Source organism: Natator depressus, chromosome 5 (genome assembly GCF_965152275.1).
Source record: "Natator depressus isolate rNatDep1 chromosome 5, rNatDep2.hap1, whole genome shotgun sequence".
In the NCBI taxonomy this organism is placed as follows: Eukaryota; Metazoa; Chordata; order Testudines; family Cheloniidae; genus Natator; species Natator depressus.
The window spans coordinates 63984869-64129047 of record NC_134238.1 but is presented as its reverse complement, the minus strand read 5'-3'; the positions used below and the strand labels follow the sequence as shown (position 1 = coordinate 64129047).

The window sequence follows — 144179 nt, the reverse complement described above, 5'->3', positions numbered from 1 at the left end:
TTGTTTTCATCATTCTCTCTTATTTCTAGATAACTCTCTATTCTTTCTTAAATAAACCTGTTTTTCTTTTATTCTAAGTGCTCACCAGTGCTGTGTGATTTTACAGGAGAAATGATTTAAGGTAAAACTAGTAAACTGGTGTGTATTCCTCCTTTAGGGACAGATGTTCTGGGTTTTCTGTGAGCAGCCAGTGTCGGGGGCTGGATATTACAGGGGAATGATTCAAAGGGACTTAGGGCTTGGGTGCACAAGTCCACGGGTCCGGATCTAATGCATCCAAGGGTGCTGAGGGAGTTGGCTGATGTGGTTGCAGAGCCATTGGCTATTATCTTTTAGCACATAATCTTCTTAAGCACCAATAAAACCTTTACTTTGGAAGTCCAGCTCTACAGCATTGATCACCACTATTCCAGCATTGCTATTTCTTATTTAAGTGTTCTCTTCTCTGGTTGATGTCTAACAAATCTTCTAGAACAGGGCATTCTCTATATTTTTTCAAAGCAAAACGATATTTTTGTACCTAATGATTCATTTGTACCTCTAACACTGGCTCATTTATCAAAAACTGGACAGTAAAACTGAAAAAAAAAGTTTCATTTTTTCCATGAATCATCAAGTATGACAACTTTCTTCGCTGGTTTCATCAACAGCAAAAATATCTTTGCAAAGTTCATATCCTGAAATGCCAATATTGGTGGGCTTTGTAAGAAGTTACCCTGTTTATGCTTCAAGACATGGAATGGCAAAGGGGAAATTATACTGCAATGATATCTGTGGGGCACTCTTCTTTTCCCATCACAAACTGTTCTCTAGTTGCATAAGTTAAACACAAACCAATACTATGAGTAGGACAGCAGAAATGTACTAACAGAGCATGGATGTAACAGATTACGTATTACTGATTTTTAATTCTAACATTGTGTAAAACTATTCTATTGGCCAAAATATTCATTTCTTTACTGATCACATAGTTAACATTTCCAAATTTAGCTTGATTTAAATGATGTTTTGTAGGAACGCTAGCAGGATCTTGATAAGGGCCATCAGAACCAAAGGTCAGAGCAGGGTCAAACCTGAGGCTGAGAGTAGCAGAGGAGTTTCTAGTCAGGTTCCAGGTCAAGACTGATTAAGCCAAGGTCAAAGCCAGGAAGTCAAGAGCAGGAATGGTCATGGTAGTTATAGGAGATTCACACTGTTGCCTTGAGAATTTCTGGAATGCCCCTTGGGTTTTTATAGGGTAGGGAGCCAATCATGAGCCAGGAGGCTGCTTTCTGTCAGACCTCTTGAGGAGGGATTTCCCAATGGTCTGTGTCCACAGCAGGTCATGGGTAGGAGTGCACAAGCTGGTTACAACTGATGCTGGGTAGCAGCTCTGAAGGCTAGGGTTTGAGACCTGCTGGGCCATACAAAGAAAATATCAGCAATCTTTTAAAAGTGAACAAAGTTTAAAAAATACAAACAAATTAGCTACAAGTGTATGTTTCTCCTTTTATGTTGAAATGTACAAAATATATTGAGGATACATGGAACAATTTTTATGTTGATTAAAATATGGCTCAGTGAGACTGGGGTCATTGACAGATGGCTGTGGAGTGACTTGATAAGAGACAAGGACAAATACGTGGGGGGGGGGGCAAAGATGAAAGCAAAATAAAGAGCTGGAACGTGATGGGATAGAGAAGAGGGAACCAGTGGAGAGATTAAAAGAAGGGTGATGTGGTGAGACTGATAGGTAAGTAAAGTGATCCCAGTGAGAGCATTTGGTAAGTACTGGAGGTCAGTGGGGCCAGGAGGAGGTTATAATAATTGTAATGGGAATAAAGGCCTGACTGAAAGTTTGAGTTGTAGGGTTAGAGGAATTCAGACTCATCTTGGAAGAAGAAGAAGAACTGAATGGATTTGGAAACACCCCAGCTACGTTTGTCAAAGAGGAAGGAAGAAACAAAGATGACCCTCTGGTCACAGACCTGAATGACTGGGTGGATGGTGGAGTTATCAGTAACCAGAAATGGAGGGAGAAGAGAGGGTTTAGGAAGGAAGACAAGAAGTTTGATTTTGGTCGAAATGCAGGAACGGAATATTGTTTTTAAATTCTGAAGATAAAATGTTGTTTAAGGTGCAACCTGTTTGGGCCTGTAATGCTTGTTTTTACTTGGGAATAACTTTATTTTACAGTGGATTGAATTGCTTCAGAGATAATCCTCCTCGCGACCAAAAATGAGCAGTTTGTGATGTCAAGAAAACTTCCTTGATGAATCATTAATTAGCAGAACATTAATATTTTTCACTTTTCATTTTAATAAAAGACTCTTTAAAAGGAAGTAGCAGCTAGATGGAAGAGTTCAGATTGTGAAATGTGTGAATGTTTTTTCAGTGCCTACATTGCTGTTGATTTTACATTCTATTTTCATCTTTCCCCACCCAGTTTCCACTGTAAGAGTTTATGAGTGGAAACCACCAACTTTACCAAATGTCAGGATAGAAAGTAAGGTTTCCCTAGTTATTTGCACAAAGAATCGAGTTATTTGTTCTTCTGAACTTGTATGATATTACAAATGATAAAGGACAGGTAACGGGAAACAGAGAGTTCCATCTCTGTGCCAGTGGTTCAGCTCTACCTCAGGTTAACAGCCTATCTGAAGGAGTTGATGTCTCAATACAACCATGTACATCAATGGTCACAGCTGGCACTAGTTAATCATCTCAAAGGAGAGGCTAAGGACTGAGCAGTCATGGCAACTAATTTGCCTTCTCACCTACAGAAGTGTTCTTTTGAAGTCAGGGTTGAGGCATATTGGCGGCTAGCTTTCACTAATTCTACCTCTATTGTATTTTTTCTATGGATACAGAATCCCGTTCTTTAGAGTTGTCACTGGAATCTTTTGTCAGCAATAAGTTTACTTAAAATAAATACATAAAAGAAAAGAAAGTATGTGGTAGACCACATGGAAATGATTACATTAAACTGCTGCACTTTATTTTACTTGTTAAATTAAATTAAGGGTCAAATAAAGTTTATAGGCCAGTTTAATATATTCACAGTAACATCATATAATAAGCAGTTTCTTGTAGGTTTTAAGCACACCCTTTAAGAACTCAGTTAATGTATTACGTAGTTTGTGTATCATTAAGAAAACAGATGTCACAATAAACGCACTTTAAAAAAAAAATTTCCAGCCTTGTGAATTGAGGAGTTGGACTTATTTATCTATGTTTTTAGAACACCATGGGACAGATAAGCAGCTGATGTAAATATTATGCCTTGATTGAACTATGCTGGTTTATGTCAGCAGAGTATCTGGTTCATTACCTTTAAATCTTAAAATAATTATTTTAAGTGGTTACCAATCATTAGTAACTTAGTTTTAAAACAGTAGTCCATACAGTAGTATTGAATTTTTGATATTTACTAGCTCTGCTTCTGGCTGCTATCCAAGTAGGTTCCTGTGAAGTAGCACTGGGTAAATTGGAGCAGAGATATACAGCATTACCTGTAGTTTAAAGCCAACATAAACCAGAAGATATCTCTAAGAGCAGCTGTGGAATTTAGGAGGAGGAGGAGCAAGTGACTTGCTTGGGCTCTAGAGGATTTAATGTGAGCCAAATCCAGAATAATGGGAGAAACAGTAGTAAATGCTTCACAGTTTGCTGTTTGGTTTAAAAAAATTTCAAAAAAATCTAGAATAAATATTCTATCTTCAAAAAATATAATATGAGAGATAGTTGTTGAAGATTTCATGTTAGGGAAACCGAATTTATATTTTACAGTACCAGTAAAAATGCCATTTTTATTTAAAAAACCCATGATATTTTCTATAACAAAATTTTTTAACACTGAAACTTATAAACACTATTAGAATTACATTACTATGAAAATAAAAATAGCACATTTCAGAGTTTCTGAAGAGTTACTAAAAGAGCATAGATAAACAACCAGACACATGAACTTCGATGTTTAGAAAGTAAAAGTTATGGCATTGTGTAAAACTTTGAAGAAATATGTCTTTAGGTGGCTGCTGTTGCTCTGCTTTACAGAAAACTGTAGTCATTTCCCAATGCAGCTCTTAAGAGAGAAGTTGCCACCATCATATCTGAAAACTGACTAAGACCAAGATTCTGTCTGGACCTACCAGGGGATTGAGAAATGAGTGGTATAATAGTGAAGAAAAGGATGCAATGAGCCTCCCCTCACAGCACACCTGCACCTGAACCCTGACAAAATGGCCATCCTTGTGTCCCCTAGTCCACAGCTTCTGCTACAAGGGCATGGAATGATGGATAAAGAGTGAGGCCATTGCCCATCCTTTTCCTTATCTACCAGTGCAGCTTGCTAAGCACACAAGGGAGCAAGATACTGCCTACTTAGAAAGTGGGAATGCAGCAGTCATTCCAGGGATCCTATGGACTATGCTTTCAAGAGACATGATAGAGGCCTATACCAGGAAGTACAGTTGGCTGCATCTCAGTGTGGTGCATGCAATGTATTCTAAAATAGCTCCAGTAGAGGGCTATTGAAACCTCCTTGGTTATGTCTCTGTATATTCTGCCTGTGTCCAATACCAAACCGAGGACATTACACTGCCTATACTCCAGAAAAATCTGGGAAACATTGTTATTTCCCAAGGCACAACGTCTTCTGAAACTGTAATTGGGACATGGTGCCCCTAAGCAGGAAATCTACCAGAAAAAGACAGTGTCAGGAAAGGAGCAGAAGTGTTTCTTTCCTGATAATCATCTCCTTGCAGGAGTTTAATGTGACACTTCCCTTTCCAAAAGAGCTTCCTATATGAATTGATTTTTCTGGAGATATGCAACACAGCCTCTTATATAATATTGCCAGCAGTGGGAAATAAGTTAAAAAAATCCATCTTCTGTTACTAAGGACTTAATATTTTACTTCTGATGACTGAGAAGCAGAGCTACAATTTACAAATAGAACAATATTCATAAATTCACTATTTATACTACTGAACTACGTGTGCTGCATTGACAAAGTGGTTAAGCAGAAATTGTCCATAGAGGTTTCCAAACTCCAACCCTTACCTTGAGGTGGAGATCACTCCTACTGCCTTTGGGGAGGAAGGAATTCACCCAGAAATCATCCCAACGCCATTATCAGTAACAAACATGCAGCTTTATCAGCAACAGTTACTTTGACCAGCCAACAAGCAGTGCCTCCTCAGCATTACTCACCAAACATGGGCCTCCTTCATTAATGACATGCTAAACCAGGGATCGGGAACCTTTGTCCTGTGGCCCGCCAGGGGGCTTACCTCAGCTATACCTGGCAGAGCATTAAATGATCTTACAATGAACACATCTGGTATATATAAGCAAACTCCAAAGCCAGTCCATATCTGGTACAGGACCATGACAACTTCCTTTGGGCTCTGACTGATCTTCATGTACAGTGTGGTGTGGGCTGAATGGGTCCACATACCTATGCTTTTTTCTGGGCCTGTGCCCCAAACCCAAGTGCGCGCTCTTGGCCTGCTATGTCACTACTGCAACACATCCTCTCTTGCTGCCCATGCCATCCCTTCTTCCCAGGAGAGCTTGTAATAGGAAGTTGGGTGCTGGATTTTCTGACATCTCTCAGCCAAACAGAGATCTGTGGTGGTGTACAAAGCAGTTTCTCTTGTTTGCTTATCTCCCTGCCAATCTGGGCTCTGGAGACAAGACCAGCTTTCATAGCACTGCTGATGATCTGGGGTGTGGCTGCTCCAAAATGATCTGGAAAAAGGGGTAAACAGTGAGGAGGCAAAATCTGCAGATGATACAAAACTACTCAATATAGTTAAGTCCCAGGCAGACTGCAAAGAGCTACAAAAGGATCTCTCAAAACTGGGTGACTGGGCAACAAAATAGAAGATGAAATTTAATGTTGATAAATGCATAGTAATGCACATTGGAAAACATAATCCCAACTATACATATAAAATAATGGGGTCTAAATTAGCTGTTATCACTCAGGAAAGATCTTGGAGTCATTGTGGATAGTTCTCTGAAAACATCCACTCATTGTGCAGCGGCAGTCAAAAAAGCAAACAGAATGTTGGAAATCATTAAGGGATAGATAAGAAGACAGAAAATATCATATTGCCTCTATCTAAATCCATGGTACGTCCACATTTTGAATACTGTGTGCAGATGTGGTTGCCCCATCTCAAAAAAGATATATTGGAAAAGGTTCAGAATAGGGCAACAAAATGATTAAGGATATGGAACAGCTGTCATATGAGGAGAGATTAATAAGACTGGGACTTTTCAGCTTAGAAAAAAAGATGACTAAGGGCAGATATGATAGAGGTCTATAAAATCATTACTGGTGTGGAGAAGGTGTGGAGAAGGTAAATAAGGAAGTGTTATTTACTCATTTTCATAACACAAGAACTACGGGTCACCAAATGAAATTAATAGGCAGTAGGTTTAAAACAAACAAAAGGAAGTATTTTTTCACACAACGCACAGTCAACCTGTGGAACGCCTTGCCAGAGGATGTTGAGAAGGCCAAGACAATACCAGGGTTCAAAAAAGAACTAGATAAGTTCATGGAGGATAGGTCCATCAATGGCTATTATCTATGATGGACAGGGATGGTGTCCCTAGCCTCTGTTTGCCAGAAGCTTGATCACTTGATGATTACCTGTTCTGTTCATTCCCTCTGGGGCACCTGGTGCTGGCCACTGTTTAACAAGGACAAAGGCAGAGTCCAGCATTTAGGAAGGAAGAATCCCATGCACTGCTACAAACTAGGGACTGAATGGCTAGGCAGCAGTTCTGCAGAAGACGACCTAGGGGTTAAAGTGGACGACAAACTGGATATAAGTCAAGAGTGTGCCCTTGTTGCCAAGAAGGCTAACAGCATTTTGAACTGTATAAGTAGAAACATTGCCAGCAGATCGAGGGACATGATCATCCCCCTCTATTCAGCATTGGTGAGGCCTTATCTGGATTACTGTGTCCAGTTTTGGGCCCCACACTACAAGAAGGATGTGGAAAAATTGGAAAGAGTCCAGAGGCGGGCAACAAAAATGATTAGGGGGCTGGAGCACATGACTTATGAGGAGAGGCTGAGGGAACTGGGATTATTTAGTCTGTAGAAGAAAAGAATGAGGGGGATTTGATAGCTGCTTTCAACTACCTGAAAGAGGGTTCCAAAGAGGATGGATCTAGACTGTTCTCAGTAGAACCATATGATAGAACAATGAGTAACGGTCTCAAGTTGCAGTGGGGGAGGTTTAGGTTGGATATTAGGAAAAAACTATTTCACTAGGAGGGTTGTAAAGCACTGGAACGGGTTACCTACGGAGGTGGTGGTATCTCCTTCCTTAGAGGTTTTTAAGGTCAGGCTTGACAAAGCCCTGGCTGGGATGATTTAGTTGGGGATTGGTTCTGCTTTGAGCAGGGGGTTGGACTAGATGACCTCCTGAGGTCCCTTCCAACCCTGATATTCTATGATTGCACCTTATATGGCCTAATTCTGCAGTCCTTGATTTCAATTTGAGTTTGCCTGTATAAAAAAAAAAAAAGAAAAAAAAGAATGCAGAGTAAGATGTGAAAGCACTGCATTCTTTCTCACCTGCTTGTCCTGGGCCACCTAAAAATAAGAGGAACATAGTTTAATCCAAATAGATCTTCTGGTTATCTATTTTGCCTGAATTTAATTGCTAACTTTTTTAAAGAAAAACTTCTTGTCACTTATTTCAATAAGTAAGAAAGAATACATCAGTTGAGACAATAAGTATATTGTTTTCAAAAACAGTTTATTAATGATTTTTTGTAACCTCATTTGATTTAGTCCATCTGCCTTCAAGTAGATAATCAAATGAAGTCTTGTAAGCAGGTGCAGAAACAAAACACAGCAACACACTGTTCAGTCTGTGTTGATAGAATCTTTATAAACATAAACCAAGGTTATATAAAAAAGAAAAAAGAAAAGGAGTACTTGTGGCACCTTAGAGACTAACCAGTTTATTTGAGCATGAGCTTTCGTGAGCTACAGCTCACTTCATCGGATGCATAGCATATCGTGGAAACTGCAGAAGACATTATATACACACAGAGACCATGAAACAAAACTTCCTCCCACCCCACTGTCCTGCTGGTAACAGCTTATCTAAAGTGATCATCAAGGAGGGCCATTTCCAGCACAAATCCAGGTTTTCTCACCCTTCCCCCTCCCCCCCCCCCCACAGACACACATACAAACTCACTCTCCTGCTGGTAATAGCCCATCCCTCTTTGAAACCTCTCTTTATAATGCGCATGATAATCAAGGTGGGTCATTTCCAGCACTAATCCAGGTTTTCTCACCACCCCCCCCCACCCCCCCCTCCAAAAACCACACACACAAACTCACTCTCCTGCTGGCAATAGCTCATCTTACAATGTGCACAGCAATAATCCAAGTTTAACCAGAACGTCTTGGGGGGGGGGTTTGTAGGAAAAAAACAAGGGGAGATAGGCTACCTTGCATAATGACTTAGCCACTCCCAGTCTCTATTCAAGCCCAAATTAATAGTATCCAATTTGCAAATGAATTCCAATTCAGCAGTTTCTCGCTGGAGTCTGGATTTGAAGTTTTTTTGCTTTAAGATAGCGACCCTCATGTCTGTGATTGCGTGACCAGAGAGATTGAAGTGTTCTCCGACTGGTTTATGAATGTTATAATTCTTAACATCTGATTTGTGTCCATTTATTCTTTTACGTAGAGACTGTCCAGTTTGACCAATGTACATGGCAGAGGGGCATTGCTGGCACATGATGGCATATATCACATTGGTGGATGTGCAGGTGAACGAGCCTCTGATAGTGTGGCTGATGTTGTTAGGCCCTGTGATGGTGTTCCCTGAATAGATATGTGGGCACAGTTGGCAACGGGCTTTGTTGCAAGGATAGGTTCCTGGGTTAGTGGTTCTGTTGTGTGGTATGTGGTTGTTGGTGAGTATTCGCTTCAGGTTGGGGGGCTGTCTGTAGGCAAGGACTGGCCTGTCTCCCAAGATTTGTGAGAGTGTTGGGTCATCCTTCAGGATAGGTTGTAGATCCTTAATAATGCGTTGGAGGGGTTTTAGTTGGGGGCTGAAGGTGACGGCTAGTGGCGTTCTGTTATTTTCTTTGTTAGGCCTGTCCTGTAGTAGGTGACTTCTGGGAACTCTTCTGGCTCTATCAATCTGTTATATAGAATCAAAAGGAATAAAACAGACTTTTTAAATTAGAGGCTCACCCTAACACTCGGAGTTTGAGTAGGAAGCCCTGCCTTCCCACAGCATTTTTCTTTTCCCACCAAACCTTTCTTACAGCCCTTCCCCTGATCCCTTGTATATTAAGAAGAACAAAGGAAGCTGCAGTTAGCCCTTCTGTAATGGGGGCAACATAGTGCCCCTGCACTCTGTCAAAATACAGTAGTAAATCAGTCAGTTTCACTTTCTTCCTTTATTCTTGCCAACTATATTTCTATTGTGGCTCTCCCATCTCCAGTGCACAGCAATATTCACAACAGGTGCTGTGTTACTAAGACAGACAGCTAGAAAAAGACCATAGAGGCCCAGTTTTTAAAAAGCACGTTTCTAATAAGACAAAATTGCTCATTAGAGATTTCCTGTTATTTTATATATCCTGACATTTGTGCTCTTAGTGCCAACATTTATCTAAATTTTAATTTTGTTATTTTTTGAAATATTTTCATGGACAAAACAGCAGAACAGCCCTCTTTTCAGATTCTCATATAATTTTTGATATATCAGAAATGTGATGTATTGCACGGAAATAGATTATCTTGTGATATATGCTTGCATTTTGTTAATGAAATGGCTTTGTGATGTTCTTGAAAAAATTGCAAGACACTAAATGTTTAAACAGATTGAAGCTAAACAGTAACACAAAAATACTGGGCCAGTCCAACTCCCATTGAAGTGAATGGGAGTTGTGCCATAGATTTAGTTGGGATATGAAATAGGCCTATTCCTTTGTTTTTCCTCTCTCTCGTGGCAAGGAGTTAAATATGAATAGGTAAATATTTAAGTTTTAAATGGCTTCAAATTCAACATGCAAAAGATTTTAAACTATTAATTTGTTCAAAATTAAACTATTTTGAGAATTATTTTCTTTTCTGCAACCCTTATACTGAGTGACATTTACTCATTGAGTGGGACTACTTGCTTGAGCAGTGGGAGATTAAGCATTTTAGAACTTGAACAGATTCTCAGGAATATATTTTCTTGGTCATAGTCTCATCCCTATTTCCATCCCTTTACACTGCAGTGCAATAGCAGATGAAATCCCCAGCAGAGGGGACTTCTCAAGTGGCTTAAAGGTGGTAGAGCTAGCTCCTACACAAACCACTCCCACCCCACCCATCCACACACATACTTTCTCCCTTCCATCAGCATAGAAGATGCATCAGGCAAGTTAAAGGGAATATGGAAGTGGAATGGAGCTCCCCATGGTAACTATCAGTTGATGTGCTTCATTAAGGACCACAGCTAGCTGGACTAAGAATTACTCTAACCCCAGTGCTGAGGCTACAACAGCTTGAGAATCAAAGATAGCTCTATTTGGTCAAAAAGAAAAGGAGTACTTGTGGCATCTTAGAGACTAACAAATTTATTTGAGCATAAGCTTTCGTGAGCTCATGAAAGCTTATGCTCAAATAAATTGGTTAGTCTCTAAGGTGCCACAAGTACTCCTTTTCTTTTTGCGGATACAGACTAACACGGCTGCTACTCTGAAACCTGTGTATTTGGTCAGTTTCACTCCAAAATGGTTCCCAAAAATTCATTTGCTGCTGCTGGTGCAGTGTTGTGAACACTCTCCAGTAATGGGATTTTGGCCCCGCCTACCATCATGGAGAATCCCAGGCCTTCACAAAGTTCAGACCTGCTCCAGAGAAATCTACTGTGATTGGCTGCCTTCCCCATTTTCCTGTCACTTGGGGAAGAACAGCCACTCACATTTGTAGCAGGTAGTGGGCAGAGTTCTCTCTCTCCCCTCAAGAAAGGAAGGAGGTTTTGGGGTAAGGGAGAGGGAGTATCCCATGTCATTTTCACAGAGAGGTGGAAGCAAAAAGAGCCCATCAGCTTAGAGCATTCCTCCATTGAAAAATGGGTCAGCTCCTCCCCTCTATCTATGTAACACCAGGTCAAGGAAGGAGGAGAAGAGGACCCCCACTAGAATTGCCCCCTCCTGCTAGGTGTGAAAGAGTGCATGGTGAAGAATTCCTGGAGTCCTACCTCACCATGCCTGGTAGACTGGGGTGAGGAGGCCCTGAACTTGCACCCCACAATCCTGGGAGAAGGTTGAAGGACCTCCACAGCTGCAAGAGGAGCAGAGGTGTGCGGAACTGATGCTTGGCTTAACGTTCAGTGTTGATATGGAGCTGAGGTGCACAAGATTAATTGATGTGGGGCTGGGGTGCAGAGTTAACATGGGGCTACTAGCATGGTTCATAGATAACTGATGTGGTCAGTCAGACAGGAAGATATTGGCATTTTGTGAGAACGTGAGAGATCTCTGCGCCATTAGGGAGCACTTTATGTATATTTTGTGTCACAAGAGGTTGGAAGGTATGGGTTTTGATCTGTGTTCTAATTTTGGAACTCCCCACACACAGGGGAAATTCAAAAAGCAGAGGAGAGATCAAAAACTTTCTGATTTGACCCAATCACATGATTTTTTTAAACTCTTGTCATTCATAATACTGCTGGCGCTATGTTAGATTATGACAGTTGGCTTACAGAACTTTGCAAATGAAAATGCACTTTTTGCTGCAGATATTTGTATTGGTTGGATATAGGATTTAAATTCTGTCCTTGATGTGCATCAAGGAATAGTGCCAACATTTTATTACCTTTTAAAAATGTCACATGTAGTTGAAGCTTTAGACAGATTACACAAAGTCACCTGACAATATTGCTTCATCACTATCTGCTTTGCTTTCAAATTAAAGGATCAATCCCAGGAGATTCTGAGCATCTGCAATTTACATTGGCATCAATGTGAGGTTTGGGTGCTCAGCACCTCTCAGAATTTGATGACCAATGTCTTACTAAGTAATTGTATAACAATTCCATGGATTTAATATTGTAGTCTAAATTCCCCATATCCCATGTGAGGGACCTAATCACTGAGCTATTGGCTATTCTGGGCTGAAAGGTTGTGCGTCTCTGCTTTTTCATGAAATTTTTTTTGAAGGTTTGGGTTTTGTTTGACATTGGAACAGAACAAAATATCAAAACTGTGATTTTTTTTTGTGAAACTGAGCCAAATTCAAGGCCATTAGCTATTATTTTTGAACCACGAAACACTTTAATTTCTGAAAAATTAATACGTTATCCATTCCAGAACTTTGGCATTTACCTTATTCTTTGTTTAGACATTTTAAATGGTGATTTTTAAGTCTCATAGGCTTTAAGGCCAGAGGGGTCATCATGATCATCTAGTTTGAGTACCTGCACACTGCAGGCCACAGAACCTCACCCACCTACTCCTATAGACTGTTCATTAATACATCACTTCCTTCTCATCTTTCAGAGCTGTCCTTATTTTCCAGTCCTCTTGACTAGTTTATAATACAAAGCTTGCTCGAGACTCCCTTGTCTCCAATCCAAAATAAGTAGGGTTTTCTAATCTCAGAACTCAACATTATGATTTCAACTCCTTTAAAAAGAATCTGTCTATACTTGCAGTTCATTATGGATGCTTCAGTTCTTATTTGCATTTGGTAAGTTTGTCAGCATTTATTTCTTTATTTATATCTTATGGGAAAGTGGTGACAATGTTTCAAAACTATATATATATATATATATATATATTTTAACAGGTTTATACTCCACATATATGGAATACTTTTTAAATGCAAGAATTTGTACATTCTTGATGTGGACTAGAAGTGTCTTGACTAATGTTGTAATTAGGTCTGGGAGGAAAGCAAGAATTCCAGATTGCAAAAAAATTGCAGTTTTGATATTTGTTTTCAATCCACATCAGAACAAAACTAGAACCTTTCAAAATTTTTCATGAAAATAAGAGAAAGCAACATATTTCAGAATAGCCTCTCACCTTGAAGGTGGGAGACCCAGGTTCCAATCCCTGTTCTAAATCAGGAAGAGGGACTTGAAGCTGCATCTCCCACATCCTAGGCCTTAACTACTTTGGTATGGGCCCCCTCTCTCCTTGAGTTTGACAAGAAATTCCATCCTGAACCATTAAAACAAATAGATTTCCAAAAAGTTTTGGTTTTGACATGCTAGATTTTTTGGATGAAAAAGCTTCAAAGTATTTCCAATTGGCTCTATTGTAATCGGTTTCTGTTTCCCTAATCTACTCTGTATAGTCATCTATATATCTCTGTCTGTTATTGCTTTTTCAGGTGTATACTATTGGTGATATTCCTTTTGAGCCAGACCACTGAGGCCTAACCTGGATAGTTCTATTGAAAAGCATGGAACTATCTGAGCTCAGAGTCATTGTGCTCAAAGATGATTGGATTAAGAGTGGAAATCCTGGCTCAGTAATGTCAGTGGCAGAACTGCCATTAATATCAGTAGGGCCAGGATTTCACCCTATGTTCTAAGCTTTGTTTTAATTCCCTGTCTTTTTAAATAAGTTCCTTCAATGGTACTTAGTTCTGCCTTATTTACAGTGAGGATTACGGTTTGTAATTGTACCCAAGAACCTAGGTAGCCCCCTTCACCCTCTTGTTTTTGCATATTTGGATTGTCTCATTTCAACCCCGCTCTGGGAGCACAGTATGCTTAAATCTTAGGTAAATATAACTGTACACTTTCAGATTCATGACTCTTACCAGAAGTCGATTTGCTTCCCAGACACATCATCTATATGCAGCAGAATTTGATTTAAATTTCTCTGATGCCTTCAAAAAGTTTGATGAATGTTCTATGGAAAACTTGTGTTGCCACATTATTCCAAAGGGCAGTTGAAGTTGAACTGTATAAACATTTTTTGAAATTGTCACTTAATGTCAGCTGCCAAATTCATGAGCTCTCAGCAAGGAAGCATAAAATAACCCTGGAACATTTGCTAGTAATTTCCTCAGCCAGTCATGTTGTCTTTGCAAAGCAGAAGATTTACCTGTGGGATTTAAACTGACCTTCACATTTCTTGCATCCCATTAGTGACAAGCCAGTTTGCCCATTTTATGAGCTGTTGTATATCTTGGATCCCTTTCAAAGGTTCTTCCACTTATTTAGAATGCTTTCCATTCTGTTTAGTTCCTTTTCAAACTTTCCCTCAGAAGGGCTACTAATTTTCCATGGGAAAATATACTCTGGCTGGAATTGATTTGTCATTTCTCCAGTCTAGGGACCTAATATTATGGAAAACCTATTCATTTAGGCTTAAATACACCCTTGTTCAGAGGGCTAGGACAAAAGTCTTCCCCTAGACTCTGATCAGTCTTTGGCTCCTCCTTGTTTGGTGCGTAGCTGTGTTCCTTCACACAGAGAGAGTTGAGAGCTGAGGGAAGAAGGAGGATCCTGGGAACTACAGGCCAGTCAGCCTCACCTCAGTCCCTGGAAAAATCATGGAGCAGGTCCTCAAAGAATCAATCCTGAAGCACTTACATGAGAGGAAAGTGATCAGGAACAGTCAGCATGGATTCACCAAGGGAAGGTCATGCCTGACTAATCTAATCGCCTTTTATGATGAGATTACTGGTTCTGTGGATGAAGGGAAAGCAGTGGATGTATTGTTTCTTGACTTTAGCAAAGCTTTTGACACGGTCTCCCACAGTATTCTTGTCAGCAAGTTAAGGAAGTATGGGCTGGATGAATGCACTATAAGGTGGGTAGAAAGCTGGCTAGATTGTCGGGCTCAACGGGTAGTGATCAATGGCTCCATGTCTAGTTGGCAGCCGGTGTCAAGTGGAGTGCCCCAGGGGTCGGTCCTGGGGCCGGTTTTGTTCAATATCTTCATAAATGATCTGGAGGATGGTGTGGATTGCACTCTCAGCAAATTTGCGGATGATACTAAACTGGGAGGAGTGGTAGATACGCTGGAGGGGAGGGATAGGATACAGAAGGACCTAGACAAATTGGAGGATTGGGCCAAAAGAAATCTGATGAGGTTCAATAAGGATAAGTGCAGGGTCCTGCACTTAGGATGGAAGAATCCAATGCACCGCTACAGACTAGGGACCGAATGGCTAGGCAGCAGTTCTGCGGAAAAGGACCTAGGGGTGACAGTGGACGAGAAGCTGGATATGAGTCAGCAGTGTGCCCTTGTTGCCAAGAAGGCCAATGGCATTTTGGGATGTATAAGTAGGGGCATAGCGAGCAGATCGAGGGACGTGATCGTTCCCCTCTATTCGACACTGGTGAGGCCTCATCTGGAGTACTGTGTCCAGTTTTGGGCCCCACACTACAAGAAGGATGTGGATAAATTGGAGAGAGTCCAGCGAAGGGCAACAAAAATGATTAGGGGTCTAGAGCACATGACTTATGAGGAGAGGCTGAGGGAGCTGGGATTGTTTAGTCTGCGGAAGAGAAGAATGAGGGGGGATTTGATAGCTGCTTTCAACTACCTGAAAGGGGGTTCCAAAGAGGATGGCTCTAGACTGTTCTCAATGGTAGCAGATGACAGAACGAGGAGTAATGGTCTCAAGTTGCAATGGGGGAGGTTTAGATTGGATATTAGGAAAAACTTTTTCACTAAGAGGGTGGTTAAACACTGGAATGCGTTACCTAGGGAGGTGGTAGAATCTCCTTCCTTAGAGGTTTTTAAGGTCAGGCTTGACAAAGCCCTGGCTGGGATGATTTAACTGGGAATTGGTCCTGCTTCGAACAGGGGGTTGGACTAGATGACCTTCTGGGGTCCCTTCCAACCCTGATATTCTATGATTCTATGAGTCTGTGCAACACCTAGCGCCGTGTGAGGCTTCTCCCCAGCTACAAAGCATGTGCTGCCATGCCCAGTCTTTACAAGGAGATTTGTTTGCTTGACTGAGGTAAGCATACAAACAGCAAAACAGTCTTAACTCATTCTTTAGCCTCAGGTTTCTGGGCCACCCCTCCCAGAGTCTCTGGCACTACAGCTCCTAGTCTCAGTCAGCTCTGCTCCCTTCTTGAAGCAATAGCCCCAGGGCTGCTTCCCTGAGCCCCTGGTCCCTTACTCCAGAGACCCACCACAGGAGTTAAACACCACTCCTCTGTAGTTTTCACTCCCCATGGCACAGTCTATGTCAGCCCCTCCCTCAACTGCCCATTAGCAGATCTTTAATTGGCTGGATTGGATTCACCTGCTCTGATCCAGGAGAGCTGGGTTCAGTGTATCCACAAGGACCAATTATCCTGTCACATAGTCTCCCCTCACATTTCCAGGAGAAAAAAATATATATTTTATTCCTCCTGTGAGGTGCCTCCCAGGGCTACTCTCACCCCTCTCAGTGCAAAACATAATAACATCATTTTCCACAAGTCCCACCCAATTCTCTGCGTCCTAGAGACCATAGCCAGGGTCCCCTCAAGTGCAAACTCTCAGTCCCAGTCACCGTGCATTTCATGCAGTGCGGGCCAGGGTCACATACTCAGGAGTCAAGCACAACAGGTACAGTTCCTACATAGTCTTATTACTATCTTCTGGACCTCAGGTTCACTACACACCACAGCTTTTCTGAGCTACCCTGTGACAACACCTTACACACATGCTGCTCTTATTCCCTGCAGAAGGCCTGATTAAGTCACATGACCTATCATTTGACTTTGCTTATTTTCTCCACATGGCCGTGGTGAGCTAAGTGTAGCACAAGTGCAGTTGAGCCCCAATGTTCTTTAAGGGCCAGGTGACAGAGCCAAAATCTGTCCCCATCTGACAGAGCCAAATAGTAAGCCTGTAGAAGTCATTAGCAGAGTTTGGACACATGTATCTAGCATCTCTTATAATGACATGAAGTTTTGTCACATAGAAATTTTTTTGTAATATTGATAATTATTCAGATCTGTAATATCTTAACTTCACTGTGTGAAAAATATGGATGCAGTCTCCTCTATAGAAGGCCATCAGCTTTGACTCATTTCTTGTGCATCAGGGCCTTTGTTTCCACATTGGAGGCATCTTCCTTTGGTTAACAGGATAATCCCAGTGCTTTGGCCTCCTAACCAAAGCGGAAGTCCTTCCCTCCTAGTGCAAAACAAGAATCTAAACAACACAAATACAAAGCATAAATGAAACTACATAATCACCCCCCTGTTAAAAAACATTATTAATGTTGCAAAGTCAATCATTCAAAAAATAAGAAATGCCCATGCAACTTTCTCATATCTCAAGCCCTTTATTTTGTGATACTATGTATTAAGTAAAAGTGATATAAAGTCATACATTCTAGGTCTCCTGCTAGGATAATTTTCTTCATAGTTTCTTATTAAAGGTAGACTCTCAGGTTAAAAACAATCTGTTTCTTTACCTACCTTATAAACAATTGCTTAAACACTAAGGATTCTTCCAAAAAATTCCCCTTGTTGCTAACACAGGTTCAGCTACACCAGTTTAAGCAATGTTGATAGCTGTAGTGCATATGGTTTTCTCTGTCTTTTGACAGGCTTCTGGAAGCCAAAATTCTCCCATACAAACAGTTTCTAACTCATTTTGTTTCATTTACATGCAGCACCATGACTCAGCAAAAGCAAAAGTTATCCAAGGAACTTTAGTGGAAACAAATGATTTTTTTGGACAGGGAGAGTAACAGTTAGTGAACGTCAGACCTACATCACTTAGACAAATACTAGATTTGCATATATTAGGAAAGCTGGAAAATCCCTCAAAACCCCCAGTTACTCCCACAATGATTCATAGAATCATAGAATATCAGGGTTGGAAGGGACCTCAGGAGGTCATCTAGTCCAGCCCCCTGCTCAAAGCAGGACCAATCCCCAATTTGTACCCCAGATCCCTAAATGGCCCCCTCAAGGATTGAACTCACAACCCTGGGTTTAGCAGGCCAATGCTCAAACCACTGAGCTATCCCTCCCCATGATGAAAAATAAGAACCACTGTGAATTTCATCTTATTAGTTAGTTATAGGGCAACAAATTAACTCTAAAAGCCTGAACATATTGAGTGAAAAACATCTAATATGGGAATGAAGTTGCAGTTAGAACTGGTCAAACGATATATCTGCTCAAAGAAACCCAGCACAAACACAGCAATACATTCAGTTTTTTCAATTTTATCTGAATAAATTTCCATATACAACTAAACATTCAACATATGACAGCTATAAATGTGAGTATATGTAACTATCCAGAATATCCTTGAGCATGCTAAGGGGTTGCAAGGAAATAAGAAGTCAGGTAACTTGCAGGATTGGTACAGAAATCACCATATAATCTTTGCATTCTTAGATTTGGTCTACACTTAACATTTACATCAACCTAGCTATGTCATTCAGGAGTGTGAAAAATTCACGATCCTGAATGACATAGTTAAGCTGACCTAACCGCTGGTGTAGACACAGCTAGGTTGATGGAAGCATGCTTCCATGGATCTCACTACCACCGCTTGGAGAGGTGGATTATCTACAGCAATGGAAAAATCCCTTCTGTTGCTGTAGAAAGTACAGAGCTGTAGCTGTGCTGCTACAGCATTTATAGTATAGTCGTGGCTTTAGTTGAATGGATTGTTTCTATTTTGAAATTATTTTTTTTCCAAACTCACCAAGCCAATGCTCTGCTTTGCAGGGCCCAGGTCTGTAAATTAAGAGAAACCTATTCATAGGTCCTGTAATTCTGAAGGTAGCCGTTATAAAATAGCCACATTCTTAGGTCTATGCTTCTGTCTAATGAGGATTAGAGTGCTCCATAGTGTAGAATTCTACAGCTGTTTCACAGTCAACCACTAGATGTCATGTATCTGCAGGTGAAACAAATTACTATTGCCCTCACCCATCAGTTACTGTTTGGTCAGACTATGAATAGAAAGAAATAAACAAAATAATAAATACTGCCTACCTCGAGTGAAGACAGTGAGTGTGTATCTACAACAGGGGTCGGCAACCTTTCAGAAGTGGTGTGCCAAGTCTTCACTTATTCACTCTAATTTAAGGTTTCACGTGCCAGTAATACATTTTAATGTTTTTAGAAGGTCTCTTTCTATAAGTCTATAGTATATAACTAAACTATTGTTGTATGTAAAGTAAATAAGGTTTTTAAAATGTTTAAGAAGCTTCATTTAAAATTAAATTAAAATGCAGAGCCCCCCGGACCAGTGGCCAGGACCCGGGCAGTGCAAGTGCCACTGAAAATCAGCTTGTGTGCTGCCTTTGGCACGTGTGCCATAGGTTGCCTACCCCGATCTACAATATAGTAACTATCACCTTCAACAAGAAGTGAAGGTAATTAGCTCTTCTCTACAGACTTGTTTAATAGATTCACAATCTCAAAGACAAATATGCTGTTGAACTTTTTCTATAAATGAAAAATCAAGGACTATGTTAAATGAATTTGGTTCTGTCTAGTTAGCAATGAACTGGTATATAGATCACAGAAAAGACCACCAAACTTTACATAAATGGAAATACTGGCAGACTTGGCTGAGAAGCTAAAAGCTGAATGGCATGGAGATGGATACTCACCCACAAAGCGGGACTGTGCTCAAGGTCAGAGTTGAGGTATACTTGTGAGGAAGCTTGTACACCTGCTACTCATGCTGTACCTGTTCTGTGAATAAATGCAAGACTTCATTTTTCATTTTGTAAGTACTAAATTTCACACATAAAAAACAAACAAGTAAATGTTGTGGTAGCAGGAAGTATGCTGTTTTAAAGAGAAACCTATATTTCCTACACAGACAGGAAGAGCACATAAAGAGAAAGAAGAGAGTATTCAACACTGCTATCTTGAAATAGAAGGATAAACTAAAAATAATTACATCACTATGGTTAACTGTTGAAAAAACGTAACTTCCATCCCACTGTGCATACAGAGCCAGATTCAGCACTGCTGCTTCGGATCAGCATAGCTAGCACAATCAGGTTGTAGGGCAGTGTAAGGCCCTCACCTCACTGGTGAATAGCACAGGTACACGAGGCCTCTACACTAGACATGCAGCCAGCTCTGTGTACCTGGTGCAGGGATTATTCTGAGGTGGGAAGGATGGAGAAGGGAGGAGGCATGTCTGGGACTGTCATACCTGTTGATCCTCTGCTGCCACAAGATCCATCTGGGCCCCAGCAGGGCCTAAAAAGGTGAGGCAGAAGATACCTGTCCTCCAGTCTTTGCCTTAGTGCAGTTTGACTGACAGTTTTTAATTACACAATCACATACTATTTCTCAAATAATAGATTTTTTTCTAGTCTTAGATACACAGGTGTAGCATTCTATAGTAACTACAGACAGCATCCATTTATATGAAAAGTACACAAACCATTCTGACAACATTCTACCCATTAAGTATAAAATATTAAATAAATGTGAACACAATAAACTCACCTAAATTTTCAGCTAAATTAGCTTCATGGGTTTTTAAAAACGTAAATTAACATTTTTTATATTCTAAAACCCAGGAAAAACGTTTGAGAAAACAAGCAACAATTCATTCCTGCGTACAATTCCTGGAAAACTATCGACAAGAAACTTATTACTCAAAACACAACAGTAAGTCAGTTTTACAAGCTTTGTTGTGTTTCCTCCATGAAAAATTTGAAACTACATAAATAAATTAAAAGATTTACCAAAAATGTTAAACAATCCAAAATATAAGTAATAAAACAAAACAAACAAAAACAAAACAAAAAAACTGACATGAAGAACTAAGTGGAGGAAAAGAAGGGAAATAGAAAAGGAAGAGAATAATTGTGACAGGATAAGTGGAAGAATATGGGAATCAAGAGAAGGCATGACTGACATGTTACTAAGTTGTATGCAATGCTGTTGTCACCCTGTTGGTCCCCGGATAAGAGAGACAAGGTGGGTGAGGTAATATCACTAAGTTGCCAGTACTGCAAAGCAATCCAGGCAGGCCAATCTCTTCTCCCATGAGGAGTTCCATTGAAACCAATGGGACTCTACACACATGTGAGTGTAGACATCCAGTTCCCTTTGCAAGGTAAGGAGCTAAATCTGGAAGAGGCAGCAGTAGCTGTGTAATATTTGGTATGAGATTCCAGGTAAAATAGAATAAATTCAGGGTATTGTTTCTAGCGGATGTAGCTTTTTCTATTGTAAACATTATAGTGATCCAATATTTCCATTCACTGTGAGAAGAGCAGTAACAAAGGAGGATTCTTTTTAAAAGAGGTAGCACTATTAAAACTGACTTTGAAAGATAATTTGGAATGGGCGTATGCATATCTCAATCCAGAAACTGAAAATGATGTAGAGAAATGTACTGCAGTAGAGATAAATATTACATAGAACATCTCTATCCACAGAGGAGTGATTTTATCATAGTGCCAAAGTATAGGAGATAAATACGTAGAGGAATGTTGACATCTGAAACCCAGCAGAAATTGAAAGCCTGCCTGAAAAGTGTCTTGCAGGAATCCAGTAATATTTTTTCAGGAATGGAGAGAGGATGAAGATGGTGTTAACAATAAATTGTGCAAAATGCTTAGTCAGCTTCAGGTTAGGGTGAGATTGAGATCAGTATTCCATTTGGCTCTAGAGGGACCAGGGAGTGGTATAGAGAACTGTATTTGTTCAGTCTGACAGGATCTCATCTTATCTAAAAAGGGTAGATGTCTTCCACAAAATCCTACTTGCTAAAGGCCAATACAAAGTAGTGGTGTAGCTTCTCTGCAATTGTCTTGTCTTCCTTAACTACACCCCGTACTATCCGATAGTCAACCAGCTCTCAAGTAGTCACTTAGGTTTCAGTCAGTCCAATTGAAATCAGAGGGACTATTCAGTGACTAAGAGCAGCAGAATCAGGCCCTAAGTGATATTTAACAAACAGGCACAAATGCAGAGGGATGTTTAGCTGAGTCTGTGTGAGGAAGGTAAAGGGATTTACTTTCATAGTATCATACTCTGCCTTGGTCTGGTAATGGTATGGTGACATCATCCACCAACTGTCACTCTCAACTGCTATGGAACAGTTTGACTCCAACGTTCCATCTGACTTCTAAAAACAGTCCTTGCTCTAAAAAAGTATTTTCCTTCTGTTTCACAATCCACTGCTCTAGAATAGTTAGGTTGTCTTTTAAAGCAAAAAGAATTCTGTTCTTTCACTGCTTTGAATTTTCACAAACCTTCTCTATTTTAAATTGTCTGTCCTCTTGTTATGTGCTCCCTTGAGTTGCTAGGACTACTTGAAACGCCAGGCTGCTTGCTTAAGGGAAAGAAATCCTGGTTGTGGAGTCAGACATATGTCCTGAGACTTAACCAAGGCCTTTTCTAACACCTGCTGGCTCAATTTTTTTTCTTTCCTGTGAGTCTAAACTGTTTTGGACTCATGAAAGGGGATGGAGGATCCCATAAAACAAATTTGTACTGCCCTGTGATGAGCACCTGCTGGTGATATTAAATAATCCCTGGACTCCTTCCAAAATGTTCTTGTTCAGAGGGGTAAGATGATTAACTCCTGTTCTTTGTAAACAAACTGGTACTACCAAATACTTGATGAACACCCACACTTGAACATGCCTCCACAAAAGTTTTAATACCTCTTCCTTGTTCTGTGTCAGGAATATATTTATAGGCTTATGAGATGCCAGCATCTATCAGATCCCCAACACAACCAGTGTCTGTGAGTCAACACAGGAAAAACTGTTCTCAGAGACAACATTTGGAAAATGTTTTTTGTCAAAAATTAGATTAGCGATTCAGGATGGGTTTCATCCCATCTAACTTTCTGGGTGTGAGGAAGGACAGCACCTGGAATAACTACCCTCTAGCTTTTTCCATCAGTAGCATTTGATGTTTTGAAAGTTTCGGGTCTAGCCAGAGACTTGCAGAAGGGGATTCTTTCAGGTACTTGATTTTTTAAAATACAGTGAGGTTTCTATCTATCCACCTAAAGTCTGATTTCATTGCTCTTTGCAACAAGGCCAGTCACTCACATCCACACCCCCTGGAGATTCAGTGGTTGTGGAGCCTAAATCAGTCATCCTAGCTGGGAGCTCAGGCTAGTCCCATCCCCACCGGCTGTTTTTTCCTGACTTCATGCACCCTAACATGCTTAATTACCCTAAACCATCATGACTCCGGTAACGTAAAGGAGAACTGGGTATTGAGGCATAACCATGGAAATTGCAAAAAGCTTCCAGTGGTGGTGCGGTGTCATTTTGCAGATTCCTTGGGTGATGATGCCTTGGTAGGGCGAAAAGCCCCCGTGCAGCGGGGGGGCAGAAGGCAGACCGAGAAAAGGCAGCTTTAACACGTTTTCTTTGGAAGGCGAGAGGGCTGCCGGCGAACGGCCCGCCTTGGGGCAGGGGCAGCCCCCAGAGGCAGAGGCGCCGCAGCCTCCCCTTAGCCAGGGCTGTGTTGGGGAAGGCGGCAGGTGCCGGGCAGTAGCAGTCGCCGCCTCCGCTCTTCGAAACCGCCAGAGCCGGCTCCCCAGCCGCAGGCAGGGCGGGGCTGCGCGGGGGCGGCCCAACGAGAGGCAGCAGCCCCCTGTCCTGAGTATTTAGAAGGGCTGGTCCCGCGTGAGGCTGTCTCTGGCTAGAGCAGGGGTAGGGGTCGAGCACGGCTGGCAGCGCCATGGCACGGGAAGGCATCGTGAACCCGGCTTTCGAGCCCTCCAGCCCCGACCTCCGTCTCCACCCCAGGGCGAGCGCCAGCCGCTCCCGCCCGGCCCCCGGCCGCCCCCCGTCGGTGTGTGAGGAGGGGCCCTGCGGGTGGGGCAGCTTCACTCCTAGGGCTCTGCAGCTGTGCAACAACCCCGAGGGCTACCTGAGCGCCTACAGCCTGCTGGCCGTTTTCCAAGGTAACCCTCGCCTGAGGGGGTCGGGGGCGATCCCGGGGGAAAGGGCAGCCGTACAGTGCCCCTTGTGGGGAAGGTGGAGGAGAAGGGTGGGATGGGATCATGGGCTAGGGAGGCTGTGGAAGGGACTTTCTCTCTTGGGATGAGAGAGGAACCGGGGGTGTGAGCTCCAGCAGGGTTGGTGTTAGCATAAAATGTGGCAATCTTGTGACTTCGTCAGGCTCCATGTTATGCATATTCAGGCTCCTACCCAAAGTGACCTAGATAATGCCAGACTCTCAGGTGCTTTCCCACTACCCCCCCCCCCTTTTTTTTACTTGCTCTTAAACTTGTCTGAATCCCTGAGTGCCTCTCTGATCAATAGGTTTCATACCCTTTCCTGTACCACTTCACTACTACTTATAATATAGGGGAAATGCTTCTTCTTTTTTTAAAAAATATGGCAGATAAGAGGTACAACTCTTACTTTATATGACTTTACAAACAAATCAAATGTTAACAAAATAATAAACATGAGTTGGTTAGGCTGTAGGTAATGCTACTACTGGTGTTCCAAGCAAGTCCACCACTGTTTTTTCATCAGCTAAATTAACCTATCTACAAACTTAAAGTATATTTTTAGCCACTTGTATTTGTTGTTTTAACAATGGCTTAGTACTGAAAACCTCCAGCAGTCAAACCTGAGAGCCTGGTGCATCAGTGGGTGTGCAGTTATGACTACATACAGGCCCTGATCCTGGAGAGTGTTAAGCACGTACTTACCTTTATGTATTGAAGTTAAGCATATGTGTAAACTTCTGCAGGGTTGGGGCCATAGTCAGGATAACTTAACAGGTTTTTTTCTTTTTTCTAGGTGTCATTGATTCTAGTGAAACACTTTTTCCTGGTGTTTGAGTCAAGTGTAACATTAATCACTGAGTTCTAGGCCTAAATCATAAAACAAAACAATAGCTGAAAAACTTGCAACATACAAGCTTTACTTGTAATATTCACAGTACAGTTCTGGAGATCAAGGATCACCCTGAGGGGTGGTATCAGCCTCTTCCCAATTGGGGCAGGGGGGCTGAGGCGGGATAGCCAGGAAATTGGGCTGTGCATGCTATACATCTTGTGGGCACTGGCCACGCTTCTGCAATTCTTTGCCGCCAGCAGCAGTGCATAAGTAAGGTTGGCAATACCATACCATGCCATCTTTACTTCTGCATAATGTTTGATCTTTGGGCTGGGACAGATACTTTCAGTTAGTATTACATTTTTCTTAAAACACATCTGTGGCATTAATGATAATTTACCCTTGATCCTGTAAAGAGCCATGCCAGCTGGCTGCCTGAAGAAAGCCCCCTTGACTTCATTGGCATGCTTACCAGATTGCACCCTCCCCCATCCACCAAAAAGAAAGCAGGAGGGGGCCCCAGCCTCTTGCCCAATATTTCAGTGGTTTGAGCAGTGGTTTTCAACTGGTACACAGAGGTCTTCCAGGAGATACAGTAACTCATCTAAAAAAGAGAATGAGTACTTGTGGCACCTTAGAGACTAACCAATTTATTTGAGCATAAGCTTTCGTGAGCTACAGCTCACTTCATCGGATGCATACTGTGGAAAGTGTAGAAGATCTTTTTATACACACAAAGCATGAAAAAATACCTTTCCCCACTCCTGCTTATCTAAAGTGATCACTCTCCTTACAATGTGTATGATAATCAAGTTGGGCCATTTGGATTTGTGCTGGAAATGGCCCAACTTGATTATCATACACATTGTAAGGAGAGTGATCACTTTAGATAAGCTATCCACAGCAGGAGAGTGGGGTGGGGAGAGGTATTTTTTCATGCTTTGTGTATATAAAAAAAATCTTCTACACTTTCCACAGTATGCATCCGATGAAGTGAGCTGTAGCTCACGAAAGCTTATGCTCAAATAAATTGGTTAGTCTCTAAGGTGCCACAAGTACTCCTTTTCTTTTTGCGAATACAGACTAACACGGCTGTTACTCTGAAACCAGTAACTCACCTAGATATTTGCCTAGTTTTGTAATAGGCTACATGAAAAGCACTAGCCAAGTCAGTACCAACTAAAATTTCATACAGACAATGATAAGTTTATACTGCTCTATATACCAAAGCAGTGTTTCTCAACCATGGGACTCATGCCCATGAGAAAGTAAGCAATTTTTCAGTAATAGTGTGCGGTAACGCTTGGTATTTTTACATCTGATTTTGTAAGCAAGTAGTTTTTAAGTGCGGTGAAACTTTGTTATGCAAGACAAATCAACTTCCTGAAAGGGATACAGTTGTCTGGAAAGGTTGAGAGCCAATGGATGAGAGCATTCATAGGGCAGTTGTTTTCCACCTGTGGTCTGCAGACCCCTTGGGGACCACAGACAATGCCTAAGATTTCCAAAGGGGTCTGCACTTCCACTCAGAATTTTTTAGGGGTCCGCAAATGGGGGTGGGGGGGAAGGTTGAAAACCACTGTCATGGGGTATATGAAAGGCCTGGGTTAAAATCTATGTTCTTCATAATGTGGAATAGGGACTTGAACTCAGGTCTTTCATATCCCAGGTGAGTGCCCTAAATACTGGGCTATATAGTCTTTCTGGTCCAATGAACTAACAATTATTTTATGCAAAGTGGAACAGCTTCAACAAGAGCAGTCAAGAGAAACACTCCAAAATACTCCCACATCTTCAATGAGTGCTTTAGCTACTGGGTAAAAAGGCATTTAAGCACAGTGGTTCTAACTCTAAGAGAGGGTTTCTGGCTGAATCCTGAGCAGAGGGAGGTGTCTCTTCTGCTGGACTTGGGCACTTAACTTCGTCTTCTCAACATTTCCTACTTGCTAGCTTCAGGAGCACCCCCCCTCAGTGTGCTGGCTTCAGTGAATTCCCTTTTTAGGTGTCCAACTCTATGCATTGTATAGGGAGCCTAGGTGCTGAACTTGGTGATTGTGAATGTCACTTGGCAGCATGGCACCTGAAAGTTGCCTTAATGTCCGCTATGAATCTAGCCCCCACTGCTCAAAATAAACTTTGGATTTGAAAGAAGACTAGTCAAGGTTCACAAATACAGTAATGGGTAAGGTGGCTTTAGTACATACACTTTACACTAGATTTTAAAAAGTCTTTCTAAATATATCACTATGGTATTTGTTTACTTGCATTTCTCATCTTGGACTATGAATTCAGTGGCACGTGTTTCTAGTCAGTTTCATAGTGCTATTATGGTTTGTTTTTATTTATTTTGAAACACTGCAAAGGTATGCATAAAATGTCTTCTATTTGAATTGTAAAGAGTAGAGAAACTTTCTGTTCACAAAGGCTCAACTTCCTAAATCAGGCCAAACTTAAGTTGATAATGGGTCTTTCAAATAAAAAATTGGCAATGGATACATTTTGCTGAACATCAGAAAATAAAAATGTAAATACAGAATATCAGGGAGGAACACTTCAACAATTTCTAATTACATATTAAACTTGTATCTGTGAACTGAGGTCACCATCCATCAAATAATTTAAGTACATACTTAAAATTAAGCACATATTTAAGTGTGTGGCTCATTAGGGCCTGAGGTAATCCTGTAACGAAGGCACTGGACTAGGGCTCAGAAGTTTTCTGGCTTTCCAACAGACCACCTTCGGTAATTCATTAAGGTCTGGATCCTGGTATCAGCTCTGCACACTTCCACCCACCTGGACCTCTGTTTTGAAGCTTGCCTACACCGATCTGACTGCATGATTGGGCGTTTATCTTGCAAGCTATGGTTACATTAGGAGAACCTCCTAAATTTGCCAATATTGCAGGTTGGGAATACTGATGTAGATAAGGTTTCTGTGTTTTCAGTAGTTCATTAATCTTGTGTCCATTTGATTTGACTGCACAAGTAAATGACTGAATTTCTGCAATATGAAACCTTGTTTACATGAGGAATCCCAATGTCGCTAATACAAATGGAAACTCTCTCTTTTTAGAAAACTTCCCTTGTGCAGACAAAATTAAGTGGCTTGGGCCCCCATATGTAAAATAGGGATAACATTTCTCCTATCTTTACATGGGTATTGTGAGGATACAGCCATTAATATCTGTGAAATGCTTAGGTACTACAGTGACTGTCATAGTAAATCAAATAAATAAATATGCATAATCAAATACAGTATCTCAATGAGACTTACAGCCAGCATTTTGAATGGTTCCCTTTTTTTACAGTAGTGGGATGCTAAATGCCTTAATTAGAATAGGTCTCCTACCTTCAGCTGTTAATGACATATCAAAAGCAGGAAGCTCATGATGTCCTTTTTGAAATTGGATGAGGGTAGTCAGGGAAGGAAGAGAAGACTAATCTAGATAAAGGGTATATCTTGAAATTTAGGTTGTAAAGTGTGGGCCATTCCTGCCTGAACACACACACGCTTCCAAGAATACTATGGTTCTAAAAAGTATCAGAGCCAGGAAATATAATCTTGCATTTTACAAATACTCCCTCATACATTAGGAATATGTAGTGCTGAGTTAATGCAGTCCAAACTACTGTAACTACCTTGCCCCATTCTCCTATGGGAACAATAACTTTAATGTAGTTACAGTTAAGTGTATTAGTTTTTCAAATTTCAGAAACATCAGAGAAGGTAATACATTGTAGAAATGTCACCCTTCTTCCCCCCCTCCCCCCCGCTCCCCCAATACTAAAGTACCTGCCTAATTATCCAACATAGTTTTATATCTTTTATGGAACTTGTGACTAATTAGTGATGAGCATTGCTGCTCTAAACCTTCTTCTAGATACAGTAATCCTCAACTTTCATCTCATCTAAGCATATAACATTTTTACATGCAGAATAAAACCAAAAATAAATAGCAAATTGTAAAGGACTGGTGTGCATATGTATCACTGTTTTAACTGAAGGCAACGTTGGGCACACTTAGGACTCCAACTTATGAAAATTTTGTAGTCAAATAGCTGGCCTTAAAAAGATGATATTGCAATTGATAGATTCTCCTGCATTTCAAGTGGAGCTGTCTGGAAAAACTGACTTTTTTTTTTTTAACCCGCTGTCTTCCAAGTTCAGATGAGGCCTATATTTCTATAGTATAGTTAATTTATGTGGCCTTTGATCAATATAAAAGTGCATAATTGCATCCTAGGATGCATGTCTGAGTCACCATAAATTATAACAAGAGATGCTGCAGTTCACAACTGTGGGAGGGACTAGTAATAGCTTTTCAAGTTGAGTGACAGAATGTGACAACAATGTCTTCATTATTGTTGCCAGATAAATGGCTGCCACTTCTGAGTCACTTCTTTCCCTGGACAAATGGAAGAAGGGCTATTTTCACACTTTGGGTAGGACTATTATTGACACCAGGAGTAAGCTGAGAAGGATAAAATAGATACAGCCAATCCGCATGTGGCTTTGACAAGCTTTGTGACCAGACATAACTTAATAAAAATATTGTACTGCATTGTTTGTAAATTGTTTTGAGGTACTTGGATGAGTGATTAAATTTCAAGATAATATTTTTATTAAACTATGGTTGGTCATAAAAATTGTCAAAGCCACATACCAATTGTAAAGGTTCAAGCAGACAGTGACATGACACCAATGCACATCTAAAACCCTTAGCAGTGGGGAGGGGAGAGGGGGTGGTGGAATCTTTGGCCACTATGCTATATGAATAGGTAAAATGGCTGTTGCATGATTTAAAAAAAAAAAAATACGCAGTTAATTTGTTTAAACATTTTTGGATGTTTTCTATAATTCAAATATTGATTTCAGTTACAACACAGAATACAAAGTGTACAATGCTCACTTTATATTTTTGATTACAAATATTTGCACTAAAAAACAAGAGCTATTTTTCAATTCACCAAATACAATACTGTAGAGCAATCTCTTTATCATGAAAGTTGAACTTACAAATGTAGAATTATGTACAAAAACCCCTGCAGGTAAAAAATAAAACAGTCTAAAACTTTAGAGTCTACAAGTCCACTCAGTCCTACTTCTTGTTCAGTTAATCGCTAAGAGAAACAAGTTTGTTTACATTTATGGGAGACAATGCTGCCTGCTTCTTATTTATGTCACCAGAAAGTGAGAACAGGCACTCTTGTAGCTGGCATTGCAAGGCATTTATGTGCCAGATATGCTAAACATTCATATGCCCCTTCCTGCTTCAACCACCATTCCAGAAGACATGCTTCCATGCTGATGATGATCATTAAAAAATGTGTTAATTAAATTTGTGACAGAATTCTCCCCCAAGGAGTTCAGTTTCCTACTGTTTTACCCACATTCTGCCATATATTCTATGTTCTAGTAGTCTCAGATGACCCAGCACATCCTCTTTTTAAGAACACTTTCACTGCAGATTTGACAATGAAAATGTACACTAACATGAAATTTCTAAAGACAGCTACAGCACTCAAACCAAGATTTAAGAATCTGAAGTGCCTTCCAAAATCTGACAGGGATGAGGTATGCAGCATGCTTTCAGAAGTCTTAAAAGAGCAACCCCCTGATGCTGAAACTACAGAACGAACACACACACACCCCCCAACTTTCTGCTCGTGGCATCTGACTCCGATGAAAATGAACATGTCAGTCTTCAGTGCTTTGTATAGTTATTGAAGGGAACCCATCATCAGCACGGACACATGTCCTCTGGAATGGTGGTTGAAGCATCAAGGGATATATGAATCTTTAGTGCATCTTGCATGCAAATATCTTGCAACGCCAGCTACAACAGTGCCATGCAAATTCCTGTTCTCACTTTCAGGTGACACTGTAAACAAGAAGCGGGCAGCATTATCTTCTGCAAATGTAGACAAACTTGTTTTTGAGCGATTGGCTGAACAAGAAGTTGGACTGAGTGGACTTGTAGGCTCAAGTTTTTTGCATTTTTTTTTGAGTGCAGTTATGTAACAAAACTACATTTGTAAGTTGCACATTCATGACCGATTGTACTACAGTACTTGTGTCAAGGTTCCTCCCCCACTCTGAACTCTAGGATACAGGTGTGGGGACCTGCATGAAAACCTCCTAAGCTTAATTTCACCAGCTTAGGTTAAAACTTCCCCAAGGTACAAATTAATTTTATCCTTTGACCCTGGATTTCCACTACCACCACCAAACTTTATCTGGGTTTACTGGGAAACGTAGTTTGGACACGTCTTTCCCCCCAAAATCCTCCCAACCCTTGCACCCCACTTCCTGGGGAAGGTTAGGTAAAAATCCGCACCAATTTGCATAGGTGACCACAGACCCAAACCCTTGGATCATAGAACAATGAAAAAGCATGCAGTTTTCTTACAAGAAGACTTTTAATAGAAGTAAAGGAATCACCTCTGTAAAATCAGGATGGTAGATACCTTACAGGGTAATTATTCAAAACATAGAGAATCCCTCTAGGCAAAACCTTAAGTTACAAAAAAGGTACACAGACAGGAATAGTCATTCTATTCAGCACAGTTCTTTTCTCAGCCATTTAAAGAAATCATAATCTAACACATACCTAGCTAGATTACTTACTAAAAGTTCTAAGACTCCATTCCTGTTCTATCCCCAGCAAAAGCAGCATACAGACAGACACAGACCCTTTGTTTCTCTCCCTCCTCCCAGCTTTTGAAAGTATCTTGTGCCAGTGAGGTTACCTTTTAGCTTCTTAACCCTTTTCAGGTGAGAGGATTTTTCCTCTGGCCAGGAGGGATTTTAAAGTGGTTTACCCTTCCCTTTATATTTATGACAACTTGTATGAGGTGAATTGAAAAATACTATTATCATTTTTACAGTGCAAATATTTTTAATAAAAAATAAAGTGAGCACTATACACTGTATTGTGTTGTAATTGAAATTGATATATTTGAAAATGTAGAAAACATACAAAAATGTAACAAATTTCAATTGGTATGCTATTTAACAGTGCAATTAATTGATTTTTTGAGTTAATCGCATGAGTTAACTGATTGACAGTCCTAGTAAAGCTAGGTCACTACTATTTTAACTTTTTAGGAAAGTAAGTCAAAGATTAATGACTTGCTAACTAACATCCTAGTTCTTTGGTGCAGTACCTACTGTGGACCACACTATGGACTAGCCTTCACATACTGTAGAAATGCAAGTAGCTGAAACACTGTTCTTTAGCTAATATTTACTTGGCTCCTAAGAATTCTTTGAGTAAGACTTGGGAGTTGCCCACAGTATAGTGTCTGGATCAGCAGGCTTCCATCTCTGCTAAAGCAACTGTTTCTCCTTTTGTAATAAGCCACTGACAATTATCTAGCCAGAAATTGCATTTAGTATTAAATTATTATCTTATAAAGGAAGTTCAACTACAAAATGAATTGTAATGAATTTGCTTGTCATTTTAGTCTGTGAATTGAACATGGATAACTAAATCAATGACCAATTACAATAAGAATATTTAACTTTTTTTTCCCTGTAATCCATTACTGACCTACTTTGCTTTTGTGGTATAGAGAGATTTATTTAACTCTTGTGAGCCAGTTTCCCATCTTTAAAATATAAAAAGGCTTACCTACTTCATATGAGTGCTCAGGGACCTAAGTAGATGTTTGAAGTGCTATACATATGCCAAAAAAATGACAAGCAGAAAACCAGCTTGATATTTGCTCATTCCTTTAGGTCATTAAGGCCTCTACTCGTGTGTGTGTGTGTGTGTGTGTGTGTGTGTGTGTGTGTATTTTTCCCCTAAGTGAAAAAAACCTGTCATGCATGTCTGTCATAGTGGCATTGAATACTGGAATACCTCTTCTCCCTGCTTCCCCCGCGCCCCCCCCCCCCCCCCCCCCAGTACTCCTACACTTAATTCATATGTTGTAGGTTTGATATTACAGTTCACAGGGTGAGCTCTTCTCCAGTCCTTTTATGCTAGTTGTGGGAATTAAGGTGCTCTCCCTGGGCTTTGACTCCCTGCCGCCCCCCCCCCCCGCCCCCCAGGAACTATGGAGGCAAGCGCTCGCTCGCTCTCTCTCACTCAAAAGAACTGAGTGATTGAATGGCAAGACTGAGTTTGAACTTGCACATGATCCAGTGGTAAGATTGCATTGTAGTTTTTCCAGAAAATAATACTTACTTGGTTTGTCTAATTGTTGTGTGTTTTTTTTTATAGGTATTGTGGTGAATGGCCTAGTAAATGTTAGTATTTCCACAATTGAAAAGCGTTTTGAGCTGAGCAGTTCCCTCACTGGTGTCATCTCTGCAAGCTATGACATTGCTTTTTGTGTATTGTCGCTGTTTGTATCTTTCTTTGGAGAAAGAGGGCACAAACCAAGATGGCTTGCCTTTTCATCATTTATGATAGGATTGGGATCACTGGTGTTTGCCTTTCCACACTTTGCCGGTGGAATATACCAATATGGATCTAAACTTGAAGGTAAGCTCATACTTGAGTATTTTTGGTATTTTTCTAACAAAATGAATAGGGTAACTGAATATGCACAGAGTTGTGTTTAAATAGATCCCTATGCATTTGTATATGAAAGTTATCAAGGGCAGAGGAAGATATGGGATATGTTCCCTTTTTTGTTTTGTATCCACATAGTATTGCTTACTGGGGTTTTGGGTGTGCTTCCAGTTGTACCCATTTCAGTGCGTGTGTGGCTTATTAAGGGCTTTGGGCAGACTCTTGGGCTCCCTACTGGTGTAGATCAGTGCTGCCTTTATGTGCTGCAAAGTACTAGGCACTATTAAATTGCTGGTAGTGCCTTCTCCATTAAGGTCCCATCTTGATGTTAAATTTCACTAACTGCTACCTTGTCTCAATTTTCTGTTTTTTAGAAGGGCTGTTGATCACAGATAACTCAAGTGATTACTTTAACAGTGATTGGGCTTTTTTTGAGTTAATCACAATTAATTGCACTGTTAAACAATAGAATACAAATTGAAATTTATTAAATATTTTTGGATGTCCTACATTTGAAAATGTAGGGATTTCAGTTACAACACAATACAAAGTGTACACTGCTCACTTGATATTTTTGATTACAAATACTATCACTCTTACACTGCAAATATTTTTCAGGTCACCTCAGATACGTACTATAGTACAATCTCTTTTTGTAAGTTGTATTTTCATAATATGTAGGTGGTGTATGTGGGTTTTTTGTTACATAACTGCACTCAAAAGCAAAACAATGCAAAACTTGAGCCTGTAAGTCAGCTCAGTCCTACTTCTTGTTCAGCCAATTGCAAAGAGAAACAAGTTTGTTTACTTTTATGGGAGATAATGTTGCCCACTTACTTACAATGTCACCAGAAAGGAGAAGAGGCGTTCGCATGGCGCTTTTGTAGCTGGCATTGCAAGATATTTATGTGCCAGATATGCCACGCTTATTCAGCCTGTTTGGGAGTACTTACATTGCAGTCTCTCTGGGGCAGGACTGTCTCTGTTCTGTGTCTTTACAGCACATAGCACAACAGGGTCCTGGACCACGGCCAGGTGCTATGTTAATAGAACCAAAATTTAGGAAAATTGGGCTTCTAACGAAGTATTGGACATTGACCTGGCATGGGTTGTCCTTACAATATTGAGGAGGGAAAAGGCGAACTTTTGTGTATGTGCATGCATCTGTGGATTTGTAATTGGCTCTGGCTTTGACACTACTGCTCTGGAGGTGGTATTGACATTCTCTGTGTGACTTTATCCCTTCAGCCCTGCTCTTTGCTTCTAGCAGGTAATGCTGGGAAACTTCTTTCAAAGTGTCTATCAGTGTTGAAGTTCCTATTCTGTGTATATGTGATACACTTCTGTCACCTCATTAAATCAAGATTCTACACTTGATGCTTTCTCAGTGCTTGCTGGAGATGCACATGACACTTTCAGTGTCGGACTACCTAGCACTGTGAAGTGGCAAGAAAACCTTCATGGCTGAATTCCCGCTTCCTTCAATTCTTATTACTTTGTAGTGGAGTCTAGTGGGCTTGCTGGACTATACTGTTGATTCCTTTAAAATATGCTGTAGGCCTAGTTTTTTCACTTAAAAAAAGTCTATACTAAATAGTTACCATTTACAACTCTGTGCTGTTGTCTAGCGTGTCCTATATTGCAAGGTGAAATGGCTGCAGATGCTGTGCACAGGCTATGAATTCCTTAATTCAGGCTAAGCAAACATTTTGCAAATTCTGTATTTCTGTTTCCTGGTGCATGTGCCTTAAAAACTCTCTACCCTTCACCCCTCCCACTTAGTAACAAAAGGCTGAAGTCCCCCATCATTTGCCCAGTACTCTGGAAAGACAGTTTAAACACATCGGGCAAAAATGTTCTGTATAGGAACAAATGATGCTTCTTGCCTTCAGGGCTGACCATGCTTCCTCCACAGTGCCCCCATCACATATTGGCTTTGAGTGAGATTTTTGTAGGGACATGTGCTGGCATGTCTTCACTCTAAATGATTTGACTCAGGAAAGCAAAGTACTAAGGTAAACATAACAGTGAGATTAACATTAAAGTGTGGCTATGCAAAGTTGTTGAAAAACTTTCACTGATGGTGACATTCATCATGATTCATGGGTCAGACTGGAGGCTATTGCACATTAGCATGAAATTGTAGAGCTATTTTTAAACTTGTATTTAGAAGATCTTGTTGCCAAAAATATAAGCACAGTACCTCTCCTCTGACTTTTTTTTTTCCATGCTACATTTTCTAGTAACCTGCCTCTGTTTTTGGTGTGCCATACTCAAAGGTAGAGAACCTAGTATGTGAGGACCCTGAAGCCACACATCAACTGCCTCTGTGGGTAGATCAGCCCCAGAAATAGTTGATCATTAGTCTGTGCATACTTACTGCTGACTTGTACAGTCTCCTATTGATGTTTTTGGAAGGGAGAAAGGTAGTAGGAATGTGGTATTTATTTTTTTTCTTGAAAAATCTTGTTTTCCATCTTTCTAAAACTTTTTTCTCCTATGCATGCTTTGATTTGTGTGCACCAGAACTGTTGATGTCTTGATGGCCTCTTTGTTTCAAGGAAAAAAATTCGATGTTTCGGTTTCTAATAACTCAGTTGTTAAATATTTGTTAATATTTGGAATTTTTACTATAGAGTACTGTAATCAACTTGTATATCCATTCTACTGCTAAATAGTCATTGTATATAGACAGCAGATATGTTATAGGATCACCAGGTTTTGAAGTGCGCATATATAAAATATTATTCTTATAAAGGGAGGGGGGAAAGATTTCTTTAAGCCAATACAATCATCCACCCCTTGATTAAGGAATTGGGCTGATATTAAGAGTGATTCTAATTTCACATGCAAGCCAGTGCTCATAGCTTGTTTGCTCAGGAAAATATCTTTTCTCAATGTACCTTGAGCATCTGAGGTTAGAATAGAATCTGGGTTGAAGCAACATATACAAGACCTGGTTTGAGTTGACTCACTGTCACAGTGCTTACATCTTTTTTAGGATTCTACTTAAGCCTCTTCTTTGTTCCATTCATGGTTTTTAGTAAACATTGATTCAAACAAACCCAAATTGATAAATTGGAGGGATTCCAAAGAAGTGTGATTTAAAAACAAAGGATTGTATACATGTTTACTCAAGAAATCCAACACTTAAAGCCAAGAGACTAAATGTGATAGTGATGTGTAAATAATTTAGGTAATATATAAAAGTGTTTGGATACCATCTAAAACTAAAATAGAAAAGGGAAGTAGGAGAGATGTTAAAGCATTGAGTGAAATCAGTTAGACATGAACTTGCCAGAAAATGCTGTGATCATGTCTCAGCAAGATATCACCAAAAACTGGTAAGGAGAAACACTGGAAGAGCAATCCTGCCCTACTCAAAGGGGATGAACATATGACTCCAGTTCTTTACTAGCCTTTGACACCTGTACTAAGAAATAGGTATACTAATATTCATTCTAATTTCTGGTTTTGGAAACTATATGGTGTCAAAGTTGGGCTAGGCTTTCTCTTCATTGGTCTATGAGCCAAATTATACTCCTAGAGATGGGTGTGTAATTCCATTGCCTTAATTGGGGTTGCAAAACTACAACTAAAATTTATTAGAGTAGGTCCTGGAGGACTCCAACTGAGATGGGGCTGGGGGAGCACTACCATACAAGATATTATAATACAATACAAATGCATACGAAGAGTTCCTGCTCCAAAGTGTTTACCATCTAATTAGAAAAGACAGAAGATATGGGAGAAATGACTTGCTAAACATCAGAGCAGGGAATGGAATCCAGTTCTCTTGCTAAACCTCTCTTAGATACTGCCTCTCCACTTGGTAAACAGATCTTTAAAACACAAGGAATAGAATCTAGCACCTTCCCTCATTGTTTTGTTAGCACTGCAGAGATCACAGGCGTAAAAGCAGTAAACCTCTATTTTGTCCAAGCTGGTTGGATTTGAGTTCATATGATCTCTTGTAATAGCTATGTTCCACTGGAAAAAATGGAATGGCTATTAAAAGTGCTTTCTGGCCCAGAGCTGTGGAACTTGATGTTCATAGTTGACATTTTTGCTCAAAAGTGACCATCTTTACATCTGGGTTTTGCTTAAGAATACTGCCAAAATCACTTATTTTGAAAAAAGAAACTTCCTACAGAATAGTGTAAAGAAAGTGAGTTACTTTCATGTTCAGTGACCACATTTCCAGATATGGTGTATTTATGATTCAATAAGAACATCCATATGAGAAAAGGGGCTAGACTTAGTTTCTTTTCAAAGTAGAACCATACTTTTATGAAGTCACTGTATAGTACTATTTTATTTATATTTTTATTTAAATGATTAGCAGGTTGAGTGAACATTCTTAATGAAACTTTTAAAGGGTGTTAAGTAATTAAGTTCCTCTAAAATGTTGATTAGAAATGTGGTTTGTACAAAGAGGAAACATAACTTCTTCCTTCTTGGAGTACATAGGGCTGAGAACTCTTAAAGTGCATATTCAGCTCTGTGGCAGCATTTAACTTGGTGCTCTTCAGTATGAAGCACAAGGCTAATCTGTGGGGGGGGGCAAGTAGGGGCATGCTCCCTAATAATCATGGGGGGTATAGAACTTCTCTAGCACTGGGGTCACAGAGGCAGAGAAGAGTAGCCTCCTGCTGGGGAGGGTAGTGGGGCAGTGACCTCCTTCCCTGGGGAGGGGCCATATTTAAATTCCTGCATATACCCCTTCTAACCACTATACTTTTGAATACTTACAAACTACACATCACAGTGTACATTGTATGGGCATGAATACAATTGTCTGTCAAACTGTTGGATCTTTCAGGGCTATCTTAGCTTTTATTACAGTATTTCATAAACCATACATAGTTCAAGTGTGATAGATTCAGTCAGAGACCCCCTTGGGACTGTCAGCTGGTGTGTTGAGACTACCTCTGAGCTCATTTTCTCTGCCAGTTTGGGCCTCTAGAACCCTGCCTTGTTGAGCCAGACACACAAGCCTGCTGCAACACCAACCCAGGGTCTGAACCACCGCCCCCCAGCAAAGCTGCAGACTTAACTGAAAACCACTTAGCAAGTGCTCCTGTCTCCAGCACCCAGCTCCCAATAGGATCTAAACCCCAAATAAATGTTATACCCTGTATAAAGCTTATACAGGGTAAACTCATAAATTGTTTGCCCTCTATCACACTGATAGAGATGCACAGCTGTTTACTTCCTCCAGGTACTAATCACTTACTCTGGATTCAATAATAAACAAGTGATCTTATTAAGAATAAGAAGTAGGATTTTAGTGGTTCCCAGTACTAGACCGAAAGTAAGTCAACAGGTGAACTAAAGCAAAAACACGAACATCTAAGCCTACTATATTAAGAAACTGAATACAGGTAAATCTCACCCTCAGATCTTCCAATAAACTTCTTTTTCACGGACTAGACTCCTTTTTAGTCTGGGTCTAATCCTTTTCCCTGGTACAGTTCTTGTTAGTTCCAGCTCAGGTGGTAACTAGGGGATTTCTCATGACTACAGCCCCCTTTGTTCAGTTCCACCCCCTTTAATAGCTTTGGTCTAAGGCAGAAATCTCTTTATCTCTCTCTGGGTTCCCATCCCTCATTTTAAATGGAAAAGCACCAGGTGAAAGATGGATTCCAGTTCAGGTGACATGATCACATGTCCTGTGAGACTTCATTACCCACTCTCTGGTGCACACACCTATACAGGAAGTCTTACAATTAACAGAGCCATTTACAACCAATTGTCCTAGTTAATGGGAGCCATCCAGATTCCAAACCACCATTAATGACACACACTTTGCATAATTACAGTAGGACCTCAGTTATATTTCATATTCCTAGTTTCAGATACAAGAATGATACATTCATACAAATAAGATGACCTCAGTAGATTATAAGCTTTGTAATGATACACTTTATGCAAAAGGTCTCTTGTAAGGTATTCCAGTTACATCATATCCACACTCATAAACATACTTTTATAAAAAATATGGAGTGCAACATCACATCAAGTATGGATAAATAGTCTGTTGCCTTAAAGTGTGCATATTAAATGAGTTCTCTAAAACCAAAATTATTAGCTAAAAGCAGTTTGATTCCAGGAGGATTAGTAATGTTTCAGTAGGAGCATCTCACAATGGAATGGCTTGTGTTATAATATTGATCACTTCACATTTTTCAGAGCATGGTAGAGACACTGACTAATCCTTAAATATCTTTGCCAAGAGCAAGGCAGTGGCAAAGTTTGGACTAGAATATTAATTGCCCCCTGAGCTCACTAGATCATGCTGCTTTTAGAAATATAGGGGTGTGAACAAGGAGGGCAGGGTGGGAAGATAAAGCATCTGAAAAACTGAATTTTTAGAAGTGCTTCAGAAATCACTCAGTCAGATCTGACTTGCTGAAAAGTAGGAGTACAATTTGTTTTGCTGCTATAGATACACAGCAGCAATTTTTTTTCAGCAATTTGTCAGATTTACTCAAGTGTCCAACTTGGAATAGAACAAATAGGGTACGGGGGCTGGGAGGAACAGAGGACACACTGAGGTAGTTTCCACCTCTTCCATAATACTTGAATGTCACTGTCACAACCATGTATACATCTATAATGACCTTATAATGGGGGCACCTGATAACACACAGTAGTTAAGGTTGCATTGTAAAATGGACTAAAATGGGGGCAGATACTTGCTTCCATCACCTGTCAGTGTAAAACTTCATACAGCAACACCTGGATCCAAGTTTTACAGGCAAGTTAAATCTTCTACTTTGTACACTGCCAAACCAGCTTAACACAGATGGTCCAATGCAGAAGACTAACAAAAATGACTCATTCAAATGTGATACTGTTTTTGTAGTTACTGTGACAAATTTAAGTTTTTGTTAGTCCATATTTGCCTGAAAAAACTTGCTCTTGAAGTTGGGAGTCAGATGGGATGCACAGAAGAATAAACCTGTTAAGCCTTGCCTCAGTGTTCTAAAGTGTTTAATGCAGAAAAGGGGATAATGGGAATGCATACAAGACTTTGAGAATGCTCCAGGCTATTGGTTTGTGACAAGAAGAAATACTACTTGAAAGAAAGGACATCACTCCAAGGAAGAAAACTTTGTATAATGCAGGGATAACTTGCATAAGGGGAGCTTTCTGGGTATTAGGTGTGCATAGTGGAGGCACACCTAACACACTAAGATCCTCTTGCTGTTCAAAGGCTTTGAGATTGCTCCAGGGATGTACTTTTTGCTGTCCTGATGACAGTTGGACTTCCTACCATTCCTTAGAATCATGAACTCTACCATTTCATGATCACTTTCAAATTCTCAGTTGGTTCCTCCCTATTTGTCAAAATCCAATCGAGAACAGCTTCCCACCCCAGTAGCTTTTTCCACCTTCTGAAATAAATTGTCTCAAATACATTCCAAGAACTTGTTGGATAATCTGTACCTTGCTGTTGTTTTCCCAACAGATGTCTGGGTAGTTGAAGTTCCCCCATCACCACCAAGACCTGTGCTTTGGATGGTTTTGTTAGTTTTTTAAAAAAAGCCTCCTCCACCTCTTCTTCCTGGTTAAGTGATCTGTAGTAGACTCCTATGATGACATCACTCTTTTTTACCCCTTTTATCCTATCTCAACCTCAGTCCCTTTTTTTTCCCCTGCCTGTCCATCCTGAGCAAGCTCTATCCTTCTGTCCAAATATTCCAGTCATGCATATTATCCAACTAAGTCTCTGTGATGTCAACTATGTCATAGTTGTGTTTATTTACTGGCTTTTTGAGTTCTTCCTGCTTATTCCCCATACTACTTCTAAGATACTAATTTGATTTTCTTCACACTCTTCCCACCCCCCCTTCTGTCTTGTCTCTTCCTTATTTCTGCTATAACAGCCTATACTCCCCATCTGACCCTTTTCCCAGCTCTCAATGTTTTTGACTTACCTGTGGACTTTGGTCACCTGCCCCCGTCGAACCTAGCTTAAAGCCCTCCTCACTAGGTTAGCTAGTCCTTAGCCAAATATGCTCTTCCCCTTCCTCGCTAGGTGGACCCAATCTCTGTTTAGCAGTCCTTCTTCCTGGAACAGCATCCCATAGTCAAGGAAGCTGAAGCCCTTCCTGCCAATGTCATCCTCGCAGCCAGGCATTCACTTCCAGGAAACTGGTTTGGGAAGGTGAAGGGAATTGTACTGTAAGGAGGAGCTGGGGGTGGGTGGAGAAGGGGAGAGAGCCCAGTGACAGCTGTGATGAGATGTGGTAGAAAGGGCCCCTCTGAAATGGGGAATGGTTAGTGTTGCCCACTAGAACATGCTGTCAGCCATAGCCTGGAATGGACCCCAAGATTCCTGAGTGTCACCATTCCTTGGTCAGAAAATAGCTGTGAAATCATGTGGCAAAGTGTTTCATCCCCCTTCTGGCCTACAGCAAAGCTACTACTGTGTTAACTTGCTTTATTACCTCAAGTGGCAGAGGTTTGTGTAGTAGATACAAAAGGTTCCTACGCTGCCAATGAACCATGTGAGTGTCAGTATACCACCATGATGGAATTTGTTTGCTCCTTTTTTTAAAAACAAATAGGAAATCACCCACACACACAAAATACATCTAAAGAATATTAAGGCTGAAAAGTAAAACACAAAGTTAGAAAATGCTAATATATGCTTGCTTGGGCAACCTAATTCAGTCACCTTGTGCTTAAAGGCTGTTTCATAAGGTATACACAATGATAACACTGGGGTGGTTCTTCTCCTTCCCCTGTGCATGCCGCCCCCCCCCCCCCAAAAAACAAAAAAAACTTTTATATGGAGTGAATGGTGTTCACTATTTGGTCCCATGCCTAATTTACAGCACACTATTCAAACCCTGCTCTGACTACAATATTAACTTCTTCATGGGGTTTTTTGGGCTCCTCCCTGTAGTACAAACTAAGTTTTGTAACATCCTTTTGACATGAGGGGGTATTACCTCTATTTTGCAGATAGGGAAGTGAGGCTTGAGCTTAAAAGCAGAAATATCAACTAATTCTCACAGTGCCCAATTTGAAATGGCTAGCATTATATAGCACTTTATGTGTTCAAATCACAGCTTCCATTGACTTCAGGTGCAGCTCAGCGTGTCTTCAAATGAAACTGTAGGGTATAATAATAGTCACTTAACTTGAAAATGGGGAATGGATGATCTCTTCTGTTCTCCAGAAGTGCATTTATCTGCCCTACTCATGAGACTTTTTTTTTCCCCTATACTCCCCTGCCTATTCACTGTAGACCTTCCAACTTCTGCAACAAATGTGGTAGTGGTCATTCAGCCAATAGTCACTGTTATTACACGAGTCTGATTTATCCCTAGAGCAGGGTGAGCCTGTGCACTGAATGAAGCGGGTACTCCCGTGGTGATCATGTAATTAAAGACTAGCATAATACATATGCAAAAGGGAGCCAAACTAAAACTGGTCTCGCATTTCCTAACGTTTGAGTGTTTGACTTTGCAACTGTAATGATTTCTTAATGTAGCTGCTTTTTTTTTTTTGCATGTGTAATTCACATACTACCCAGAGCACATCAGTGTGATACAAAAAATAAAAAGAAAATGGATTAATTAATTTGCATTAACTTTAAGTATTCTTCATGTATGCATATCTATACAAAGAATATTGCTTATTGTGCTCTAGTCCTATTTACATTTACCCTTACAGTTTCAGAGGGGTTATAACTGCACTTTGGGTTTTAATGGACTTGTGCGGACTACAAGCACAAACACTTAGATGCTGACATAGAATCATAGGAATGTAGGGCTCCCAGGGCCGAATAGAGTAGAACAGTTACCTTCTATTCTGCAAATACAACACTCCTGTTAATGTACCCCAGGATATTATCCTTTGTTGCCAATACATACCATGATGATAAAATTAAGCAGACTTTACCTCCCAGTGATTTTGCATCACTTTCTCAATTTGCTAGTGGAGGAGGGGAAGAGAGACACCCAGATCCGCAAAGGTATTTAGGCACCTCAAACCCAGAATTAAGTGCCTAAGTTACAGTTTTGGCTCCACTGCTATCTACCAAACTCTTGCTGAATCCTGTAAGTGTAACACCAACAGACCCTGGTCATCATCCAACCTGGGACCTCTGGAGCTCAATGTATAAGCATCTCTTTCTCCTCCCACCCGCAATCGATGGGACAGAACACCACACCCAGGGGGTGTGAGGGTTACATAAGCACCTAGATTCACTGAACACTTACATTTTCAGGATAAAAGTAGCTGCTGTGCCTAAGTTTTTGCCTCTGGGCAAGTGCACTACTGCCTCTAGATATCCAGGGGCTTAGGCTGGAAATGATGTTTTCATGAACCAGGGGAAGATAGGCGTTAGTCTGCCTAAGTCTCAGGTAAGGCCAATTAGATAGGCATGCTCAGAGGTTGCCTACTGGAGCAGATCATATTCAAAATCAGTCTGGAAGAGGACGTAGTGTTCACTGGGCTATGAGATAGTCCAATATGATGCTCCCTCAGTCTCTCCTATTGAAGCTGTTCCTCTGTGGATAACTAGCAGAAGAGTGGATTGGAGCAGGGGGGACTGGACCCTAAGTCTCTAAACCACTGGGCTGTAGAGTCAGTCTTTCTCTCTAACTATGAATATTTAATACTCATTGGATGATTTCAGGAGCTCTGCATCAGACTATATCATAACTCAGTGGTTAGAGCATGCTCCTGAGAAATGGGAGGTCATTGTTCAAATTCTTCCCCTTGCAGCTAGGGGAATTGAACCTAATGTCTTCCACATCCCAAGTATGCATGCTAACCAGCAGGCTAAGTATTGGAAGGTGGCAGCTATACCAGCTAGTTTTCCTCTAGCTGTTTTGTGTGGAGCAAGGCAGGAGCCTAATTTCAGGCCTGGTCTGCACTGGGAATTTACTTCAGCATAGCTACATCTTTCAAGGGTGTGAAAAATCAATACCCCTGTGAGATGTAGCCATGCTGACCTAATCCCCAGTGCAGACGGTGCTAGGTCAATGAAAGAATTCTTCTGTCAACCTCACTGTTGCCTCTTGGGGAGGTGGATTATCAACGCTGATGGGAAAATCCCTCCTATCGGCATATTTAGTGTCTACACTGAAGTGCTACAGAGGTGCAGCTGTGCCGCTTTAGTGTTTTAAGCGTAGGCAAGCCCTCATTCCTGTAAGAAACACCTTCGTACCTAAGCCACCTGACTCCAGAAGACGAGTTCTCATTGCTAAGCAGAGGTAGGTGCGTTCTTGCAGGCGGACATAGGCTCCTATCTCTGTGAGAGGGGTAGGCCGAAGACACACCCCTGTCATTAGTATTTTCATTGGTTAGCCCCCACCTACCATGTTGACTTTTGTGAATCACTTTCCTAGGCACCTATTTCTCCCCATTCATTCTATAGGGAGCCCAGGTGCTTAACTCAGGCTTTGTGGATCACAGTGGTATTCCTGTGATTTTGTAGGTGCTCAGCATTGCAAAGCCTAAGTCCCTGTGTAGATCTGGGCCAGAAAAGAAAACTTGTCCCAGGCTACACAAGAAGTCTGTGCCAGAGCCCAGATAATCTATGCCCATTCTAATGCCTTAACACCACTATTCTTCCCCTCTGTCTGGCAAAGCAACCTTCAGGCCTCAATCATCTACAAACCCTACAGAGAGTCATGGTATCTCACCTGTGAAAATTTGTCTCACTCTGAGTAGTGCAGCATCAAAATACATTGTGTTGGCTGTGGGGGCCTATTGAGGTTAAGATCTTGCTTTCATTATTACAGCCCTGAGTGGGGCACATGAAAAGTGTTCCTTAACCAATTACTTTTCTTTCACAACCCCACTAGTTTTGAACACGCTATTGAATTCCCTCCTGAGGTGACATAGCATATGAGTTTGGGGAAACTGGGAGTCCAGGGATGAAAGTAAGTTGCACAATGAAATGTGGGGCTTATTGTTGGGAAATCCAGTCCAGTGGTTCTGCAGGAGGGCCTACATTGCAAATGGCTTTATCATGCTTGTATACTTACTCAATTTAGACAACATGTTTCTTCTTGATTTAGTTTTCTGGGTAAATCACTCAGTATTTATGCTTGTGAGAATAGTGTCTGAACAAACCAACAGCTTCATATTACAAACCATATTACTCCTTCTGGGACTGCAGTTAAAATATCCCTTCAGAGATGGTTCAGAAATTAGGAGACAAAGTGCTCCTTACACAGGGGGTTGGTAGTATCACTATAGTTAGGGTTGAAATAAGTTTGTTTTAGCATCCAGTTTTTCTTGGTGCTCTAAAATCAGTTCAAATACATGTATGATCTTGAAAATTGCTTTTTCACATGGAAGGCTGGGGTAAGTCAGTGGTGCAAATTTAGTCATTTAGCAAAGGAGCTCCTGAGATATAACACACCTGTAGAAAGACCTGAGTAAAATTTTCTGATTTAACATCCTCCCATAACATGAGGGCCAAATTATTGCACTGCTTTGCCCAAACTGATAACACTTGATTGAGTTTGAACTCTATCTAGCACTGGAGCAATAACTAAAATGTTAGTGTCTAGAGCCTGACTGATGTGTTACAGACAGTGATCTGCTAATGCTCTGTGGGAAGTAAGAGTGTCTGAGTAGCTCAGGGAAATGTGCTGTATCCATACTGATCGTGAGTTCATATCACACCCTTGGTAGACTTTTGAGGGTCTGTTGTGCACATTACTCTCTGCCTTTAACCTCTGCCCTGAAGCAGAATGCAAAGGAGCTCCATCTGGAAGTTCTCCCCAAGGGCAGAGCTTTTTGTTTAAGGAACAGTATTTCAAAGGGCTCCACGATGCATCTGAATACTCGAATTGTCTCAAATTTCTGTGCCATATCAGGGCCATTGGTAGAGTCACAGGATCTCAGATGTGTACCACCAAGGAACTGCTTTTAACTTTAAAAGTGATCTAAAATCCATCTGTATTGGGACTTTGTCCTGAAAATTGGGGTGCCACAACAGGATTGCAGTAGATTTGAGTGAGAACACTCACTGATGAATGAGGCAATGAACACCTCTGTGATCCTCCTCTGCAGAGCCCTTTCCTAAAATGGAGTAGGGAGTCTAGGGTTCCCCTGTCCTACCCCTTGGTGCCTTAAGCTGACTGTGAGGAGTACTTCTGTTATCACTTTACCTCTTCCCCATGGCTGCTGCAGCCCTACTGGGGTTATCAAGGGGTCAGGAGGAGGGCAAAGGTCATAATGGAGTGGCAGTGGGGTCTTCACAGGAATATTCCCTCAATCATGCTCCAGTATCACTACCACCATATCCTAAAAAATCAAAAGAACAAAAAAAAGGGACATTCACTATACCAAACTCCATTAATAGAGTTAAAATTTGCTGACTGTGCTTTGTACCCTTCCAAAATGTCAAATGCATTTACCCTGAAATGGTGCGCCTCCCCCCCTGCAATTAACAGTAAGCACTGGTGCAAAATCAAACTTGGTTTATCAATAACAAAATCTACCATCTTCTGGGGTGTAACTAGCAAAATGCAACACCATGTTTCTGCTTCATACATGCCTTTTGACCCTCACTGTATCAGGAGAAGCTACAATGATCATGGGGTTAGCTGCAGCAAGATGCTAGTGCTTGCAATGTCATCTGATGAGGGATGAAGCTTTCAATAGATGAATTAGAGATCTCGCTGGCCTATGGCATGCAGGAGCTCCAAGTAGATGATCACAGGGGCCTTCTTGGCTCCAAAATCTGGACGTATGAAAGGCTTTTCAAAATGCCTGTGGAGTTTTAGGCCTGCTAGAAAGCCTCTGGAAATAGCAACCAGACATTCCACTAGGTATGTCAGGAAGATGGGACAACACAAGTTTCATCCTCTTCAAACACTTGCATAATCTCAGTGCCCTTCAGAACTTCTCTGCACCAGCATCCACACAGTGCTATGTACCCTCTATCTGCCGGGCTGAAACACTGCCCTGGTGAGTTCTATTGCATCGCAGTGCCACACAAGGCTAAGTTGGGGCTAACAGAAGGTGACACCCTAGAGGAAATTCTTAGGACATGGATGTGAATAGGTGTGTAGGTTGTGCATAGCTAAATCCTGTTTGCTATGGCTGACATCAATTCTACCTCTTATCCTAGTAAAGACAAGGCCTAAGACTAGTGGGTGTGTGTAGGGACTCTTGTACAATTTTCACACTTCCCTCCAATTCCTTAAGGGTACAGATGTCTCTCATGGGCTCTGGGCTTCACTCAGAGAAGGCAGAGTTAAGGTTTTCTGGGGATGTAGAGTGACATTACCTTAGCTCAATTTTTTGATTTTCAAAAAACTAAATAGAGGTATATTTGAGATTCTGAAAAGATACAAAGCACCGATTGTCAACTTTAACTCTATCTTAATGAAGTTTTTGGGTAGTGAATTGTATTTGCACTATCCCTGGATTTGGAGGATGAGATTAGGACCTCAGTTTTTTACTGAATCAGTTCCCACACCCTTTGTGGTGAGTTATTTTAACCCAAGGGGCTCTTATTACACTACAGTAAAATATGTTCTCTGTACTATATGAGTTAGTACTTGCAGTTAAAGGTACCTGTTCTCTCTGGGGGATGGCCTTTAGCTGCCATGGGGAAGCTTATGATTAGTAAACTTTGTGTTCCATGAGCTCCGCTTGAAAGCTTTTGTGAACATTGGTCGCTGTGGGAATGTATTTGAATGGTTTTCACTACATGCCAGCTTTTACTATTCTTAGTGACGGTGGGGGTGAGCTAATTTGGTCAATTCTGGTCAATTATTTGAAGTCAGTGAATCCTGCTTTTGAACTTTAACTCCAGTTTATTGTAAAACAACTACATAATGAGAGAAAAATATTCTAATAAGCCAGTAAAAGGGATATTTTTAAAAATGAGCCTAATATGGGGTTCAGGAGAGGAAGCTGCTACACCAGATTCTGAGAGAACGATTGACCCTTCTAACCTCTATCCCCACCCTCTTCCTTCTTAAGGTCGATTTCCTTGTTATGCTTCAATAGTTGTCAAATAAGTCTTTTCCCCATCCCAGAACGTCCTGCCCAAATTCTTTACCTGTTGTGGGGAGATAAGAAAAGAGGTGCTCATTCTCTGGGACCTTTAACCATTCCAGCTCCCGCAGTGCATGCAGGTGTTTTGTAAATCTATTTTTGATTTATTGAATTGGCCAGATCTGACACTGAGGCAGGGATTTTGTGTGGCCCTAGCTGTGAAGGATGCAGTCATGTGAAGCCTCATACAAAAGAGGTGTGTGAACATGCCAAATTGAACTGTTAATGAACAACTTTCCCTGGTACTTTCCCAGTTCTGTTGGGCTTTCAGAGAGTGAAGAAATATAAGTAGTTTTGAAGTGATGTATGTGTGTTTGGAGGTTACTCCATCTCCAAGAAAACCTTTCACCTGCTCAGTGTTTCATTTCACACTAAGGTTAATGAGGATATGTAGTCAGGCGAGCATTAAAGTTAGAGTATGCAGCCTTATGCAAAATTTTAATTAGATGTTAGCTAAAAATAGTAATCCTTTTGTGGGTTTTCTAATTCTGAGAAGTAAATACAAAGTCCAAATTATCAAAAGAGTTTTGTTTAGAATTCACACATATACATGTTCTGCAGATAAAAATGTGGGTGTACATACCCAGTGATTAGCTTCAAAATTTCAAAGTAGATCTGCTGACTCTAGTCTATAAGAAAATGGGAGAATATACTAACTGTGAAGATGGATCCCTTTAAAAAAAACCATTTTTTTAAAAAAGGAGACCTTTTAAAAACCCTTAAGTGACCTGAGTGAAATCTCTGTTTCTTCCAGAGCTACTGATTTCTGTGACTAACTTTCCTGAGAAACAGGCATAGGAAAAGAAAGGAAAGTGAAGACTAAACAATGGAGATGGCAGTGCAAAAACTAAGGGAGGATTAAAGATGATCAGACAAAAACTAAGCATATAACCTACTATCTGAAACGATATACTTTAACATTTGTTAGCTTTGAAACCAAGCAGAAAGAATCTCTGTATCTAAACACCCACATCAAAAAGATGGTATGTCTGACACATCTCTCATCCTTAAACAGGCAATATCCATTCTTACTCATATTCTTAGTCCAATCCAGACCGCAATATACACTAACAACTAGAAACTAGAATTTCCTACCCTAGTGCTTTCAAAATACTAGTCATGCTGATTTACACTGAACTAAACTTACATGTTCAATTAAGTGTAGAATGTATTTTTTTCAGTTGCTTGCATGTAAGTATTTGCAAAATCTTGTGTGTTTGATATACTAACCATTGCTGCCTCATGAAGCAAACCCATACTATGCTCCCTATCCCAAAATAAAGAACAGAAATTTTGAATGATACTAGAAAAATTGTAAGGGGAGTTTTGAGAGGGAGTTCTCCAGATCAAAGAGGAGTCACTACTTAACCCTTCAACTATCCCCATATTGAGTGGTACAAATCATCTCTGCATCCTGTCCTGTGGTAAAATTTCTAGACACCATTAATGACTGCTTCTTGGAGCAGCTAGTCCTAGAACCCACTAGGGGAGAGGCAATTCTTAGGCTAAGTCGACCTACACTACACAACTCCAGCTATGTGAATAATGTAGCTGGAGTCAATGTACCTTAGGTCACTGCAGGGTCTACACCACAGGGGGTTGATGGGAGAAAATCTCCCATCGACTTACCTTACTCTTCTTGGCGGGGATAGAGTACAGGGATTGACTGGAGAGTGATCTGCAGTTGATTTGGTGGATCTTTACTAGACCACTAAATCGACTGTCAGTTGATCAGTAACTGGTTAAAAGATAAAAAGAAAAGGAGTACTTGTGGCACCTTAGAGACTAACAAATATATTTGAGCATAAGCTTTTGTGACCGACAGCTCACTTCATTGGATGCATTCAGTGGAAAATACAGTGGGGAGATTTATATACACAGAGAACATAAACAATGGGTGTTACCATACACACTTTAACAAGAGTGATCAGGTAAGGTGAGCTATTACCAGCAGGAGAGCGGGGAAAAAAAAATTTTTGTAGTGATAATCAAGGTGGGCCATTTCTAGCAGTTCACAAGAACGTGTGAGGAACAGTAGGGGAGGGGGAGGAAATAAACATGGGGAAATAGTGACCAAAGAGATTGAAGTGTTATCCAACTGGTTTTTGAATGTTATAATTCTTGATGTCTGATCTGTGACCATTTATTTTCTTTTACGTAGAGACTGTCCAGTTTGGCCAATGTACATGGCAGGGGGGCATTGCTGGTACATGATGGCATATATCACACTGGTAGATGTGCAGGTGAATGAGCCTCTGATAGTTGGATAGGTTCCTAGGTTGGTGGTTTTGTTGTGTGGTGTGTAGTAACTGGTGAGTATTTGCTTCAGGTTGGGGGGGGGGGGGGCTGTCTGTAAGCAAGGACTGGCCTGTCTCCCAAGATCTGTGAGAGTGATGGGTTGTCCTTCAGGATAGGTTGTAGATCCTTAATAATACGTTGGAGGGGTTTTAGTTGGGGGCTGAAGGTGATGGCTAGTGGCATTTTGCTATTTTCTTTGTTGAAATCATGGTGGAATTCCTCAAGGGCTTCTTTTCCATGGGTCCAGATGATGAAGTCATCAATGCAGTGCAAGTAGAGTAGGGGTATTAAGGAACGAGAGCTGAGGAAACGTTGTTCTAAGTCAGCCATAAAAATGTTGGCATACTGTGGGACCATGCGGGTACCCATGGCAGTGCTGCTGATTTGAAGGTATACATTGGCCCCAAATGTGAAATAGTTATGGGTGAGGACAAAGTCAAAGTTCAGCCACCAGGTTTGCAGTGACATTATCGGGGATAGTGTTCCTGACGGCTTGTAGTCCATCTTTGTGTGGAATGTTGGTGTAGAGGGCTTCTACAGCCATAGTGGCCAGGATGGTGTTTTCAGGAAGATTACCGATGGATTGTAGTTTCCTCAGGAAGTCAGTGGTGTCTCGAAGATAGCTGGGAGTGCTGGTAGCGTAGGGCCTGAGGAGGGAGTCTATGTAGCCAGACAATCCTGCTGTCAGGGTGCCAATGCCTGAGATGATGGGGCGCCCAGGATTCCCAGGTTTATGGATCTTGGGAAGCAGATAGAATACCCCTGCTTAGGGTTATAGGGGTGTGTCTGTGCGGATTTGTTCTTGTGCTTTTTCAAGGAGTTTCTTGAGCAAATGCTGTAGTTTCTTTTGGTAACTCTCAGTGGGATCATAGGGTAATGGCTTGTAGAAAGTGTTGTTGGAGAGCTGCCTAGCAGCCTCTTGTTTATATTCCGACCTATTCATGAGGATGACAGCACCTCCTTTGTCAGCCTTTTTAATTAGGATTTCAGAGTTGTTTCTGAGGCTGTGGATGGCATTGTGTTCTGCACGGCCGAGGTTATGGGGCAAGTGATGCTGCTTTTCCACAATTTCAGCCCGTGCATGTCGGCAGAAGCACTCTGTGTAGAAGTCCAGTCTGTTGTTTCGACCTTCAGGAGGAGTCCACCCAGAATCCTTCTTTTTGTAGTATTGGTAGGAAGGTCTCTGTGGGTTAGTATGTTGTTCAGAGGTGTGTTGGAAATATTCCTTGAGTTGGAGACGTCGAAAATAGGATTCTAGGTCACCACAGAACTGTATCATGTTCGTGGGGGTGAGAGGCAGAAGGAGAGGCCCTGAGATAGCCCAGCAGAATAATTTGTCCTAAGAGTATAGTTGGATAGATTAACAATATTGCTGGGTGGGTTAAGGGAACCACTGCTGTGACCCCTTGTGGCATGTAGTAGTTTAGTGTCCTTTTTCTTTTGTAGAGAAACAAAGTGTGTGTTGTAAATGGCTTGTCTAGTTTTTGTAAAGTCCAGCCATGAGGAAGTTTGTGTGGAAGGCTGGGTTTTTTTATGAGAGTACCCAGTTTTGAGAGCTCATTCTTAATTTTTCCCTTTTTGCTGTAGAGGATGTTGATCAGGTGGTTCGGCAGTTTCTTTGAGATTTATATACACAGAGAACATGAAACAATTGGTGTTACCATCACTCTTGTTACAGTGTGTATGGTAACACCCATTGTTTCATATTCTCTGTGTATATAGATCTCCCCACTGTATTTTTCACTGCATGCATCCGATGAAGTGAGGTGTAGGTCACTAAAGCTTATGCTCAAATAAATTTGTTAGTCTCTAAGGTGCCACAAGTACTCCTTTTCTTTTTGCGAATACAGACTAACACGGCTACTACTCTGAAACCTGGTTAAAAGATAGGAAGCAAAGGGTAGGAATAAATGGTTAGTTTTCTCAGGGGAGAGAGGTAAGTAGTGGGAATCCTTGAGGATCTGTACTGGGATCAGAGATGTTCATAAACCATCTGTGAAAAAGGATAAACAAGTGGCAAACTTTTCAGACAATACAAAATTACTCCCAAAGTCCCTTTAAGTCATATGATTCTATAATTCTACTCAAGATAGTTAAGTGTAAAGCAGACTGAAATGTTACAAAAGGATCTCACAAAACTGGGTAACAAAATGGCAAATGAAATTCAATGTTGATAAATGCAAAGTAATGCACATTGGAAAACATAGTTCTAACTGTATATACAAAATGATGGGGTCTAAAATAGCTCCAGTTACTCAAGAAACAGATCTTGGAGTCATGGATAGTTCTCTTAAAGCATCTGCTTAATGTTCAGTGTCAGTCAAAAAAGCTAACAGAATTTAGGAACCATTAGGAAAGGGATAGATAAGACAGTAAATATCATAATGCCACTATATAAATCCATTTTGTGCCCACTCCTTGAATACTGCTTGCAGTTCTGGTCGCCTCATCTCAAAAATATATATTGGAACTGGTAAAGGTACAGAGAAGGGCAACAAAAATGATAAGGGTATGGAACAGCTTCCATCTGAGGAGAGATTAAAAAGACTGGGACTGTTCAGCTTGGAAAAGAGATGACTAAATGGGGTTATGATAGAGGTCTATAAAATTATGAATGGTGTGGAGAAATGGAATAGGGAAGTGTTATTTACCGCTTCACATAACACAAGAACTAAGGGTCACCCAATGAAATTAATAGGCAGCAGGTTTAAAACAAACAAAAAGTAGTATTTCTTCACACAACAGTCAATCTGTGCAACTTGTTGCCAGGGGATGTTGTGAAGGCCAAAACTATAACTGGGTTAAAAAAAAGAATTAGATAAGTTCATGGAAGATAGGAACATCGAGCATGGGGTTGCATCTTGGCTAATAGCCACTGATGGACCTAAGCCTCTGACTGCTGGAAACTAAGACTAAACAGGGGATGGATCACTAAGTAATTGCCCTGTTTTGTTCACTCCCTCTGAAGCATCTGGCAGTGGCCACTGTCAGAAGACAGGACACTGGGCTAGATGGACCATTGGTCTGACCCAGTATTCTCATGTTCTTATGAGAAAATAGTATTCTTATATAAAATCTTGTAAAGCTGAGGTTACTAAAATGTAGTGTAATATGGTGCATATCTAGTAGCTAAAAAGCTACTTGTGTAAACGAGACTCTACATGTAAAATTTCAATGCATTTGAAAATAGAATTCAGAGTGTGAGATCCAAATAGGGTCTTAACTCTCATTCCTTTCTCCAACTGTCAGTTCTTATTAAAAGTGAAGCTTCTTATTCTTAACAGTTCTGGAAAAAGCAAAGGACATGGGAGGGAAGAAGGAAGAGTACATGTTCACAGTGGTCTCACAGGCTGTTCAAATATGAACCTTACAAATGGTATTTTTAATGACTGGAATCCTATAACACAGGGATTAGCAACCTTTGGGACGTGGCCCCTCAGGGAAATCCGCTGGTGGGCCGGGATGGTTTGTTTACCTGCAGCATCCGCAGGTTCAGCCGATCATAGCTCCCACTGGCCTGGAGCCCAATGGGGGCCGTGGGAAGCAGCGGCCAGCACATCCCTCAGCCCACACTGCTTCCTGCAGCCCCCATTGGCCTGGAATGGGGGACCGCAGCCAGTAGGAGCTGCAGTTGGCCGAAGTTGTGGACGCTGTAGGTAAACAAACCATCCTGGCCTGCCAGCAGATTTCCCTGATAGGCTATGTATGCCAAAGGTTGCCGATCCCTGCTGTAACACCTTGGGAAGATGTTATTTTGGGCTTAGTAACAGGAAACGTGGTCATCTAATGTTTAAAGCACAAGAGTTGGAAGATTTGGACTCTATTTCCAGCTTGGTCCCAGTCTTTCACTGATCTTGTGCACATCATTTGGGTCTCTATTTTCCCTTACCCCCACAAAATGATGAGTACTGGCAAATCCAAATGAAGAGAATGGAGCAGCTGGTCGTCAGAATACCTTGGAAGAGAAAGCCCTTCGTTTCTCCATCCATGGTTCTTTTGCCTTGCAAAACAGAGCTATTAACCACAGTATCTCATAGGTGTACTGTAAAGGTTAATTCATGTTGGTAAAGTGGAAGATGCAGTAGAAATGCAAATTATTGTGTGGTATATACAGGGTGAGATTGCCAGAAGCATTTAGCAGTGACCTAATTTGTTAGCATTAAAATCAATGGGAAAATGCCTATTGGCTTTAGTGGGAGCAAAGTTAGGCCAACAAGGAATATTCTGGGAAATCTCTCCCCCTTCCCTCCCACCAGTGTATTATTCATTCTCTGAGCAAATCCCCATGGCTGATGCCTGAAGATTCCAAAAATGTGACATCCCCCCAACACACACACTTTCTCCCATGTTCTGCAAAAGGTGTCAACTTAAAAAATTATTAGATTATGAAACCTGAACCACAAATTCTTCTGACCATTTGTCTAGACAAATAGCCTAGTCTACCTGCTGCAGCACAGGAGGAGGCAGATGTCTGAAACAAAAAAAAGTCAAATAAATTTTCTGTTCTTTCCAAGTCATGCTAAATAACTGTGGGGATTTCATATTTTGGATGCATGTTTTTCCCCCTCCAAGGCTATTTTGCCCCATTCTGAAATCTGCCACCATGAACATATCACACCAGTCTCTTGGTGCTTCCCAACTTCTGAATTTGACATATAATTCACCATTTTATGTAAATAATCAAATGCTGACAAACTCCTAATATAAAGTACCCCTACGGTCAACTAGGCCTCTTTCCTCCCTACCTCTAACACTAAGAAAATTACATCACCTGAAGTTCTTCTGGAATTTTAGAGGGCAGGTAAATGGGATTCATTTAAATTCTTTACTCCCCAATCTGATACAGGATCACATTACCAGACTTCCATTACAAGCATTCCTTTCTCTTGCTATAAGCTTGTGTTTTATTGCTATCTTCCAGCCAAAATTAGGAACAAACTCCCTTTCATGAATTGGAAATGGTCTTTACCTACTCCTAAATTAGGGATACCATGGTAGCAACAAAACATGCTCTCAGGTGGGCTGATAACATCACTTCTGGGATTCTCCCAACTCCTTGAGGCCAGCGGAATCAAAAGATTGATGATCAGTTCAAATTCTGATCTTGATGGTAGTGCAGTGTGTTAATTTTAAGTAGCGAGTAATAATGGCCATGGCCTCAAACATAATTTGCTTTAAAGGCGGTCTTCGGACTTACGACACAGTTGGTTCCTGAAATTTGTATTGTGAATCAAAACGTCGTAACTCGGAACTGCAATCCACTCCATTGTGGGACCGAGCATTGTAAAGTCAAAACAATTGTCGTAAGTCGAATCAGGTGTCAATTCAGAAACGTCGTAGGTTCTCATGTGTGGGAACATAACTTGAATGTAAAAATAGTCCCATGTAATTGCCCAGATAAACTTGAACGTTTGTTGCCCACCTCTAAAGTATTTGGAACGAGAATTTTGTTTGGATGCATTTCTTAATCTCATAAATTCCCATAGAGACTTGCTAACAAGGACCAACTCCTAAAATCTCATTCCAACAGTTTTCAGTCAGGCACTTATATTATGGCATCATCTGCTAACTTGTGAATGAGTACATATCTAAAAATACATGTATACAGTAAAGTATGTGAAACTTTTGTAATATTGCAAGTGGCAGCATGTCAGTAATATACATAGTATTTTTATGGCTATGGGATATAGTGGTGATTTTCTTAATCAAATCAGGAAACAATCTATTTAGAAAAGTAGCTAAAACCAGCATCCAACACCCACTCTAAAATTCCTGTTGCTAAGTTTGCAGACTACCTCAGATTTTATATTAGACAATCAGAAGTTTGAGTGCTCCTTGCCTGTGTGATCCATTGGATATTCTATCCTTCATACCTACATATTGTATATGGAAATGGATTAAAACAATTTCTTAACTCAAAGTGAAACTAAAATTATAAATTTCAGCTTGTACAAAAGGCACAAGAAAGGAATTTCTAGATAAAATCCAGAATCTGTGACCTTGTCTAGAAGTTTTCAAACACATAAGCTTTAAAATGATCTAGGGTAATCACTTATTCATTGGAATTGCTGGTTTAAGTTACCTGGGTCTGAAGCATAAAAAAAAAAAAAAAAAAGAGGAGGGGGGGTGGGATGGAGTGGTAGAGCTGAAGTACCTGAAACAATGTTACAAGTATTGATAGACTAAGTTAGGAGCTCCCTCTAAAAAAAACCAAAAAGGAGTACTTGTGGCACCTTAGAGACTAACAAATTAAGTACTCCTTTTCTTTTTGTGGATACAGACTAACATGGCTGCTACTCTGAGCTCCCTCTAGGGGCCTGTCATCTTATTGTAAGCAGTTTCATTTTACAGTTAAATAGATTCCCGTGGTTTGCATCATGTCATTCCCTGATTAATGAAAACATTGCAATGTAAACTATACACAAATTTAAACAGAGGATTAAATATCCTTCTCAAACTTTGTCAGATGTCTCCCTTGTCATTTGAGAAATTTAAAATATTGGCATTTTAGATAATTTATTTAATGGTCTGTTCTTGTCAGTTAGTTTAAAAATAATCACTGATGCAATCTTCCCAATCTCTAGTCTTCCCAATTAATTATGTGTGCACTTAGTGTGATAGAGGAGTTCAGTGGTGAGGGTACTAGCTAGGACCATGGGAGATGAGGGGTCAGGTTCCAGCTCTGCCACAGATTTCCTCTGTCACCATGGACAAGTCATTTAGCCTCTCTGTGCATTAATTCTCCATCTGTAAAATGGACAATGATGCTTCCGTACTTCATAGGAGTGTTGTGACGATAGCTAAACTTAAAAAAAAAAAAAAAAGAGAGGGACATTCAGACACTGTGATGGGGGCAATATAAGTACTTTAGAATTCCTATAATTGAAACTAGGAAATTCTAGGATAGCTTTTCTTTTCTTTGTTATTAAATATGTGCATGTTGAATCAAAGAGTATAACTTCAAATGAACTAAGTTACCCATCTTCAGGATTGTCAATTTAAAATAGTATTTAATTACTATTAATAAAGTATGTGGCTTAAGTCAAATTTTTCAGATCTCTTTCTAGTGGACAAATATCTTAATCCAAAAAAACTACTTCCAAAACTGTCAGTTGATTACCTTTTTAGAAGACTCAACAAGGACACCAAGAACTGAAGGGGAATAGAGAATGAACTATTCTCTTGCCCCTCACCTTTTCTTACCTCAGATACTATGTTGGCTATCCCAGTTTACAGCTGGGATACTTTGGAGTGGTGTATCTTTTCTATGGCTGTGAGACTTCACATTTCTGTGCTCTATTATAAATACCTTTCAAAATAAATTCAGATATGTAAAAACAGAAAAACCTAACCAATCTATCAAATAAAATAAAAGATGGGACTGAGGAGGAATGATTTCAACTCTTCTTTCTAATCAGTGTTTTATATAAAAAATTACTTGGACCACATTGTGGCAGGTGCTCTGTAGTTTTGTTTTTTCATTTTTGTTTTGTTTTGTAATGAAGTGTTATGGTAGCTCTGTTATCAGACATTTCATTTTGCTTCTGTAAGTAATTTAGAATTCCAGATGACCTTCCAAGGGGATATCATGGGTTTAAACATAAAGAAAGCATATATTGAACTATTGCGTGGGGCAGCACTGTAATCAAGAGTCTGCCTCTTCAAGATATAGACTTAGTGCAGTGGTGATGGTGCTGCTTTTGAATTATGAGGGCGGAAAAGAGATGTGGAGAAAAGGCAGTGAAAACTGGCAAGTAAAACTAGCTGTACGATTTTCAAAAAGGTTGGCTGATTACTTAAAATAAGTAATTATCTTGGTTTAGTCTCAATTTTAAAATCTCTCTTCAGAATACAATCTCTACTCATTAACTATTCAAGGTGTGTGTGTTAACTCAATGATTTACTGATAAGGAGTGCCATGTGACATTCCTGACTGCATAAATATACAAGCACTTCCAGCACACATACCCTCTTGCAGATTTTTAGTACAGACCTTGCCAGTGATCTGAGTGAAACTTTGATGGTTGAGTCACAAATTCCTGAAAAATGGCTCCTATTAGAAATGCTGATAACATTAAACTGTAATATATATAAATAATATTACAAGATAGTCTACTCCTGTGGTTCTGAAGATACAAAACTGGAGCCCTGAGACAAGATAAATTTCAGAGTAGCAGCCATGTTAGTCTATATCTGCAAAAAGAACAGGAGTACTTGTGGCACCGTAGACTAGCGAATTTATTTGAGCATAAGCTTTCGTGGGCTACAGCCCACTTCATCAGATGCATAGAATGGAACATATAGTAAGACTATATATAACACACACACACAGAGAACATGAAAAGATGGAAGTAGCCATACCAACTCTAAGAGGCTAATTAATTAAGTTGAGCTGTTATCAGCAGGAGAAAAAAAACTTTTGTAGTGATAATCAAGTTGGCCCATTTAGACAGTTGACAAGAAGGTGTGAGGATACTTAACGTGGGGAAATAGATTCAATATGTGTAATGACCCAGCCACTCCCAGTCTCTGTTCAAACCCAAGTTAATGGTATCTAGTTTGTATATTAATTCAAGCTCAGCAGTTTCTTGTTGGATTCGGTTTTTGAAGCTTTTCTGTTGCAAAATTGCCACCTTTAAGTCTGTTACTGAGTGGCCAGAGAGGTTGAAGTGTTCTCCGACTGGTTTTTGAATGTTATGATTCCTGATGTCAGATTTGTGTCCATTTATTCTTTTGTATAGAGACTGTCCAGTTTGGCCAATATACATGGCAGAGGGCGATTGCTGGCACATATCACATTGGTAGATGTGCAGGTGAACAAGCCCCGATGGCATGGCTAATGTGATTAGGTCCTATGATGGTGTCACTTGAATAAATATGTGGAGAGAGTTGGCATTGGGCTTTGTTACAAGGATAGGTTCCTGGGTTAGTGTTTTTGTTGTGTGGTATGTGGTTGCTGGAGAGTATTTGCTTCAGGTTGGGGGCTGTCTATAAGCGAGGTCTGGTCTGTCTCCCAAGATCTGTGAGAGAGAGGGATCATTTTTCAGGATAGGTTGTAGATCTTTGATGATGCGCTGGAGAGGTTTTCGTTGGGGACTGAAGGTGACAGCTAGTGGCGTTCTGTTATTTTCTTTGTTGGGCCTGTCTTGTAGTCGGTGACTTCTGGGTACTCTTCTGGCTCTGTCAATCTGTTTCTTCACTTCAGCAGGTGGGTACTGTAGTTGGTAAGAATGCTTGATGGAGATCTTGTAGGTGTTTGTCTGTCTGAGGGATTGTCAGTTGTATCTTAGAGCAGTGGTTCTCAAAGCCGGTCTGCCGCTTGTTCAGGGAAAGCCCCTGGTGTGCCCGACCGGTTTGTTTACCTGCCGCATCCCCAGGTTTGGCCGATTACAGCTCCCACTGGCCGCGGTTCACTGCTCCAGGCCAATGGGGGCTGTGGGAAGTGGCGTGGGCCAAGTGACATGCTGGCCCCCATTCCCGCAGCCCCCGGTGGCCTGGAGCGGCAACAGTGGTCAGTGGGAGCCGCAATCAGCCAAACCTGTGGACGCGACAGGTAAACAAACCAGTCCTGTTTGCTAGGGGCTTTCCCTGAACAAGCTTTGAGAACCAGTCTTTAGAGCTTGGCTGTAGACAATGGATTATGTGGTGTGTCCTGGATGGAGGCTGGAGGCATATAGAAAGAAGAAGTGGGACTGCTAAACACTGAGGATGGAGTGGAGGTCAAGGATAATCTAGGTATGGCCCAATATCTAAACAAATACTTTGCCTCAGTCTTTAATAAGACTAAAGAGGATCTCAGGGATAATGGTAGCATGACAAATGGGAAGGGGATATGGAGGTAGACATTACCATATTTGAGGTAGAAGCAAAACTCAGACAGCTTAATGGGACTAAATCGGGGGGCCCATATAATCTTCATCCAAGAATATTAAAGGAATTGGCACATGAAATTGCAAGCCCATTAGCAAGAATTTTTAATGAATTTGTAAACTCAGGGGTTGTACTGTCTGATTGGAGAATTGCTAACATAGTTCCTATTTTTAAGAAAGGGAAAAAAGTGATCCAGGTAATTATAGGCCTGTTAGTTTGACATCTGTAGTATGCAAGGTCTTGGAAAAAATTTTGAAGGAGAAGGTAGTTAAGGACATTGAGGTCCATGGTAAATGGGACAAAATACAACATGGTTTTACAAAAGGTAGATCGTGCCAAACCAACCTGATCTCCTTCTTTGAGAAGGAAACAGATTTTTTAGACAAAGGAAACGCAGTGGATCTAATTTACCTAGATTTTAGTAAGGCATTTGATACTGTGCCACATGGGGAATTATTAGTTAAATTGGATAAGATGGGGATCAATAGGAAAATTGAAAGGTGGATAAGGAATTGGTTAAAGGGGAGACTACAACGGGTCCTACTGAAAGGTGACCTGTCAGGCTGGAGGGAGGTTACCAGTGGAGTTCCTCAAGGATCGGTTTTGGGACCAATCTTTTATTACTGACCTCGGCACAAAAAGTGGGAGTGTGCTAATAAAGGTTGTGGATGATACAAAGCTGGGAGGTATTGCCAATTTAGAGAAGGACAGGGATATCCTACAGGAGGATCTGTATGACCTTGTAAACTGGAGTAATAGTAATAGGATGAAATTTAATTGAGAAGTGTAAGGTCATGCATTCAGGGATTAATAAGAATTTTAGTTATAAGCTAGGGACATCAATTAGAAGTAACGGAGGAGGAAAAGGACCTTGGAGTATTGGTTGATCATAGGATGACTATGAGCCGCTAATGTGATATGGCCGTGAAAAAAGCTAATGCGGTCTTGGGATGCATCAGGAGAGGTATTTCCAGTAGGGATAAGGAGGTTTTAGTACTGTTATACAAGGCACTGGTGAGACCTCACCTGGAATACCGTGTGCAGTTCTGGTCTCCCATGTTTAAGAAGGATGGAACAGGTACAGAGAAGGGCTACTAGGATGATCTGAGGAATGGAAAACTTGTCTTATGAAAGGAGACTCAAGGAGTGTGGTTTGTTTAGCCTAACTAAAAGAAGGTTGAGGGGAGATATGATTGCTCTCTAAATATATCAGAGGGATAAATACCAGAGAGGGAGAGGAATTATTTAAGCTCAGTACCAATGTGGACACAAGAACAAATGGATATAAACTGGCCACCAGGAAATTTAGACTAGAAATTAGACGAAGGTTTCTAACCATCAGAGGAGTGAAGTTTTGGAATAGCCTTCCAAGGGAAGCAGTGGGGGGCAAAAGATCTATCTGGCTTTAAGATGAAACTCGATAAGTTTATGGAGGAGATGGTATGATGGGATAACATGGTTTTGGTAATTAAATATTTATGGCAAATAGGCCCAATGGCCTGTGATGGGATATTAGATGGGGTGGGATCCGAGTTACCCAGGAAAGAATTTTCTGTAGTATCTGGCTGATGAATCTTGCCCATATGCTCAGGGTTTAGCTGATCGCCATATTTGGGGTTGGGAAGGAATTTTCCTCCAGGACAGATTGGAAGAGGCCCTGGAGGTTTTTTGCCTTCCTCTGTAGCACGGGGCATGGGTCACTTGCTGGAGGATTCTCTGCTCCTTGAAGTCTTTAAACTACGATTTGAGGACTTCAATAGCACAGATATAGGTGTGAGGTTTTTTGCAGGAGTGGGTGGGTGAAATTCTGTGGCCTGCGTTGTGCAGGAGGTCAGACTAGATGATCATAATGGTCCCTTCTGACCTACAGATCTATGAATCTAGGTAAGTATAGCAGTCAGTAGGTTTCTGGTGTAGAGTGGTGTTTATGTGACCATCGCTTATTAGCACAGTAGTGTCCAGGAAATGGACCGCTTGTGTGGATTGGTCTAGGCTGAGGTTGATGGTGGGATGCCTCAGCCTAGACCAATGAGAAACTGCTGAGCTTGAATTAATATGCTAACTCGATACCATTAACTTGGTTTGAATAGAGACTGGGAGTGTCTGAGTCATTACACATATTGAATCTATTTCCCCACGTTAAGTATCCTCACACCTTCTTGTCAACTGTCTAAATGGGCCATCTTGATCACTACAAAAGTTTTCTCCTGCTGATAATAGCTCAACTTAATTAGCCTCCTATAGTTGGTATGGCTACTTCCACCTTTTCATGTTCTCTGTATGTATATCTATCTTCTTACTATATGTTCCATTCTATGCATCCGATGAAGTGGGCTGTAGCCCATGAAAGCTTATGCTCAAATAAATTGGTTAGCCTCTAAGGTGCCAAAAGTACTCCTGTTTTTAGTCAAGATAAAGCATCCTGGGAGCATGCAAGTTCAGAAGAGCCAACTGACTGAAGGAGATATGTTCCTACTGAGTTCACAATCAATGACAGACCATATGTCATTAGATTGCAGCATTTTTACTTATCAAGGGTGGAGATGGAAAAAGAAACTTACATCCTTGTCATATAGTGGCAAAATACTTATTGATTTTGTTTACATTAAGTACCTTCAAGCCACCCACACTGTTTGAATATCTCCTGATCTCTACTCATCCTCTCAGCTGATGGACTTTTGTGTGTCCTACTGTGCTTCATCAGCTTCCTACTAAGGAATCATTTGAAGCTGAAGGCCATGGGTTTAAAGATGTGAGCTTTACTCCTAAGCACTAGAAAAAAAAGTATATAGTGAAAGGGATGCAAATCCTAGAATAGTAGTTGGTTGAACATCTATCCATAGCCTTAAATATTGTATAGCTCTTTCATATTATAAGGGAACAGAATTACTTGGGACAAAATTTACAGAGCATCCACCATTTACTCTAGTCGAAACCAGCAAGTGGCCCATTTATGTCATGTCCCGTGCTTCAGAGGAAGGTGAACTCCCCTGATGGTCCCTCCCAATCTGATCTGGGTGAAAATTCATTTTTGGATTGTTCAGTGGCCTATGTGAAATCAGTTTGGTAAGGTTTTAAAATTATAAACAAAACTACCACCACATGGATTTAAACCCCTTCCCTTGCTTTCTGCCTCCTCTCCACTTGTCAGTAGTGTCATTAGAAAAGCCACAAATTCATAGAAGCAGGAGAATGAACTCCCTCTTAGCTTCATGATTGCCTTTCTAGAAAACGGATGAATCCTATTTTTTGAGCATTGTGGAGGAGCTTGCACTAGCTTTGCCTACTCAAAGCTGTGTGTGAAAGGGAGGGCTTCATTCTCTAGGTCTCTCAATGTTGACAATCATGTTTTTTACAAAAAGGAAGAAAACAAAACCAAATGTTAGTGAAAATGTAATTAGATTTAGTGTCAAATTGCTAAATATTATGAAAGCCTGATTGTGTGAAATAAATGTAGGAGTTAGTCACCCATGCAAATGATTAATGTGCCTTAAGATATTAAAAAAGCTGCAAATTCTGTAAAATAGTTCCATTAAAAAAAGTGACTTGAGGGTAAATTTATTTAAAACCCAATAACTACAGTGAACATCTCGATGTTCATTTGGGTGAATTTTCAGGACCTGCTAGGCACAAAACTAAATTTTTTTTTTAGCAGTATCCCATAAATAAAGTGTGTCATTGTATGGCAGATGGTTGCAAATAAAAATGCAGTTTTTTATATAAGCAGAGTAATCAAAATATTTTCCTAAAAAACCCCAGGACCTTGGCTCCCCTTTTGTAAATGTTTTAATAAATATCAGTGTAGGTTTTATTGATAGATTAAATATTTTGATTGCAATAGTTAATTGGATATATTTAAAGACAATGATTGTGCATTACCAAGTAGTGAAATGTATATATTGCTTAAGCTATTGGAATCCTGGGTATTCAAATGGAAATTGTTCTTACAGCTTATGATGATGTTCTTTAAAGAATTGACCACAAAACAGCATCTGTAATGGATAAACAGAACAATGTACTTTTTAAGACAGAAAATTACATTTAGATATCCCTGTTTGGCTGGGTTTTGGCTGAACTGACTACATAGACAGTTCTCCCAAAAGTAAAGAAAGCAAAGAACAGACTGTGGTGTACATTCCTTTGCCCTGTTCACATAGAACTATTCTGGTGCTAGGAACTTTAGGCATGTGAATCTTCGAAAGGGGAGAACTTGTTTCCTAATGCTAGTTCATGGTGTAATAAAAGCTCTGTTTAACTTTTTTTGGCCAAAATTTATGTACATGTAATGGGAAACTGCATATGATCTGGTGTCTTTCATTTATCTCTTGTGCACAGCTATATGTATTGTGCACTTTAATGTGCCTTCAAAAAAATCTAAATTTAATGATTTTAGTATCCTCTTTCGTGTTTAATTTACTTTTTTGATAACTATATACAACAATGATGCCAGTTTCCAACATCCCTTTGTGTCCTTTGCCCACTCCTGTCTATTTGGTTTTCTCCTATATTGCCTCTGTGTGTGGAATGATCTAGTTTGTCTCAGGCCCCATTTTTTTCCATTAGTCTTCCATAAAAACTTACTTCCCCATGACATTCACACATGGATGGTGGAGGTGGGGAAAGGAGGATTTTTTTTTTTTAATGTAAGTATCTTAGGTAGTTTGTTTTTTTTGGATCTCAGAGGACATCTTGTGTCTCTTAAGTCTGTCTCATAGATTATTAGCTTGCTCTTAGTCAAGGACTCTTGATTATTGGTCTTGAATAATGCCAGACACGATCTGCTGTCCATATATAAAAAATAATTCAGTTTGCATACTACTGAGATCAGTGTTCCCTCTAATTTTTGACAGGCTGTGCGCCCCAAAAATTTCTTCTGTGCAAATTTTTGTGCACGTGGTATTTCGACATGTGTGCAGTGTTTAGGATCTGTGTGCCCACGCACACATCTTAGAGGGAACAGTGACAGATTATCTTTCAATTCGCTAGGACTCAGATAAACTTTACCTATTTGCTGTGTTTATCTAGCATTAATGTACAACTACAAATGTTTTCTGGGTCATCACATATGAGGAGATATTGCAGTACTTATGAGCTGTTAATGCATACTGTAAAAGTAAAATCTTTACAATGTATCCCCCCATAAAAACACTTCATGTACTATAGAATAAAGTTTGACACATTTAGACAAAATGAATACTTACAAAGTTAGCCTGAAGTCAGTTGGACTTTAGATAGAAAAACTACATACACTTTCATAAAAAAGGCTTTGAAAAGTATTGAATTGTATTCATGTGCTGTTTCTAATATCTTTTCAAATGCCAAAAGATCTTTTTTCATGGTAAAGAACACAAGATCTATTGCTAAAAACCTGGGTTATTTTGGGTTAACTAAAAGGGCTAAAAAGGTTTCTAATACTCTGCTCCTGTTCAAAAATACTACACTAACTTAAAATACGGAGGCTCACTGAGGCCTGGTTTACACTATGGGGGGAGATCAATCTAAAATTACACAACTTCAGCTTCGTGAATAATGTAGCTGAAGTTGATGTATTTAGATCTATTTACCGCAGGGTCCACACTATGCTACGTTGACAGGAGACGCTCTCCTGTTAACTCCCCTGGTGCTTCTCATTCAGGTGGAGTACAGGAGTCGATGGGAGAGTGACCTGCGGTCGATTTAGCGGGTCTTCACTAGAATCGCTAAATCGATTGCCAATGCATTGATCGCCATGTGTCGGTCCCCCAGTAAGTGTAGACAAGCCCTTAGAGGAATTGGTGCTGAGTTCTTCCCTCCAACCGCAAGGATTTGTCCTTTCAAAGAGGGAAGAACCAATTATTCCCAGCTGCCCCTGAGGTTGCCTTACTTTCTACAGCAGCTTCCCCCTACAGCAGCTTCCTTAAGAGCCTTACTGCCATTGAGTACTCTACATCCTTCCACCATGGCTGCACGCTCTACCTTCTACCCTAAGGAGAGAGGGATGGTAATACCCATGCCATTTTTATTAATGTTAACTTCTGCATGGGTTTCTGCTCGGAAACCTGCTATGCCCCAAGAGCTCCTGCCCCCCCTCCTACAGTGTAAATTGAAAGGAGCATTGGGTACAAAGTGTGTGTAGGTTTGTTAGTAACAAATTCTCTAAAAACTGAAAAATTGCCTCACCTGACTTAATGGAAAGTGTAGTAGGAAAATACTGCTCATTGACCAGACTAGTGTATGAAGTTTCAATCTGAAGTGAATTTATATGGCACCTTAAACTTTTTTTTTCTTTAAAGAAAGGTGTTTATAATGGAAAAGGATGACAGCCTTCATCATAGTAGCTTTTTCTGCCAACTCTTCAAGAATTCGTGTTTGGTTCTGAATGATCACTAGATAATTTCTGTTCTCTTCTGATGCTGAATTTATGGCTTGCTTGTCAATGAAGTACTGTGCCAGCTACATTGCTCCTTTGCTAGCATTGGTAGGGTCAAAAAGCACCCTTTGGCTTAATTTATAAAACACCACTGTAGAAACTGGTATTTAGTCATGCTCCTGGAGGGATGATTCTGAATGTTTGTTCTGCATTCTGTGGATAAACATAACCTACTTATATCACTCTTTACTGTAAGAGTTCTAAAACATTTTTTTTACAATAGCTGAGAATTACCCAGTACAGCCATTCTGTCAAATGAGTGGGATTTTTCCTCTTCAGGATTGCACATGTGCATATACAGACATTTGCAAAGAACGCTGCACATACTCTTGTTCTATTCTGTCAAATAAGATTAAGGCTGTTTGATGTCTGTGGAAAAGCAGTAATACCCCAGAGGGGATGAAAAGGGGAGAATGCATGTAAGCAAGGAAAAGCTAACTTTTGTATCTGAAAAAAGTTGTGCATTAACACAATTCCTTCTTCTGCTGTGTGTGTGTGTAAAAAAGAGAAATTCCAGTAATGTAGTTTCCTCATTCTAGGAATTAAATCCAATGACATTTGTTGTCATGGGGAGATTGCTAGGGTGTAACAGATTAAATAGGAACACTTTCTTACAAACCTAATCCCCCCCCCCCCCCCTTTTCAGGAGAGGAAGGTGGTTGAATCTTTTAAAAAGAGATTTTTTTTCTATCCCCTTTCCTCAATCTTCTAAGACTTTTAGTGCCTATCAGTATTGCTCCATATCAGTTGGAGCACTGATTAAACAATAACCTCTGTTTTAAATTATACATTTCTCTATATTTTGTTCTTTAACTTGGAGAATTGCAAGTTACAATGGTATCAGAGAATTCTGTTTGATATCTTGTTGCATGAAGAACTCATCCTCTAAACAAGAGGATTAATTCAGGGTATTTGGGCAATCAAAAATTAAAAAGCCACCCACTTTTATGAGCAATTTTCCCTTGTCTGGTAGGGGAATATCCTCATTTTTCATATGGGAATATTGTGGCACAGAGATGCTCAGTGACATGTCTGATGTCTCACAGGAAAACTCTAAAAGAGCTGGAATTAGAAGACTAGGAGCAGAGTAATCCTGTGCTATTAACTACAGAATGTATTTTATACATGGTGCTTCCTCACCTTTATAAACACAAGCTATAGGATGAGTCAGTCAACTGTACTTTATTAATGTCTCTATAAATGTGTTTTTTAGATACCTGTCAATTATCAGGAACTAACATTGCTAACTTCAGTTGCAATACCAAAGAGTCTTCACTCTCCAACTACCTCTATGTCTTCATCCTGGCACAGCTGCTACTGGGAGTTGGAGGAACTCCCCTGTACACCTTGGGCACCGCCTTCATTGATGATAGTGTCCCAAAACACAAATCTTCTCTCTACATAGGTAATGTTTTAAAATTTAAATTGGTAGCAAAAGATTGAATGAATACTTTGATATTTATAAAGAAAATGAGTATTTGTGGCACCTTAGAGACTAATACATAAATTTGTTAGTCTGAGGTGCCACAAGTACTCCTTTTCTTTTTGTGAATACAGACTAACACGGCTGCTACTCTGAAACCTGTCTTTATAAATATTGTAATTTAAAAAATCTGTTAGTAGAAAGTGATCATAAATGTTGCAAACACAACACTTCTCATTAAGGAGCTGAAGTAACAGATTTGCTTGCTGATGACTTTATATAGCAGTCGTTTCTGCAGTGGTTGCTGTAATGGTTGGCATGTAGATGTTTTGGAAACAGACAAGGCTATGCTTTGTTTCAGCAGGATGGAAATTTGCTGAATAGCTATTTTATGCGTTTAATAGGGTGGATCAGGACGAACCCCACAGTATCTTGAACACTTCACCCAACCTCTTATTTTCATATTTCAGAGTAACAGCCGTGTTAGTCTGTATTCGCAAAAATTGTGGCACCTTAGTACTTGTGGCACCTTAGAGACTAACCAATTTGAGCATAAGCTTTCGTGAGCTACAGCTCACTTCATCGGATGCATACTGTGGAAAACACAGAAGATGTTTTTATACACACAAACCATGAAAAAATGGGTGTTTATCACTACAAAAGGTTCTCTCCCCCCACCCTACTCTCCTGCTGGTAATAGCTTATCTAAAGTGATCACTCTCCTTACAGTGTGTATGATAATCAAGGTGGGCCATTTCCAGCACAAATCCAGGGTTTAACAAGAACGTTTGAGGAACAGTGGGGGGGGGGGGGGGGAGGAAGGAACAAACAAGGGGAAATAGGTTACTTTTTATAATGAATCAACCATTCCCAGTCTCTATTCAAGCCTAAGTTAATTGTATCCAATTTGCAAATAATTCCAATTCAGCAGTCTCTCTTTGGAGTCTGTTTTTGAAGTTTTTTTTGTTGAAGGATAGTCACCTTGAGATCAGAAATCGAGTGACCAGAGAGATTGAAGTGTTCTGACTGGTTTGTGAATGTTATAATTCTTGACATCTGATTTGCGTCCATTTATTCTTTTATGTAGAGACTGTCCAGTTTGCCCAGTGTACATGGCAGAGGGGCATTGCTGGCACATGATGGCATATATCACATTGGTGGATGTGCAGGTGAACGAGCCTCTGATAGTGTGGCTGATGTTATTAGGCCCTGTGATGGTGTCCCCTGAATAGATGTGGACATAGTTGGCAACGGGCCTTGTTGCAAGGATAGGTCCTGGGTTAGTGGTTCTGTTGTGTGGTATGTGGTTGCTGGTGAGTATTTGCTTCAGGTTGGGAGGCTGTCTGTAGGCAAGGACTGGCCTGTCTCCCAAGATTTGAGAGAGTGTTGGGTCATCCTTCAGGATAGGTTGTAGATCCCTGATAATGCGTTGGAGGGGTTTTAGTTGGGGGCTGAAGGTGACGGCTAGTGGCGTTCTGTTATTTTCTTTGTTAGGCCTGTCCTGTAGTAGGCGACTTCTGGGAACTCTTCTGGCTCTGTCAATCAATCAGTTTCTTCACTTCAGCAGGTGGGTATTGTAGTTGTAAGAATGCTGGATAGAGATCTTGTAGGTGTTTGTCTGTCTGAGGGGTTGGAGCAAATGCGGTTGTATTGCAGAGCTTGGCTGTAGATGATGGATTGTGTGGTGTGGTCAGGGTGAAAGCTGGAGGCATGTAGGTAGGAATAGCGGTCAGTAGGTTTCTGGTATAGGGTGGTGGTTATGTGACCATCGCTTATTAGCACTGTAGTGTCCAGGAAGTGGATCTCTTGTGTGGACTGGACCAGGCTGAGGTTGATGGTGGGATGGAAATTGTTGAAATCATGGTGGAATTCCTCAAGGGCTTCTTTTCCATGGGTCCAGATGAAGATATCAACTTAGCGTAAGTACAGTAAGGGCGTTAGGGGATGAGAGCTGAGGAAGCATTGTTCTAAGTCAGCCATAGAAATGTTGGCATACTGTGGGGCCATGCGGGTACCCATAGCAGTGCCGCTGATTTGAAGGTATACATTGTCCCCAAATGTAAAATAGTTATGGGTAAGGACAAAGTCAAAGTTCAGTCACCAGGTTAGCAGTGACATTATTGGGGATAGTGTTCTTGGTGGCTTGTAGTCCATCTTTGTGTGGAATGTTGGTGTAGAGGGCTTCTACATTCATAATCATCAGGAAGATCACTGATGGATTGTAGTTTCCTCAGGAAGTCAGTGGTGTCTCGAAGATAGCTGGGAGTGCCGGTAGCGTAGGGCCTGAGGAGGGAGTCTATGTAGCCAGACAATCCTGCTGTCAGGGTGCCAATGCCTGAGATGATGGGGCACCCAGGATTCCCAGGTTTATGGATCTTGGGTAGCAGATAGAATATCCCAGGTTGGGGTTCCAGGGGTGTCTGTGCGGATTTGTTCTTGTGCTTTTTCAGGGAGTTTCTTGAGCAAATGCTGTAATTTCTTTTGGTAACTCTCAGTGGGATCAGAGGGTAATGGCTTGTAGAAAGTGGTGTTGGAGAGCTGCAGAGCAGCCTCTTGTCGTCATGAATAGGTCGGAATATGAACAACAGCACCTCCTTTGTCAGCCTTTTTGATTATGATGTCAGAGTTGTTTCTGAGGCTGTGGATGGCATTGTGTTCTGCACGGCTGAGGTTATGGGGCAAGTGATGCTGCTTTTCCACAATTTCAGCCCGTGCACGTCGGCGGAAGCACTCTATGTAGAAGTCCAGTCTGTTGTTTCGACCTTCAGGAGGAGTCCACCCAGAATCCTTCTTTTTGTAGTGTTGGTAGGGAGGTCTGTGGATTAGTATGTTGTTCAGAGGTGTGTTGGAAATATTCCTTGAGTCGGAGATGTCGAAAAGAGGATTCTAGGTCACCACAGAACTATATCGTGTTCGTGGGGTAGAGGGGCAGAAGGAGAGGCCCCGAGATAGCCCAGCAGAAGCAGCTGTCCTATTAACAGGAGGAGAGTAGGGTGGGGGGAGAGAAAACCTTTTGTAGTGATAAACACCCTTTTCTTCATGGTTTGTGTGTATAAAAACATCTGTATTTTCCACAGTATGCATCCGATGAAGTGAGCTGTAGCTCACAAAAGCTTATGCTCAAATAAATTGGTTAGTCTAAGGTGCCACAAGTACTCCTTTTATTTTCATATGTAACCAACTTGATGAGATGAGAAACTGAGGTTTTAACATTGTATTAAACTGCTTAAGTTTAAACTATCTTTAGCTAAAGTTGGCATCTGCTCTCAAATAAAAGTCAGGAGCTAAAACTGTTAATTCAGCAGCCACTTCTTACTGTATTGTTTAATGGCTGTATTATGTTCCCCTGTGAGTATTTGGTCAGTGTGGGAAGGATTGCTTCACCTGAATAAACAATTGTAGAATGTTATGTTCAGGTGAAGGTTCTATATGGGGATTACAGCAGAGCAGGCCTTTACTTCAGGCATAGAACAAAGATTGTTTATGCAGACTTTCAGTATTCACCATCCTCCCTTTTAACTCTCTGTCTAGTGTTCTGTATAGAATTTCTTATGCAGCTACTGGTTTTAGTCTCTCTCCAGATCAAGGGCAGCTTTAGCATGGGTTTGTGGTTTCAGCTGCACCTATGGGAAACCAAGGGAGCAAGCATGCACTTTTCTCAGCCCAGTATGGAATTGAAGCCTTGGGTAGGGAAGGAGACTGGAGAGCGAGAGTGCCCTGCACTCACGCTGCAGTGGCTCCTGTCCCCTGGGGCTGGGCCCAGCTCCCTGCTCTGGGTGTTGCAACCTGGTGCACTGAATTGTAGCACCACTCAGGATTAGCTTGACTTCCCCCCTGTTATGAATGAGGAATGGCCAGGCGAAACCTGTGTGGTGCTATGACCTGTACACAAGGCTGTAATGCCACTTGCTCAATTTGGCCCAGCCACCATTTCATCATGCTGGAGGGGTGGGCTGGACCAAACCTGAGTGGCGCTATTACCCCATATACAGGGTTGCAATGCCCAGAGCAGGGATCTGGGACCAGCCCTGTGGAACAGGAGCTGCTGCTTCAGGGTAGGCTCACTGTCCAGACACATTTTCCCTCTGCATCATGCTGGGATTAGGGTTGTGGTGCCATGGTGAGGGGTGATTCTGTGGGTGTTGGTGTCCCCTCAGTAGCTTATTGTCATCAAGAGACTACCTCTGCTCCAGACTGTACTTTGACAAGGCAACTCACATATTTTCTCTCTACTTCACACTGGCTCAAGCCTTCCTCCACACTTGCCCAAAGAATTCCTTCATTCACCATATTTTACCTGTGCATTCAGCAATCATTTTTTCCCCTCAGGTTAAAAAGCAGTATATTAATTGTGTTGAAAAATTGCCCAAGGTTCTCTTAATCTGCTACAGGACAGTTCATGTAACTAACTCTGTAATTAGATTTAATTAAGGTTTCAGTTCTGTCTCCAAACTTCCATCCAGAATACTTAAATCTGTAACCCTTATTCCACTGGCTCTAGGCAAGCCTTTGAAAATTACTTGATTTCCTCAAAACTAATCAGTCAATTAAACTTGTACTGTACCTTGAACTTTAGAGTGAAAGTTGTTAATTGTTGATGATTACATAATTATTCAATAGAGTGAGTACTCTAATCCTGTCTATTTTTTGTCAGACCTGTTAAAGTCTATTGGGCTGCTCATGTGATTAAGGGGGAAAAAATGTGACCTACACTAGAATATTTAACAAATCTCTGTAGGGCAGGAAAGTGTTGCAAAAATATTCCTGAGAGTTTATTTTGAAATCAAAACAAAATGTACCTGCTTGTTAAATCTCATCGCTAGCTCTAAAACCAAATCTAAAGTGCCAGTGTGTGAAGAGTTGGTGACATGGGTCTAGAAGACTTCAGATTAACATCTGGACTTGTAGAAGAAAAAAGGTAGCGTCATCTTAAAAAGCAGCCTATTTTAGCACAACAAAACTAGAAGGGAAATGTAACAGATGGCTTAGTAACTAGGTTAATCCTTCCACGTTTGAGCTGATAATTTATTACTCTACACAGGGATGCATTAGTTTATTACAGGATGCCTGCAGGATATTTTTGCTATTCTTGACAGATTTAGAGTATGTTTTACATTGTGTTTTTGAATTAAGGCACCTGTTTTTAGTTAAACTTTTGTTTGGCACAAAAAATGCAGGGCACTCAAGTGTGATTTTTTTAGGTATTTACCAAATTTATTTTAAGAGTTCAGTTACATTCTTCCTTTCCATTTGCACATTAAGTGCATACCAAACCAGCAAAACCAAAGTTCAATCTGGTATGAAAAGGAAAGTAACTTGATTTCCGCTGACATTTTAGGATGTAGTCCAGCAGTTAGGCAAGTAAAACTCCCCACCCCACATGCTCAGAGTTTAGAGAGAGTTCCCATTCATGATCATTGGTCCTTAAAATTTTATCCTAAGTCTCCTGGACCTAAGGGTCCTACCAAATTGGGGAGACATCCTGGCCCAACTGAAGTCAATGCAAGTTTTGCAGCTGACTTCAGTAGGGCCAATATTTCACCCTTGGAATCTAAGGGGATACTCAGATAGTGTTGAATAGTTAAGAAACCCAATCGTATCCCTAACAAATTCAATCCAGAAATTTCAGCCTACAGGGAAGTTGCACAGCTGGGCCAGATCACTGATGCAGCAAAATGGAAAAAATTATACAGATTTTAGCAAAAGTCCTTTCTGCGTAATCAGTCATGAATATCTGGTTGAATGTTAGTGTCTGTCTCTGTACTCCTGTGCCTATGATACTCTGATATTGTGGCTATTAGGCCTAAAAAAACCTAAGGGTATGCTTATACTGAGTAGAGGAAAAAGTGTGTTAACTCAGGTTAGCTAACTTGGGTAAAATAGCAGTGAAGACAAAGAAAAGGAGTACTTGTGCCATAAGTACTCCTTTTCTTTTTGTGAATACAGACTAACACGGCTGTTACTCTGAAACCAGTGAAGACATAGTAACTTGGAGACATAACAGCTCAAGTTAAAGTATATAGGGATGAACTCAAGCTGCTGACACAAGTTAAAAGAATTGTCGTGTCTTCACTGCTATTTTAATCAAGTTGACCAACATGGGTTAGCTAACCTGAGTTAAGAAAGCATCTCTTTACAGTATAGACATGCCCTAAGGCAAAATCAAGAAAGCTGGTTCTTCTCCTCTCTAGCTTTGCAGGGAAAGAACCATCTGTATTGCTTCTCTGGGTGGACAAAAGAGCTGTCTTCAGTGAAACTAGTTACCCCTGCCCCTGCCTCCTCCCCCTCCAATGACTTTGCAAGATGTGTTGAAAACATACAGTGCCATTGCTCTTGAATCAATCAGATCTAAAGGAAACAGGGAGCTGTAGTCTTTACTCTGCTTCAAATGTTTGGGATATTACTGCTGACAGAGCTGCTAACACAGACACCTGACTTCTGGTCATGGTAGTTTTAAAAAAGTACTTTGTTTTACTTCTATAATGCTTTTATTTAGAATTTCCAGGCTACATGTTCTCTCAATAATTTAAGCACTCAAACAGATTGGTATTTTTTACTTTAACACATTTATGTTTAAGGCTAAAAATAGTAGACATGCTACCTAGCATGGCAAGGTTCAAGTGCTTTGAAACACACAGAGAGAAGTGGCCATATAATTCAAACACTTAGCTATTTGCTGTGTAATTCTTTCACACAGTTGGGATGCAAGCTTTCTATTCCCTGTAACACATCTCTTTGTAGGCAAAAATGCATGCGGTAATATAAATCTGGTGTTGTGTAAAGGCAAACCTACTTTTACAGATTTGAAACTCTTTTGAGGAAGAAGAAAGCCTTAAATAATAGGTGCATGCAGTGTAGTTGTAGCTGTATCGGTCCCAGGATTTTAGAGAGACAAGGTGGATGAAGAAATATCTTTTACTGGATCAGCTTCTGTTGGTGAGAGAGAAACTTTCGAGGCACACAGAGCTCTTCTTCAGGTCTGGAAAAGGTACTTTGAGCATCACAGCAAAATGCAAGGTATAACAGATTGTTTAGCATAGATAGCTAGCACATATTGTAAGGGACAATTCGAGGTAGAATGGCCCATTAACACCCCTGCAGTCATAGAACAAAAAGAGAAAGTTAGTAAGGGTATGACTATGCTTACAGATGTAGAGCACTTTGGGTTAAACCAGCCTTTGTACAGCGCTGCAATCTGTCCACACTGACAGCTGACTGCGCAGTGGCATGGCCACATTTGCAGCACTTGCAGCTGCATTGGCAGCAGTGCATTATGGGCAGCTATCCCAGCGTTCAAGTGGCTGCAACATGCTTTTCAAATGGGGAGTGGGTGGGGTGGAGTGTTGTGTGTATGTGGGGGGAGAGTGGATTTTTGGGGTGCTGAGTGTCAGCGTGCTGTCTTGTAAGTTCAGACCCCTTCCTCCCCCCAACTCTCACTCAAAGCAAACAGTAACTGTTTTTTCTGGGACCAGATAAGCAGCCCGCTGTCTGAAACAGACCTTTGGAAGGGCACTTCCTCATTCCTGCCGATTTCACAGCAATGAGAAGAGAGGCCACTTGATTTAAGGGGATTATGGGAAGTTTCCGGAGGTCAGAGCGCTATAATGTAACTCCTCATTCACACTGATGCTGCAGCGTCTCACCCAATATGCAGCAAACGTTATCCCTCTTGGAGAGGTGGAGTACCAGCAGCGCTCTAGCCAGGGAGTCAGAGCGCTCTACGTGCCCTGCCAGTGTGGACTGGGAGTGAGGTAGAGCGCTCTGGGCGGCTTTATTGCGGTATAACGTGCAAGTGTAACCAAGCCCTAAGTTACAGTGGGGGGTCTCATTGTAGTCCTCAACCATGACTACTACATTAATGAGGCCAAAAGATTACTCTTCCATACCACCAACTGTAAAGAACAGAAAGATGACTCCAACATCACAATTTACCCAGGAATTTAAGGATATCAACTCCTTCCCCAAACAACTTGGAGAAACTATACAAACTCATCTCCCACGACCCAACCCAGGGACCTTCTATATGCTTCCCAGCATGCAAAAACAAGGGAACCCAGGCAGACCCATCCTATCTGGCCACAGCACTCTAAGCCCTGGTCTACACTAGGACTTTAGGTCGAATTTAGCAGCGTTAAATCGATGTAAACCTGCACCCATCCACACGATAAAGCCCTTTTTTTCGACTTCAAGGGCTCTTAAAATCAATTTCCTTACTCCACCCCTGACAAGTGGATTAGCGCTTAAATCGGCCTTGCCAGGTCCAATTTGGGGTACTGTGGACACAATTCGACGGTACTGGCCTCCGGGAGCTATCCCAGAATGCTCCATTGTGACCGCTCTGGACAGCGCTCTCAACTCAGATGCACTGGCCAGGTAGACAGGAAAAGAACCGCAAACTTTTGAATCTCATTTCCGGAGACTGTGGGAACTGTGGGATAGCTACCCACAGTGCAACACTCTGGAGGTCGACGTTTGCCTCAGTACTGTGGAAGCACTCCGCCGAGTTAATGCACTTATGTACTGAGAGCATTTTCTGTGGGGACACACACTCGAATATATAAAAACAATTTCTAAAAAACCGACTTCTATAAATTCGACTTAATTTCGTAGTGTAGACATACCCTTACTAAAGGAATATTGGGACTCATAGAAACCATCCTCAAACTAATCATCACACAAGGGCCAGTTTCCTCCAGGACACAACTGTCTTCCTCCACAAACTGCAATATTAACAGCCTCCCTCAGAACACCATCCTCGCCAGCATGGATGCCACTTCCCTTTACACCAGCATGTCTCACAATGATGGCATAGCTGCCTGGCTCAAATATTTACAAGACAATGGACAACCCTCAGATTTCTACCTCAAACATTACCAAACTCATACATTTCATCCTCACCCCTAACAGTTTTACATTCACTAACTGACACTTTACCCAAACCATGGGAATAGCCATGGGTGCAGGATGGCTCCCCAATATGCCAACTTCTTCAAGGACGAACTTCAAGAAGAGTTTCTGGATAAGTGCACCATGAAACCAGTCATGTACCTGAGATATATCAATGATTTTTATCCTCTGCACAGACGGTTTAAAATCTCCCATAGATTTCCACCAACTTCAACTACCACCATCCATTCAACAAACTTTCTCTAGAATACTCCCACACTAGCATCAGCTTCCTGGACACTAAAATCAGCTTCAACAGTGAACCCTACTGACCATCATATACAATTATCCCACAGGTCACCACGCCTACCTTCATTGATCTAATAACCACCCCAAACACAAAAATATTTTTTATCTACACCCAAGCACAGAATATGCTCTGAGGAGAAAGTCTGGGATATACACCTTAACACACTTAAAACCACCTTCACCAGACAAGGACACTATAGAGAAGTAGATTGCATCATGGAATGGGCCACTCAAATACCCAGAAGTTGATCCAATAAAAACTATTACTTCACCCACCTTGTCTTGTGACTAATATATTTAATATAATTAACAAATGTATATTTTGGTTTCTAAAAATCTTGCATAAATCATTACACTGAAAGTATAAATGTAATTTTTCCTTCCCCTGCAAATGCCATGGAGTCTTTGTATTTTATTGTTTATATGAACCTTTACTGTTATCTGAAACAGGCTTAATTTTTTCTTTAACCTTACATTTTAGAACTGTATGTTCTGCTGAGACATGAAATGAAACACATTTCTTCTTTTTATTTCCCTTTAGGAATTGGCTATGCCATGTCATTGCTGGGTCCTGCCCTCGGCTATGTATTGGGAGGGCAGCTGCTTAATATCTATATTGATGTCCCTCTTCAAACAAGGCAAGACAGTGTTCTTGTTTTCTTCTGTTCAACCAACAGTGTGCTATTTTTATTGATCCCTTGTTCCTAATGGTAATCTACTAAAATATTTGGGTACTTCCTATGGCTTTGTTGAGGGTTATGGATTTTGCCATGAGGAGGGAAATAGCTCAGCTCCACTCCATATAATAGCTCTTTCTTTCAGAGAACATAAAGGTTGTTGTTTTTGTGGACTTTTTTGAGAAACCCTCTGACCTGTTAGGCAATAATCTAGTCTTCCCTGAGAACTTCCAAGAAAAGAGACCTAAACTCTAACCTTTTCTGCAAGGAAAAGTTACTCCTTCATAATCAGGAGCATGAGTTTAGTTCCAGCTTTTGGAGATGGTGGTTACTACTTCTTTTGTTTATCAACCTTAAAATAAGCCCAAACCTGCCTTCTCAGCACATGAACAGTTTCTGTCCAGAGACTTCCTTTAGTGGTAATAGGAGGAATGGGATCTTTCATTTCAGGGGTTATGTTGCAGGATTTCCACAGTAACATTAGATACAATAAAAAATCTGTATGGGTTATCATTTCTCAATGATTTAGGACATAAACGACTAACTTCTTGGGATTAGGAAGAAACCTCTCCCACGGGCATGTCATTGCATAATTTTCCATTACAGGGGGGATTTCTTTGAAGAATCTGTTACTGAAATGCAGTAGGATACAGGACTAGATGATCATTGAACTGATCCAATATAGCAATTCCTACAATCCTGATTTGGCTGAGTTATAGTTGCTGTTTGCTTTTGCATTTTCCTGACTTTGTGACTTCAGTTCTGCAACTTCAATGTGATGGGACTAGTATCTAATTCACATTTGCCTTGTGTAAAAATCCACTGATGGTAAAGATATTCATAATTGTTTTGACTAGTATTAACATATATTTAGTGATCAGTGATGTGGTGGTGACATTGCACCTTACAAAGACCTGATTTTTTCATTGCTCCCTTATTAGTCAGTCCAGTACATTCTGGTTCAAGGGTCTCCATTTTGACTTGATTATATTTATAATGTGCTGAGTGCTTTGTTATACAAAAAAGTAAAATTGAATTTAATAGGTCTAGAAAAGAATGAGGAAACACCTAGTATTTGGAGGCTCTCTCCTAATGCCATGGGAGAAACTGAGTGCATAGCTTTTAAAGCCACAATAATTTGGGGCAATATTCTGTGTGACTAGTAAGATGTTTGTCATTATTAAATCTGCATTTTCCAAATATCTTTTCTAGCACAGAGATTGATTCAGATGACCCACGGTGGCTTGGGGCTTGGTGGATAGCATTTCTCTTGTGCTGTTTTGCAACATGGCTTCTGATAGTACCTTTTTCGTGTTTTCCAAAGCACTTACCAGGTAAGTGTTAATTATCAACCAACTATTAGGAGGGAGATGAGCTTGTGGCTAGATCAGTGGAGTGGGAATGGGCACTCTGAGGTTCTGTTCCACTCACTTGGCTTACTGTGTGACAGTGGCAGACCTGGCACTGCACCGCCCCTTTGTGGCAGGGGTGGGATGGAGTGTCAGAACCTTGCCATGACCAAATGCACATGCTCACCTCTCTGTGGGTGGCCCGATGCAGCCTCATGGCCCCCCTCCACACAATCACCCCTTGGTCAGGGTAGTGTGCCCTAACGGCTCAAGTCCATATAACTCACTCCCAGCATTGGAGCAGTGTGGCCCAATGGCCAGAGTACATATAACTCCCCCAGCTTCTCCACAGGTAGGGTAGTGTGGCCTAGCCACCAGAGTCCATGTAACTTGCCCCAACTGTCAGGGCAGTGAGGCCCAATGGCCAGGGTCCATATAAATCTCTCCCAGCATTGGAGCAGTGCAGCCCAATGGCCAGGGTCCATACAACTCCCCCCTCACAAGTGGGATAGTGCAGCTGGAGTCCATGTAACTTGCCCCAAGTGTCAGGGAAGTGTGGCCCAATGGCCAACATCCATATAATCACCCCTTTCAGACAGTGTAGCATGGCCAGAATCCTTATGATTCCAATGGTGTGTTTAGGGGAGGTAGTAGGGGGACCCAGGCCCACCCTCTTCACAGGGTCCCAACCCAGGTCCCTGATAGTGGCAAGTTCTGCTTGCCACCATCTTGGTGGGGATCTGCCCAAAACACAGCAAGCCTCTGTGCAGCTCAAACACCATTTTCCTCTAAAGTTCCCCTGGGTCACTTCCTACCATAACCGCCAGGTTCTCCAATTCAGGGTGGGTCCTCTGGTCAGTTCACCTCCTGTGACATACTCCATCTGGGCACCAAGGTGCATCCCAGCTTGGCTGGCCTCTGGATCCTAGAGCACAGGCAGTCCCTCCTCAAGAGCTGGCAGCATGCCTCCTTCCCCTCTGGTGGTCAGCCCCAACTGAGTAGCTCTGCAGGCTTTTATACCTGTTCTCCAGGTGGAGCATGCCCAGCAGAGCCTCAGGGGCGTGGCTTTCTCTGCTAGGAAGGAAGGGTTAACTCCTGCGGTACCAGTGCAGGGCCGCTCTGCCCTGTCATAGTGACATTGAGCAAATAATTTAATTGTTCTGTACTTTCAGTGTACCATTTGTAAAACAGGCATAATGCCTTATAGTTAGGGTATTAATTAAGCCTTGTGTAACAGGTAAGCAGTGAAATCCTAGAGGGCTTGTTGGGTAGGAGGAAGACAATTGACCGTGGGAGGGTTTTTGAAAGGTTTAATGGGAAATAGGACTGGGGGGAGGATTGAGGGTCTCGTTGAAATAGGCTGAAGGCAGGGGAAGTAAGAGAAGTGATGGCTAAAGTTTTTAAAAGAAAATGTGCCTCACATTAGGCTCCCAAGTCCATAGTTAGTCCATAGTTAGGTGTTTAAATAAATGACCTGACTTTGAGTGCTGAGCACCCAACAACTCCTACTGAGTCAGTCTTGCATTGTAGCCTTTGATTCAGATTCAACCTCCTGCCTTGCTCTATGGGTGGAGCAGTGAGGCATGGATCCAAGTATCCTAGGACAGGCTTATAGACCTTATAAAACCTTTTCTGTTAGTACAGCTAGTATTACAAAGAGGATAGGCTCTTCCCAAAATATTTTTAAAAAAACATTCTGTCTGTGTGGGGAATGACAGAAAAAAGGAGAGAAGGAAGAGGCGAGTTATAAGTATGGGGGCAGAAAGGTGATATAGATGGGGTAAAATGGCCAGGACGGGGTTCAGTGAGTCTGAAATTTCTTTTGGTGGGCCTGATAACACCAACAACTCTCATGCTTGCTGTTGACGTTTTTGCTGTGATTTTTGCTGTGTTTTTGCTCTCAGCAGAGCTCTGCTTTCCATAGGAATGCATTATTGATCTGCTTTTTCACTCTGCATTATTGCAGTGTCTAGCAAAGTCTGCATGATGTCTCCTCTTTTGGGAAATGGAGCATTTGTTGTAATACTGCACTTTAATTAAAGATAAATTTGTTACAAGCACTAAGTTACGCATTATTTTCATTGTGTAAAATAAACTTATTCTTCTGTAGGTACAGCAAAAGTACAATCTGAAAAAATTTCTGAAACTCATCATGATGGAAGTGAGGCATTTGTTGAAGACAGGAATATTGGGAAAAATTTTAAAGATTTTCCAGTGGCTCTTTTGGTAAGGTAAACAATAAAGTCAATGCAAGATTTTTAGCTGTTCTTTGAATGTTAGTTTACATAATTTTGAGATACTTTGACCTACTCACAAATGAGCTAACAGCTTCATAGAAATGTAGAAAACTCACTTCCTTTTACACAGAGGCTTGCATGGGAAATAATTCCAGTACTGTTTTGGGACAAGACTATAGGAATAGATACTAGATAGTGGCAAAAGTATACATGTTACATAGTGATCTTCTATTTGTACATAGAGTATAATTTTAACCACAGTCAAGTGGTGTTCAGGGCACTTCCACTCCTTCAAAACATGGAATCTTGAATGAGCTTCCGAGTCTGTCACTGAGCCATGTAATCAAAGTATCTGGTTTACTCTGGGAGAAGACTGGAATCTTCGAGTCATGTTTAGAAAACCTCACTCTGAAAACTTTCTTCCAGTCAAAATAATTTGTCGGGAAGGAGAGGCAGTCAACAGTTGAAAAGAAAATCAAACTTCAGATGTTCGGTACAACAGAGCTTGAATGAACTATGACATTCCTCCTTCTCATGGGAGATTCGGATGTCTGGTGATAAATCATGGAAAGACTTTCACAACACATACAGATAGCAAACTGCTTTTGTAGGCTTTTTTATCTAAAGTGGGTTAAAAGAGCTGAAATAGTTTTTTTTTTTTCTGTCAGTAGTCAGGCTTATATGAACCATCCCTGTATATCTCTGGTTACTTCAGGAGACTAATTTTAACGTGATGTGACTTCTAAGGTTAGACTGACTATACTTTTTCAACGCATTACTCTTCCATCATACATTGGGCATGAATCCAGGTTTGACCTTTCTGTTACAGATGTACAGCAACCTATATACCTTAAATTATGGGATCTCTCTCTAGATACAACATACATATTTTGGATGTACTATGCTTTGGAGTTGCCAAAAGAGCATTTTACTGTTCACTCCTGTTACTACTGCACCATGAGGAATCTTTGCATTTAACTGACCTTTGGCTAATTCTTGACCACATTAGAGACTCATACCTGAATCTTTTGTCCTCAAGAGTGAAGACTGCAACTAGTCTGTTTTTGGAAACATACAACTCTTAATAACTTGTTCTCTGAGGATGAATGGTGTAATGGATTTACACTCTCCCATCCACTTTCAGTGCAGAGGTGTGGATACAGCTTTACAATTTTTTTAATGCTTTCCCCCTTTTGCTCAGAATAGGAACTGATGGACTAGAGCAATGATACTGTGTGGTAAGAGTGAGATTTAAATAATCTTGTAAAATATAATGTTATCTGAGTTCTCACTGCCCTTGAGCCAAGCATAATCCCAAATCTGTAATTCTCTTGCAGATTAGACAACAATATTAGACATGTAATAAATCATTAGACAACAACAGATATGTAATTTCTCCTTCCTGAGACTAATACCTATGTTTTACAATCTCATTCTTGATTGAAATGCAGCCTGGGAGAGGAAACATGTTAATGAGTTCCAAGAAGTTAAATAAGAAATGGAACTAGTTAGATACCTTTTCTTCTATAATTAAAAAATGAATTTTAAAGACAATTTCATAGAGCATCTCTCAATATTGCATTATTTGATGAAATGCTGGGTTTTTAAAAAAATACCATAGAAAATGCTGTTGTCTAGTTGCCTTTAGTGATGTGTTTTCTTTAACAAAAAAGGTATGCCTTAGAAGGGCTATCGTTTCACTTAAAAAGTTCATTTAATAAATTCATTTAGTGAAAGAACTTGAGTTCTTTGCGGTACTGCACATGTGGCTCCCACTAATTGTGTCCATTGTGCCCAGCACAGCAGTTTGGAATGTTGACTCTAGCAGTATCTAGTAGGGATTGCCCATGCTTATGCTTCTGCCACATGTCCCCCCACTTCTCCCCCATTTGAGGTCATAAAGGGCACAGTGACCCAATCGCCACTCAGTTCCTTTGAACTGCCATAGGCAGTGAGTTGGAACAACATAGTGTTAGTCTGTAGGAACCTTGCTACTTAGTAATTAAACTGATCGTTGGTAATTCTTTTTTTTTATAAATAGGAGTTAGTGTTTTGGTTACTATTTTATTTAGCTTGTAGGCAGTAGATTAAAAATAGAAAGAGAGAAGAGCACAGTTTATATCAGAACATATATTCCTGGGTTTCAAGCCATGTCCCTCTTCTAGGGGGATTTTTCTTCTGACTAACAGCCATAACATTACTGCCTGGGTGAGGAATATATCATTGCTAAGTGAGCGATTTGAAAGTCCTTCAAGAAGCAGCCTGAACTGATTCTTTTTCTTATAGAAAGGTCCATGAGGGCTATGTTGGACTCAGGTCACAGACCTGATAACAGAGGCTTCTTTTTTCATAACTCATTCTGCCAGCACTCCTATGACCAGAGATGTGACATCTGATTCAGGAGCAGTTAAGAAGACAAAAGGAACTCAGAAGAATCCACCAAAGCAGTCAGGGATCCTTGCTGCCTGAGGACTGAGTGGCTCTGACTTTATGCAGAGTTGTTGTAGCTTTGTTGGTCCCAGGATATTAGAGAGACAGGGTGGGTGAGGTAATACGTTTTACTGGTGAGTTACCTTCTGTTGAATTACCTTCTGAATTACCTTCTGTTGGTGAGTGACACCTGAAAGCTTGTGGCTCTGACTCTGTCCTTTTCCTGGTACTGAGCCCTATCTCTGGGACCAGGACTCAAGAGTGCAGAGGAGCTCTTCTGAGGAACCCTTGCAGCCAGTGAGAGAAAAAAGCAGGACCTGGGCAGGTGGTGCCACACTATAACAGAAGGCCAGTTCAGACACCGTCTCTATGTCTTCGGCAAGGAAATCTTTAGGGAAGATCATCTACTTTATTTATTTTTAGAACCAGGCTTTAGAAAAGCTGTTCCTCTCAGTACTGGAGCGCTCAGGATGGTCTTCATCAGTGACTCCTTTGTTGGTACCAATGGCTTTTATCAAAGCCTGCACTGACAGTTTCAACCACAGGACAATCTTCAAAGCATAACTACAGCATCCTCAGCGATGGGAACTTTTACAATTGAATTTGAGCTCCAAAAGGTTCTTTTGTGCCTTCACCAGACATCAGCATCACTCCAGAACCTGAGTCATCTTTCCTGAAGGTTTCCCCAATTTTGGTGCCAGACAGATTCCCTCCATGAAAAGATGCAAGGATACTTGTAATGCAAATTTCTTTGAACCAACATACAAATACAATTAAGGATATGAGTCCCATGCAGGTCCTTCAATTTTCTGTTGTGCCTTTGGTGTTAGAAACTTTTTCATCCAAAAACTTTGACTCCTCTTCAGACTGATAGGAGTTCTCCGCAAAAAAACCCCGAAATCCTATTGATGGAAAGAAAATAATCTAAGGAGGCATATGGGGAAGGACCTCTTAATAGATCTGAGGATGCTAATTCTCACGATGCTCTTTGGTTTCCTCCATATTGGCCAAATGTCCCTTTCCCAAATGGTCTGCAACTATGGTCTTATTGGCCTTCATGGATCACAGTTTTCATGAAATGTTGTCCCACACTATACGGGATCTATACATAAGTCACCTGTGGCAAATTCTCATGGTTTTATCATTCTCCTTGTCATGTTTAAGAAATGAAGGAACAACAAATTGTAAGCAATCGTGAAATATCTGCTCATCAAGAGAGTCTTCCCAATTTATCACTTGGTCTTTCTCCCTTGCGTGATTAAACTATTTCATGATACGCAATTTTCAGCTGATGATTTAAACCCTGTCAGGAATTATTGAAGCATATTGCAAAAACACCAAAAGTTCCTTTGGAGACCATTCAGGAGAAAGTGTCTAAATTGTTTGATATCCTAAAACCAACATCCCAAAGCAGGGTTGAACTACCTATTAATGAAGGGATGTTGCAGCCATCAAAAGATCTTTGGGCTACCCCTGCTGTGAGGCAAACCTGCAGCCAAACCAGGGCTGCTCGCTCAGCTGCCCCTCCAAAAGACCTGAGGTGAGTAACCGCTCAGGCATGCAGGAACAATTCAGTTTCACTGACTTACCCTTCCAACAGAGCCTGCAGTGACTTAGCCCTCAGGCATGAGGCAGCAACCTATCCCTAAGCCGAGACGGGGTCAGATGACCCCCAGGCTCAGGTATATCCCCAACCCTACTGGAGCTGCAGATCAATCTATGCAACAGCACTACCTGGCCAGGAATCCTCCTGCTGCCTTGCACTGTATCAGACTCTTGAGAGTCCCAGCCTGCTCTTGATCCTGTTCCTGCCCCAGCCTTGCCTGAGCCCTGTTCCAGTCTAGTCCATGCCCTACTCTGACCTTGCTGAAGAGCTGTTACTGACTCTCTTTAGCCTTGCCTCTGCTTTCTGACCTTCCCTGGAGCCTGGCTTTGACCTGGACCTTGGCTTCGACCCTCCTTGTATCTGGACCGTGTCTACAGAACTGACTTGGTTTGTCCCTGGATTCTGACTATCCAGCTTTGATCCCTGGCTTACACCTTGACTCCAGCTATAGTACTGATTCTGGCTTGTCTACAGACTCTGATGTTTGTTCTGACCTTGGCCTGTCCCCAGATCTTGATTCCAGTGCTACCCTTGGCCCAGTCCGGACCTTACCTCTGGCTTCGACCTCTGCCCCCAATATTAGGCCTGACTAGATCTCAGGGATCTCAGTTAATACATTCAATGTGCCAAATTCCATATGGTAACTTTTGTTTCTTGTTATTCCTGCTGTAGATCCCATGGATTGATTCATTACCCTCAACTTACAGGATGCTTAATTTGATGTGTCAATATACCCCCCACCACAGAAAGCACGTACATTTTCTGGCTCTGGAGAGTCATTACCAATTGAGAGTGCTGGAATTTTCTTGGCACTGAGGATATTCACAAAGTGTCTATCAGTAGTACCAGCCCATCTACTCAGCCAAGGATTCTACATTTACCCTTACATAGATGTGCAGGGGAATTCATGAACACTAGCGTAGTCACAGCAAAGAAAATGATTCATTTAGTTTCATCCCTGGGTTTGAGGATCAATTTTAAAAAGTCAACTCTGATTCCATCTCAATCTACAGAGTTCGTCAGAGTTCTCCTGGACTCAGTAGCAGCAAGAGCATTCCTCCATCAGAGAGATTTCAAAAAATAAAAATGATTTCTGTACTGACCTCAGAAGACTTAGCTTTACACATTAGTGTCAGAGAACTGAAAGCTGCCAGAGTGGCGTGCCAAGTATTTCTATTGCAGATCAGGGGAAGCAGTCTATTAGTCCTTACACACAACATGGCAGCAGTGTTATAACTCAGCAAGCAGGGGTAGCCCACTCTTCTTCACTCTGTCAAGAGGCAATGTTGGGAGCTCTGTATTGCCAGCTCAGTAGATCTAGAAGCATTTTATCGGCTGGATGTACAAAACAACCTAGCAGACCCCCTGAGCTGATTGTTTATGAGTCACCATGTGTGGTCTGTTCAACCAGATGTGGCCAGATACATCTTCCAGTTATGGCGGTTTCCCCAAGTAGACATATTTATGAAAAAGTCCAACAGAAACTGTCAGCAATTCTGCTATCTATGGGGTCACAGCCCGGGTTCTGTGACAATTGCCTTTTTAATGGCTGTGGTCAGGCAGACTCATGTACAGTTTGTCATCAGTCCTGCTCATTCACAGGTTATTACTAAAGATGAGAAAGGACTAGGCCAGAATCATACTTATAGCCCCAGCATAGTCCTGTTAACACTGATTCTCCACTCTTCACTCTGTTGTTGAGACTATGAATTCCCCATTTGAACTGTTGGCTACCTGCTCTCTACTGCACCTGTCAAGAAGGTGGCATTTTTGGTGGTCATTACCTTGGCCAAAGAGTAGGGGACCTGCATGCCTTAATGGTGGGGCCTCCATATACAATCTTTTTTAAGGAAAAGATTTACCTGCGTCTTCATCCAAAGTTCGTCCTAAAGGTGGTTTAATCTTACCATATAAACCACCCAATTTATTTGCCCATATTCTATCTGAAGCTTCATATAAGCAGGGAGGAAGAACACTTGCATACCTTGGATGTCAGAAGAACTATACTGTTCTATCTCAACAGACCCAGGCACTTCTGTAAATACTCCCAGCTGTTCATAGCAGTGGCAGACAAAATAGGAGGACAATCAGTTTCCAGCCAGAGAATTTCTTCCTGGATGGCATCCTCTATATGCCAGAGTTCTCTTGCCAACAAAATAAAACCACCCGCAATTGCGGTGGTAGCTTTGTTGGTGGGAGAATGTCTCCCACCAAAAAAGCGCTGTTCACACTGATGCTTTTTGTTGTTAAAACTTTTGTCGGTTAGGTGTGTTTGTTTTTTCACACCCTGACCGACAAAAGTTTTAATAACAAAAGTGCAGTGTAGACATAGCCTGTCTCCTTGCTTCTCCCTAATCACTCATTAACTTTTGGCCCCAAACTTCCTCCCTCCCCCAACAAGAGAATATAGTTAGAAATAAGAGGATGCAAAATATTCTGTTCTCTCCCTTTTTGTGTGTGTTTGTCTTTGCTTTCTCTTGTTATTTAGCTCTCCTGACAATATGATCTCTTTCTTTGAGGCTTTAGCACAGTCTAATAGATGGAAAATGTATCGCTCAAACATCTAAAACTAGAATGGACAATACATGTGCACTGGAGAAAAATAATCCTTTGAGACTAATTTCTGATAAATCTATTTCAGTTGTGGAAGAGTAGAAAATCATATTCGGAATTTCAGGGCTTGCAATACTTTGGTTTAAAAGTCTTGGGTATCAGCACACATTTAAAACGTTATTTTTAAACACACTGTAGTTTCTATTTGTATTAAATAAATTCAGTAAAAGTAATATTATAATGAAGTAATGTACAGAATACTAAATAAGCTTTTCCCTCCTAGATACTGCTGAAGAATCCTGTGTTGATGTGTTTAATAGTAGCTGCTTCTACAGAAGCTTTAGTTGCCACTGGCTTTGCCACATTTCTGCCAAAATTTATAGAAAATCAGTTTGGACAGTCATCCAGTTATTCAGCTACACTAGGAGGTAAAGGGCGTTTCAATTTTTTAAACTCTTTAAATAAAAATATCTTGTGCTATATATATATTGTACTGCCTATGTTAATTAGCTGGTAGAGGAGAGAAATTAATTTGGGATTGGTATGTACTTGCAATTGTAGAGTTTCTGTAACCTTTAATACATAAATATTTTTAGCAAAAATTGGTCTTTTTATTACAAAATGCCAACTGTTGACATGACAGTTTCCACCTTTGCTACCTCTGGTGAATACCGTTTATGGTTTTCTTAGGATAGACTCAGCTAAAGTGTTAATCCATAGGAAATTAGATATAGTCTGAATGTCACTTGAAGTCTGCTTAACTTCAAAGTTATTTTAGGGTAGAGGGGAAGAAAAGGCCATTGGGAATTTTGTTTGCAATGACTACCACTTTGTTCCCGATCCAACTGCCCTTGACCCCTGGCCTGGCTGCTCCCTGACTCCTGTTATTGGCTCTCTCCTTCCATGGGACTCTCATCTTCTGTGCTCCCAGCAGTTGTGGGATGTAGAATTTTTTTGTGATAGAAAAGAGAAGTGGAATTGGTGTTGGGCTTATTTTCTGCCACCACAATGATCTGTGTTAAATTTGGTCTTTAATACCAGTATGTTTATTAATGGCCTAGAAAAGGGAGTAAACAGCATCTTAATGAAATGATGATATCAAAGTGGGAGGACTGAAACAATATAGAAGAACTTGGGTATACAGATTAGAAAGGGATGGAAAATAACAATGAATGAACATGTTGAGAAAAATAAAAGTTAAAATACCATGCAATAAATTAACTGAAATCAGATATTCAATTGCATGGAGCAATCTGAAAAGCAGTGTGGTTGAAAAAGACCATTAGGCTTCTGGTGTGCTGAGTCCACTGCCTAATTGTTAAGATTTTGTGGGTATTCTGGGAAAGCAGAGTTTTAAGGCGGTTAATAAGAGAGTTTTGCAGATGTTGATGGGAAGCTCTTATAAAACATGAGGGGCAGAATGGGAGAAAGAACAAAGGTGCTTGTTTGAAAATTTAACAAGCGTGTGATGGTGGCTGGCATCATGGGCTGAGCAAAGGGGAATTGGACCCTCTTGGTTATCAGTGAGCTACCCCACACCACAATTACTGCCCTTGGAACCTTTCAATCTATTGCTTCTTTGACGACAGTGAAGGAATTCCCTGCAGGAGTTGCTATTTCAGTTGTTGCTGTGATTCCACTTATCCCAATTTAGCTATGACTGCTGCAGGTACTTACTTCTAATGCTTCTTTGCCTTCTTGGAAGGTCTCATCCTTTTATTTCTTCCGGGTTTATTTTTAACCCCAGAAATTGCTCAGAAAATGAGGTAGGGAGATTGTCTGACAAGGGGTTTGGAGGACCAAAAAAGCCCAATATCTGCACATCGTTGGAACTCATTATGGAAAATCTTGTGCTTAAAGTAGCAGTAGACTGTGTGGAGGAAGGTTCCCAGCTGACTGAAGGGTGCCCTAAAAGGAGTGCTATATTAATCTAATGTGTCTACCACACAATCTAAGATTGGGCTGTGCCTTTGGCAATAAGAAGTTCAAAACAACAGCTAAATAATGTGAGGTCACAGATGCATGCATCTAAATCTAAAGAGAATCATTTACGTTATTTTTGTGAGAACTGTTATAAAAGTTCATTCATGCCTTTTGAAATTCCAGTAATATAGTTTGAAAATGATAAAAAATCAGGATACACCCTAAATTTTGATTATGTCTTGCATTTTTGTGTAATTGATGGTGTCTCATTTTCCTCTAGGGCTTGTATTAATTCCAGGAGCAGCACTAGGTCAAATCATAAGTGGCATCTTGGTTTCCAAGTACAAACTGGATTGCAAAAACATAATCAAGTTCATATTAGGCACTTGCTCAGTGGCTCTAATATTAAACACAGTGTTTGTGTTTTCTAAATGTGGGAATGAACCATTCGCAGGTGTCTCTGAAACATATAACAGGTAAATATATTTTAATGTACTCTTGGGCTTGGTAACAATGTTCAAAATGAGTAAACTGTTTTACAGTGCATAAATACACTTTTCAAATTGTCTTGTTTAATTTTCTTTAATGTATGAAAAACATACTTTGAGAAAGTTGAGAATCCTCTCCATAGTTAAGTCCTGCTAGCAGTAGATGAAAACAGGAAAGTGCTTGTGATGTTGTATGTCCTGTAAAAGGGTCTGGCAGGCTGACTATGCTCAGCTATTATTTCTCTGTCTCTTGCAGATGTGGGCAGCTGGTGTGGTTGCTTACGTTAGATGTCTGTGTTTCTTTGGAGAATGTTTTCCCTCAACCCTCTTCAATTTCTGTTAGAGGTTGATTAATTTATGCAAGTTTCTTTCTTGATAAGAGAGTCCTATCCCCTGCTCTTTTATTGAAGCAAATTGAAGGATGGCATGGAGGTTGAAGTTCTAGCTTTGCTGCTTTGGCAGCAAATGGTCTGCAACCAGTGGGCCTCCAGTTCTGTTGTGTACCATTCTTTCTTAAAAGACTGGGAGGCTTCAGCTCTCAGAGTAGAGAGAAACTTAGCCCTGTAGTTTTACCTTTCCATGCATACCTGCTTCTTAGCTGAAAGGCATTTTGAGCCCAGTAATTTAACTGGTAAATTGATCTTGCTTTAGGTGGTGTGAGGTAGGCCTCATTTGAGACCAGGTACCATCATGTCAATCATATATGCCAATCATGCAAAGGGCAAGGTTTCTGGCCTTCCTGGATAAAGAACATGAGCTGCATCGGTCTTTCCTTTTTGGCCAGGCAGCAGGATAACCCTAGTTGCTGAAATCTAGACAAGGGTGTTTTTGCTTACTTGGGGTATATCTACACAGCCACAGGAGCAAGCCTTCCAACCTGGGTTTACAGACTTGGGGTAACATGGCTCATGTTAGTGCTCTAAAAATATGTGTGTAGACAGCACTTTGAACTTGTGGTTTGGGCTGGAGCTTGGGCTCCAAAGTCCATCCCCCCTTCCTTAGTTTCAGAGCCTGAGCATCAGCCTGAACCAACTTAAAAGTGCTGTCTTCACAGCTATTTTTAGAGTGCTAGCACAAGCCCTACTAGCCCAACTCTGTTAACCCTGGCAGGGAGTCTTGCTCATAGGGGCTGTGTAGATGGTGTCACTCCTTCTGTTTAGCTCCCTTAGTTGTCTGAACTGCTTTCTGGAGACAGAGCTTGATTCAGCCTTCCTGGCCCTGATTTAGGAATTCTTTCATTTTTCTGAAGTGTCCATACCTCCTGTGCAGCTTAACATTTTGCTTCTAATTTTATCAACTGTTTTTCTTTAGTTTGGGATGGGTGCATCAGTGAAACATGGTCTCTTGGGTCAGATGCTCCTCTTGAATTATTCTTGCCCTCTTTTATTCTTGCATATCCTCTAATGGATACTGTCCTGTAATATGGTCAATAAAAAATCCAGGTACTACAATGCTAAATTGTATTCAAATCAAATGAGAGCTACCTTTTTTCTATCCAAATTAGACAAATCTGACCTACATGGGATAGAATTCTAGTCTTAATGTGGCTTCTTCTGAAAAAAATATATGGAGGAAAAAGGATCAGTCAGAACAGTGTTAAACACTAAAAAATACATAAAGTTATATTTTAACCTTACTTTCAGAACAACGGGTTCCAGAGAGTGTACTTATAGGAGTTGTTTTAAATTCCAGTGGGTAAGTAAATCTACACAGGTAGATAGTGATAGCAGTATTTTAGTACACTTTTTAATTGTGGTTGGGGAGTGTGTTCACAAATAGGTAAAGAATTTTTGTTCCTTATTATCACAGTAGTGCTTAGATACTGCAGCTTGGATGGGGCCCCATTATGCTACAAACACAATAGGAAGTGACAGCTCCTGACCCAAAAAACTTTCATACTGAGTAGATCAGACTGACTCTGAATGTGGGGTGAGGGTGGAACAGAGGTGGAGTGACTTGTCTAAGTAGAGTCCAACTCAAGTGTTCTATCTACTGGACTACACTAGCTGTCTTTGAAACTTCCAATTAGTCTGATTCTATGCTTGTATCTATAAGGATTCTGGTCTCTTTCTGTTAATGGATTTTGACTTCTTGAGCAACTTCAGCATTTCCATTTGACATCCAGTCTCCATGCGGCCCTTCTATAAGATAATGAGCTTGCCCTTAATGTATAAGAAATTTTGTTTCATTCCAGAACACCTATGTGTGTGTGTGTGTGTGTGTGTGTGTGTATCTATATATATATATATACACACACACACACACACACACACACACACTAGTATGTGCAGGTGGCTGCATGCAGTGAAGAGAAAGCAAGTGGTGTGTCCTAAGGTGCCGAACTACTTTAGTGCAAAGCAAAACACCTCAAAATGATCATCGTTGGTGATATCTAACTTTATCCATCTTGTCATTGATACATTTGAATGTGAACAAGTTTAATAAATTCTAACCTAGGATAAGGGAGACAAAAGTTACAGCTTACATTGTTATACTTGAAAATTACTTGGTGTTTCAATAGCCTTCTAACTTTATATTCTAACTCTATTGGTCTTTACAAACGTATAATGTATGATGCTTTAAAAGAATAGATTTAGTATTATTATTTTCTATTCAGAAAGCCCTTTTAAAAATGCAGTTTTTTAAAACGCTATCTATTTAATGAGAGATTTTCAAAGGCACAAATAGGAGATGACATGAGAATGGCCATACTGCGTCAGACCAATGGTCCATCTAGCCCAGTATCCTGTCTTCTGGTAGTGGCTGGTGCCAAATGCTTCAGATGGAATGAACAGAACAGGGCAATTATTGAGTGATCCATCTCCTGTCGTCCTGTCCCATCTTCTGGCATTGAGATTTAGGGACATTCAGAGCACTGGTTATATCCTTGACCATATTAGCTAATAGCCGTTGATGGATCTGTCCTCCATGAACTTATCCATTTTATTTTGTGAACCCAGTTATAATTTTGGCCTTCACAACATCCCCTAGCAATGAGTTCCCCATGTTGTGTGTATATTGTGCAAATAAATACTTTGTTTTAAAATTGTTGCCTATTAATTTCATTGGGTGACCCCTCGTTCTTATGTGAAGGAGTAAATAACACTTCCTTATTCACTTTCACCACACCATTCATGAATTTATAGACCTCTATCATATCTCCCCTACCTTAGTCATCTCTTTTCTAAGTTGAACAGTGCCAGTATTTTAAATCTCGCCTCAGCTGGAAGCTGTTCCATACCCCTCATCATTTTTGTTGGCCATCTCTGTCCTTCTCCCAATTCTAAATTATCTTTTTTGGGATGGGATGACCAGAACTTCACACAGTATTGCAGATGTGGATGTATTGTGGATTTGTATAGTGGCAGTATGATATTTACTATCTTATTATCTATCCCTTTCCTAATGATTCCTAACATTCCATGAGTTTTTTTGACTGCCACTGCACATTGAGCAGATGATTTCAGAGAAACCATCCATGATGACTCCAAGATCTCTTTCTTGAGTAACAGCTAATTTATAACTCATCATTTTGTATGTACTGTTGGGATTATGTTTTCCAGTGTGCATTATTTTGCACTTCTCAACATTCAGATATTCAATGTTTGATGCTACAGTTTAATTACGATAAACATTTTTTCAGTTTGAAATGCTTCTTTGAACATAAATACTCTTTACAATTTTTTTTGCTAGTTTTTAAAATATTTGGAATTGATACATGTTTTAAGAGAGAAGTTGAGAACCTGCTGTAGGAAGAAACAGCTTATACAAATGTTTGTGGCAATCTGCATATTGTACTGCTGATTAACCAAAAAAATCCTATTTGATTAAAGACAGTACCAGCAAAGGGACCTTTTAAATTTGCAGGCTTTCACAGAAAGCTCAAATGGTAGTAAAAACACTCATTTCTGTCATACAGAGTCTCCCAAGAGATTTAAATTACTCCTGTTTCATAAACAGATAAAAGGACACACATTGCTGTGAATCGAGCAGAATGAAAAAAGAAAATATCAGCTATCCTGAAACTCAGAAAACTCAACAGCAGCCAGTTATTCTATCATGCAGTGACAGAGCTAGAGGCAACTCCAATTGTTTGAGGGTCTGCCAAAGAGCCAGATGGTGTTGTGGAAAATAAATTCCATGCTCTGGTACCTAGGGATTCTAGCTTCCATTTAAAGATAAGCATAAACATGAGTGATATGCAGTGCAACTGGGTAAATGACTTCTTAATATTCCACTCCCAGTCCTCATTCTTTAATTTTAGAAAAGGGCTTAATATGTTGTCAGAACAATATGGTGACAAAAATAGGACCTTTATTTTGATTAGAAAGTGCTGTTCTAACTTTTCTGTCTTTTGCTCTTGCTGCCATAAATTGAACTCTTTTGTGGCCCCAAGTGGCTCTAAACCAAGTACACACAAGTGAACCCATGCCTCCCTACCATGTGCATGAAAGAGGTATTTGTGTCCTAAATGGTCTAGGAGAGTAGGGATCTTAAATATCAGATTTAGCCGCCTCTTATGTGCTGAGGACTGCCCAGTAACAATGTCATGCAACTGCAAAAAGGGGACAGTGAAGAACATCAGAAATTGTAGCATAAGCTGGAAACCGAGAAATTGAGATACATTAACCTAGGACAGATATGCTTCATTCACTTTATGTGAATTATCAGATGGAGTTCATTTTATATGAATTATTTTGGGGCAGTTCTTTGGCCTGTGGTATATATGAGCTCAGACCTGATGATTGCAATGGTCCCTTCTGGCCTTGGCATCTATGAATCTATCTGTATTAGTATTCATGAATTAAGGTCAAAACTCTCTCACACATATAATAGGAAAATGACACAAAACATGGAGTTTAACATGTAGGCTGTTTCAAGGTAGAAACAATAACTAGATTCATAACTGAATAAATCAGATACTTTCAGGATACAGTAGTCAGTGAAATATTCTTACCTTTTTAAAATCAATTAAAACACGACACACACACAGACACACACAGACACACACACACCATGAAATGGTGACTGCCCACAAACTACTAAAGAAAAATGTGAGAATAAGAGCAAAACATTTGTATGTCATACATGGTTAAATGCAAAAACACAATAATGCAAATTTAAAGTTACACATGTAAGGCCATGGGCTAGGATTTTCAAAGGAGCTGAAGGGAGTTAGTTGCCCACTTGCTACTGAAATTCAAAAGAGTTGGACACCTAACTTACTTACTTGAATTGCTGCATTGAAAATCACTGGCTTAAAAGTCATGAAGTAACTTTTAGGGTTTAAGGTTAAACAACCTTAAATTTCACAAAACCTGCTTCCTTGCACATATCACCATAGTGTGTGAGTGCCCCACAATCTTTACTCCTCAGCACCCTGTTAGGTAGGGAAGTACTACTATCCCCATTTTACAGATGGGAAACTGAGGCAGAGAGAGACTTGTCCAAGATCACATAGGAAGTCTGTGAAGGAGCAGGGAATTGAAGCTAGCTCTCCTAAGCCCCAGACTAGTGTCCTGTCCACTGCAAGGCTGTTTTAAAAATTCTAACTCATTTTCTGAGCTTTCGATTCCTAATTATATAATCTTAATGCTGCATCAATTTACAGTAGATTTGAAGTTAATAGTTCTTTTGAATATTCATTATTAAATCTTTTTATATTCACATAGATTTAAAGTAAAGAAAATTGCTCCAGTGAGCTAACTTTAAACTTTTTCTTCAAACAAGGCATTTTGCTGGTTTTGCTAAGATCTAAAGTGAAGCCAACTTCAAGGAAAATTTGTACAGAAGTTTTAAAATTTTGAACATCTAACATAAGAAACCTGGATTTGGAAAATGCACACTTAACTATGGGAAGAGATTATACATGCAAAACTCTATCCCAAAAGGAAAAGAGAATTTCGTTGAAAACTGAACATGTGAAACAGAACTGTACTGCAAAATCTTTTGTATCCATAACTCTACAGTATCTTTTCACTAAGATAGTGAACAGTTGGAACCAACAGGTGCAGCTGAACCATTGGTGATAATGATTAGCAGTAGGTCTATAAAAATCCATGCTCTCTTCAGCATAATTTCTGCAACCATGGTTGAATCCCACATAGTTGTTGCAATGATGTCGAAGACTTCTTGTCTGTCTCAACCCTCACAGCTAAACTTATCAGCACCATTTCAACTGCACTCATTTCTGGCATCCATTGGCAACAGTTCATTTTTATCTTGTCCATCGTGTTACCTGTCAGAGGGCTTGACATACAAAATGACTGGGAAAGAAAAGGGGATTTAATAAAATAGCACTTCTCCATAGGTTCTTCAGGAAACTTTAGAACAATGCACAGCTAAATCTGTAGACATGGTAACTGGTAGAGATTCTATGAGCTTGTGGGAATTTAATCACATGACTGACTCCCACTTTGAATGTGGTGTGGCTAAATTCCTAGGTACTGAACTGATGACTCATTTCTTTGAGAATCTCTCTTTACAAGAGTGGTTTGACTGATGCTTGAGTTGAAATTGAATATAGTCCCATGAAGTTGGGAAGTAGGTGGGTGTTTATTGTTTTGTTTGGAAATTTTGAAGGCAGCCATCATGACGAACACTACATCTTTGTAGAAAATAAAGATATTTTATGCTCTTTTCCTTTGTATCAGCATAGTACCAACCTTTCTACACCTATTAATGTTGAAAATCATTTATTGTAAAACTTTTGAGTTCAGACACACAGAAACAATCCTTGACATGGTGCTGATATCATTTTGTGCTCTGATTCTCACCAAGCAAACTTAATTAGCAATAGTGGTGATTTTGTACAGTTGAAATGTCAGAATGGTTCACTTGAGAACATGGATGGAAGTAATACACTGTGCATTCTTGAATCTATTATGATAATATCTAAGGTGCAAAACCTCTCCCACCAACATTCCCTTCACCTCCTTGAGCGGTTGAAGAGCAGGAATGCAGTGAAATCACTGCCGTTCTGCTGGCACGCTGAATGCCAGTCTCTGTTTTGCAAAAAACTACATATTCCCTATGAAAAAAGAAAAGGAGTACTTGTGGCACCTTAGAGACTAACCAATTTATTTGAGCATAAGCTTTTGTGAGCTACAGCTCACTTCATCCGATGAAGTGAGCTGTAGCTCACAAAAGCTTATGCTCAAATAAATTGGTTAGTCTCTAAGGTGCCACAAGTACTCCTTTTCTTTTTGCGAATACAGACTAACACGGCTGTTACTCTGAAACCTGTCATATTCCCTATGAGGATTGTTAGGGTCAATCAGCTGATTCCACCAGTCAAGCTTCCCTGGAAAAGTTGTGGAGCAGCTGTGAAAGCTTCCCCCACTTGCTTCAGTTGCATTACAGTCCATGTGCACCAAGTAAACACAGTCGTCTTTTCCCTATGTTTCTGGATTTGCTCTTTGATAGAAGCATTGCAAACTCAGTTTTCAATATATTTTTGAAAAATGTAAGATGTCTGCAGAAGATTCTGAGATCTGAGTTACCCAGGAAAGAATTTTCTGTAGTATCTGGCTGGTGAATCTTGCCCATATGCTCAGGGTTTAGCTGATTGCCATATTTGGGGTCAGGAAGGAATTTTCCTCCAGGGCAGATTGGAAGAGGCCCTGGAGGTTTTTCGCCTTCCTCTGTAGCATGGGGCACAGGTCACTTGCTGGAAGATTCTCTGCTCCTTGAAGTCTTTAAACCACGATTTGAGGACTTCAATAGATCAGACCTAGGTGAGGTTTTTCACAGGAGTGGGTGGGTGAGATTCTGTGGCCTGCGTTGTACAGAAGGTCAGACTAGATGATCATAATGGTCCCTTCTGACCTTAGTGTCTATGAATAAAGGCATGTTACCACTCAGTAAAATGACTGAATGCTTCTAGATTTATAACTTTGATGTAACATTCCACATGCACTTTGAATGTTGTGCATAATAATTTCATTTTACAGCTAACTGAACTGTCACTGGCAGAAGTGAATTGCCCTTTTAAAGATATTAATTTATATCTTTAAAGGAGCACATAATAAAAATAGAAGTTTATAAACTGACCCAAATTTCTCCCAATTGAAATTGGAGGCTGTTTAAGTGAGAGTTTGGACACTAACATACTACCACTCACTTTACAATATAGCTTGATTTTTAAACTGCTGATATTGCAGCATTCCCTAGTTTCAGTAGAACTAGCTTTGAAACAATTTATAATGCAAAAGTTGTGTAATGCACTGTTACCATCAGGAAATTCAAAATCATTGTCATCCTGTTCCATCCTCGTGCATTGTGGGAAAGTCTTTAATTTACTTCTCATATAACTTAACATTTTAATGTTATAAGGCTGTGCATGGTTACTTCAGCTATAGATCTATAGTACCTTTGCCACTCTGGAAGTGAGAGGACTAAACCTAGAATATGCAGCTGTAGTACACAGGAGTTAAAGAACTCAGAGTCAGAGTTAAGGAATAAAATCAATACTTGATCAATAAAAGTAGTTAAAATGGCTCATATTTTACAATATCATTTCCACTTATCTTTAAAATGTGTTTTTTCTCTTATCTGTAGCTGTGTTAATGATCCACAAAAACACCTAGGGAAACTGAATATACAGAGTATATAATAAAAATCACTAGACAAAGTGCTGTCAGATGCACTGAGTATACAAACTAGAATTTTCCCCATAATATTTCAGTACAGCAATTTTAGGTATTACAATAAGTATAAAATTTTCAAAAAGAAGTGTGATCTTTACATTTGTTATTAGTTTGAACTTTATTATGGTAGTAATGTATGTTTGTGTAGAACTGTAGATTAGTGAACATATGAGCATTCCATTACTGACTCATGTTTCTCTATTCCCTATTGTAAATTATTCTTAAACCGAGTTAATGAAATCTATTGTTTACTCATTGCCTGTTTAATCTTTACCTTACAGAACAGGCAAGTTAAGGAACTTGACTGCACCATGTAATGCTAACTGCAACTGCTTACGCTCCTTTTATTACCCAGTTTGTGGCAGAGATGAAGTCCAGTATTTTTCTCCCTGTTTTGCAGGATGTACATCTTTTACTGTTCAAAAAAGGAAAAAGGTATTTTTTATGCAATGTCTTTAACAGGAAATAAATGCACAGTTTATCCTGTATCTTGGTTTCTTTGAAAATGGCATACAAATTTTGCTATTATTATTAAAATGTAAGAGAATTGTTTCCATTACAACAAAACAGTGAATCAGCATTAGCTTTGTAATACATAATTGTGAACTAAAAAAAAGAAAAGAAAACCCAAACAAAAATCCCTCTTTGAACCTATAAGTGAATATTAATGTCAGTGGAATGAAGGGTCTAGTGTCTCGTAGTTGTTACATGTCTGCAGTGTTTTGTTGCAAATGTAGTTCTCTGTGACAATTCTAGCATTGTACTCATTCTGTAAAACAATAAGTGGACTAAACAGAAGATGCTACTACTGTTAATTTTTATTGTCCAAAACAGCCAGTGGCTTTAAATGCACATCTGGATTTTGGGATTTACTTATGTATCTAGAATTTATTTTGAATTTTCTTTGCTGACATTTTGTCGGATAATTTTTTTTGTCTCTGAAACAGGCTCTAAATGCCATCACTGAGAGAAATAAATTTGTTAGTCTCTAAGGTGCCACAAGTCCTCCTTTTCTTTTTGCGAATACAGACTAACACGGCTGCTACTCTGAAACCTATCACTGAGAGATGAATTCCGGCACAGGATTACATGATATTGACTCATATACCTTAATAGAAATTACTGCTGTTTTAACAAACTTCATCCCTGTAATATATTCCAATAAAATAGATTAATCCATCCTGTTCAAAGTTCAAAAATTTATCTAAAATTATCTAAACGCCTTTATTTGGGGCTCAGATGATGATAGGACTCAAATGGTGGGCTAAAAAAGCAGCACTTCAGTCAGTGTTAAATTGATGAATGGATCCTTATCCATTTTTATACAATAAGGCCCCAAATGCATCATCAGTTCATGCAGATTTGTGAGGATCAAAATAATTCCAAAAGCTGCTGGCTTTCTGTGCAAGGGTGCCAGCACAGTCTGGGAAGGTGGGGGCAAAAACATTTTGCTTGTGGTGGAGTCTTAAGAGTGATTATTTTGGTACCCCCTAGAGAATGAATCAAATGTCAAGGTGAGATGACAGGTTTCAGAGGGGTAGCCATGTTGTTCTTTCTTTGCTGATACAGACTAAGGAGTACTTGTGGCACCTTAGAGACTAACAAATTTATTTGGGCATAAGCTTTCATGGACTAAGACCCATTTCATCAGATGCATGCAGTAGAAAATACAGTAGGAAGATACACACACATACACACACACAGAACATGAAAAAAATGGGGGTTGCCATACCAACTCCAATGAGATGAGAGGAAGGGACTTGGGATTTCAGCAGAGGTGGCATTGAAGTTGTTTCCTTTAATAGGCAGTGTTGCAGAAGTGGTTCTGAGCAGGTTTATAGACATGCAAGTAGAGAAGAATTCAGAGGCAATGGTAATGCTATGGTTACACTCAGAGAAGGTGAATTTTAGGGGAGAGAGTTGTGCTGGGGCATGCTGCTCTTGCTCCAAAGCTGTTCTGGTTTTGAGAGTTAAGTCCTGCTTTGCTGAATTTCTTTCACTAAGTTCATGCAGCTTGGGGAATGGGGAGAATACAGTACTTCAGTTCCTTCTGTACCAAAAGGATGCCTGCAGGAGATGGCAACCATGTAGAAGTATAAGAACTGCACCGCAAGAGAAGGAAGGAAGCTGTTGTGTGGAACTTTTAAGACCAATACATATGGAAACCTGGTCATGTTTGGTTTATCAACTCTGGGTGGTAGTTGCTTCCTCCTGATCTCCCCAAAACAGTGCTTCAGGCCCTTCTGCCCCTAAATTTGAACCGGGTCATTCTTGTCCATGCTGTCCTGAATTGAGAAGTATCATCACCTTGCCATGTCCCCTCAGCACAGTAAACTCTTAGATTCCCTTGCTGTGGAAAATGCTGAAAAGTGCACAGTGGGAGAAGGCAGGCAGAATAGCAGCCAGTCAGGGTAAGCTAGAAGATGGCAAGAAAATGGCCTCTGTCAAGGTTCCTTCCCCACTCTGAACTCTAGGGTACAGATGTGGGGACCTGCATGAAAAAGCTCCTAAACTTATTTTTACCAGCTTAGGTTAAAACTTCCCCAAGGTACAAACTTTTCCTTTTTCCCTTGGACTTTATTGCTGCCACCACCAAGCGTCTAACAGATATATAACCAGGAAAAAGCCCGCTTGGAAACATCTTTCCCCCCAAAATCTTCCCCAAACCCTACACCCCCTTTCCTGGGGAAGGCTTGATAAAAAATCCTCACCAATTTGCATAGGTGAGGACAGACCCAAACCCTTGGATCTTAAAAACAAGGAAAAAGCAATCAGGTTCTTAAAAGAAGAATTTTAATAGAAGAAAAAAGTAACAGAATCGCCTCTGTAAAATCAGGATGGTAAATACCTTACAGGGTAATCAGATTCAAAACAGAGAATCCTTCTAGGCAAAACCTTAAGTTACAAAAAGACACAAAAACAGGAATGTACATTCCATTCAGCACAGCTATTTTATCAGCCATTTAAAAAAAACAGAATCTAACGCATAGCTAGCTAGATTACTTACTAAGTTTTAAGACTCCATTCCTGTTCTGTTCCCAGTAAAAGCATCACACAGACAGAGCCTTTGTTTCTCCCCACCTCCAGCTTTGAAAGTATCTTGTCTCCTTATTGGTCATTTTGGTCAGGTGCCAGCGAGGTTATCCTAGCTTCTTAACCCTTTACAGGTGAAAGGGTTTTTCCTCTGACCAGGAGGGATTTTAAAGGGGTTTACCCTTCCCTTTATATTTATGACAGTCTCTTTCATGGATTTACCTACCCCAGAGAGACCATGTAGAATCTGGGTAAAAAGGTAAATTAGAGAGGAATTTGCCCAGCCATATAACCTCATTATACACAGGGATCTGTGTGAGGTTATGACTATTCCTTGTTGAAGGAATGTTAATCTTTTTTTTTTGTTAAGAAAGATTTTGAAAAAAATCTGGAGGCTCTATTAAAATAAAATACAACTAAAAATCACTCCATTTGTTCACTTGATTATAAAAGCCTCTGATAGTTTACTGTTAATTACATTTCATTCTCCGATTACTTCATTAAACATTAGAATGTGCTTACCAAAGCAGGAAGGTTGATGTGAATAGTTAGCTGACTTCAAAGTGAGTGAGTTAATTGAGTCCACATGAAAGTTAATCATATTACCTCTTTGATACCAGTTCAAGGTTATTTGACTCTCTTTTTAGGGGTTTATGCCTGAGTTGGAGTGCCATCATACATGAACAAAACAGTCGGTCATAGTATCACCAAAGTAGCAGTGTGGGATATATCTAATTCTTCTTATGTAGGCAGTGCTGGGACACATTTCCTTCATCTGTTTTTATTGTTTTGTTTTTTGCAAAGGGGTGGGAAGGAAAGTTGAAATCTTGTACCTCTTCCTGCAAATGGTGTGTGCTAGCATAGGCAAAGGATGCTATTGTGATACTGCCAGTCATCTAGCCCTACTCACCAGTACCATATGTACACTAGGACTAACAATGATGAAGCTGCTCTAGTGGTAGTGAAAAGATTGGCTAATATAGTGATAACTTTTGTAGTAGGGAAGCCTTCCAGCTTTTCATTTGATATTGTAGTAGTCATATACTCATTCTAGCTAATATTGGAAAGCTGTGTGAGTGTTTTTACTGGAGGGCATACATTCAAGTTATTTTTTACTCTTGTATAAAGCAAGTAGACAAGAACTGTCATGAGGGAAAAGAATGTCATGTTTCGATTAAAGTTTATATGACAGATGAAGCACTTGTTGGACATGTCTGGCTGGAAAGGTTAATTCAAACTGCTCTTTGGGCCAGAGTAAGTGACAGGCCTTGAGGATGGAAGACCATGGTGATGACAAGGCTGGATCTCATCTCGTCTTCATAAAGTACAAATTCTCTTTTCTTTTCTATATCTGTTCTCCATTTTGTTCCAAAAGAAGAGTGTACAATTTTTTTTACATTACATGTTTTCTGTGTTTTAGAATTATGCAGTTAGCACAGTGTGTTTTATTATAATTTTCACATTCTGTCAACTACTTCTTCCATCTGTAGGCGGCTATAACTTATGCTGGAGCAAATGCAGCTTGTGAGCCAAGAAGCCATATCTGTATCTCCTAATAGCTCCACCCATTTCTATGCCAAGGACATCACTAATTCACCTGCTTCCCTCAGATCCTTCAGTTTAGCTTGTATTTGTAACAAACATATTTTAAACAAACACCATTCACGGACCCTCCTCTCCCCACAAAGTATGAAAAGGAAGTGGGGGAAAATGTCTTAAAATAGTGTGTGCCAAACACACATGCCCAGTACCTTTGCTTCTGTATCCTACCTTTCCCTCACTAATCACCCCTCCCCTACACAAACTCTCTTTCTGTATTTAGATTGCAAGTTTTTCAGAGGCTTTGCCTTCCTTCATTTAAGTCATGCACTATGCCCAATAATAGTGCTATATAAATAAGGTATAATTCATAGCTGACCGCACTGGAATTTACCAACATTCTTCTGAAGAATTAGAAAGCATTCTACAGTTTCTAGTCCCTTCTGTTGCTAATGAGTGGAGAATATGGAAGTCGAGACTGAGAAATATGAAAGTAATCCAGTGAGTATTGTACTTGAACAAGGACAAGATATTTAGATTAGGTTGAAACAGGACAAAAGCTGAACAGGCACAACACTGGAGAAGAAGGTAACCACTGCTTATCACTATGAAAGGTTTTTTTCTCCTGCTGATAATAGCTCACCTTAATTGATCACTCTCGTTATAGTGTGTATGGCAACACCCATTTTTTCATGTTCTCTGTGATATATATCTCTTCCTACTGTATTTTCCACTGCATGTATCCGATGAAGTGGGTTTTAGCCCACGAAAGCTTATGCTCAAATAAATTTGTTAGTCTCTAAGGTGCCACAAGTACTCCTTGTTCTTTTTACTGCAATAATGCTATCCTTCAAGTGCCATATGAGATACTATCATTATCTTTAAAATATGGCCTGGAGGTGCCAACTGAGATTAGTACCCCATTGCACTAGCAGCCACTATATAAGCAGATGAGAGAGTTTTTGACTTACAGTCCAAATAGAAAATACAAATCGGGGGAAGTTTTTGGCAGAGCTGGGAAGTGAACCCAGATATTCTGAGTCCCAGTGCAGTGCCTTAACCATAAAAGGCCATCCTTCTTCTCTAATGTACCTTTGGGAATTATATTGATATAATTAATTAGTGGAAGAGGAGAGGTTTGATCAGGAATTTTATTGAAAATATTAATACTAAATCAGCCAGTGCTGACAGAACAAGTGGCTCTTTGAGAATCTTGCTGGATAAAGTGTGTATATGTGGGAAACCTTCCCGGGTATAGCCAGACAATTGTAATTTAGGAATAAGGGTTTGTTAAGGCAACTGTTAGGGTTATTTAGAAATAAGGACTAGCACATGAAAGGTGTCCAGACAAAAAAGCATTCATACTTTCAGAATTTTGAATAACTTGTAACAAGAAGGTATGTTTATGGGAGTACAGGACTCTCCCATTTTGGGTTGTTTATTCTCAGCTTTACTTTTTTCTATAAAGTGCTTGAAACTATCCACTGATTAATTGAGGGACACCAGCAGAATATTCAACTTTTCATGTTTTTTTTTTTAAACTGGAGCTTGTGTATAAATCAAGTGTTTTCAGTTTACTTAGTCTCTCCTTGAGCTTATATTTAGTGCAAAATGAAGTAATGCCTAATTAATAAGAAAAGGAGAAATTTAAATTAATCTAATCTAATAATTAGTCTGGCAAAAAAGGTTTAATGTCTAAATACAAAATATCCCAAACAGAGTTCAGGGGTAACTCCTGTTCGGGTAATAGGAGACCTCTTTTGGTAGCTTGCCAGCCCAGGAGGAAAGCAAAGTAATAAGTGGAGGAGAGAGTTAGTCTTTACAGTTGGAGGAATGTAAGTGAGCATAGTTATTTCAAAAGTAGGTGGAATAACCAGGATAGTGTGGCTGAAAATATCACAAAATAAATTAAGGGTTCACTAGGTCATGCACTGTCCTTGAAATAAGTAATGTGTTAATGTGTGGATGTCTGATCACAACTTAATCTCTATCAATTACTATAATTTACAATTTTACATATTTTGAAATAACACTGTTTGCTGTGTGCATTATTTGTAGATTTACCAAAACTGTTCCTGTATTGGGATGCCAAAAAGATTACTTGACGCAGAAGAGGTCCCTTTTGAGGCTCTGGCTGGGAAATGCCGAACACGATGCACGTTCTTGCCTCTATTCCTGGGCTTTTTCTTTTTTGCTGTTGTTTTCACTTTTATGGCTGTTACTCCAACTACTGTGGCCATCCTCAGGTATTTGGTTTTCATACTTTCCAATAACATATTCCTGGCTCCACAGCAGAGTATAAACATAGCATGGCATGCTTTCTTCTCCAGACCTGAAGAAGAGCTATGTGTAGCTCAAAAGATTGTACCTTCTACCAACAGAAGTTGATCCAGTAAAAGATATCTCACCTACATGCATCCGATGAAGTGAGCTGTAGCTCACGAAAGCTTATGCTCAAATAAATTGGTTAGTCTCTAAGGTGCCACAAGTACTCCTTTTCTTTCTGCAAATACAGACTAACACGGCTGTTACTCTGAAACCTGTCACCTACATTGTCGCTCCCAGTGGCAAGGAATGTAACTATTCTGACAACTTGCAAAATAAAGATTTTAAGTCATTTTTATTCTTTTTATACAGGATCAGCTCTGTAATCAAAATATGTAAGGAGTGCTTTGCACCCTCATCTGCTGCTCCCTAGACTCTAATAATCACCGTGTAGTGTATAACCAGTTTTAAGCAGGTTAAGCCCTTTGAACGTTAGATGAAGAGATTACTGTCATCTGTAGATTCTCTACTTTTTCACAACACCTTCTCTTTTATAAAAATAGAAATAGCTTCCTTTCTACTTGGTGGCACTACTTGTAGCACAAGGTTCCTTTTTAAAGGGCAGATCACACTCCATCAATATGAGAGGAAAGCTAAAGTCTGTTTATCCTTACACGATCCATAATCTCATTTTTGATGAAGCACCTGGCTTTTCCTGCATCACTGAGACATGGTTCAATGCCACGTCCAACCCTATCTGCACACAGCTAATCTTCCCATCTGTACGTTACAAGCCAAGACAGTATCCAGAATGCACCAGATAAGAAAAAGTGGAGTAAATCCTGTTCCCCTCCAGCCTCTGATAGTGAAGACATTTCATACCAGAAACAAAAAGTGCATTCATGTGGTCTGTGAGGATGCGAAAGGACAAAAGGAATTTAGGAATTATATTGGTTTACAGACCTCCAGGTGAAAACCTCATCAACTTCCTGGATGAGCTCTCAGATATGCGGCCCAGTATGGTATTGGAATCCCCAGATTACTTGTCTTCAATTATCTCAATGTTCACATGGACAATCTCAATGATACAGTAGTACTTTGATCTCATGACCTATACAGAACCCATCAGATTCTTTCAGGTAGTCTCTGACCTATATATGTAACCATATATGGTATGTATGTTGAATCCTATCTTCCAGTTAGGACTGCATATTGGAGATATCACCAGCATACCTCTCTCCTGAGCTGATCACCACCTCTTCCAGGCAGAGATCAAAGCCTGCCTGCTTTCCTTTTTTCCTATCAGGATAGAGAGCAATCAAAATTGATTTTCCCCCAAAGACTTCTGAACTCCCTAAGTTTTCAAATCTCCTTAGAACAAGTAACCCAAATACAAGGCCAAGGTGCTGATGAGTTGGTACAACAGTACAATCACCTGTTGTCCTTTACCATCAATGCTTCGGCCTCTCCGCCTCCTTCCCAAACTGACCAAGAAAAATAGTATGCTTCACAGGCGAACTACTGCCAGTGAAGTTAGAGTACCAGTAGTACAAAAAGACAGGTTTCAGAGTAACAGCCATGTTAGTCTGTATTCACAAAAAGAAAAGGAGTACTTGTGGCACCTTAGAGACTAACCAATTTATTTGAGCATAAGCTTTCGTGAGCTACAGCTCACTTCATCGGATGCATCATCCGTTGAAGTGAGCTGTAGCTCACGAAAGCTTATGCTCAAATAAATTGGTTAGTCTCTAAGGTGCCACAAGTACTCCTTTTCTTTTAGTAGTACAAAAGACACTGAGTCTGTCTGCTAGCACACAAACTGTACCGAACTTCACCACTGAAGTAAAGGAAGCAAAATGAGCCTCATTCTCTTCAATCAGCATGGCAGAATTGTAGCCAGCAGAACTATTTCTCATAGTTCTCACATATTTCTCATTGAACCAGCTAATCAACCCAGATTGCATAACTCAAATACCAGACCCAAGCATCAACCACTTTGAAGAGCTGCCAACATACTTCATTGATAAGATGGAGTGGAAGATGATGATATTCATGCTGTCTACCCTGTTAAGTAGGAAACCATGACTAATGTCATCAAACTGGTGACCAAACGTTGATTGTCAACTTCCCCATCAAAAGACCAACAAAATACACCTACCGGTTCAGGGCCAATGTACTAGGCAGATTGCTCTAGGGTAGAGATCTGCCCATTGAATGTTGAAGGCCTTTCACGGTCTATGTGCGGCTTCCTGGAGAAAGTGCTGAAGACGAGCAACACCAACATCCTCTCCCTCCAGGAGACCCATGTTGCAAATGAAGAAAAAAGACCATTGCTATAACATCAAGAGCTATAAACTTATAGCCAGCAATTACCACCCAAAATATGGGCTGGCAATCTACATAAAGCAAGAGATCAATTAATATTTGGTCCTACCTCCTACAGAGTACAATGAAACAACTGGAATCTCTGTGTACATTGACAAGCTTGCTGTTCTTAACATATATACATCAGCTCTGCCAACTGCATAGGATCTATGCAGCAAATGTTGCAGACGAAGAACTGACACACTGGGCATCGGCAAATGATATGCTCCACCTTTTTGATGCGAAACGGTATGTCACTTTCCACTCTGCAAGATGGGGCAGAGGATACTGCCCTGACCTGATGTTCATCTCTAAAGAGGATACATTCCCACAATGCTGAAGACTTTTGACCATTTTACTGTGCACCTAATCACCCCTGCAAAGAAGAACAACTCCCATGGACAACTCATTGTACACCGGTGTTTCTCAGCAACTGGTCCATGGACTGGTGCTGGTCCCTGAGATCACCCTGATATAGTTTAGGAAGGCAGCAAGCTGGTCCCTGGTATCAAAAAGGTTGAGAATCACTTTTGTACACTCCTTGCTGGACTGCAGAGATCCAAGATCTCTTCTGAAAATATGAGGAGTGTAGGGACCCAGAAATTGTAAAATCTCTCCTGGTATCACTGGATGTAGCAAGATGGAAACTGTGGCTCAAACAAACATGCCTGGAATCTGTTGAGACATCTGGGGGCTGCAAATCCCACACATGCCACTAGGTCGCAGTTGAAAGTCAATGCCATTGCTGCTAAACTTTTGTGGACATCAAAACAGCCAGTGGATAAACAGTATCACAGACAAGTCCGGCATCAACTCTAGCAGGTGTTCACATGTGCTTCATTGTCCCAGTGGTCTGGATTATTCACAAGAAGGAGATTGATCCAGCCGTTGCAGCCATGAAACTGGGAAAAGCAGTGGGAAAAAGATGACATCTACCACAAGTTCCTATGTAAGCTGGGTTCAGTGGCATGGAATTGACTGATGCAACATTTCACCAACAGCCTGGAGACTGGTAAAATTTGCTGCTTGTGGAGAGAAACACTCCTAAAGCCTGGAAAATCTGCAGATGACCCTTCTAGTTATAGGCCAATTTCCCTCTTGAGCACCAGCTACAAGGTGATGGAGTGTATGATTCTGAACTAAACTGGGCCCACGTTTCAAAGACTTCCTCTTTTGAGAAAGTCTTCCACCATAAGTGACACTCACAATTTGAGCATCCCTCTTGTTCCCAAATCCCTGCCATACACGCAGTCTTCCTCCCCTACTCCAAGCAGACTCCTGATCCCATAAAGGGAGATATGCTAAAGACTCCTAGAAATCCTCTGAGGACTTCGTGTAGCTATTGATTTTTATGTGGAAGGTGCTCTAATTCTGTGATGATGAGTGGCAGTATAAAATTCTAAGATAGGTACTTGCATGTTAACCACAACTTGGTTGTCTTGCCAGTCTCTGAAACTCAGATGGTCTTTGATTCTGAACACGCTGTGCTAGAGACCCACTAGATTCCAAATTAATATGTAGACCTATAAATGTGTGGGGCTTACCTTCCCACTGAAATGAGACTTCATTAATACCTCATTAAAGCAGCTGTTCACCCATGCAGAGCTACAATATGGATGTTACTAAAAGTCATAACATTCAGAGCATGATAATTGCATCCCTGTTATACAACTTTTAAAGCCTCATGCCCAAATTTAGAAACAGTGCATTCACGTTTTTACTATTTAAAGCTCACAAGTTACTTTAAAAGCACACCTACTTATAGAATAACTTTTTATACTAGAAAAATTACTATTGTAAAGCTGAGATAGTGGTTTAACACACTGCACTGCACTGTATTATCATGCTTCATTGCATTAACCATCTGTTCTTGGTGCTCCAGTGTGAGTCCACATGGAAGTTGCATTGACAATTTGATTGTTTTAGTCTGGAGGCAGAGAAAGGGCAGCTGTGTTTGGATTGGGGAGAATAAGGGGAAAGCAATATTTGGTGTTTGTAGCATCATACTTCTCAAAAATTACTTGAGATTGCTCAAAGCCTGTCCCTTTCAATCATCAGTGATATAGATTTTACTGGGATGCTGGACTGTTAGCAGTAAGGTTCAATTAAAATGGTTTATTTATTATGCTTGCTGCTGCTTTTTGTGTTACCTTATGTAATGCAATATGCTGATGCAAGACAAAAATCTACAAATAAGTGCAATATCTACTGATTATACATTTAAGCATTAAAAAACCCCCATACCAGTGTTTCCCAAACTTGGGATGCCACTTGTTCAGGGAAAGCCCCTGGCGGGCTGGGCCAGTTTGTTTACCTGCCGCATCTGCAGGTTCAGCTGATCGTGGCTCCCACTGGCCGCGGTTTGCCGCTCCAGGTCAATGGGGGCTGCGGGAAGCAGTGTGGGCCAAGGGATGTACCGGCTGCCGATTCCCGCAGCCCCCATTGGCCTGGAGCAGCGAACCGCAGCCAGTGGGAGCCGCAATTGGCTGAACCTGTGGACATGGCAGGTAAACAAACAGCCCCTGGCTTGCTGGGCCGTTCCCTGAACAAGCGGCATCCCAAGTTTGGGAAACACTGCCCTATACTATGTACTTAAGCATAGTCCCTTGCCGCATCTCCACTTCATAATGATTAACCAGGACATAAGTAATGTGTGTGATCTTGAGCTGAACCCCTTGCTTTGATTATCTTGTGTAAACACATTGGGAAAAGGACTATGATGATTTCTCCTGCCAAAGCTCTCTGTACTTTATTGCAGAAAACTAGTATAGTATATAATGCCTAATGATATATTATGGAAGTTGATTTTTGTCTCTTCTGTCAAGTAAATTCTATTTAAAGTTTTTAGGTTGTTTAGACTCCAGATACAGACCAAAGTATTAATAGATAATGTCAGTGACTGACTTTTTCAAAAGTCCAAGTGTAACTTATCAAAAAAAAAAAAAAAAAAACCAAGATGAAAAACATCAGTTTAAGTTAAATTTATGTTTGATAAAGCCCTTAAACTGCAATTTTGTTTGCAGGTGTGTGCCAGATAAACAGCGTTCATTTGCTCTGGGAGTGCAGTCAGTGTTTCTACGATTAGTAGGTATGACATTTATTATCTGTTGCTTAAATACCTGTCCCAGCATAAAATGTCTAATTGGGAGACTTCCTTTTCAAATACCCAGATCGACTAATTTTAAAGAAAATATGTATGAATGAATTTGTTGCAGTCTCTCTGTCTGAAAGATCAGGCCAAACTCAATCTCAAAATAGCTTAGAATTCATCATAGGAATTCAAATGTGGTACTTTACTCATTTTTAGCATTAATGCTGTCTTCTCTATAAATAGTTGTGCAAAGAGGCTAAACGGGTATGCCAAAGGAAATGAATCCCAACTGCAGAAGAAGAATATTTAAACTTGCATCCTGTTAACAAAAGCAACCCCACTCCTCCCCAAAAAAATGCAACTCCATTCTTTGAAAATTTTCAGGGATTTTAAGACTCCACCAATCAAAAAATTCGGTGACTCTGTAACACTTAACTTGATGATATTGAGTTCCTTTAGCCATGTTTTTGTTACATAATTTAACACTGATGAAAATGACAGCACCTTAGAAGTTACAAGTAAAATGGTAAAGAATATATGAAACCTGCTGCAGTGTTTTGTGCCCTTATTTCTAAAGGGCATGTATGTACATTTTAGAAGTCTGGCAGATAGATAATCTGCATAATTTAGTCATTCATTTACAAACCCCCTTTAAATAGTCTTTGCTGACTTTCTATTTTCTTTATTAAATTTTTTGGGGGTAATTGATGTGGATGCAGAAACAGTGAGACATGCCAGAGTATGGTTAAATGTGGAAGACGCAACTTTTACAAACTATTACACAGCAAAGAACCTCTCCAAGTACTAGCAAGTTCTACAAACCTGAGGGTGGGTATGTGTGCATTGCTCCCCTATACTCCAGGCTTACATGAGGACCCTGGCAGGAAGCCAATGTCCCAACCCATTTACCTCATCAACACTGGAGGTAGGAGAGATAAGATGAGGGGCGCTCTACCCTGCATGAGACATGGAGGCATAGCCTCTTTCCATGTGATGTTGTACCCTGTTGTAATAACTGAGCCTACAAATTTACTTTAATTATAAACTCAGCTGTAAAAAGTAAGTGAAAGTTCATAAAGTGTCACAGCCTTTCAAATTAATGTTGATGGGAAAAGTTGCAAAAGGGAGATGGAAAAAACTAAATTAGTGCAAACAAAAAGACCTATTAATATAATTCAAGGACTGTGTTAAAATCATGCCTGGTAAACAAGACAATGTGGGAGTGGGAATTAATGAACCAAAATTGGTGTGTTGGAAACTAGTTCTAATTGATGGATAAAATAATGAGGGAATAGGCTGTTCCATCCACAACTCCTTTTTGAGTCCTAAAAAAAAAAAAAAAAAAAAAAAAAAAAATTGGGGGGAGAAAAATTGGCTACTCGAGCAAGCTTCATCATCTGGCTGCCACCCCCAATGTCTCCTAGGATCCAGGTCCTTCATCATTCTGATCCCAAAAGATGTCCTGACCAGCCCAGCCCCTCCCAAAACACCTCCCAAATAACATTGCTACTGCTACCAGCTCTAGCTAAATGTGAAATGCTACCTAGAATAAGACGAAATAAGAATTTAACAGACACAACAACTGCTCCAGCCAAGCTCAGCTAACTTTTCTCCCCGCCCCCAGTTATTATTATCTTTAATAACTTCTAATAGACTGTTGCCAAGGAATTCCCCCCCCTCCCCAAACAAAAACAAAACCAAACCTGTGCTTCTCAGAGAATAGGGGAGTGAAAAGATGTGATAGAACGGAGATGGCTGGTAAAAATAGCATCAAGGAATTGGGGTTTCCCTCCCCCACCAGGTAACTGTTTACGGAGCTGCATTTCTTAAGATCAATACACCAGATCATTTGGAACTGGAGTGATTGAGAGTACATGTGTGATACAGTGTTCAGTTATATATTGTACTGTTTGTTGTCACTTAGGAAAATCTGTTTCCAAAACCCCTGTCCACGTCTATCATGTGTAAGGGGATAGCTTATGTTTCTACATGAGCACTGTCAGGATTGATTGTTTAATTAAAATACTAATTTACATAATGAAAGAAATACCTCAAAGGGCTTAAAATCTGTACTTGTTGGATCCCTAACGTATAGCCGCCTCTTGGGTGGGAGGGGACAACAAATGAGCACACAATATTGCAATGGGAAAGAGAGTAAATATTGATCAAGGACATTAGGACAAACTCCAGTTCTTATAAAAAGTACTGTAGTATCTTTAGCAGTCACACGGAGCAGATGGCACCTTAGTTTTTAAGGTGTTCTTTGCAAGAATGTACAGCAAGTTGCATGGTCCTCTCTATCTCAGAAGACCAAAGGGCTAAAACAAGCTGATGAGATTTGAATGTCTGGTTCTATAATTTAGCTACACCACACTTGATGCTTCAATCATCAACTTGACCCACCATCTTACTCTATGAATTCTGTTGATTCAGTTAAGACTCTTTCAATTATCTTTGTACACTTGTATCTCTTCTAGGCACTATTCCTGGACCAATTTTGTTTGGTGTGGCAATAGACAGTAGTTGTACTCTGTGGGATGTTAATAAATGTGACATTAAAGGAGCCTGCTGGGTCTACGACAACTCAAAAATGGCCTACATGCTGATTGGTATAAGTAAGTGACTGCATATTTGATATGTACATTACACAAATGAGTGTTAAAATCTTTAATAGCAAAAGGCATAGCTATTTTGAATTTCATTGCCAGGTGACAACTGAGTAAGAAAATAGTCTAATAAGTTTAATAATAAGTTTACATAGTACTCAGCACTTTGCAAATAGATAAGACAAGTTTCATCTTCTGAAGGAACTACTATTTACATAAGACATGACAGTCAAAAACCAGGCAAGACACAGGACCACGGTTTGGTAGGAAGTTTGTGGGGATTCTTGACAATTGAAATAAATGAGGAGGGATTGTTTGAAGAGTTAGGTTTTTAAAGGTAACCTGAAATGGAATTTTTTTCTTAGGTGGTTTGTGCCCTTTATAGCTTCCTTATGGATGAACAAGAGCCTGAAATATAGTAGGATTTGTGTGGTTGCCCTCCACCTCCCCCCATTTTTGGGGAGCAGGAGGGGGTTTCCTCTTGCTGACTTCCCTAGTTTAGCTGGAAGATTTTTAGAGGCATCAGATAAATATTGGCATTTTCTCACCCTGTAGTTATAATTAAACTTTTAACAAATACATATATTTTCTCCCCAGTGTTAGTTTGGCATTGCAGTTGAATGAGAGTTCCAAAGAAGAACAAAAATAGACCTTTGAAGATTCTGACTAAGTCATTTCCCCTCTCAATTAAAAGCTTTTCATCTGATTTTTTTTAAAGGTACTCGGGTACCTTTTGACTTCAATGATAGCTGCAGGTGACCATCCCCTTTGGCAATGAGGCTACCTATTTAGGCGTTTAAGTTTAACTACCAATATTTGAAAATTAAAGAAACAAAAACAAAAAACCAAACCCTCCCCACCAACCTTAAATACCTTTCAAGCATTTTCTTTTTAAGCTATTGATTTTATTTAGGAAGTTTTATCAAGTTTACAAATCCTTGCCCTATAAATGACAGAAACAAAGCCATCATTACATCAGCTAAGTCTTGTCTATACAATGTCTCTTTAAACATCAGATCTTCCTATTTAACAAGGTATTACCATCATTATGACATTTAGATCAGGCATATCTATCAAATGTTAAGTAAAAAAAAAAAAGGTATGTGGTTTGTTTTGGCAGGTGAATAAATTTTGAGTATTGAATAAAAAAGTAACCAAATATCTAAATATCTATCGGTTCTCTGTCTATTTTGCTGGGAATATGATTAGTGTGTTAATCTGTGTGTCTCCGTGACTTCCACCTCCCATTTTTAAAAACCATTCCTCTATGGTTTGGCCTTTTTTCTTTTCCAATGAGATGGTACTAATAGCCAACCAGCTACCAACAGATGACAGAATAATTTTTCATTTCTTCTAGCGTGACCATTCCCTCTAGAGAGCCGCAGGAGGAGTACTAACAGATCATTTGGTAATAAATATCCAACATTTAATATTTGATTACGGATTATATCCCAGGACTCTCTAATGAATGGACATGCCCACCATAGATGCATAAAATCTCCTCTTTTGCCACAATTTCTTTGACATTTATCCCTATTCAGTCTATCTATATTTTTTAACCTGAGTGGTGTGAGGTACCATTGAAACAGTATCTTCAGGAAATTTTCTTTTATTTTGCTACAGACTGAGGTTGCTGGTCCTCTTTTCCAGATCAAACCTCATTCCTCTGGGATAATTTCCCTGTTCAGGTGCTTTTTTTCCCCCTCCAATGTGTCAAATATGGACTTTTTTTCTTAGAAAAATTGTCTGCAAAGATTAATATAAATTAATTTTATTTTTTTCCTAATTGACCAGATGCCATTGCTTCTAAAGTTCACTTTTTAGAAAACCTGTTTTATACATAAAGCTGAGAAACAAAGCCTGACTTGACAGTACTGCTACCATGGGAGAGTGGGCAAGTTAAAGTTAGTTTTGATCTCTAAATAAGTTAGACAACTTTCTCTCCTGAATAGCTGGCCAACTTTGTGTGCCCCATTGTTCTAATATTTGAAGCTCTCTGCTTCATGATTTGGATTGCGATCTGGATTACATTGTACATCAACAGGAGTGAGGAAAGAAAAAGAGCATAGACGCAATAGTTTTCCCTTTGCACATCACCTTTAAGGAGGGAACTGAGGGAGGAAATAGAGGACACTTGATGAATGAGGACATGAAGCTAAGAATTGGAAAACCTGGTGAGCAGGAAGTCAAAAGAACTGTGAGGAGGATGTGTATTCAGGAAGATTATTCAGAACATCTTAAATGATAATGAGTTTCAGTACAGTGCAACAGGTGACAGGAAACCAATGAATGGACATAATCTGGGGCACTGTAGTTAAAGCAAGAAGGGAAGATTTTATTGTCTTGAACAATCTGGAGTGGAGGAGGAGAACAGAATTCCAATGAGTATTAAAGTTCTCACAGCAAGCAAGGACCAGAGGGCTGATGAGGGACCTGATCCAAAGCTCCTGGAAGTCAATGGAAAGACTCCTGCTGTTTTTAGGGGTATTTCGATTAGCTATGTGGGTTAGCATGCTTTCTGCCATCAATGGGTACCATAGTATGGAGCCAAGTTTACAGTAAGACTTAGAAGTAAATATTTTTAGTTCTTTGCTTTATGCCTTTGTGGCACTCTTATGAACTATGGAGTCACACATTTATAGCTTCCGTAGGTCAAATTCATTGCACTCATCAGGAGATCATTACATCCCTGCATTTCCCCTTACATTCCTCTGTGTCTGAGGCTCTGTATGCCCCCTCACCGCCCATTATTATTTGTTTGGGAGATAAGTCATTCAAGTCTCAACATATTAAATTCTATTGTGAGGATGAACAGTGATGAGACAGGTATTGTTATAGGAATTAATGGATGCTGTGGGCCAGGTGTTTGATCTGTAGACAGTTGCAGAGGTGCTTGAAGCTCGGGCTGTGCTGAACAGATGACAGGGTCTCCAGATGTCCCCCCCTTTTGGTTGTCTGATTTTCCCCCAAATCAATAGTTTTGTAGTCATTGATATCTAGATAATTTTGAAATTGATCAAATGGGATGTTCAAAAGTTATGGCATAAGAGACAGAGATGCCATCAAGTTGAATGTAAGGCTTTCACAAGCGCTGTCAAATAACATTAACTACATTTATTAAAAACTGATCTTCAACAATAAACAATTTCACTTTTCTTCACATAAAGGTGCAGCTTGTAAAGTCATCACTATCCTTTTTACTGTCATTGCATTCTGCTTATATAAACCGCCACCGGACAGTTCTGCGACTTTGCAAAAGGATGCTGAAATGGTGTCTGCTGTGCACATGTAAAACTGTTATGAGAAAACCAGGAACTTTAAAAGAAACCAAGAATATACACAGCTACTGAAAGATAAGCTGTCCGAGAGCTTCATTTGCAAGTGCAGCATTATCTGAACTTGATTTAGATCTTAAACAGCTTTAAATGATTTTAAATATTGGTGGATATTTTGTATAACATTAATTCAAACTGAGGAAATTTTATATTTCAACAATGTATCCCAATCAAAACTACTGTAAAGAGAGGAAATGTCTTACAATTCATTGAGTTAAGCAAATTGCAATATTATCAGTAGAACACAAGAAAGATGACAAAAAGCTGAACTGGAATATCAAAAAAACATGAATAATTGTTACTGCCTATAAAGGCAACGGTACATCCTAAGAAGACAGACTTTAGGACAACAAAATAGTAAATGGGTGTATTAAAGGGAGCTGTCAATGTTTACTTTAAAATGGTAGGAATAATATGCGCCAATGTTTTGGGCTACTAAACAACATTTAAGATTTGATTGATGTAAATTTATTTATACTGTAGTTTCTTGAGTAGGAAGAAATAGAAAAAAAACAGGCACTTCTGTTTTCTAAATCTATTTTGTACACGTTAGGTTAAAAGTTTAAATCGTGATAACTTTTTGTAATCTTTACTTTTTTCCTACAAATATATTTAAGAATAGTTTTCATTATAGGAAAACTAACAAACTTGTAATTAATAAACATTTGTTCAACTGGGTGCCTTAGTATTTGAATGCAGACTATATCCAAAAGGATGATGTAAAAATATTCTTGTTATTTTTTTTTAGAAAGATTCATTTCTTATAATATACACTCTGGAAATTTTGAAAATGAAATCTGTTTTCTTAATGTTTTACTTGTTAGATGTGTGCTAGCTCATTATTTTGAGGTTACTCCTAAGTGCTTCTGCACTAATTATTTTCCAAAAAAGGGATTTAATTATTTTTGTTGAATACAAATGCACAACGAAAGACTATGCAAACACATTGATCGAAAAAAGTACATCCAGCTGAGGCCTTGCAACCTTGAATAAACCTTTAAAATAATAGGATGTGTATCTGTAGAAAACTTAAAATAAGGTGTACATGTCTTAGTAAACAACAATTTTTTAGTGTTAAACATTTTATTACATGCAAATCTATTTTATTTAAATATTGTTTAACTGCTGTGAAATAAATCTATTTTTAAATCTGGTATATAATGCTGCTTTTTTTTTTTAAATGCATATGAGATGTTATTTGCTGGCTTCAAAGCTGCTGCTTAACTTTGAAGTACCAATAATGAATTACATCTCCTCCTTCTACCTAAACTGTGTGCGTTTGTGTACTTTCTGTGTCTTGGTACTATGATGGGTACACTGACCCTTTGGGATTCAGAGGAGGAACACTTTTGTGTCAACAGCCCCTGCCGCCCTGCGCTGGATCCTGGGGAAAGAAACCTACTTACCCTTTCTTATAGGCCTTTATCAAAGACCACTACTAGTTGGTAAATAAGAGGGTTTGTTTGGCAGATGGATCCTATTAACCTGCCACTGAGTAACCATGTAACCTGGGACTAGCCAGGCATCCACAACTAAGGACTGTAGCTCAGAGAGCTGGAAAGTGTAATTCTTTGCTTTGGACTAACTCTTAAAGACACAGAAATGGAATCTGGAATCTAAGATAGAAGATCCACCATGAGACCCTCTGTTTTTTGTTGGACTATTCTGTTAACATAAACACAGCAACCAGGAATGTGATATATGCCATCATGTGCCAGCAATGCCCCTCTGCCATGTACATTGACCAAATGGGACAGTCTCTATGTGAAAGAATAAATGGACACAAATCTGACAGGAATCATAACATTCAAAAACCAGTAGGAAAACACTTCAATCTCTCTGGTCACTCAATAACAGACCTAAAAGTGGCAATTCTTCAAGAAAAAAACTTCAAAAACAGACTCCAGTGTGAAACTGCAGAACTGGAATTAATTTGCAAACTGGACACCATCAGATTAGGTCTGAACAAAGACTGGGAGTGGTTGGGTCATTACAAAACCTAAACCTAATTTCCCCAATACTAATTTCCCCCTACTGTTACTCAGACCTTCTTGTCAACTATCTGAAATGGGCCATTCTCATTACCACTTCAAATATTATTTTTCCTCACTTGGTATCTTGCTGTCAATTGAATTGTCTCGTTAGACTGACCTCACACCTTTTCATGTACTTATCCGTGCTCCTGTATTTTCCACTCCATACATCTGATGAAGTAGGTTCTAGCCCACGAAAGCTTATGCCCAAATAAATTTGTTAGTCTCTAAGGTGCCACAAGGACTCATCGTTTTTGCTGATACAGACTAACACGGCTACACTCTGAAACCTGTCAACCAGGATGTGGAGAAGATACCTTCCACCCATTTATTAGCCACAAGCATCCAATGTCTTTGTTGGGGGGATGAGAGTGTTTTTGGTCTAATACTTGCCCACAGAATAATGTTTACATAACTTTTTGATTTGCATAATTATCAGTGTGATCCCATATGGTCCTTATGTTCCCTTGCACATAGTGTGTGAAGGAGCAAAACTAGTTCTGAGCAGAAAAGGGAGAGGCAGGGATGTGCTTGTGGTTAAGGCATTGGTCTGCGACTCAAGTTCAATTCCCAGCTCGGCTATGGACTACCTGTGTGAACTTGGGAAAGTCATTGAATGTGCCTCAGTTCCCCATCAGTAAAATAGGGATAATGCTACCTCTGTCCCTCCTGTTTGTCTTGTTTATTTAAACTGTGAGCTCTTTTGGGGCATGAGCTGATTCTTACTATGGATGTGCATACTGCTTAGCACAATTGGGGACATGGCAATACAAGGATTAACAATAACTACAGGATAAAAGTGCAGGTGGCTGCACTAGATAACTTATCAAGGTCCCTTCCAGGTCTACATGTCTATGATTCCATGAGGCATAGAGGAGAAAGTGGATCACACCTGATGTTCCCCTTCTGAGGAAGCTACCTGCACCTTCAGTTGCCATGGGATGAGCTGCCCAGGCGGAGAAGGAAGGATTTGTACTGCAGATGCACAAAGACTCTTTCTTCTCAAAACTGTACAGCTTGTTGAATATTTAATCATCAGTTGCACTGCAGTAAGTTCCCAGTATGTCATGTGATCAGCCAGAGACAGTGCATATGCACTACAGAGGATGAATGAGTAGCAGCCCTCCAGTTCTGCAGTAGTGCCTGAAGTAGCCTGGAGACCCAAACTCCATGAGATCCCCCGGGTTTAGCTGTCCTTTTCCCTTTGACCTTGGCTTCCTTGGCCAGGCCCTCTCTACACTGACCCACTTACATAGTTACAGCTCCACACTTCGAGGTGACTGTAAAGTTACCACTCCAAAAGCAGTGGAGCTTTCCTGCTAAGACCTCCTTTTCTGTGTGTTTTTGTGAGGGAGGGGGGAAGGATGACCCATTGTTTGAGCTGATTCATCCTTTTATGTCTTGCTGTAACTCCCATCTGCCCTTTCCCCATTTGTTGTATCTAAATGTAGATTGTAAACTCTTTGGAATACCCTAACTCTTGCTATCGGTGCTACAAGTCACCGAGCAAACATTTTAGATAAATGTAACATGAAATTTCATTTTTTAACATGTCACAGATCTTAGTAAGCATCCCCTCCTGGTAACCCACTAGGATTGTTATGAAGGGAACGCAAACCTCTGGACCCCAGGGTATTTCAAGCTCCTAATCTCAGGGACCCTCGGCACACTCATGGCACAGACCTTTCTTCTGGCATTCCTACCCTCTGAGTGTTGGAGCTTGCTGTCAAACTGCATAGCCCCACTTGGCGCAGTGCTGAACCTTCAGCACTCCCTTCGGGATTCCCTACAAACACATCCCTCTCCCAGAACACTATCCCAGAAGTGTGAGGCTTCTGGTTTACAGTTTAGCTCTCTGAGGCATGCAGTAGTTCTGAAGCAATCAACACCCATGCACTTTTCCCATCTAACATCTTAAAGCTCTGTTGTTTTAATCATGTAAAGCACAGGAAATTACAGATCACAAAAAGCTATACAAAACATCCTAAGCATAAAGTTCCTCATTAGCTCACCCTTCACTTGTGAGTCCTTGTGGGAACCCTCTGTGTTCCATCAGCCAGGCAAGTAAAGTCCTCCACCCCCTTTCCTACCCTGCTACTACCCTCACCATAATCTGGTGAATAGGGCACTCTTCCCCAGTTCCTCCCTATGAGTCTCTTTATAGAGTCTGCTGTGGTCACCTGCTTCTTTTCTTCTGCTCTAGGTAACTTCGCATTACTCCTCCCATCTCCTTCAGACAAGAGGAGGAAGTGTCTTCTCCCATCTAGAGTGAACCCATTGTCCTCAGGTGTTTTACTTTGAATGGAGAGAGGATTGACAAGTACTGTTCACTCACCCTTGTCAATGGCCTGGCAGAAATATGACACAAACCTGCAAATGCATGGTGGATCTACAAACATATATGCTTTCCATGACAGTAATTTCATTGACCACAATGATCTGGAACTTCAAAGGCCTGTAATTTTTGATATATGGGTTCTTGACATAAGATTGCTTAATGAAATAAAAATCTATACTATCTGTAGATATGTTTTTAGGGGCTCTCAAAAATTGTCCAAAATTTGCTTAAAAAAATCTGTAGCTATAATTTCTCCAAACTGATACCTTAAAATTCTGCACAGACCATTTGAAATAGTTCTTGAGGCATATAGTATTTTCTGGTGAAGTAAGCACTGTCTTGGACAAAGAATGTTCTTCCTTTCCCTAAAGCAGAAAATAAATTTGTACTTCACAGCATACAATTCTGCACTCTTAGCTAAAGAAAAACCTCATTAAAATCAGTGGAGATTTTACCTGTTATGGCTCCTTATCACTTAAAAAAACCCTTTCAGTCTTGCAAAAGCCAATCTAAACTGTTTTGTACAATAGATAGAACTTAATCTATTGCAAAAATGCAGCTTGGTACCTGTTGAAATTACTTAATATTTAAAAAAATATCCAGCTGGTGTTCACAATAATATGTTCCATTTTTATGGTGTTCGTTTGGCATCCAAAGTTACACTTGAAGGGACAAAAAAACCAGAAATAAATTTGGAAGTATTTGTAAAGTCTCTTGTTCAATTTGTGGGATAGGGCACCACCATCAGGAATTTTAAATGGTTGCAATATCTACAGCATGGGGGGAAATTCTTACATTTTAATTATTTGCCAAAAAAAAAAAAACAGAAAAAAACCCAGTTATGTGCCCATAGTGTTGGCACTTTACACTTTAGGGGAGGAGGATATATGGCTTGGTTTTGAATATCTGAAACCCTAGTGTTACTTTCTCAGGTCGAGTCCCTCCCTTAACTTTAATTAGTAAATGAGGAGAGAAAGCAAGCCTTCAACAGCACTGCTGATTAATCGCTATGTGCTAACACTTTAGCTTCTCCTATGCTTTGGGTTATCTCATCATGGGTCAATTCTAAGAGCACTCCATATATTAAGCCCTTCAGTTCAGTCAAATCCTTTGGTAGCTAGCAACTTATTTTAAGGCAATGGAAAATTGCTTACTGTGATGGGGTTTACAGACTCTACAGTAAGGTTAAAGAAGTAGAGAAACACTATTGGGACAAGACCACCACCACCCCTTAGCAGCTACTGGACATGCTCCCCATGGAGCACCTACTTAAAAGTAAGCTCTGGCAGGAGAGACTAGCTGCAAGAAAGCAGACAGGCTTTAGCTGTGGAGGCAGAGCAATCTACAGGGAAAAGACTAGGACTATGAATAAGGCCTGGCTGGAAGCCCTCTGACTAAAGAGGGACAAGTAAACTCTGAGGTGAGTTGGGAAACCTCCCCATACCCTTAGCTGAAGCCCTGAACTATTGAGACCATGTAAACAGAGGGCTGGGACCATGTCCCAAACTGAAGGGGAAACAGGGAAGATAGGAAGTGGCATCCAGTAGTGAATGAACTACCTCTCACTTTTCTCCCCTTGGGCAGGAGCTGGTGGAGAGTGAGAGCTGAGGTCTCACTATCCATTCCCTCTTCTCCAGCCTCCTGAGAGCCTAAGGGGGGATGAACTGTGGCTTGCCTTCCAGGCCCCTGGGCTGCTCAAAGAGCCACCTCAGGGTTTGTGGAGAGTGTTAGGCTATGGTCTGCCTGCCCCTGAGCGAAGCCTGCTACGCCCACCTGGAATGTTAAGAAACCTAAGTGGGAGTTATTTACAAGAAAATGTATTTGTGAATACTCATTGTGTGAGTGATGACAGAGAATGTCAATGATAATGTGATAAAGGTATTAATAGCAGCAGTTACTGTAGTTGTATCCTAAGTTTACTGAAGTATTTCAAAACTAAAAACCTCACTTCCATGGTGGAATGAGGAGTGAAAAGTGGCAGTTAAAGAAAGGAACCAAGCCTATAAAAGAGCAAAAAATACAGTGAATAATGAAGATCTAATGACGTATAAAAGAAGACCGACAATAGCACAAATTTTTTTAAAAATCAAAGTTGGAGGAAGTACTGTCGGGGTAAATAAAGATACAGATGTAAGCAGTGTCAGGATGAGCTCCACCCTGACATCTGGTGGTGAGGTGTGGCAAGTTGTGAAAAAAAAAAAAAAAAACTTCAGGGGCTGATCTCATTTGCATAGGCACACCCACGCCGCCTAGACTGAGGCCATAGCTGCCCAAATGGTCACTTCGGCTGCTGTGGGATCCCCAGTGTCTCTGTTATTGGGGCAGGAAGAATAAATTGTTATTACCCTGATTATGGGAACTGTGCTTGGAACTGTACTTGGCCTTTTGCTATGATGGAGGGACTCACCATCAACTAAGTAGCACTCGCTAGGCAAGGGTCATGGGTTCCAAAACTGTGTGAATGGAGAGAGACTTGAGACAGGTATTAGTACCTGGTGGTGTGGGCCCCTTTGTGAGGGCCTGAAGCACCAATTGCACCTCTGTCTCTCTCCACTGTGGAATGTCAGAGCTAATTTTGGGTCTATTAAGAGTCTTGCTACAGGTACTATGCTGCATTCACTTTGGCCTTAAGGTGCACCAGCACTAAGGCCCCCACTACTATGAGCTGAAATCACTAAGAGCTGAAATCACTGAGCACTGTGTCAAGTAGTGGGGAGCCGGAAGATCTAGAGTGCAGCGGTGTGTTTGTGAGACGGCGAGCTGAGCAGAACTGTTCGTGAGACGGCGAGCTGTGCGGAGTGGAGCCGGTTGTGGTGGAGCGGAGCTGTCTGTGAGACAGTGGTGTGTTCGTGAGATGGCGAGCTGTGCAGAGCGGAGCCATTCATGAGACAGCCAGCTGAGCAGAGCTGTTCTTGAGACAGCGAGCGGTGCAGAGCAGAGCCGGTCGTGGTGGAGTGGAGCCGTTCGTGAGACAGCGGTGTGTTCGTGAGACGGCGAGCTGAGCAGAGCTGTTTGTGAGACGGCGAGCGGTGCAGAGCAGAGCCGGTCGTGGTGGAGTGGAGCCGTTCGTGAGACAGCGGTGTGTTCGTGAGACGGCGAGCTGAGCAGAGCTGTTTGTGAGACGGCGAGCGGTGCAGAGCGGAGCCGGTCGTGGTGGAGCAGAGCCGTTCGTGAGACAGCGTAGCAGAGCAGAGCCCTGTGGGGCAGTCAGCTTCAGGACACGTAAGGTGCCCCTTGCCCCTTTTCCCCACACACAGGCACATTTTAGCCAGACTGGGGAGTAACACTATGCAGATGAACTTTTGAACTCTGGGGCTGGACTTTTTGGACTTTGGGTGATTTGTGGATTGCTGGACTCAAGAGACGTTTGGGTGCTGGGACTCAAGAACCCGAGGGAAAGGGGCATGCCCCACTTTGCTTGGGGTGGTTTTTTGCTCATGGGTTGTGTTATGAATCCTGTTGGTGGTGTTTCCCCAACATAATGCCACATTGTTTCTCTCTGTTATTAAAAGGCTTTTTGCTACACTCAGACTATGTGCTTGCGAGAGGGGAAGTATTGTCTCTTGGAGGTGCCCAGCGGGGGTAGTATATATTTGTCCCAGGTCACTGGGTGGGGGCTCGAGCCGGTTTGCATTGTGTTATTGGAATGGATCCCCTAGATATTGAACCCGGCCCTTGTTGCTGCCAACTCTGATGGGCAGAAGGGTTACACAAACATCAGAAATATACAGGCACATTAAACAAATGAATGAAATTCAGACTAAGAGTGGCCACATTCTAGGCTTATTAGGACTGGCAACATGGTTAGAAGTTCTGATAACAAGAAAGCAGAAGTTTAAGCAGAAACTTTTGAGGGGTGAATGATGAAAATCAAAGTGCAGTTTTCCACCAGATTAAAAGACAATTCGTTGAAGAGAGTCATGATCTATTATGTAGTTGGGGTAAACATGAAGATGCTATTGATATCAACACATACTTTCCAAGGTAAAGAGAATATATGTAACAATATTTAAATATCTCTCTGAAAGTAGTTTGAGGATTCTCTTGGAATTATGTAACACGGGGGAGGAGGAGCAATACCAGTACAATAGAAACTGAAGTAGTAATTCCAATATGAAAACCAGGCAAATTATTCACAAAAGTGGAAGCCTATAAACCAATAGATGTCCTGTCTGGGTAAAAATTATGGAGAGAATGGTAAATGAAAGATTGGTTGCCTCCTTGGAAAATAATGACATTATAGATAAGGCGCAGAGTGGTTCTCGGAGAGGAAGTTGCACCATTGGTCACATTGTTAAATTAGAAACAAATACAAAAAAGTATGAGGCACAAGGATTTCATGACAGCTGGCTTTCTAGATATTGAAAAGGTGTAAGACATGCTATCAAGGGAAGGCTTGTTGTACAAAGCAGGTGCACTAGGGATAAGGGGAAGACTGTCTGACTGGATTAGGGAATTTTTGAGTAAAGGACCATGCAGGTCAGAGTTGGGAAAGTTATGCTACTATATACAATATTAAAACCTCCCTGTGGTATACCCTTTTTTATCAGCCCAGCCTTATTTAATATTAAACAGTCTCCCAAAACAAATAAGCACCAGCATTGGTTGTCATTCTATTCACGTGTGATTGTACTCTGTGGGTTAGGTGCAGGACTATTGGGGTGGCAGAAAAGAGAATCAATAAAGCATTACAAGAGATCTCTGACTGGGGAAATGCATGGGGTTTCAAGTTCTCCATTGCTAAAAACAAAGGATTGATATTTACAAAAAGGAAACTTACAAAGGAAGGTAAACTGTATCCATATGGAGAACAACTACATACTGGTAAAAGGCTAATTTCCCAGGGGTAATATTTGATACTAAATTACTTTGGAAAGATCATATGAACTATGTTAAAAATAAATGTACAGGAAAGATTCACCTGCTTAAAAGTCTTTCTGGACTAATTGGGTGGGGGAAGAGAGATTGCCAAATGCTATACAGAGCCTTAATCAGACCAGCTGTTGACTATGACTGCCAAGCTTTTGAGTCAACATCAAAATCATAACTTACAAAATTAGATGTAATACAAGCCCAGGCACTATGAATGGAGTGTGCTGCATTAATTACACCACCTATATGTATGCCGTATAGCTTCTAGTGAAATGCCCGTTTGGACTACAAATGAAACTACTGGACCTAACTTTCTGGGCCAAAGTTAATGGGAACTGTAACAACAAAAGTACAAAATGTGATTAGTACATCAATAAGACATTTGTAGGGTATTTGACTTGGTACTGTATGACACTTTGATTAAAACACTGAAGATATAAAATTACTATGGCACATTTAAATGGAGTAAACCTGGCTAACTGATAGGTCCCAAAATGTAATTGTAAATGGGGCATCATTATGGAGTCGGTTTTTTTTCCTAGTGGGGATATTGGGGATTATTCTTGGCCCTATGCTAATTAATATTTTTATTAATGACATTAATTTATGAAGAAAACATAACTTCATCACTGATTAAGTGTGCAAATGACACAAATTAGAGTGGTAAATAATGAAAAGTCATTGATACAGAGCAATTTGGATGACTTAGTAAGTTGGGAGAAAGCAAACAATATGTATTTCAATATGGGTAAATATAAATGTATTCATCTAGGAACAAAGAATATAGGCCATATTTACAAGATGGGGGAACCTATGCTGGGAAGCAGTGACCCTGAAAATGATTTGGGGGCCATGGTGGATAATCAGTTGAACATGAGTTCCCAGTGGAATGTTGTGGCCTAAAGGACTAATGTGGTCCTGGGATGCACAAACAGGGGACTTTTGAGTAGGAATAGAGAAGTTATTTATATTTGGGACTGGTGCGACTGCTGCTGGACTACTGTGTGCAGTCCTGGTGTCTATAATTCAAGAAGGATGTTGATAAATTGGAGAGGGTCCAGAGAAGTGCCATGAGAATGATTAAGGGATTAGAAAATGTGCCTTATAGTGATCAAGCTCCTTGAATCTATTGAGCTTAACTAAGATAATGTTACATGGTGACTTGAGTACAGGCTGTAAGTCCCTACATGTTGAATAGGTATTTAATGCTGGGCTCTTCCGTCTAGCTGAGAAAGCTATAACATGAATCGATGACTGGAAGTTGAAGCCAGACAAATTCAGACTGGAAATGAGGTAAATTTTGGACAGTGGGTAATCAATCATTGGGAAAATTTTCAGATGTTGTGGCAGATTCTCCATCACTAGCCATTTTAGAAAAACATTCAATCTTGATTTAAAAGAATTATTTTGGGGGGAAGTTCCTGGCCTATGTTAGAATCCCTTCTGGTCAAGGAATCTATGAAATCTTATTGCAGTCGGCAAGGTCACCCTTCTTTGGCAATTTTACTATAAAACCTCTCTTCCACTGGGCTGGGTTCTTTTGTTCATTACATATTCTATCCAAAAACATAAGTGAAGTCTTAAGGGCCGTTTCATCACTTGCTTTAAGCATCTCTCCAGTAATATCCTTTCCAGCTGCTTTCCCATTTTTGAGTTTACTGCTGGGTTTTTCTAACTTCTTCCATTGTAATATCTTTAAATCAATATCAAGCTCTTGTTGTTCATCCTCACATATTTCTAGCCATTTGTTTGGGCTTGGTCTATTTAAGACAGCCTGCCAATATTCTGCACATCTTTTCTTTTGTTTTGCTGCTTTTCTAATACGGCCTCCAGTACTGCTAACTCTTCCTGTTAGCTGTTTGGTTGTCTTACTCAAGGTTGTAAGGTTACCTGTTTGACTATCACCTTCAGCCTCTTGAGATTTTTCCATGAATATATGCCCTTTATCTCTTTTTAACACTCCTGCTTCTCTCTATCTAGAGCTCTGTATTCTTCTTGCCACTTGCTTGCCTCTTCATGTCTTAGCATTCATGAGTTGTTTGCTTTACACTTCTCTTTTCCACTGCTGCCCAAGTAGCATCACTAATCCATTGTTCCCTTTTAGATTTTTATTAGAACTGCATTGCACTTTCTAGATAGTACCTCCATTTTTCCACAGAGTATCAATTTCTTGGTTTTCTTCAATTGACTCCATTAGAACGCTAGTTTTCAGCTTGAACACAAGGACAGGTTCACTTTTTGTGTTTGGGTCTTTCAGTTTTGTGCTGTTGATGCATGGGCTTTTAACCTCTTTATTCTCTTTAACTTGATCATCAGTTTAGTGATACACAAGTTATGGTCACTGGCCACACCTTCTCCTCTGTATGCATGTACATCTGCCAATGAGTTGCGAAACATGCTTAAAATAGAGAAATGATCTGTCTTTGTTTTTTCTTAAAAAATACCATCTGGGGAATTCCATGTTGCTTTGTGGACTTTATGAGTAAATATTGTTCCACCTGTCACTAATTTGTGCACATTGCACATTTCTACTAATCATTCACCATATTGTTACACGTTCAAACCCATGCCACACTTTCCTATAATTTTATCCAACCCATCATTGTTACTTCCAACCTTTGCATTAAAAATCACTCATAGTAACTATGAAATCATGTTTTGGGACCTCTGTGAACACATCCTGTAACAAATCATAAAATATCTTCCTCTTCTTTTTTGTTGGTTGGTGCATATCATTGCATTACTTCAAAGAATCTAGTCTGAAAGTGAGCTCTGAATTCTTTCATTGACTGACTGACTCCCACTCAGTGCCCGCTTTGCATCATTCTATATTAGGATTGCTGTGCTGGCTTCATGTCTACCAGCTGTATTTCCAGAATAGATGGTGGTTTTGTTTCTCTAAAGGGTAGCTTGTTGAAATTTGTCCATATACACTCACTGATTCCAAAGACATCAAGATGGTATCTATAATTTTTTCTTGAGCTGCTTAAGTAATTTAATACATTGTTCTCATGTTCAAAATCTGATTTTTCGTTACTGACCTTGTGCAAGGGACTCTTCAGAACACGGGCTTCCTTATGGATTTGACTGATGTCCATAGTATTCTTCACTTGAAGTTGTTCTTTTGTTTGAGGCTTCTGCATACTGATAGGACTCCTGATGTTCATTTCTGGAGTAAGTTTTTTACATGGTGGGTTACTAGGCCCAAGCACAACCTTATGGCTGCTTGGTCATTATTCACCCCCGGGGGGACACTTGGTAGCTTTGGATGCCCTGAAAGTTTATACCTACCTAGCTTGAAATGGAAAGGTGAAATTTATGTAGATAAAAACATCAGTGGGCTGTTCCAGGTTTCATGGTGGTCATTTTTGCTGTGTAAATAGTAAAACTGTTTAAATATTCCACTGCATAGATCATGCAATGCTTCAGGGCCTATCTTTTCTATAGCCTCACTATCTCGAGTCTTCAGTTTGTCTTTGCCTTTTCTCGTCTCTTCAGCTACTTATTCTTCTTGTGTTCCACTCACTGTTTTTTCTGCAGCTCCTCTTTTTTCTCCCATTCCAATCCCTTCCCTTTTCCTGCAGGTAGCCAAATAGCACCTGTGTGTGTATCCATGTGGATGTTTCCTATGAAAAGAAATATTACTAGCTATGAGAATAGCATATTGAGTGAATGTCCAAATAAAGGATAACAAGTTGTGCGGGACTAGAAGAATGGAAATAATGTGATCTCAAAGGAACTGTCATTCAGGAATGCTAGAACTTGCCAGCTGGTGTTGCACACCAGAGGTCCTGTTGAAGGACAGTAACTTGACTCAAGAAACATGTTTCAAATTGATTCTTAGTCAAAGATCTATGTTGGTTTGGTCTGATAAAGTATAAAAACATGATGGGAGTGTCCAAATTGCAAAAACTAAGTAAACAGAGTTTTGTTTCTATTGTGGAGGCCTTGAGAAAGGTGGTAATATATGAAACAGCCTTACTCTGTGGAGAGAGGAACCAAAGCATAGTACCCTGATACTGGAGAGCAAGTGTGAAGTGTGGTGTGTAATCTACTGAATTTGGAACCTTTTGTCACAACATCAGCAGACATCCCTGATTAACAGTTAACTATCTTTGCTGTTCCTTTTGGTTTGCCAATAGATGGCTCTGTTGTTTCTGCTAAACACACAATCTTATTCTGCTTTGGATGGAAAGTTAAGGTCTTTGGAACTCAAGAGTATAGACTGCAGCAGTCACAAAAAACTCCATTATGAGAGGTATGACTTTTGTCAGGTTGCTCTCTATCCTTGCAGTAGTAGCTGCTTTTTTGCTGCAGTAAATACAAATATACTTGGTTACATGCTTTTTATTATTATGCCTCCTTTGCAGAATTTCGTCTCTCAGAAAAAGCACACATGCACATCAGAGTAAATTTTAACTCTTCATATTGTTTAAACTTAGTAGCATTTTTGATACAAAAATCCCAGGGCATAGAAGTTCAGAATTCTAAATACAGGCAAGCATGCATACTCAAACCAGAATTTATACTGGCAAACTGGAAACTGCACTTTTAGGAGCTTTCATTAAAGAAATTGACTCTTTCTATGGGCTAAAATAAAACTTTGAGGGAGTTAAGTTCAGTGAAAGACAATAGGAAAAACTTAGATATCTTTTGCCTTGATGTGCACGTATAACTTGCCTTTGTGAATTTCATCAAAAGGACAGTTAAGAACATACAGGTAAATAATAGGGGCCAATTTACTTAAAAATTTGGAGATCCACACATAGCTGAACAATAGCAGACAAGCACATGCACTCACCCAAAAGTCCACATGCAGATAAGGCATATGTAACTGAGTTGAAAACACGCACCAATGGCTGCTTCTCCAATTTGCAGACATGCCTCTAGTAAGTAGGTGCACAAAAGCAGAGAGTAAGGAACACATGCAAAATGTGACTGAGGAATGCACGCATCATTAACCTTTAAGACCTTCCCTAAAATATGTGCTCGCTCAGAACCGCCCTCAGAACAACACTTGGTTAAAGTTAGAAGGGCTTATGTATAAAAGGTGTGTTTAAAAAAACCAAAACAAAAAGTTCAAGATATTAGATCCCTAAAATTAAGATTTTAAAGCCTTAGTAAGGCACCTGAATATGGATTTAGGATGCTAACTTGAGACACTCACTTCTGAAAATCTTGGCCTTGGATTGTTTTGTCTTGAAAGGAACCAGATGAGAGAGAATTTAATTGAGATATTTAGGATTAAACACACACACACACACAGAGTCCTATAACAAAGAAACAAGAATATTTAGTGTTCTATTGGCCTGACCCTCACTGAATTTTTGCCGTTTATTTAAATAGGAATAGAACTGGGACCTAATCGGTAGGTGTGTAAAAGGATTTATGCTACCACTTCATATGGCTTTATTCAGCCAGTGGAATTCATTGCTGCAGGAGGTTGTAAAATCTCGTTTTATCACCTGTTTTAAAAGGAGCAAGGTTTTTTTTTAAAGTTTATAATTATGATTCAGGAATCAAATTCAATGCTTCAAAGAATCAGTTGGTTCAGTACATGCTATAGACCAAGGGTGGGCAAACTACAGCCCAGGGGCCACATCCAGCCCTCCAGTTTTTTTAAATCCAGCCCTCAAGCTCCTGCTGGGGAGCAGGGTCAGGGTCTGGCCATAGGAGATTGTGGCTCCATGTAGGAGCCAGAGTGGGGACATGCCACTGCTTCTGGGAGCTGCTTGAGGTAAGCACCCCCCAGAGCCTGCATCCCAGACCCCCTCCTGTGCCCCAAACACCTGCTCAAGCCCTGATCCCCCTCCTGCCCTCCGAACCCCTTGGTCCCAACCTGGAGCACCCTCCTGCACTCCAACCTCTCATGCCCAGCCCCACCCCAGAGCCCTCACCCCCCCTGCACCCCAACCCCCAATTTCATGAGCATTCATGGCCCGCCATACAATTTTCATACCCAGATGTGGCCCAAGAAGTTTGCCTTCCCCTGCTATAGACCATTAAAATACAGTGAGCCCTGTATAAGCGATCACTGTTACTCAGATTTGTCTAGTATCCTCAGACATACTTCACTGCGTCCTCAGTTGGTATAGCTCCATTTGAAGGGATCTGGTGATCTATAAAATAGGCGAAGCATAATAAAGGTGTGACAGAACTCCACCCTAGGGTAGAGAAGAGGAAAGGAGAAGCATTCTAAAAAGGGTATCAACCAGTAATCTAATCATCTACTTTTTTTTTTTAGGTTCACAATTTTTTCTGCTAGGCCAGGAAGTTGGGCCACAGATAGGAGAAGCAGTTTTCAACAGCCAAATTAGTTGTTACTGCGCAAAAATGGTGTGCAAAAGTTTGTCTTTTTTTTCCTTCCAAGAGGCACTAGGAAAATTGCACCAGTTTGCTATCAGGAGTAAAGTTTCACCTGTGGTCAATGTTGCTGAATATTTGAGAGATTTTTATATCTGTGCATTAAAGATGCAGCTTGGATTGAAATATGTCAGGACACTAAAACCTGAATTCTATGTGAGAAAAAGGGACTTCCTAATGTCTTTCAGTGGTTGCTTACAATAATCATCCCAAACCTATTCAATTCTAATTAGGTTTATGTCATACCCACCACCACACAGTGGCGTGTTCTCTTCACCACTTCTCCTGTCATATCACTTACCTGCCCTCATTAAGCTTTATGTATTGACTGATATAATTTAAACGAGGTGGGTTTTTTTATTTATTTTTTAAACAACAGCATTGCATTGATTACTTCATGCAGCCATTTTGTTCAGGTCCATATGGGACATCTACAACTAATTAGCTCTAAAAGAGAGAAATTCAGGCATACAAATATGTACTAACATATAGCTCTGATATCTTAGAGGCAAAGATTCAACCTCTAATTAATAGACTGAAGACACAGAATGTCACAATCTATAATTGTTTTCCTATGGGCTCATGTAGTTCAAACAGTGACTTATAAAGCTCTTGAGATAGTTTGAGCTCAGGTTCATTCCAAATTAATATGCTTAGATTTTTTTTTTTCTGTTCAACATATTTTGTTAATCACATGTATGATGCATACTTACCTATCTGAACTCCTTCTACCTTTTTCTGATTTACTTTGCTCATGACTCTTATAGGGCACCTACCACCAAGTTTGTTTCCTTTTCCCATGAGTGAAACAGAACGATGAAGTGCTTAAAATTAAAGCTGGGGGAATAATGGACTTTTTTGCTACACTGGCAATTATGAATAATTGAAACATTCTGTTTCAAAAGAAAAGGAGTACTTGTGGCACCTTAGAGGCTAACATTTATTTGAGCATAAGCTTTAGAAATGTTAGTCTCTAAGGTGCCACAAGTACTCCTTTTCTTTTTGCGAATACAGACTAACACGGCTGCTACTCTGAAACCTATTTCAAAAGTGTTGACAAACTTAGATTTTTTGGGGGATTTTTTAACTGAAATGATTCAGTTAAACTGACAAGAATTAGCAAAAGTTTGGTGTTGCCAAACCTGTATTTTTCAGCTGAAATTTTTTTTGCATGAAAAACGTTGCCTAGATTTACTTAAAATGACAAACAGGTCAAGCCCCACAATCCTTAGCAGGCAAAGATCTTGTCCTGGTTCTCTCTTTAACTGCATACTAAGCAGAAGAATAGCAGTAAAAGATTCTGCAGCAAATGAAACAGGCTGAGCTACAGATAACAGACTCCAAGACACCAAGCTAATTACCTACACTAAGTGAATTGAAGCAGGTCCAGTGAGATACTGGTGAATAAGCATATTAAAACCACTCTAATAAGAGACATGAAATGAGGGATGAAAATGTAATGCATGAAAGGAAATTCATACAAGAGATTAAGGAAGTATACATTGCTATTGTTTCATTCTCAAAGTGGATGACCTTCATTTGAAATGTTTTAAGGCAGTTATTTGTACCTAAGGGAACATAAGCAAGCACAGTTGTTGACTGCACTGAGGCGTAATTCCCCCTCCCCCAAGCCCTGGAAATACATTAGGTACAGTATAGATATCATAGTGCATAATGTGATAACTAGGAGAGAGAAGAAGCCATAGACTAGATTCACCAAGACATTTCATTTTCTGGTGCTGTAAAGGTGATTTAAAATTTTGTAGAGCTTCATTTTTCATAGTTACACAAGTTTCAAGTTAATATTTCACATTGCCACCAGGTGATGAGTTCACATGGTGGATTTTTCTGCTAACAAAGCCTACTTTTTCTGTGTATTTCTGTAAAACTGTTTAGGATTTTCTCCTGGGTGTGACTGCTTTTGTTTGGCTCTGTATTTTTCTTATAGTATGAAGCAATATCATACTGAAATATTCTCCCTTCTGGCTGAGTTCCTGCGCTTTCCTTCCTTTGACCCAGAAATGATTTTTATTTATCCTCTTGTGTACCCATTAGAGTCTCTGTTGTTGTGCGTTCTTGTATCCTTCTTGGCCAAATGCATTTTTCAATACCTTTGTAAACAGCAAATATATCTATACACTTGCCAAACTGTTATCTAGGAACTGGATGCCAGATTTAAAATTTCTGTCTTAATCATTGATATTATAACCACTGCCAGTTTAAGGGATCAAATCAAGTTTTAAATCTAAAAAATCTCCACTCAGATAATACAACATTTGAAACTAAGCTACTTAGCCCAAATTCAAAATGATTCTGGTTTACAATCTATTATTTCTTTCCTGGTAAAGTTAATCCTATTAACCAAATAAAAAATTCAGCTGGACAGCTTTTTTATTAGTACTTATTGATGGTGGCTACTGAATAAAACTCTGCGCTGCACTGTGCAAGATTTTAAAACAAGACAGCACCTGCCCAAACAGCTTACAGTCTTGGTTTGATCCTGAAAACTTAAGCAAGTGCTTAAGCTCATAATAGCCCCTCTGGCTTCAATGGAAGTGTTCACAGATTTACAGCTGAGGATGTGAATAAGAGTTTGTAGGATCAGGCCACAATATGTAAGTCCTGCAAGCTGCTGAAGTGAGGGTAGGGCCTGCTAGCTTGGAGCAGGTTACAACCTCAGGGCCCAGACAGACACATGTGACATGAATGAGGAAACCCAAAAGGAAGAAGTTTCTTTTAAAGAAAATTATCAAGTCATTCCTCAGGAGAGAAATTAGTCTCTTGTGCAGGGGAAGGGAAAGCAAGAATATATTTTAACTTTTGGGAGCAAATTTTGCCTTCTACAACACTTGTTCCAGCTGTTAAGAAAGATTTAGTCTTCTAGTTACAAACTTCTGGGAACTACATTTTTACATTGGTCTATTGAAAAGATTTTTAGATTTAGTTCTTTGTTCTCTTACCTTCTTTATTAGCAATGTCTCTGAAGAAGTATACTGGACAGTCTCCAATACTGAAGCTATTGCCTAATTTAAGTTAAATTTCCATAAAAGGCACAAAGATTAATGAGAAATATTGTAATTTTTTACTTTCTGTGCCAATTTGGCAAAATTTTATATTTTACAAAAGAGAAAAATACAGCTGACAACCCTCCTCACCTGAGCTGGAAAACTGCTTTATATTAGGTTAGGTGTAAGAGAAGATAACACTACAGGACCAGGAGGCATTAAGCCTTCCAGGCCTGGTTACCTGGTTCTTACCTGATTCTTTTGTTCTCATCTGCCAGCTATTGTTCAGGCACTCAAGTGGACATAATCCATTAGCATCTTCCATCTTGTGGCTGGACTTATAACATCTGCAGGCTGAAAATCTAACTAGGATGAGCATGCTCTAGACTAGCTGATGACAAGAACCCAAAGAGTGCCATTGAATGGAGAGACTATTAGGACCTGCACTCTGAATATCTCAGCTGTAACTCATTCTTTCCATAGCCTTCATCAGGAGGTCCCCCAAATTAGCTAGTTTCAGCTACAGCTGAGGGTGCAGGCGGTAAATCAGGGTCTTCCTTTGTCTCCCTAGACATAGAGAGATCTTCACAAACTGCAAGCCTAATGACCTCCTTTCCCCCTCCATGAGGAAAGCAGCAGCCTTAGGAAACTCCATATGCCCCACAAGCAAACAGAATGTTGGAAATCATTAAGAAAGGGATAGATAAGATGACAAAAAATCATATTGCCTCTATATAAATCTATGGTACGCACACATCTTGAATACTGCATGCATATGTGGTCACCCTATGTCAAAAAAGATATATTGGAAAAGGTTCAGAAAAGGGCAACAAAAATGATTAGGGGTATGGAATGGCTGCCATATGAGGAGAGATTAATAAGATGGGGACTTTTCAGCTTGGTCAAAAGACGACTAAAGGGGAATATGATAGAGGTCTATAAAATCATGACTGGTGTGGAGAAAGTAAATAAGGAAGTGTTATTTACTCTTTCTCATAACACAAGAACAAGGGGTCACCAAATGAAATTAATAGGCAGCAGGTTTAAAACAAACACAAGGAAGTATTTTTTCACACAACACATAGTCAACCCGTGGAACGCCTTGCCAGAGGATGTTGTGACAGCCAAGACAATACCAAGGTTCAAAATATAACTAGATAAGTTCATGGAGGATAGGTCCATCAATGGCTATTAGCCAGGATGAACAGGGATGGTGTCCCTAGCCTCTGTTTGCCAGAAGCTGGGAATGGGTGACAGGGATCACTTGATGATTACCTGTTCTGTTCATTTCCCCCTGTGGCCCCTGGCATTGGCCACTGCTGGAAGACAGGATACTGGGCTAGATGGACCTTTGGTCTAACCCAGTATGGCCGTTCTTATGTTCTTACACTCACTACTCCTTTCCAAAAGAACAGGGTCTAGGGGTAAATTTGGGGCTTTTCTGCCCTCTTATGTATTCAGAGAGACCAACACTGAACCTAGCAGGTTTCTCTCCTCACTGGGAATAGTAGCTGGGAGGAGCTTTCTGAAACATGGACTGTAGACTCTCATTTGTTCACAGCTTCATTCTTCCCCATCCTACTATTGCGGCCACCCAAATTCCCTCTCCTTGCCTACTTTCATCCTACTTTTGTCTCCCTCCCCATTGTTTCTTCTGATTTTACCCACCTTCTTTCTTCCTTCCTCCTCCCTACTGTAACCTTCAATGCTCTCCCACCTCCCATGTCAGTTTGGTTGCATGGATAAAACAAATATCCAATCAAAGCTTTAAGAACATTTGGGACAAACATAGCCCGTACCTGAATCCCCATGTTCACTTTGCTTGTGTAAGATGGGAGACCCTCCATCTGTGTCTTGTCCTTTCAGATTGAAAGCTTTTCAGGTCTGGGATTTTGTGTGTGTGTCTCTCTCTCTATATGTCCCTTAATCTTTGGCTTGTGAGAACTACTGCTGTATACATGATTAATAATAATTCCAGGACTTAGAGACCTATTGGGCAAATGAGCGTGTTCTTAAATATGTAAGCAAAATAGTTCAGATTCTCTCCAACACTGAGATTTGCTTGGCATAGGAGTAGCAGGAAAGACCCATGAGGGATCCAGTTGTAGCTCCCTGATTCTCTGGCTCATTGGCCCTGACTCTGACCTATGTTACAGTTGCCTGAGGAAGCAACTCACAAGATTATACATATTCTGGCCATGCCCAACCCCTCTCTACACCGTGGCCAGATGGGGGCTGTTGTGAGAACCAGGTAGGCCAGCTCTGCATCAGCTGAGAGTTCATCCACCCCAGGATAATTCTCATGTGGCTGTATCCAGATACTTTCTAGACCTTTTGTCCTGTTGGTGGGTGGCACAAAGGGGCCAGGATACTAGACAGACTCTGGCCTAACTGAACAATCATTCCAGTCATTCTGTAGACACCCGCAGAGCTGACATTGATACACAAATGCACATTGAAAAGGATTTGTCCATTTTGTTACTTTGGTTTAGTTTAGTTTATGAAATCTAGTAAAATGACACAAGTGCTGGGATAAGAGAGATCCTTTTGAAATTGTAAAGCGACAATTTTTAAAAGAGGCTTTATGTATCTGTTATTTCAATCACAGAGAACATGGTCTCTGTTGACAAATATTCCTAATTAGAACAATAGTTTATCAAAGGAAATTCTTTGAACTTATAAAATAACTCCTCTGCATGTAGGAGAAGAAAAATCTTGTGCTCCCAGAGTTATCAGTTTTCCTAACACCAGATATCCATTTCCCTTTAAGTGCTGCTACCTAATAGTTCCCAGTCATCTTGATTTCTTGCATTTTTAAGCTTTTTTTGTCAGTACCATGCAGTTAAATTTGTTTTTTAAATAGCTGATGCCAAAATGAAGAATGAATTTAAAGAACTTCCCCAAACAACCCAGCAGTTTTGATAGAGATATTGGTGTAGTTTCAAAATAACTTTTTTTAAGGAGTGAGAAAGGTAGCCTGATTGCAGAAGTATATCCTGACTGTTCTATTATAGTATCCATTTTCCAACTAATATGCTTTTGCTCTGCAGTAGATATCTAAACCAAGGAGGGGGTCAAATGTACCCAACTTTGGTCTTTTGCTTGACTAGCATTTTAGAAACGCATAACTATTTTGGTGAGCAGGAAAGAACCCTCAATATGTCAGATTGAAAAGTAAATTCTATAAACAGTATGCATAGAAATGCATGTTTTATGTAGCAGTGCTTGGGCACAAAAGAGCATTACAATGTCTTTCTGCAATTATTTAATGTTGTGCACAACAAACTCTTCCTATCTAACTGCTTCCACAGGATTTTATTTTACTTTTTTAGTCCAATTTTGTTTTAGCAAATCTTCCCACTGTAACATAAGAATCAAAGTGAAAATTGACTAGGAACTTGTTTATGAAGCTAAATTGGAGCTGACTGGTCTATTTGTCCAAGCTTGAAGAAATGCAATAAGGCCAAAATATTCAAATTGGAAAGCTTAATGTTAATATGTATTTGGACCAAATTGTACTTTCTAATATATCCGTGTTAATGCATACTAGACCCATTGAAGTTATATTGTATTGAAACTGATGTGACATGGAAGAGAATCTGTCCCATTGATTTTAATGGAAACGGCGAGTGTTTAGCAGCACTTCTAAAAAATCAGACTCCTTCAATTCCTTAGCAGCCAAGCTTGAAAAATTTGTACTTAGTGGGGGGAAAAAGCCAGTATAAAAGTAAAAAAGATGATTCAATATTTAGAAATCTTTCACTTTTAAAATCTAAGATGCTACTTTTTGTGGTTTTAAATGGGGCAGTGTCTCTAATTGTCACTTCTCATACATTATCTATACGTGGTTAGTGCTTCCCTAGTACAGTGTTAAGTAAAAGAGTGATCATTGATTTTGTTCCATACAATAAAAAATACTCCATTAATGACAGACCAAATACATCATCACCACTCTAACAACACTAGAAATAACTGGAGGCTGAAATCTCTCCAAAGAGAGCCTCCCATTGAGAAGCTTTTCAGAGACATGGCCATGCATTTGCTCATGTGCCTTTTGAGTCTTCCAGTCACCTTATTTCATCATGCTTTCACCAGTCACCAATTAGCTAATCTTCTGCTGTACATGAAAGCTGGGATACTGACTGGTGTAGTAATAGTTGTCTTCCTGACCATGGATTTATCACATTGGCATTTTGTCCCTTCTGAGTTAGTACAAATTGAAAAACCTGAGATCTGTACAAAAAGTATATAAACAAAAACAATATACCCAAATAATCCAAAGCATGTTATTAAACAACATGAAAGCTGCTGTTTGACTTTAATCAATAAAAGGTTTTAGACTAAACCTCTTGCTACAGGCTGAATAACAAGTAGCAGAAGATTCACAGTCATCTTAAAACTTGTATTAATGGTGTAAAGCCAAGAATTATAATCAGTTTTCTGAGCTTGTATAATTTGCATGCCATGCCAAAGATGTACTAGATTTAAAATAATGTTAAGCTCTTTGTAAGTCAAGTTTGACTTACAAAGTCAAATAACTATTATGGCCAATTCATTCAGAGTGATACTTGATATGTAGAACACACAATATTATTTAAATAATAGACTGATAACAGAGAGCTTTGTATTCTGTTCTCTATGCTTTACGTTTACAGTAGTGCCTGCATTAAGTAAAATGGCTGAGGCTGAGGTAATTTGTATTACCTGAGAAAAAGGGCTTTGCTTTCTTCTTTAATCATAGTAACCAACGTTTCCTCTAATTTTTGACAGGCTGTGTGTGCAAAAAATTTCTTCTGTGCAAATTTTTGTGCACACGTTGTTTCGCTGTGTGGAAGGGGTTTAGGACCTGTGTGCACGCGCACACGCGCACAGCTTAGAGGGAACAGTGGTAACCAACATATAATACTTTTGGGCAGTGTGGGGCCTTCTTTCTAAACTGTCTGTAAAACTCAAAAGACATAGTGAGCAGCTGCTGTGATCATTGCTTGAAATATTTATGGAGGTATCACTGCTGAACTGGAAACTTTGTATCATGTAATGGGACGATTTGGTGTGCACACTAAAGCCCTTAAGCTACAGTGTAACAGTTTGCTGACAATAAAATGTGATGGGAATTAATGGTAGCTGGAATAGAGTTTGATCCAGTAGAATGTCTGTCCTGAATTCTAAAAGACATACATGCTCGTGTCAGTGGACTGGCACATAAAAGCTATATGAACTAAGGACATAAATTTATGAAGTTAGAGATAAGGAAGATACATATTAAGCAAGGACCTAAGATCAGGAAGTTCATTCAGAGGAAAATGTGATTAAATAAGTAGAACAAATTATGCGCATTTATGAATTAGTTATTTCATTCAACTAGCTGTATGCTATGTTAGTGATGCTCCTTATTCAACTGGAGTGTGTTATTACTGTTCACATAGGCCTATAGCACCATAAATGTGAAATTCAAGAATCTTAAACACAGATACTGGAAAATTCTACATACTGCAACAGCATGCTTTACAGGATAAAGTTTGTGGTAACACTTAGATTAGATCCAACTAAGTGTGACCACATCTACACTAGAGGTCAGTACTGTTTTGTGCATTACTTATATTAATAAACAAAAACATGTCAAGTAAAAATATTTTATAGATTTTTAAAACAAAACTTAGGAATCAGTTGTGGAAAAAGAAACAACTATTACAGGGGCAAATCCGGAGAATCTCGGAATGCAGTGGGTTGAAGTGACATGCTGTGCAGTGTCTTGTTGTATGTGGAACTGATGTGCTTATGAAATTTACGCTTGCCGTGTCTGAGGGAATTTTAAGTTTTATTCATTGTCTTATGGCATGGTTGTATTCAGTAATGAAATAGCTACAATTCAATATGATCTCCCTTTTTATATAAACAGTGCAATATCCCTCTCACCCAAAAATGGACACTGTGATCAAGACTTCTTCAGTCTAAAAAATGGAAAATTGAACTGGACTGACAAGGACTTCCTAATTAAATCCTTCTTTCATTTGATGGATTATATAGCTTGTGGTTGCACATGATTACCTCCAATTGCTTCAAAAGAATTGAGTTCACAATCAGCAGTGCATACTGACCATTGGGGATCAATAATCATTAGTATTTGGTTCTTGAGGAGGAAGTTGGAACAGAAGGTGTCTGAAATCTTTTCTATTCTAAAGCCAGCAGTTTATAATTTTCTAAATTGTATAACTGTTATTTGAATGGTACAGACCTGCTATTATTAATGGCATTTTATTGGATTGTGAACAACATAGCAGTGTGCACAGATTGGTTCTAATGCATCCATTATGTATTTTGCCATTCCTCATTTTCCTGTTGGAATAAATGAAGCAGAATGCAGTGATTACTCTTTTTGTCTCCCAACTTTTCCACAGTCACACTGTAGTTGCCAGAAGAAATATTTTGAATGTTTACAAAAAGTGTGTGTGTGTGTGTGTGTGTTGGGGGGGGGGGGGGGGAGAAGGGAGGGAGAAATTATTATATAAAGTAACCAGACCTAGAATATATATTACAAAACAGAAATGATTTATTTTTATCAATTTACACCATAGCTTTGAATCCTATTCAATTACTTAGATGACAAGTGATTCTTTTTTTTTCCAGCCTATTTCCTACCCAAACGCTGATGATGATTGTAACACACTATGATCTGTTTTTTTTTTCTAACATAATATCTCTATATGCAGGAGATAAGAGCAGATTTCATTGGCCATGTCATTTGCTGTGCAACTCAGAGTGATGAATATTTTAAAGAGGAGAGCTGCCTCATGACTCTTTCCATTTGAATTATATTTTGATGGCGTTCTGCCTTGAAAAACTGATGATCAGCTCACTGAAGTCAATGGGAATTTTAGGAAGTCAGCACTTTTCAAAATCAAGCCTATTTAGGTACCTATTTATGGGCTTAGAAGAGAACTTACAATAGGCATCTACTTAAAAAAAGTCTTAGCTCTAAATTCTTGAGTGACTTTCCTGTATTTTTGTTAATGCACTTCAGAGGGACTTGTGCCTAGTCCTCCTTGTTTGTGGGGAGGGAAGGATTTGCTTGGAGGCAGGGCTTATGGAGGATGGAAGAAGTAATTCTTGAGCATCAAGATAAAACAGAGCTTGTGGAGATCCCCAAAAAGACTAGACAAGCCCTTGTAAGCTAGCTGTAAATAGAAAAGGAGTACTTGTGGCACCTTAGAGACTAACCAATTTATTTGAGCATAAGCTTTCGTGAGCTATAGCTCACTTCATCGGATGCATACTGTGGAAAATACAGAAGATGTTTTTATACACACAAACCATGAAAAAATGGGTGTTTATCACTACAAAAGGTTTTCTCTCCCCCCACCCTACTCTCCTGCTGGTAATAGCTTATCTAAAGTGATCACTCTCCTTACAATGTGTATGATAATCAAGGTGGGCCATTTCCAGCACAAATCCAGGTTTTCTTCCCCATCCCCACCACCATGTCAAGGTTCCTTCCCCACTCTGAACTCCTAGCATACAGATTTGGGGACCTGCATGAAAACCTCCTAAGCTTACTTTTACCATCTTAGGTTAAAACTTCCCCAAGGTACAAATTAATTTTACCCTTTGCCCTTGGATTTCCACTGCCACCAACAAACTTTATCTGGGTTTACTGGGAAACGTAGTTTGGACACGTCTTTCCCCCCAAAATCCTCCCAACCCTTGCACCCCACTTCCTGGGGAAGGTTTGGTAAAAATCCTCACCAATTTGCATAGGTGACCACAGACCCAAACCCTTGGATCATAGAACAATGAAAAAGCATGCAGTTTTCTTACAAGAAGACTTTTAATAGAAGTAAAGGAATCACCTCTGTAAAATCAGGATGGTAGATACCTTACAGGGTAATTAGAT

At 40.2% G+C, this 144179-nt stretch overlaps 1 protein-coding gene across 1 annotated transcript; it reads left to right on the top strand.

Moving 5' to 3' along the window:
- The first annotated feature begins 23651 nt into the window (after nt 1-23651).
- Nucleotides 23652-118162, top strand: SLCO4C1 (solute carrier organic anion transporter family member 4C1). Its single transcript, XM_074954011.1, has 13 exons — nt 23652-23877; nt 32997-33260; nt 68129-68320; nt 78075-78171; nt 79423-79544; nt 81670-81785; nt 88669-88813; nt 90589-90784; nt 99726-99879; nt 106075-106262; nt 111669-111733; nt 114214-114351; nt 117510-118162. Exons 1-13 carry the CDS (start codon nt 23652-23654, stop codon nt 117632-117634), a joined length of 2028 nt encoding a protein of 675 aa, XP_074810112.1. The 3' UTR covers nt 117635-118162.
- The last annotated feature ends 26017 nt before the right edge of the window (nt 118163-144179 follow it).

Bases quoted from the DNA above. Each gene is read 5' to 3' on its own strand.
- SLCO4C1 (XM_074954011.1), top strand. From the start codon at position 23,652: ATGGCACGGGAAGGCATCGTGAACCCGGCTTTCGAGCCCTCCAGCCCC. The intron at 78,172-79,422 runs GCAAGACAGTGT...TATCTTTTCTAG, and splicing joins GATGTCCCTCTTCAAACAAG to CACAGAGATTGATTCAGATG. The intron at 88,814-90,588 runs GTAAAGGGCGTT...ATTTTCCTCTAG, and splicing joins TTATTCAGCTACACTAGGAG to GGCTTGTATTAATTCCAGGA.